The sequence below is a fragment of the Rhinolophus sinicus genome, chromosome 3 (genome assembly GCF_057876585.1).
Source record: "Rhinolophus sinicus isolate RSI-liver-muscle chromosome 3, RSI-T2T, whole genome shotgun sequence".
NCBI lineage: Eukaryota > Metazoa > Chordata > Mammalia > Chiroptera > Rhinolophidae > Rhinolophus > Rhinolophus sinicus.
In genome coordinates this window covers 34,692,530-34,834,933 of record NC_142503.1, presented here as the reverse complement: position 1 = coordinate 34,834,933, position 142,404 = coordinate 34,692,530, and the positions used below count along the sequence as shown (strand labels likewise).

General features: G+C 34.7%; 2 protein-coding genes and 1 pseudogene across 11 annotated transcripts; 1 reads left to right on the top strand and 2 right to left on the bottom strand.

Moving 5' to 3' along the window:
* Window positions 1-3,804: 3,804 nt before the first annotated feature.
* DDX4 (DEAD-box helicase 4) lies at window positions 3,805-55,190 on the bottom strand. 5 transcript variants are annotated; one of them, XM_088796372.1, is made up of 21 exons: window positions 55,119-55,190; window positions 49,694-49,754; window positions 44,332-44,406; window positions 41,403-41,480; window positions 39,286-39,336; window positions 35,916-35,975; window positions 27,142-27,228; window positions 26,113-26,193; window positions 24,991-25,038; window positions 23,259-23,306; window positions 23,107-23,154; window positions 22,740-22,882; window positions 21,959-22,111; window positions 20,613-20,767; window positions 16,947-17,076; window positions 15,367-15,533; window positions 12,563-12,708; window positions 6,491-6,590; window positions 5,419-5,689; window positions 5,150-5,260; window positions 3,805-4,462 (listed from the first exon to the last, which is right to left on the bottom strand). In XM_088796372.1, exons 1-21 carry the CDS (start codon window positions 55,188-55,190, stop codon window positions 4,376-4,378), a joined length of 2,172 nt encoding a protein of 723 aa, XP_088652498.1. In that variant the 3' UTR covers window positions 3,805-4,375. The 5 variants fall into 5 exon arrangements, with proteins under 5 accessions (XP_088652498.1, XP_088652499.1, XP_088652503.1 ...); XM_088796373.1 differs by having other exon boundaries at window positions 27,172-27,228; XM_088796377.1 differs by lacking the exon at window positions 27,142-27,228.
* A 12,888-nt stretch (window positions 55,191-68,078) lies between these two features.
* Window positions 68,079-139,775, top strand: SLC38A9 (solute carrier family 38 member 9). Of its 6 annotated transcripts, none has more exons than XM_019743214.3 (16): window positions 68,085-68,249; window positions 71,372-71,518; window positions 87,819-87,951; window positions 91,246-91,367; window positions 91,507-91,570; window positions 91,831-91,924; window positions 93,218-93,388; window positions 95,620-95,679; window positions 98,137-98,331; window positions 100,327-100,434; window positions 117,422-117,528; window positions 124,178-124,291; window positions 125,878-126,026; window positions 129,610-129,699; window positions 136,211-136,277; window positions 137,068-139,775. In XM_019743214.3, exons 2-15 carry the CDS (start codon window positions 71,406-71,408, stop codon window positions 136,245-136,247), a joined length of 1,557 nt encoding a protein of 518 aa, XP_019598773.3. In that variant the 5' UTR covers window positions 68,085-68,249; window positions 71,372-71,405; the 3' UTR covers window positions 136,248-136,277; window positions 137,068-139,775. The 6 variants fall into 6 exon arrangements, 5 of the variants coding, with proteins under 5 accessions (XP_019598756.1, XP_019598773.3, XP_019598763.3 ...); XR_016020620.1 differs by having other exon boundaries at window positions 68,090-68,249; window positions 130,882-136,277; XM_019743204.3 differs by having other exon boundaries at window positions 68,086-68,249; window positions 136,211-139,775.
* Window positions 120,324-120,976, bottom strand: LOC141570464 (small ribosomal subunit protein uS10 pseudogene; annotated as a pseudogene).
* Window positions 139,776-142,404: the final 2,629 nt, after the last annotated feature.

Sequence of the window (142,404 nt, the reverse complement as noted above, 5' to 3'; positions counted from 1 at the left end):
GGCGAGTGCTTTCTGGACTCACTTTTACCATGGAGGCGCCGAGTACCCAAATTGCCTGCCAACAGTGAGCACAGTTGCTTTTCCGATCACAGCATCACTCATGCTGGCAAGTGGCTCAACTTTTAATAGGGCCTTAGGACAGTGCTTTAAAAACTAGATAGGTGGGTCAATTTTCAACACGTTTAATAATCTCTAAGAGCACACAAACCAAACAAAATGAAAAGCTGTCTTCTCTCAAATTTGTTGGGGGACCAATAAAGAGATAACTATGCAAACAGTGTAAGTGTAAAGCTATAGGAAAGGTAAACATCTATTCAATGCTGCTGCCCTATGTAAAAATGTTATCAATGCTGAACAACAAATCAGAAAAACCTTTACTACTCTACCCCAAGACCCTGGGGACATGGACTAGGTAGGTCACTTACCCTGTGTGAAATCAGGACCACTCCTCACCTTCATTCACTACTACCTCACCATTATTCCCAAACCCTCACATGTACAGCTGATACTCCATATTCCATATGTTGAGCTTATTTTAGCTTAGGCCAGAGCCTTTGACTCATAAAAATGAAAAGGATTCAGGGAGAGTGAAGCTTTATTATTCACACCTCAATATATGACTTCTTTTGAGTTCAGGCCTTGATGAACCCAGAGAGGAAGGAAAGGGCTCTAGAATCTAGACTCTAAGAGCTGGAGAAAAAGGTACAAAGCTGGGACAGACTGCTGAACGCTAAGCTAGCATTTAACATACATACGCCTTATAAATAGAAGGCTTAAGATTTCTGATGCTGAACAGCAGGAAAACAAATGTAAAAATGATTTCTTAGGTTAAGTTCTTCCAGGGGTTAAAATGTATTAATGAAGCAGAAAATGCACTATTGAGCAACATTTGGAAGGACAAAAAGTAAGGTAGCTCCTAGAAATAAATAATTGCTAAAAAACTAAAGAGATAAAAGGACTGAATAAAAATTCTACCATAACAAGCAAAAAGACGAAAAAACGTAAAATGTAAGATATAGAAATTAATTCTACTTCTAGCATTTGACTAATAGAAGTTCCATAAAGAACACAGAAAATTTAGAAAAAATTGGCATAGATGTAAAACACTCCCCAGAAAGGGATGATCTGCAAAGCACACCAAGTACTAGCTGAAATTACATGGCCCACTCGTTATAAAACTTAATACCAATTTTTTGGGACCAAGCTTTCAGAGAACACTAACTAAACCTTGAAACATAATAATATGGTGAAAAGGACGTTTCTTTGCCCAGCAAGGAAGAAAGGCAAACTACAGTCTGAACAAATTGTTCAAAGAGTATGGCCAAGCTTATAGCAAACTAGTATGTGGAATGGTTTTGATCAATTTTATTTGATCCTGACATAATTCTCCATGGAAACATAAACAGAGGTCATAAAATTGGAAGAATAGTAAAGGTAATCAGACTGTGTTAATTGGGCCATTCAGAGAATATTTACATAATGTAAACCCTGCCTATACATTTCCAATTTTAAAATCAAACTATAGATCGAAAAAGGGAGTTTTATGGTTATAGAATAGAATGCAAATATTAACTTTGGAAATGTAAATGTACAGTTTACAGATATTACAGTGTAAAAAGAAAGAAGGAAAAGGGTAGCTTTACCAAGTTTTTTTTTTCTTTCTTTTTACTGTATCCGTATGAGATGATGGATGCTAACTAAATTTATTGTGGTTATCAATATGTGTGAGTCAAATCATTATGCTGTACACCTTAAACTTATTCAGTGATGTATGTTAATTTTATCACAATAAAACTGGAAAAAATATAAAGTTACCAAGGAAGAGGTGAGGTGAGTTAAATCATTTCTTATACATAAAGTCATTTGAAGTCTAACCTTGGTAAGACAAAAAGAAAATATATGATGGGAACCACCAAAAATGTTTAAAGGCTGGAGGATGTGGAACAGCAATTTGAAAAGGGAGAGGCAAGAGAATATTGCTTACTATTTTAAACCCTTCTAGATTTTATTTTCTAATCATATGTGTATCTGTTACTTTGATTTTTTTTTTTTTTTAAGATTTTATTGGGGCAGGGGAACAGGACTTTATTGGGGAACAGTGTGTACTTCCAGGCCTTTTTTCCAAGTCAAGTTGTCCTTTCAGTCTTAGTTGTGGAGGGTGCAGCTCAGCTCCAGGTCCAGTTCCCGTTTCTAGTTGCAGGAGGCACAGCCCACCATCCCTTGCGGGACTCGAGGAATTGAACTGGCAACCTTGTGGTTGAGAGCCCGTGCTCCAACCAACTGAGCCATCTGGGAGGCAGCTCAGCTCAAGGTGCCGTGTTCAATCTTAGTTGCAGGGGGCGGAGCCCACCATCCCTTGAAGGACTCGAGGAGTTGAACTGGCAAACTTGTGGTTGAGATCCCACTGGCCCACGTAGGAATTGAATTGGCAGCCTTCGGAGTTAGGAGCATGGAGCTCTAACTGCCTGAGCCACCGGGCCAGCCCCTACTTTGATATTTTTTAAATAAATCATTCAAATCTATACCTAGAAATGGGGAAAGTAATTGAATATAGGGACATTTACACTTGGTTTGTAATGATGGTAAAATTATGTATAATTTTCTTTCCCTTTTTACTTTGATTTAGTAATGTGACTATAGTAATTGACACACCAAGGATCTTCAAAAAATCTTTTAAAGCAATCAGGCTATGACCAAGAAGCTCTCTAATGAAAAAAAAAAAAAAAAGAAGACAAATGACTTATAAACAATCTCTGTGAACAAAATAAACAAAGAGAAAATGAAGACACAGATATTACAATAACAATGCAAACCTCTTCATTCAGCCTTTTCCAAAAGTGAAATTATGGAGTATAAGTTAAATATTTCCCTTATTTTTATTAGTCGAACTTCCCTTTTTGAGTCATCTGTCTTTTGCGCATCTGTCTATTGGCATTCCTACATATCCACATATAAGGACCTAGATGTTAATAATCCACTGTAGTCACAGTAATATTTTTCCTTGCCTGCTTTTACTTTTTATGTAAATAAATAATCCTTTTGTGATCAAATTTGTTGCTTCCTTTATGATTCCTATCCTTTGAGCTTAGTCAACTCTCATCCCTGATTCAAAGAATTAATATTTAACTCTATTTTTTGTAGTTCAAAGTTTTTATAATTCACATGGAACTGATTTTGAATATGGTATGTGGTAGGCATCTATTTATTCTAACAACATCTGTTGAATACTCCTCTTTTCATAAGCCATGCCTCATTTATTAACCAAATTCCTATTACAAGGTATATATTGAGGACATGTTACTTTGGATTTTTTTTAAGTGAATAATATCATCACTCAAAACTGATCATTTTTGTCTCTGTAATATTTATACTTCACTTGTTTTGTGTCTTAATGTTTTGGTTCCTTCATTTAATGATTTATTAAGAATTTCCTACATTATAGACCTAGTAAGTTTAAAATACATATTGGTAGATTAAAAAAGGGTTCTTTCTCTCATTAATCTTAAGATATCAAAAAATTGATTATGTCAAGAGTGAACACCATTGTTTTTTGTTGATATAGTTTGAGTTCAAAGGATGATTTTCATCATTACATCTGTGTATTAATGTTTCATACATTAATATTTAATTCATGTAAGACTTGTTCACTTCACTGGTTTCATAAGACTCAATAAAACTAAACTTCAAAATATAGGAGCTGAGAAGTATGATAAGTAACAAAGAAAAATTAAAAGTGCTGTTGGAAAATTTAGGGGGGAAGTGTTTCATCCTTTATTTTCAAGGAAAGTCTGTATATTATAAAAACAAACATTTGTTATGTCACTGAGTACAGAGCTCACATTGCAAACATTTAATCGTATTTATCACATATCTAACAATCTAAAGTCAAAATCACCTTAAGAGGTTTATGTCTTTCACTGTTTGCTTCATGAAAATTATGTTCTAACATTTCAATGACACACTATTTTTTAAAGCCTCCTTTTAAGTAAAAACGAGAACCAATAATTGTTAACCAAAAGTGTATCATATATCTTATTGCTTGTTTAGGATCAATAAATGCTAAACTAAGATTTAGCATTTAGACATGAAACATATCTAAAGACCATGAAGAATACACTAGAAATAAACAAGACATTTACAATGCTTTAATCTTTCTGGTTAACACCATTTCTATCAGTAACTGCAACGCTGTAACTTTAGCATTTCACATAACTAGTCAGTAAGGATTTTTTTTTTTTTTTTAATGGTGGGAGTAAGAACAAGGACAGGAGATGAACAAGTGTCGTGTTTCACACTTCTGTTAAAAAACCAAAATTCAAAACTGTTTTCTTCTCTGCATCAAAACTGTACCACAAACTTGCAGGTTGTTTTAGCTTTAATCCCATGATTCATCATCTACTGGATTGGGAGTTTGTGAAGAAGAAAACCCTGCTGTGTTCAATGTGCTCTTGCCCGGGTAATTCTTTAAAAAAGAAAAAAAGAAATACTTAATTTTATGACAACTTTAAAGTTACACTGCCCAGATTGAGAGCAGGGACTCAAGCTTTCCACCATGTTTTCCCCAAATATATAAAGAACTTCATTCTTACTAAACCTAATCCATTTGAAAAAAGGCTCATATCAACCTGGGAAGTCTAAATTGCACAAAACATTTTTTTAAAAAACACTTCTTTGTTTAAGCCAATAGTTTTGGCAAGTGGAAAAACTTAAAGCTCTACCCTTCAATGAATAAACATAAATATTTAATGATTAGTATGCTCACTGTTTCTGTATCAAGGCGATGTTGCCTACAAACTGACAAATCAGAAAAGACATAAACTTGTATCTCTAATATTTTATCTTAGTTAATAATGTGGTCAGAATTCTAAAAGTAAGGAATTCGTACAGAAAGTTCAAAAGATCCAAGTTAGAATTTAAAATGCCAGCAAATTTGGGAAAGCAGGTTGTTTGAGCATAAACCTCAAAGTTAATTCCTCACCTTTAAGACCAAAAATACATATGTACATAAAATTTTAGAGAAATATTAATCTCCCAGGTATAAAAATAATGCTTTAGATAAATATTGACTGTTACAGTTACTACACGATACTGGCACAACATTTACAAAGAGTAACTAGAAGCCAAGTTCTGAATTTTCCCCTCAACTAACCTTCCTAGTATCAACTGAGGCAAACACACTTCCTCTTGTACTACCACCGAAGCCAGGAACCAATGTGCTAAAGGCAATTTCTTCCAACCATGCAGGAACATCCTGTTGAGCCTTTAAAAAAAAAAAAATTAACTTCATATATGATATGCATAAATAAAGTCTCAAAGATTGGAACAATTTACTTTTCCTGAATATACATGTATAAAATGTCTTCTTTCGGTGATAAGGTAAGAACACTCTTCACTCAGTTTTAAAAATTTAATACTTACATCCGACAGTACTTTCACTAGAGACTGTGCTAAATGGCTATCTGATTCAGGATCAAAAAAGGAAATAGCTCTGCCAGTATTCCCACAACGACCAGTACGCCCAATTCGATGAACATATTCATCAATGGTGGAAGGAAGGTCAAAATTGATAACATGTTGAACATTTTCAATATCCAGTCCTCTGGCGGCTACTGAAGTAGCCACAAGAACTGGGCACTTTCCACAGCGAAAATCTCCAAGAGCTTGCTCTCTCTCTCTCTGTTCCCGATCACTTGAAAGAAAACAAAACATGTATTTTAGGACAGCTCTTAAGAAAATTATAAGGAGAACCACTAAAGTTCACCATATAAATTTCTTTTTAATAATAGTACAAATACCAACATTTAACATCAATGTCTACTTCTTACATACCATATATTATACTAATTCCCTTCAAGCCATCATTTTATTTAATTCTCACAATACTTTGAGGTTGGAACAATTATCCCCATTCGTAGATGAGATGTAACAGCTAATACAAACAGCCAAATATAAATTCAAGTATGACAAATCTCATCTATTAATAATCTCTATTAATAATCTTTCTAGTTTTGAAAAAAATATACAACTACTTGATTAGAGTGCTTTCTCCAAAAACACAGATTTTTAAAAAAGTGTAATCTCAAATTCTACATATTCACTGATTGATATTTTAGATCCACTGGTAAAGTACCAACCAAGTTGTATTAATATGACATTTTTAAGCACTCCAATAAAATAATGTCAGGCATCAGAAACACTGGATTCAGCAGAGGAAAAACTCAGATGTAAGGACCAGAGAACTTTAAGTGACATCTTTTGAGAAGTTCCCACTCCACATGCGGAAGTCGTAAGACAGACCTTTAACTCGCCCGTTCCTGCCACGCAGTTCTTATAAAAATTTAAAATGAAGATGAAGAAAAACAGTTTAGATTTTGAGAATTCTGAATCCTACTCCTAAGATTATATCATATTAGTTATATGTACTGATGTTTCTTAACAAATGACAAATAGAAGTCACCTCCCTACCAGGAAATCATATTAATCTACTCACCCATGAATACTTGTTGTTGATATTTTTTCTTGACAAAGAAAAGTGGCAATAAAGTCTGCTTTTTTCTTAGTTTCAACAAAGACCATAGTTCTTTCATCACCTACAAGACAATGAAACAAGGATGAACATTCAAACTCAAAAATCCGGAAAAGAAAAAAAAGGGGTGAGGAGTAGAAAACTCTCACCTACTACTTTATTCTCAGCAAATAGACACAGGCCGGCTGGGCGTTAGGGACTCAAATATTTCCTGAATGGATGAATGTCAAAGATAAAGAGACAAGGGCTATTTTCTTACTTTAGGGACTAAAAAAAACAAAAACAAAAACAAAAACAAAAAACAGCTTGCCCTTTGCTCTTCCCATGCCAACAGCAGGAAGTAGAGACTTGTGTTATCTACCTGCCAACTCTTAGCAGTTCCAAATTTGTCTCAGGCCCTTCTTTACCCACTCTGTAAAAAAAAAAAAAGCCTTTGCTCTTTACCTCCCAAGATAATCCAGTATTTCATTATGCCTTGATTGCCCAAGGTATTTATAATAATGGCATCCAACCCAGGGCTAATAAACTCTAGAATATTTCATGTTCCAACTTTATCTCTTAATTCAAACCTCTTTATCCCCAAAGTATCTTATATCTGAAGAAAATTAAGTGATAACTTTCTCCCAGAGTCTTAACACGTCAAAGATTATTTCTTTGCTAGCTTAAAGTATTTAATTGGTAGAAATTCAAGCATAAGCCAGAGGTTTTTCCACGTAAGGAATTTCTCTATGTTAGAAAGACGACAGTTATAGCCTTAATGAAAGGAAGACTGTATTACTGTCCATAATCCTTCTCCCTATCACCTGGTTTCATTCATTCAAAAAATATTTAGTGTGTAGTAAATGCCAGCCACTATTCTAGGTGTTGGAAATGCAGTGATGAAACAAAGCCCCTGCTCTCATTGTAGGGATGCAAACAATCAACAAATATCATTCACAGAGTCCTATAAAGGAAAAAATCAGCAGGATAAAGAGTTCCAAGAGGGGGTTACTTTAGATGTACCCTCTCTGATTAGATGATATCTGAGTAAAAACAGGGATAAAATAAAGCTGAACTATTCAGATTTCTGGGGAAAGAGCATTACAAGGCAGAGGGAAGAAATCACTTAATTTTCTTCATGTATACGATACTTTGGGGATAAAGAGGTTTGAATTAAGAGATAAAGCTGGAACATGAAATATTCTAGAGTTTGTCAGCTCTGGGTTGGATGCCATTATAAATACCTTGGGCAATTAAGGCATAATGAAATACTGGATTATCTTGGGAGGTAAAGAGCAAAGGCATTTTTTTTTATAGAGTGGGAAAGGCTCTGAGGCATGGGTGCTCTTAAGCTCAATAAAACAGAAAATAGGCCTCTACTTTTTGGAAGAGGGAACAAACAGCAAGTACCAAGACTGGGAGGCAGAAGTGTGCCTGGAACGTGTGAGGAATAGTAATGAACAAAGTGTAACTGAAGTTGGGTGAGCAAGGGAGAACAGTAGGAGATGAAGACAGAGAGGGAATAAAGGCCATTCCACGTAGGGTCTTGAAGAACAATGCAGGAGCTTTCTTACTTTGAGGAAGCCACTGAGCTCTCAGCAAAGAAGTGATTAAGATCTGATCTTTATTTTTAATTGAGCAGCTAATGGATTCTGTATATATTTTGATGGTAGAACCAAGAAGATTTTGCTAACAGATCAGCTATGTAGCTAGAGAAAGAAATCAAGAATGACTCCAAGATGCTGTGTCTGAGCAACTGGAAGAATGGAAGTAACATTAAGATAGAAGGTGTGTGAGAAAGGTTTAAAGATGATATTTAATTATGTCTCAGCTTTAGACAACAAAGAAGAAAAAATCAAAAGGGCAAGTGATTCCTGCAATAATAAATGAGCTAAATCTTTGAGACACAATCATTTTATTTATGAGAGTAATGATTTTATGTTTTATCAGAAATTATCGTTCAACAGTTTTGAAGTTCATCCCACAAGATGCCCAATGCCAAAATTGATTCATGTGATAGGCAGGTACAGAACACTACTGAGCAACTTAAACCTGATCTCATTTTTTCTTGGTTCCCTCTGTGAGTCCCTAGTGGCCATAAAAATTTAACTCTGCTGACTAATTATTTTTCCTCTCTTCTGATTTTGTATTTGTTCTAGTTTAGACAATAAGCTATACCCCATTGGTGGCAGCAGTAATTGCAAATTTAATTTTATGATTGGACCATTTGGTGATCTCTGTAAATGGATTAATGAATTACAGTTACCTATTCTGTTGGGTGAGAAATTATAGAGCATCCATTTTGTTAGTCTTTTGTCTGTTAGTCCATTGTGAGCTAAAATCAATTAAGAATCTAAAAAGAATTCCAGCTTTGGTACCTAGATTGTAAATCTTTTATATTTTTGTATTCATTCTTTGAACTGTGGTTGAAGTGGTAAAACTGAAACTATAAACTCCTTATGTATAATTCAGAAAGGGTTTCACCCATCATTATGTATAATCAGTATGTTTATACCCTGCAGAGAGTATTAACAAATTAAATTTTAAAATAAAGGAGTTCAATTCTGATTGATTTATAGAGATAAACAAAATAGAGAAATAATTTGAGATAAATATTCCTAAAATTCCCATAAAATAAACTGAACTAATACTTTAACTGTATTAAATATTTTTTAAAAATTCTTCTTACGGGAACTAAACTAGAAACATTTAGGATTTCAAGTTCACATAATTAGTCTTTGGTAGACAAGACTAATTTAATAACTTTGGTGTTTTTAAGAAAAACATGTCTTTTCTCTAATTTATCACTGTGTAAGAATAATACAAACATATACCTTATTTTACTTGAGTTTTTCTTAGCATATAGAGGTTTGCCAGTCAAATAAATATTCTCCATAATTTTTAAGAGTATGAAAATATAAATCTATTCAATTAAATTGACTCATTATTCAATAGTATTTATGTTTTGCAGAATGTCATCTTGAGAATAATTTCCAAGATCTTTAGCTTTAGGTAACTTATAGACTGTATTGAGTTAATTAATGGATAACCACTGAATATAGGATAGAATTCTCAAACATTAATTACTAAACATAAGTTTATGTCCTTCTGTTTCTTATTTTTCATTTGCTATATAGAAAGGCAGTCTCTTTGAATCATGTTAATGTGCATATTCATTTTTGCCACTTTAACAAAGTATAAAACAGGTAAGTGTGGTGTAGAAAGTAGTTTAGAAAGTTCATGAGCTCTGGTAACCAGCTACAATGCTTGCATATGACATGTCAGTTGTCCTTCCTCTGAGACACCTCCAGTTTCCTCAATAAAATAGAAGTTACTATGATTAAGTTATAATTAACAAAAGTAGTTGGGATTATACTAGGAGCAAAAGTGATAGAGGAAATAAACTATACATGCTTTTGTTTTTCAAGGTAAAAAAGAATAGTTTTTCCTTAAACTGGTGGCTCTCAAACTTTTGGTCTGGGCCTCTTTATACTCTTAAAAAAATATTGATAATTCCAAAGAGTTTCAGTTATGTGGTTTATAAGTATTGATATCATAATAAAAACTAAAACCAAGAAAAATTTAAATATTTTTGAATGTGTATTTTAAAATAAATAATCATTATTTATTATGAAAATTGTTTTTACATCACAGATCCCTTGAGAGGATCTTAGGGACCCTGAGAACTCATTTTATCCTAAAGTGTTGGTTTGCTCTAAAATATGAAAAAGCACAAAACTTGGAAACAATTTTATTTGCAATGATTTATAATACATGTGTTTTAAAAGAAGTTATGAAATGTGTTAAAAGTTTAGCAAAATTCAATTTGGACGAAATTACTTCATGATTTACTGTTTAATGCCTTTATTTACAATATGAAAGGTTATTCTCTCTTTTCTTTGTAATTAGCCTATCTAGCAGAGATTCTGTTGACTTTATTACTATGTCTTTGACTAAAGAAAAAAAAAACAGAGCAAAGGTCCCTTATTTATGAAAGAGCCATCGTCTTTTACAATCATGTTACCTTTTTCGTTTATTTTTAAATGCTTTGTCACTTCAATTAAATTGGTAACCAAGTATTGTTTCTCAGACAGCCCTACTTCTTTCTTAATTTGAATCTAGCATCTTCTAGGCCAATGGTTTTCAACTAGGGACATACATTAGACTTACACATGGCGTTTTGTGAAAATACAGATGACTCCTATTCTACTCTTGGTGAATCTATCTACTTGATATTCTTGGTATGAAAAACTGTCTACCCATCTTCACAAATCAGATATACAGTCACGTCTTGAAAATAGGCTTGAAAATAGGCTTAATCATCATCATTTGAGACATTTTGGCTATAACTTTTTGGGAATGGCTTTATTACCTTTACTTTGCATGCCATAGAAGCAACCAAATTTCCTTATTAGTAGCATCATTCTTATTAAACCCTCATCAGGTCTTCCCTATTTAACAATTATCAGTAATAAATGAACCACAATCATTAAGTCTCTTGTCTACTAAAGTATTTGTTTTCTTTTGATGCTTGCCTCAAGGCTGTGCTAGAAGCTAGCATTTGGATCTTCAAACAAGGACAGACTCCAAGCCTGTGGAAAAGGATTATACCAGGCTCTTCAAACTATTGATACTTCAAATGAGGTCTTGGGTAGAAAGTTCTAAGGTGGCATTGCTTTGACAACTTTTAGATCATATCATTGGACTGAGCAGGGTTTCTACAACAAGTCCAGAAGTAGACGGAATCATGAAAAGTAGACTGCTAACAGATGCAACGAAACAAGAATTAATTACATTAAAAATCTGGGGAACCTTTAGAAGAGAGTAATTCATTCAAATTTCTAGGAATTGTGGATGAAATATGGTAGAGAGAGTTTCTTAGACTTAGTTTCTATTCTTCAGATAGCAAATAATGAAGCCTTTAAAAATTCAATCTCACATTTCTAATGAAAACTTCCAGACAGAAGTTAATTTTAAGACTTTAGTAACCGTTCAATACTAGATTTGCAAAACAAATTCAAGGTAGCCTATATTGTTAATGAACAGTCTTGCTGCGCAAATAAGCCAAACATAATGAGACCAGCCTGTCTTGTGATCATGAGGGGATATAGGCTGTCAGGAAAAATTGTGAAATACTTTGAAAAGAGCAAAAAAGATTACTGTTTAGAACAGGGGTGTCCAAACTTTTTTCAACGTTTTTTACCAAGGGCCATATGCGGTAAAATACACAAACAGCCGGGCCACTCACTCGAGGTGAAGTATGTATTGCCTCACCTGGTTTATTTAAGAAAACTAAATATATTTTTGGAATTTGCTGCGGGCCAATAAGAAATGGATTGTGTGCCACAGTTGGCCCGCAGACCACAGTTTGGACACCCCTGGTTTAGAACATCCTTCAGGGTTATCTGTGCTTTTAACTGTCTTTTTTTCTTTTATACCTCTATTGCAACTAAAAGTAATGCACACAAATACACACACACACACACACACACACACACACACACATACACACACACACACAGAAGGTGCCAAAAAAAATGTATACACATTTTTAAAAAGGAAAACTGTATTAAAATTGTAATACTCACTATATACCGATAACAAAAGATGAATACAAGTCACGTTTGACTTCTGCAATTACAAGAGGTGCTCACAGTGGTTACCATCAGCGTCCAGACACTTCTGATTACGGCGAACTACTGCTTGAGCAACGTTGACCAGTGTCCACTTGTATAGAGTTTTTTGGCACCCCAGTATATATAGATATAGATATACAGATATATCTGCTAGAATAGTTTTTAGTCAAATACTTACTGCTAAATAAAGTCTCAAATCCTTCCTATTTTTAACCTTTATGGGTGAGAACAGATTATACTATGTAACTTACACTGAAAAGTGAGTCATAAAACCCTTTATAAAAAGAGCTTCAGAAAAAGAGGAAATAATGAACACAAACTTACTAAAACTCATGTCAAACAATTCTTAAGAGTAATTTTTTAAAATTAGCCTTTTAAAAAAATCAAAATTATAACAAAAAATCATATCAATGTCAGATACCTGTGTTTCGTAGAATTTCGACAAGCTTTTCTCGTTTTGAGTACTGGCCAACTTGGAGAGTGGTCTGCTGAACGTCTCTACATGCTCCACCCACTTGTCCAACAGCGACAAACAAGTAATTTGACTTTAAAAACTCCCCAGCCAACCTTGAAAGACAAAAGATTATTCCTTAGCTTCTATTCTCTTTCATTAACACTCATAATATTCACTGAATTCCTGCAAATGTTACTTCAATATTAATTAGACAGATTATAACAGCTATAATATAATAAGGTAGATACTTATCATCGAAGTACTATTTTCAAAGATCAGTATCCACCAGAGAAAACAGCAGGAGTCTCACTGGACGATAAGCTAAAACTGCTCTCTGTTTATTGAAGAGGCTGTCTTTGCTCCATTGTATGTTTTTAGCTTCTTTGTCAAAAATTATCTGTCCATATTTATGTGGTTTTATTTCTGGGTTCTCAATTCTATTCCATTGGTCTATGTGTCTGTTTTTCTGCCAATACCATGCTGTTTTGATTATTGTAGCCCTGTAGTACAAGCCAAAGTCAGGAAGTGTGATACCTCCATTATTGTTCTTTTTCCTTAAGATTGCTTTGGCTATTCGGGGTTTTTTGTGGTTCCAAACAAATCTGATGATTTTTTGTTCTATATCTTTAAAATATGCCATTGGGATTTTGATGGGGATTGCATTGAATCTGTATATTGCTTTGGGTAATATGGCCATTTTAACTATGTTGATTCTTCCAATCCATGAGCACGGAATGTCTTTCCATTTTTTTGTGTCTTCTTCAATTTCTTTCAAAAATGTCTTATAGTTTTCAGCATATAGGTCTTTCACATCCTTGGTTAAGTTTATTCCTAGGTATTTTATTCTTTTTGCTGCAATTGCAAAAGGAATTGTTTTTTGTATTTCTTTTTCTGAGATTTCATTGTTAGTATATAGGAAGGCAATGGACTTTTGTGCGTTGATTCTTCAATAAATGGTGCTGGGAGAATTGGATAGCCACGTGCAAAAGAATGAAACTGGACTGCTATTTGTCACCATGTACCAAAGTTAATTCAAAATGGATCAAAGACTTAAGCATAAGACCTGACACAATAAACTGCATAGAAGAAAACATAGGTACTAAACTTATGGACCTTGGGTTCAAAGAGCATTTTATGAATTTGACTCCAAAGGTAATGGAAGTAAAAGCTAAAATAAACGAATGGGACTATATGAAACTTAAAAGCTTCTGCACAGCAAAAGAAACCATTGACAAAATAAAGAGGCCACCAACTGAATGGGAGAAGATTTTTTGCAAACAGTGCCTCCGATAAGGGGCTAGTATCCAGAATATACAAGGAACTCATGAAACTCAACAACAAAAAAACAAACAACCCAATTGAAAAATGGGCAGAGGACTTGAAGAGACATTTCTCCAAAGAGGACATACAAATGGCAAATAGACATATGAAAAAATGCTCAACATCACTAATCATCAGAGAAATGCAAATAAAAACCACAATGAGATATCACCTCACCCCAGTCAGAATGGCTATCATCAACAAGACAAATAATAACAAATGTTGGAGAGGCTGTGGAGAAAAAGGAACCCTCATACACTGTTGGTGGGAATGCAGACTGGTGCAGCCGTTATGGAAGGCAGTGTGGAGGTTCCTCAAAGAATTACGAATAGAATTGCCATATGACCCAGCAATCCCTCTCCTGGGTATGTACCCAAAAAATCTGAAAACATTTAGAGATAAAGACACATGTGCTCCAATGTTCATTGCAGCCTTGTTTACGGTGGCCAAGACATGGAAACAACCAAAATGTCCTTCGATAGATGAATGGATAAAGAAGTTGTGGTATATATACACAATGGAATACTATTCGGCAGTAAGAAAAGATGATATAGGAACATTTGTGACAACATGGATGGATCTTGAGAGAGTAATGCTGAGCGAAACAAGTCAGACAGAAAAAGCAGAGAACCATGTGATTTCACTGATATGTGGTATATAAACCAAAAACAACAAAAGAACAAGACAAACAAATGAGAAACAGAAATTTATAGACACAGATAATAGTTTAGTGGTTGCCAGAGGGTAAGGGGAGGTGTGTGGGTGGGAGATGAGGGTAAGGGGGATCAAATATATGGTGATGGAAGGAGAACTGACTCTGGGTGATGAACACACAATGGGATTTATAGATGATGTAATACAGAATTGTACACCTGAAATCTATGTAATTTTACTAACAATTGTCACCCCAATAAATTTAATAAAATTAAATTTAAAAAAAAAAACTGCTCTCTGTGCACTCAGGCTCCCTCGTGTCCAAGAGACCAGCAGGCAGGAAGAAGAGTCACCATTTTAGCAGGGGTGTGTCATCCTAATCTCAGAATTCACCTGACCACATGGTATGTAGTATGATACCCAAATATTTGCCAACAATTGGTATGCCAATTTTCTACCAAAGGCCCAATTCTCCCAAGCTCTACAATGTTGGTTTGAAGAGAAGGCACAATTATAAAAATAACTTCACTTAGTAAGCACTTACTAAATCCTACCTAGGTTCTGTGCTATAACACACACATACACATTTTAATAAAATGTGGTGCTAATGCACAACCAGAAATAAAGCTAAGAAACAATTAAAAATATGGTAAACGTCTTAGGAATACATTGACGTTTTAAACTACTTATGTTAAAATCTTAAATTAAAAAAAATCAACTCTCCCAAAAATAGGATATTCATATTGTTTCTGCTTCCATAAAAGTATGTACAATTATTTTCAAAAAGAAAAAATTACCTTTGAATTTCTTCTGGAAAAGTTGCACTAAACATAAGGGTTTGGCGCTGTTCCTTTGATGGCATTCCTGGGCAGGAAATTAGCTTCTTCATTTCTGGTCCAAAACCCATATCCATCATGCGATCAGCTTCATCCAAAATTAAATATTTGACTTGTCTGAGACCAATCTTCAAGGATATTTTCAAAGGTTAGAGCAGAGAATGCATACTAGTTAATATATTAAACTAAAGATATTCTCCACAATTCCAACTATTAATATATTCTTAAAAATGAAGATTAGAAATCAATTCATAAAATGATGAGAATTGTTATGCTTAGATAATACTATCACTGTTTATTTCAGCTCTCAATTTTCTCTACTGTTGTAAAATATTTTATAAATTAAGACTAAAAGAAACCAAAAATCTAGATCAATATTGCACAACAGACCTTACTTAAACATTCTATACCTCCATTGTCCAATATGTTAGCCACAGGTACATGCAGACATTAAGCACTTGAAATGTGGCTAGTTGCCTGAAGAACTGAATTTTTAATTTTAGATCATTTTTAGAGTTAAAATAGCCACATATGGCTAGTGAATACTGGACAGCACAAATCTAGATTGTGTTATCTGATAAAGTGAGACTCTTTAATGGAAGAAATAAAATTTCCTAACAGGACGACATATACAAACATCTTATAAATAGCAAATTTATTTCTAACTCCTTTAAACCCTTAATAAATTCTCTAACCACTCAGAAGCAACTGGGAAACTTCTCTTACCTTTGCGTGAACACTTCTTGCTATACACACACACACACACACACACACACACACACACACACACACACTTACAAAAAGGAAACAACTGACTTTTGTATCACCGTGGAAAATATTTAGTGAGAAATCAAGGTGGATTTCTCTGGATACTCTTAAGTATTCTAAGAAGAATGCCTTGACACAGAAGGATCATGTTTTGAGTAACTCCTTTAGAGAAGAGCTATCAAAAGCAAATCAGGTTCATGAAAATGAACTTAGCATATTGATTTAAAGGTGCAGTAATGTGTTAGGTGAATACCTAAAATAGTTACATAGCCTTAAAACCTCTTTTTAAAGACTTAGAAAATTAACAATCCTGGTTAATAACACTCCCACCCTAAAACAGGAAACAAAATTACTGATGCCACAAAGGCTTTCAACCCAGGAAAAAAAAAATTCATCAAGACATATATGAAGCTAGATAAAAGCATTCATTGCATTTTTCTCCCAGTGTACGGTAGTTGGGTATAGGATATGGATTCTGGAATCAGATCCAGATTCTAACCCTAACCCTATCACTTAGTAGAGCTAACTGGGGAATTTTAAATAAATTACAAAATTACAGTGTTTGTTTTCCCAAGTATGAAATGGAAAATACTATTTATTTTCTGTTGAAATTATTTTAAGAATTACATAAGAACACATTCAAAACAAGATGAGGGCCTAATATATAAATGGTGCTCTAATACATTTATCTATTTTTACACCATTCTCTCCTTTTTCCATACAAAAAAAAATATTAATCAATTCCAAAAATCTGTCATCCCTCTAGAGCCTACCTTTTCTTTACCTATGATATCCATCAGTCTCCCAGGAGTAGCACACAATACATTACAGCCTTGTACTATTTGTCGAATGGAATGTCCCAATTGGGTTCCCCCATATATAACAACAGCTCTTACACAAGTCCTATTGACAAGAAAAATAAATGTCATTTTCTACTTACTTGAAAGTTAGACTTTTGTTTCTAACAAGATGTAAAACAAACTCCATAAAGAAAAAAACTAATACATTCAGCAATCTTAAAAAAGTTAAGTTCTTCCCAGGAAGAAGTTGAAAAACCATGGAAAAAAAATATTTTTTAACCGATCTGATAAAGGGCTCTTCAAAAACCATGATAAATACTACCACCCCCTACACAGAAATAGACCAAAAACATGAACAAATGGCTCATTAAAAGTACAAATGACTTTGAAACATTTTTTAAGTTCAACATTACTCTTAAAAGGAAAACAAATGAAGACTAACATTTTTTCTTACTTATGATAATACCATGTTAGCCATAAATGGACACTCAAGCGGTAAACTGATACAACCCCTTTCACAATTTTAGTCTTTATTAAAATTTAAAAATTAAATTTTTCCCCCAATAAACTCACACATAGGAATTCACCCTTCAGATATGTTCCTATAATGGGAAAAGATGACTGTACAATGACATTCATTGCCAACATTATTTTTACTATCAAAAGACTGAAAACTATCTAAGCGTCTTAACAATAGAAGACTTAAAATTATAATCCATCCACACAAAGGGATACTCTGCATTCAAAAAGAGAAAGGGACGGTTTCAGATTAAGCATTACCTCCAACATACACCATTTTAAAAAAATAGGATGACAGCAGCTTAGTATGCTACCATTTGCCAAGAAGAGGATTAAAATGCATACATGTGCACCAGCTATTTCTATAATAATTCATATGAAACTGTTAATAGTGTAACTGTGAAGAAGAGAATTAAAGAACTGGGGAGCAAGAGTATAGGAAAATATCATGTTTTATTAAATAAACTCACAGCTTTAAATGGATTCTTTGTTTTCCACTATTGTGAGGACTGAATGAATTATATATAAACACCTAAACCTAGCATATGCTATTTAATAACTTAGTTATTAGCATTACTATTCCAAATGTACCTTAATTTAACCAGCCTTCAACTGCTAAACATTTACTTTCAGTCTTTTGCCACAACAATGTTGCAACAAATATCCATGTACAAATATTCATTTTGTGTATACATGTTATCTGAATTTACTATACACATTTCTGTTTTTTAAAAATACTGTTATATTTTAAAGTGTTGGTGAGGATATGGAGAAAAGAGAACCCTCATACACTGTTAGTGGGATTGCTAACTGGTGCAGCCACTATCGAAAAACAGTTTGGAGGTTCCTCAAAAAAATTAAAAACAGAACTAACTTATGGCCCAGCAATTCCACTCATGTGTATGTATCCAAAGAAATCCAAAACACTAATTCGAAAAGATATATGCACCCTTGTGTTCTTGCAGCACTATTTACAATAGCCAAGATATGGAAGCAACCAAAGCGCCCATCAATAGACAACTGGATGAAGAAGATGTGGTACATATATACAATGGAATATTACTCGGCTATAAAAAAGAATCAAATCTTATCATTTGCAACAACATGGATGGACCTAGAGGGTTTTACGCTAAGTGAAATAACTCAGAGAAAGACAAATACCACATGATCTCACTTATATGTGGAATATAAAGAACAGAATAAACGAACAAACAAAATAAAAACAGACTCATAGAGAACAAAGATGGTTGTCAGAGGGGAAGAGGGTTGGGGAGCTGGGTGAAAAAGGTGAAGGGGTTAAGAAATACAAATTGGTAGTTATAAAATAGTCATGGGGATATAGAGTACGACACAGAGAATATAGTCAATAATGTTGCAACAGCTATGTATACCACCCGGGTGTACTTGACTAGTCAGGGGAATCACTGCATAAATCATATAAATGTCTAACCACTATGCTGTATGGCTGAAGCTGATATAATATTGAAAGTCAATTGTAACTAAAAAAAATAATAAATTTTAAAAAGAGAAAAAATATTGCTATATTTTAGCTTGATGTAAAATCAGAAAAAGCAATGTAGTACATGGGTCTTAACAATAAAGATACACTGATATAAGCAATATACATCTACTTTTCTCAAAAGACCTATCAAACTTGATATTACAAGGATTTTAATAATTTAATGTTCTGCTCTCATTTCAAACAAAATGATTTATACAAAATAAAAGATTAACAGCTTTTACACAGTTCTAAAAACAATGTAAAGAAAAACACTAAGATCCCAATATATAAGTTGGTAGATAACAAGTAGATAATTCATGAAAGAAAATTTATTAAGCATTCAAAAAGTAGTTCAACATCTTAATAATTAATTTTTAAAATGAAAATGACTGTGGTGGTTTAAAATGTACATAAATTCTTCAATATGCCTTCCTTCCTTCAAAAATGGATCCTAACTCCCTTTCTCCTTAAGTGTGTGCAAGGCTGGCGTCATAGGTGTGCAATCTGTTCCAAGCTTAAAAGAGCCCTGAGCTTGGTTTAATGTTCTATTTACTGTCTTAAAATTCTTGTTTTGAACAAAGAACATGTATTTCCATTTTGCACTAGTTCCAGCAAATTACATAGCCAGTCCTGAGTATGGACTAGATTTAGTGACTTGCTTAGTAATGAATAGAATGTGGTAAATTGACTGAGACTATTTCAGAAAAGCCATTGTAGTCGCCTCCTTGCTCTTTCTCATTGGTCACTCTATCTAAGGGAAGCCCTTTGTTATTTCCAGAGGACATCAAGCATCCTTCTGGAGAGGTCCAGTCAAGCCTTAGGTGACTGCAATCCTGGTTGACATCTTGTCTGCAACTTCATAACAGATCCCAAGTCAGAAGCGCCCAGCTATGTTCTCCAAATCCTAACCTCAAGAAACTGAGATAATATTTGTTGTTTTGAGCAACTAGGCTTTAGGGTAATTTGTTAAGCAGTAATAGATAACTAATACAATACCAAATATTGGCAAAGTGTATAGTGAAATAGATACTGCTGGCATCCAAAGTATATACTGCTGGTAGAAATGTACATTGATGCAAGCTTTAAAATAAGTTCATACTCTTTAGCATTAAATTTATAAAAATCTAAGAAAAGACTAAAAACATAAAGATAGAAAAAGTTTATAGAAGCTGTTCATTTTAGTTTTATTTAGAGTAGCCCCAAATAGAAACAACCTAATTGCCTCAAAATAGGGAAGTAAAATATATATACATGAACAATCTTAAAGTCATTAAAGATTAGGTATGATTACAAAATAAGCAATTTTCCATATTACGAAGTTATGTGTAAAAGAACAGAAAATTATTAGGAACACCCTAGTTCATTTTTTAAAAATTCATTAAAAGCTACCAGAAAATATACCAATGTTAAATATTTTCTTATCATTTTACTTCTATTATCATCTAATTTTTAATGTTTCTTTTTTAAATAAAAATAAGCAGGGATTCTATAAACAAGATAATGAAAAAATACATTTCAATTTAGTGACGCTAATCATCTTCCTGAAATAAGTGAGAAAAATCTCTAAAGAAAAATTTGTTTGTGAGTGGCACTCCAGATTTTGGGTAAGATGTACTTACCCAAAAGAAAATTTTCTGGCTTCCAAATAGATCTGATTGATCAGTTCTCGAGTTGGTGCTACAATAATACACTCTGGTTCCTGCAGTTCTTTAAAACGACTAGCAGTTATTCCATCACGCATCATATGAGCCAAAATTGGCAAGAGAAAAGCTGCCTAGAAGTTAAATTGCATAATTTACAAATTTATAATACACCATCCTTCTCCCTGTGGAAACCTATTCCTCATGCCCTTATAGCCTTTAGAGTCTCCTTCCATCTTGGTGGTAAATTTAAAATGAGAAAGGAAAACAATTTTTTTACTTCAGTAAATTTTTAACATTTAGCTCTTATGTTTATATTATACAAATTGTTTAATAAAGTTAATCTACCCTATCAAAATATTTTTAGTCAAGAAAAAAACATACCCATGGATACTAAACAAATTAAGGAACATTAACTTATTTGTAGAGGGAAATGTAGCTCTAACTTCATGGAAATCACTGCATTTAGCAGCTATTCTGAATGAGTCCTTTTGGGGTAATAATAAAATTATCACTCAGAATGTATGACAAAGGTGGTCCACAAGCAGGGTAAGTAACGTCCAATATTTAATCATTTGGATTACTAACCACATCGCCGTTATTGAAATTACATCTGGCAAGACAAATAGTTTTCTCATTAAACAAATAAGACACTAAAATCTACCTCCAAAACTATGTTTAAGTTGTACTTCAGCTGCTGTATTACACAGTTCACCTATTTCCCCTTTGACTCTACCATGTAGGTTGACTACGACTAAACCCAAGATTCTATGATTTTGGAAACTATGGTCTTTAAGACTCAACTCATAGAACCCTATTCAATAGAAAAATCCCACAGATTCGTCCTAAAACTAATCTGGTCTCATCAGAGTTCTTTTGGAGTTAGCATAACCCGAGGTCACTTCATACAGCTATGCAATGCATACAGCTATTTCTCATTTTGACTCCAAAACTGTATCATAAATTATTACATAAATTATTTTCTCCCTTTCTGTTTTATAACCTCTGGTGCTTTAACGTTCAATCATTTTATTATAGATACTACCATGTTCCAGAAGAAGTTGAACACACTTAGAAACGGATTAAACATTTACTAGCTGCAAAACTACTCTAGAAATAGTCCAAAATTCTTTTTTCAGAAGTACACAAACCTCGATAAAACCAGAAATCAGAAGTAAAAACATGAATATTTATTACAGTTCACTGAAATTATCTACAAACCTATAATCCAACAAAAGAGATTCAAGTGACTTGGTAAGAATCAAAGTTCAAAAAACATTAACAATTTGAAAATAGGGCAGAATACATGTGAGAAAATGACTTACAGTTTTTCCAGATCCTGTTTGAGCACAAGCCATCAAATCGCGTCCTGCTAGTATAATAGGAATACTATACTTTTGCACAGGAGTAAGCTTAGTATAACCAGCTTTTGCAATGTTTTTATTCAGTGTCTGACAGAGATTAGCTTCTTCAAAAGTCTAAAAGTGGGGGAGGGGGTAATTAAATTCCATGTATCATATGAAGATCATTCATAAACATATTCCATTTGAGTTAGTTTCAAGTTTTTGTTAATTCCATTTTATATACTAAAGTTACTTTACTAATATGCCCCCACTCAAAGTAACATCCAGAACCTGTATGTTATTACTTGATAGAATTAAGGAGTAGACAGTGATTCTAAAAACACTTTTTCTGCCCCCTTAAAACTTGTGAGATACAAATAAATCTGACCAGTAACAGTGGCTCATAATCAATGGGATTGTGAGCTCCCCGACTCCTTAGTAAAGCACTCCCCTAAGACACACTGTCTCACATACTTAGGAAGCAGAAATCTTAAATCTCTATGAAAAGTATCATTTTTCATAAATTTAAATAAAATTTTCATCCTGGTTTGGAGAGGTGGAGATGAAACACAGTACCCTCTCTTTCAACATGGCAATTCATTCTACTGTAGATGGTAGACATGGTTCTAATTTTCCAACCTAAGACATTAGATACTGAAGATGAAATTTTCGTATTCTTTAATATCAACTTAAAGAAATATACCATATATTTTAAAACCAAAGTTTGCTGCATAATCAATACAGAAATAATTATTACACTGACCAAAATTGCTGGTGGTGCATCATGTCCAGATACTTCTACAAGAATAGTATCATATTTGTCAAAATTTATGCCTGTCTGATAATGTGCAAAGATGGAGTCTTCATCCTCAGGTGGAGGAGGTGGTATGTAAGTCACTTTTGGTCCTTGGAATTTAAATAAAAAACAGAATCTACATTACAAGGACTAGAAGGAAAATAAGAGGGAAAATCGACAAAAAGTGACAAAATCAAATTTGAAATATTGTAGAACTTTCGAATATTTACTGTTCAAGTTATCACTTCAAATGTTAAAGTTAACCCTTTTAAATATTTTGCATTTTTATTAAAATGCAATATACATTCTGTGGACCACACAAAAATTAATATACCTTGAGTGTCACCACTTTCTCCTCCTTCAGCTTCTGACTTCCAAGAATCTTAAAGGGAATCAAACCCAAAAAGAGGTAAGTGTTTTTAAAAATTGAGGGGTAAAAGAACTCTCACTATAAAAATCAAATACCTTATCTAAAGTAAAACTTACTCTTTCCAGAGCTTGTTATTACTTCTTCATTTAAACCTTTGTAACCACCTAGTAAAGAAATCCATAGTGACAATCAGTCAAGATACAAGGCTGTGCACCTCTTCATTTTAATTACGTGTCTTCCAAGAGAACAAGTTCTAAAACTGGACAGACATTTTTAAAGTCCCTTTGTACAAATAACACTTGAGACAATTAAGATAAATAGAATCTTGAACATTTTAAGTTTGCTTAGCATTCAAAATGCTGATTTTATGCAGATAACACTGTTACATATTACTGTTTTTGTTACAGCTGTTATGTCACCTAATTCCTATATTACTCAGCAAAGGAATACATTTTCTAAAAGGAACTAAAAATCCACATGTGTTGAGACGTCCCCACTACTATCTCCAGGTTCTGTGATTTCCTAGGACTCAGAATATAGTTATACTCATGGCTATGACTTATTACAGTGAAAGGATAGGGAGCAAAATCGGCAAAGGTAAAAGGTACCTGAGACAAAGTCCAGAGAAAACTAGGCACAAGCTTTCAAGAGTCCTCTCCCACTGGTGTCACACAGGACCTGCTTAATTCCCCCAGCAAGGAGTTGTGATAACACGTTGGAAATGTTGTCTACTCATCAGAGACTCAGTATCCAAGGTTTTTATGAGGGGCTGACAATGTAGCCACCTTCATGCCTGGCACATACCAAAATTCCAGACTCCCAGAAACAAAGCAGGTATTCAGCATAAACCACATTGCTGAACAAACAGTTCAGGCATAATGAGCCATTCTTACCAGTCACGGTGGTGAGAGCCCTCCCCAAATCCAACTACCCAGATGCCAGGCAAGGACCAACCTTGTAACAGGCAGGACTTAACAAACAGCAGTCAGGCCTGTTAACTCTTTTCTATACACTACCTTTCTGATCTTTAAACTACTCATGCCACTTTCAGGTACTATCACAAAACAGAGTAAATTCTGCATTAGACTTGAAAAGCTAACTAGATATAACATTTATACACGTGAGTCCGCCAATTTTCTTGTCCACAAAAAGATCTTGAAATCCTTTTTCAAACATGTGAGCCTCTGTAGAAGATATGGTTTAACTAGCCACTAATAAACTCTTTCTAAAATGAAGAATCCAAGAATCAGGGGAGAATAAATAGTTCATGGGAGCTGTAGCTTGGAATGCTTGCAGACTAATAATGTTCACCAACAATTTTTCAGAGACATCAAAAAGCTTCACTGTTTTACTAGTCAGGAAAGCATTTTAACTTTGCTATGACAGTTAAGTATCTATAACCCTGAAAAAAACTTTCATAGTACCAAATCATGTATACTGAACTTTCTTCATCCCCTATACCAAATCACATAACTATCTCATGATACAAAACATCGTTTTAATATAATAAGGGTTTGTACACATAGATATAGCTCAATCTTAAACATCTGCACAGTATCCTATTTTATGGTTATATTATTTATTAAAGTTATTTATTGATGAACTTTAGGTGATTTTCAGTTTTTACTTAAATGAAGCTTCAGTGAACAACCTTGTACATGTATTGAGCAAATATAGCTATAGTATATAATTCCTATAATGGAATTGCTGGCTTGAAGAGTATTAAATAACTCTCCAAAACAGGCTGTGCAAATATATACTCCTCAAAGTGTATAAAAGCAGTTAACAGTTACTTTTAACTTCAAAAATTAAACAGATTACAGTAATTTTAACCAAATAAAAACTCACCTCGTCTACTTCCACTGCCACCTCTGGTCTGATAAACGTCTCCATTACCTGTAAGGCATTGTTTTGTAGAATATTTAGAGAAAATACAGCTTCTCCACAAGGACATCAACCATATAGCTACTTCTACTCAAATATTGAGTAATTGCTCATGATTCCTAGTCCCTTAATCCATCTATCTCTTAAGTCTACATTATATTTAAACTTCTTTCTCATCTGAACATTTGTTTAAAGACTTCATTTTTTAGAGCGGTTTTAAGTTCACATCAAAATTGGTCAGAAGGCACAGAGATTTCTCATGTACACCACTGATCCCATACCAGCATACGCTACCCCACTATCCGCAACCCCCACCAGTTGGTACATTTGTTACAACTGATGAAACTACAGCGACATCATAATCACATAATCAAAGTCCATAGTTTACATTAGGTTCATTCATGGTGTTGTACATTCTAAGGGTTTAGACAAATACATAGTGACATGTATCCATCATCATAAAGTATTTTCACTGCCCTAAAATCCTCCATGCTGTGCCTATTTATCCCTCCCCACTAACTCCTGGAAACCACTTATCTTTTTACCCTTCTCCATAATTTTTCCTTTTCCAGAATGTCACATAGTTGGAATAATGTAGTATCTAGCCTTTTCAGATTGACATATTTCCTTTAGTAATATATGCATTAAAGATTCCTCCATATTTTTCATAGCTTGGTAGCTCATTTCATCTTAGTGCTGAATAATATCCCATGTACCACAGTTTATTTACCCATATTTGAGCATTCATCAACAATTGTTCTTATTTTTTTCACTTTCTCCTCAAATCTCCTAACTCGCAATCCTTCCTTCGAAACCAAAGCAAATTGCATTTTACTTCCTCTAATTAAAAGTATAATTTACACCTCAAATTAACTGGTGTTAAGAGAGAAGAAATAATCCACAGTGTACAAATTTTATAAGGGACGCAAACTTGTCCATCTATTTTTGCCTACAGATCTAAAAAGCAGAGAAAATCATAAACCAATCTAGTATATGTGTACTTAAACATATATATTAGGTTTACTAATCCTAGAGCTGAAAGCATATATAAATGATTAGTATTCAGTAATAAATTCTATTTCTCACCTGAGCCACTTAAAGCTGGTCTTCTGGATCCAAAAGGGCCACCAATGCGCTGTGTCCCCTCATCTTGTTCACATTCACTATCTAGATTTGTAGATTATAAAATTAGACTATGTCACTTTTAAGAAGTTTTTAAATCATGCAGTAAAAAGAAATAACCAAGTTATAGTGCCAGAAGTTAAAAGATGTGGGATAAATTAAGTTTAACAGGAATCACAATGAGTATTTTTCTAAGTATTGCACAAAGGATTCTCCACCAATTATTTCCTTCAATTACAAATTACTTCTTCTAAATTGTTATTCAAATTCATTTATAAAAGGACCAATGCTATGCCAAAATATGATATAAGCAAAAGTTAAATCACCCCCAAAAAAGTAGCATGGTTACCAGAAACCTCGCATGGCTTCATCTCACTGCTTATTCTCCAGAATAGCAAGCACCCTTTGCACCCACCATTGTCAAATCAAACCTTACCAGTCATGTACAGCAATTTTCCAGGTCCCTATTCTTTTTTAAAGTAACCATTCTGCTACCACTAATCTGCTACACATCTAGTAAATCACTATTACAAATTTATGTTTTTAGCTTCAAAACCACTATCTGTCCTCTTCTGCTAAGAGATACATGCAACCCAACAGTGACTTCTGAAGACAGTATCTTAGCTCCAAGGAAAGATGGCTGGAGGAATTCAAGGTAGGAAGCTACACTGGTGAAAGAAGGTATATTGGTAAATAGAGCCATAGAGAAGGCCACATACTTAAAAGGTCAGCTACATTATCAAGGCTTTAAAACAACAGTATTTAACATTAAAAACTAAGTCACACAGTCTTCTAAAAAGATTCACATATCCCAACTTAACCAGTATGCAATTACATATGTGTCTAAAAAATAATATGAACACTATCGGTGATTATGTACAGCCACTGTACTAAGCTATTCTGATATAATCCTCATAACGACCTTACGTGATAGGTGTTATTTTTAATCGTTTCCTTCTTAATGAAGCACACAATTTGCAATGCGCTACTAACTTGGACTTCCTAGACCCAGTCCTCCACGGCCTCTTCCACCTCTTCTGGATGAGCCTGCAGCTTCTGAATCATTTCCATCTTGATAACCTAAAATATTAAAACACACACACAAAAACAACACACAAAAAAACAACAAAGAAATCTTGGGGATCCAGTGGCCAGATTTAACTTAATCCTTGCATAATTCAATGATGTTAAATATTTTGAGGCATTAATTATTTTAGATAGTTACCAAAATGAAATGCCATATTGACCTGTTAATGTTCAACTTTACTAATGTAAGTAGATATGGCTACAATTAAAAAAGAAAATTCCACTGCTTGCTTTAGGAATCAAAACTAAAAATGACTAAAAGGAAAAAGTGTCACTTGTAAAATACTGAAAGTTGCCACAATTGCACCATTAAAAGGATTTGCACAATCCACAAAAGGATCAAACTAGTCTATGCTTATATTTGCTCCCCATAAAACATAGTAAACATCATACTTTCAAAACACAGACATACAAGCACTTACAAAGTCAGATTTCCTGTTATAAACAATACATTTTTAACTCAACTGAATACCAAAACTTCAGTAGAAACAGTTCAAGTAAAATGTGATCCCACCTACGACAGAATGAGATCAATTCAAAACCAAAACGCTAAGTGGGTAGGAAATTTTAAAAATTGAGATTGTTTTTGAACTTGCAACTATTTACACTTAAAGAAACTGATCAATAAAGGTAAAAATTCTACATATGATTATTTCTTGATACTCGATTATACGTATTTTTAAAGCCTATTTATAAAACGGGGCAGAACTAATTCAAAGTAGATTCACAGTTATGCATCTATTATCTACCTACACCTTACAAAGCACTCCTCAATTTAGCAACAATTTGTTTATCAACACTTACACCCACTTCTTTATTCTAAATTATTTATTTGTGCCTCTTTATCTTTCAAGAAACCTTGTCAGAACTTCTCTCTTCAAGAAAGTATATCTTTTTCATCCGCTTTTCTTATTTTTAGGTATGTTATTTTCGTGTGTGTATGAATAAAAGAATGTATAAAACATATGTAAGTTTAAAATAAAATGAAAACCTATAGACCCACCACCCAGTTTAAGACTAAAATGTTCCCAATACCTTTGTCATCCATGCTTGTCTTTTGCCCTATGTTTCCCTCCTTTCCCCTGGGAACCACCCCGGACCCAACCAATATCCTGAATTGTTTTTCATTGCCTTGGTTTTATTTTAATTTTACCAACTATGTACTTACCTTTTCTCAACATATTGTTTAACTTTGTTTTTAAGCTTTAATGTATAATGGAATCATACAGAATATATTCTTCGCCGTTTCTTTTATAACCTTTGTTTTTGTTGCTATGTGAAACTGTACTTCATTCACTTTTACTGCTGAGTAACACTCCATTGTATCTGTTAGTATTTCTTTTGTCTATCATCTTTTTCACTTCCTCTAATGAGTTTTCTTCTTTCTTTTTTAAAGTGAACACTAAGGCACTAATTTCTTTCCTAAATGGATGCATTTTAGACTATAAAATTGCCTTTAAAAGCTAACTGCTTTAGCTACATCCCATAAATTTTGATGTTCTGTTTTTACTGTCAGTTTTAAATATTTCATTATTTCCATATAAATTATTATTTATAAACTGAGAAACTCAGCTTCCATACCACAAGGGTTAGGCTTTTTGCTATTGATTTCTACTTTTATTGTATTTTAACAAGAGGATCTGGTCTTGATATAAATTCTATGGTGTATTTTGTGACTTCCTTTTGGCCGTAATAAATGATCAAATTGAATGTATTTTCCATTTGCTGAAAAAGAATATGTAATTTGCCATTTGGGGGTGTATTATTCCAAACTGGAATATTAAATTAAGCTCAGCAACTGGTATTGAAATCTATAGTCTTACTTCTGTTCTGCTTGGGCTATCAGTTTTTGAAGGGAAAATGGTGTAAATCTAGGATTAATAAGGGTTTAAGTAGGATTTGCAAAGTTTTCTTGTATGTTTTTGCTTTATATGTGTTAAGAATATGTTGTTAGATTCAAACCATGCTCAGAACTGTAATGTCTTCCCAGTGAACATGTCTTTCATTATTAATTATCACTAATATGTGTGCCTCAGAGTATATTTTATCTCCTGTTTCTATACCAGCTTCTTTTGGTTATTAGACTGACATTTTTTTCTCTTTATTTTCAGTTCTTCACTGACATATATTTACATATATTATGATTACTCATATAAGGATTTTTATTTCTACCATTTTATGTTGTATTTTATCTTTACTGTTTTTTAATGCTTTTTGTTGTCCTTTCTGTCCTATTAGATGTCCCCAAACGCTGTACTTTATTTTATGCTTTTACTGATATTCTTTAATTTCACCATGAATATTTTAATTATTTTCAACCTAAACTCCTTCCTACAAAGCCCTGTCCTTCTATTGGATTTCCTCCATTAGTAAGTTATACTTTTTATTTTACCCTTTTTTGATTACCTTTCAATTTTACCATAATTAAGAAATCTTTAAATGAGTTTCTATTCTCCTTCCTACTAAGCTAGCAAAACAACTTAAGTCTTTTCTTTGATAGTATTTCAGTTCTTTCATGTTTCTAAAACCCCTTAATTAGTCATCATTATTGCTAGCTTATACAGTCAATACTTATTTAGGGTTATCAATACGTTTACCAACTTAAAAATTTTTATTTACTTATTTTGGCTCATCATTGCTTTTCACTCCTTTTTCCTATTCAGTTTCCTTCTTACTTATAGAAATGATTTAATACTTCTTTCCTCCATGGTCTGAAAGTACTACATACCATTTTTATCTAAATGGTATTATTTCTCTCTGACACCTAAATTATATGAATACAAGTACACCAATAGGATTTAGAGCTATTCCCCTCAGAATTCTGAATTCTACTATAATTTGATCTCTACCTTTATGGAATAAAAAAGTTCTGCTCTCAATCTAGTTTTTACAAGTGGATCTGGCTTTTATTTTCTCTGCTAGTTTTAAAGATCTTTTTATCTTCATAATGTTGTAATTTCAATACATGCACAAGGGTGTGAATTTGCTCTGATTTAATTTGCTCAGAATTCTTATACCTCTTTATCTCTGGAAAAGTCTAATCTATCTCTGAATAGTCTCGTTTTCTCTCCTTCCCTTCCCTCAATTTTCTCTGTTCTTTCCTCAGAAGATATTTAAACACATGTTGGAATAACAGGACTTCTTAGTCTATCTTCCATATCTGTTAATGGTGTTCTTGTGTTCCATTTCCAAATTTAGAGAATTTCCTCTGATCTATCTTTGGATTTATTTATTCTATTCATCTGTATTAAATGTTTAATCCATCCATCATGTTTTTAATCACTCTGTTCTTTTCTGTTCCTTTTCAAACCTACCTTCTCTGCTGAGCCGATGACTACATGATGCCTCAGTAGCTCTGGTATCTACAGCTTAATAACTCCACACACAGCAGCAACTCAAATATCTAAATGAACTTGCTCTTTGTAAAAGTAATTGTAATAGAATATTCTATGCTTTCCTGAGTTATAGAAATATTTCAATATTTACCCTTTAACTATCACTTTTCGAAAGATAATATTAACGTATTTTTTAAAGTGACATGAGTCCTCTTATGAGGTATATTCCGCATTTCATAAGGGAGAGCTGACAATCTCTTACAGTCTTAAAGACGGGTAACAATCTCAGGAAAACAAATGAGTCAAAAAAAGATCTTTATGTTTCTATAAAGATCTTTTTTTCATTTAAAGAAGCTACTCACCATAAATTTAGCAAGGTCACCAAACCTTTAATATACAAAAGTCAATTTATTTCTATATATTAGCAAACAATTGTAAATTTTTAAATGATATGGATTACTGACATCAACAAAAATGGCAAAGTAAGGAAATCCAAAATGTGCTTCTCCAAAAAAAAAGAAAAAATGGGCACAAATATGTCAGAATTAACGTTTTCCAAACTCTGAAAATTAATCAAAGACTTGCAGCAGCTTCAGAGAACCACTTTTTTAAAGACTGATATCTGTAAGAATAGCTAACTTTGTGGCATATTTTAACTTATTCCAGTCCCACGCCCTGGCAATTGCACTTCTAGGTATATACCCAAAACATGCAAAAGCTGGGACTCAAATAGATAATGGTATATGTGTGTTTATGTGTTCTTCACAACAGCCAAAAGAAGTAAAAACCCTAGTGTAAATCACCAGATGAATGGATAAATAATATACGGTATATACATACAACGAAATCAAAGGTAGTTCTAATACATGCTTCAACCTGGATGAACACGGAAAACATTATGCTAAATATATTAGACCAGATACAAAAGGGTAAATATTGTATGATTCCACTTGTATGAAATATTTAGAAAAGACAAATTCATAGAGAGCACAGAATAAAGGTTAGCAGAGACTGAGAGGAAGAAGGTGTGGGAAGTTATTGCTTAATAGATACAGATTTCTGCTTGGGTGTTAAAAAAACTTGCGGAACTAGATAGTGGTGACAATTGCACAACACTGTGAAGATATTTAAAGCCACTGAATTTTATATATTTATAGATAAAACGGCAAATTTCACATTATCATTTACCACAATAAAAAAGAGCTGAAAATTTCCCAAATTTGATGGAAAATATTAATCTACACATCCAAGAAGCATAATACATTCCAAGTAGGATAAATCTAAAGAGATTTACACCTACACATGTCAATATAAAACACAAACAAATGGTGCTGGGACAACTAGGTATCTACAAGCAAAAGAATTAAGTTGGATCTCTACCTCATACCATATTCAAAAATGAACTGAGAATTGATCAAAGACTTAAAGAGCAAAAACTGTAACATTCTTAGAAGGAAACAGGTGAAAATCTGCATGACCTTGGACTATGCAAAGGTTTTCTAGGTATGACACCAAAAGCACAAGGAAAAAAAGAAAAAATAGATAAATTGGACTGCATTAAAATTTAAAACTTTTGTGCTTCACAGAATATCAAGAAAGTGAGAAAACAACCCACAGAAAGGGAAAAAATATTTTCAGATCACACATCTGATGACACTTGTATCACGAATACATAAGCTTAATTATTAAAATAATAAAAAAGACAACCCAATTTTTTTAAATGGGAAAAGGATTTGAATAGACATTTCTCCAAAGAAGATATACAAATAGCCAATACACACAGGAAAAGCTGTTCAACATCAAAGTAATCACCAAATGCAAATCAAAAGTACAATGATATGCCACTTTATACCCACTACAGTGGCTACAATTAAAAAGACAGACATTAATAAGCATTGGTTAGGATGTGGAGAAACTGAAATTCTCATACATTATAGGTGGGAATGTAAAATGGTGTAGCTGCTATGGGAAACTATTTTGACAGTTCCTCAAAAAAATTGAACATAAGAATCACCATAAGACTCTCCTAGGTATATAAATCCATAAAAATAAAAATATATGTTCACACAAAACATATACACAAATGTTTACAGTAGTATTAGTCATAACAGTTCCACAGTGGAAACAACCCAATGTCCATCAGCTGATGAATAAACAGAATGTGGTATATCTATACAGTGGAATATTATTCAGCCATAACAAGGAATGAAGGAAGTACTATCACAAGCTACAAAATGAATGAACCTTGAAAATATCATGCTAAGTGAAAGAAGCCAGACACACAAGACCACCTATTATATCATTTAATTTATATGTAATGTCCAGAATTTGCTAATCCATAACTACAGAAAATAGATTAACTATAGAAAATAGATTAATGGTTGCCAGAAGATGTGGGAAGAGGGGAAACAGGACTAATTGCTGAAAGGCACAGGGTTTCTTTTTGGGGAAAGGGAAATGTTCTGGAATATCATAGTGGTGATAGTCACACAACATAGTAAATATACTTAAAACCACTGAAGTATATACTTTAAAATGATTAAATTTATATATGTGGTTTAAACAAACAAAATATGAATCACAAAATATCAAATACTCAGGTACAGAAAGATGTATAAGGTCTCTATAGTGAAAACCACAAAACATCGCAAGGAAAAAAATGAAAGACCTAAATAAATGGGGATATTCATAGATTTGAAGACCAATATTGTAAAAATGTTCAGTCTCCCCAAATTACTCTACAGGTTCAATACAATCCCATTAGGTTTTTCTCTAGGAATAGATAATTCTAAACATCATATGAAAATGCAAAGGATTAAGACTAAATCAGGTTACTTTTGAAGAACCAACTTGAAAGACTTACACAACCAGAAAGCAGGACCCTCTTATAAAACTACAGTAAACGGTCTATATGACAATGGTGTAAAAATAGAGAAACTGACCAATGGAATGGAAATAAATCCAGAAACAGTCCACATATATACTGCCACCTAATTTAAGACAAAGGCAGCTATGTAATGTAGAGTGGCAGGAACAGTCTTTTCAATAAGGGATACTGAATCAACTGGACATCAATATGGGGGGAAATGTACCTTGATCCCAACCTTATACCATATACAAAAAAAAAATTCCAGACTAATTACAATCTGAATGTGGAACCTAAAAAGATAAAGTTTTAAAAGGAAAATAGAAAAGAATATTTTTATGACTTTAGAGGGAGCACAGAGTTCTTGAAAAGGAGGGAAAAAAAGCGCTAACAATAAAAGACAAGACGGATAAACTGGACTTGATTAAAATGAGGGCTTCCAATATGAGGGGCATACAGAAATTACCTGTACTATTCTTGTAAATTTTCTGTAAGTTTTAAATTATTTACAAATAGAAAGGTAAAAATAAAGACGCCCAACATTAAAGCGGGCAAAAGACTTGAATAGGTACTACACAAAAGATGATGTCCAAATGGCCTATCAACATACGAAGCACTGCACATTTCAGCAGTCCATCAAGGAAATGAAAATTAAAACCACAATAGGATACACCACCACACACTTAGCAGAATGGTTAAAATAAAAGAAAATACCAAATATTGGTGAGGATATGGGAATCATAGTATATCTACTTGGAAAACATTTGACAAGAGCTATTAAAGCCAAAAATATACACAACTTATGACCCAGCAATTCTACTTCTGAATATATACAATGTCACCAACAGAAATGCACTAGCAGGTTCACAGGAGTAGTTTCAAGATTGCCCAAAACTGAAAGAAATCCAAATGTCCATCATCAGCAGAAGAGTAGAATAACAAAATCACTATTTGTATAGCAGTGATAATGATCTACAAAGCAATCAACAATATGAATAAATCTGACAAATAAATTAAGCAGAAGCTGGACACAAAAGAGTACCTATTGTATGATTCCATTTATATTAAGTACAAAAACAGACAAAATTAATCTACGCTGCTAGAAGTCAGAATAGAGTTTAACTTTGGGGGGGATGTCTAGTGATTGAAAATGAGCTTAAAGGGGGGCTTTTATTATGCTAGTTACTTGTACTTTTTGATCTGGATTCTTGTGAACACATTTCACTATGGTGTGTTCAGTTAGTGAAAAAGCACTGGGCTATACATTTATGATATGTGCCCATGTCTGGTGCTATATCATGTCATACTTCAATATAAACCTAGATACACTTATATTAACAAATATACCTCGATTTACTGAGTGACCACCCTCAAATGTATACATCAATAGACAACAGAAATCAAGGAAACCCTGAAAAATGACTGTCCCTGCTAGACACCTTATTAGTCAATAAGCCAGATTCAAGCACAAAGAGCTGCAACTGGCTTTTGATATCACCACTTAAATATGAATTAAATTGATTTAAAGAAAATATAATAGTGAGGAACATGTTCACTATTCTGCAGAAAACAACCACAACTGTAAATAAAAGCAATGTTTTACAAACATTAAGTGTCAAAAAACTGCTTGTTAAAGGGGGAGGGAAGGAATACTGAAGAGTCATCCGGTTTTTTTTCCTTATCTAAACCTTTTCCCCATCATTACACAGCTCCCTGCAATTAAAATGATTCAATTAATGAGACATATAACCATCCCTCATTCACCTCCAAACTCCTACCACCTCACATCCCTAACAAGGCTATAGTGAAATCCACAGCAAGTCCCAGCTTCACAAGGGAGGGCCTGCTATTTGACAAGCTAACTAATGAGCAAGGAAAAAGGATGTCCTCAAATTGCAGCAAAAAACACTGCTGTATCTGATTACTATGTAATAAACTTTTTATCACATGTAGATTTGCACATCTGTAGCAATTTTATAAATTCAGTATAGTTTTTTTTGCTATTTTAACATGTCTGCCTATAGATAAGAATTAAGCATGACACTTTTTATATCACCTCAAGTCAACTTCATTAGATGCAGGATTAGCAGAGTATGGTGGAGTACTGCTAGACTTGAAAAAAAAGTAATCTGCAATTTCTTCCCTCTCCCACATCTCCAATTATGTCCTATTCAGAGACATCCCAGATCATCTATATTGTGACTGACCAAGATTCACAGTTACAGTCCCACCTCTGTACTTCATGGCACATTCTGGAGATCTTAGAGGAAAAAAAAAAAAAATCCAGTGACAGCAGAAAGTAGGAGGAACACCTACTGAATATTCACCCAAGCATTAAAAGCATAAAAGATATGCCAAAGTATTTTTCTTCAAAGGTTTGCACCACCAGAATTTCTCTTTCTTTCATCTCTGCCAAAATCAGTTTTGTCAGTTTAGTATCTCTATCATAAGTACAAATTGTTCAAAAATGTGGTCCTTACCTCCTCTCTTAGAAAACCCTCTGTTCCGTGTTTGATTATCTTCACAGTCATTGTAAGCCTCTTGAATAAAAATTTAACATGTGAGTAACATCGAAATAATTAACTAAATAATTAAATAATTAAGATGTAATATCAAAAAATAGTACTGTATCACCATGTTGTACATCTGAAACTAATATATACGTCAACTGTAATTGAAAAATAAAAAATTATAATTTTAAAAATTATTTTTAAAATACATTTTAAAAGAGTCAAAAGATATATTAGTAAGAAAACTATTTTCATAAGTTAAAAATATAAACAATTACTGAAATAATTTTAAGAGAAATGTAAAGACATTATTCAGTTTATTCCCTATACAAATCACCTAATATAGCTAAATATTAAGTGGTGAGTATATAATTGAGAACCCATTATTTGCCAAGTGCTAGACACAAGCCAAAAAAATAAGAATTTCATAAATGTCAATTTGACTAAAAATAGTTTCAGAAATATCTAAACTATTAAGCAGTCAAGTGGTTTTCAAATGTGGGCCATAGATCACTAGAAACACATGACTATTCTTTTTATGTCATCATTATTTCTGCAATTTGCCTTTTTAATAAACCTGAAGCATTAGTGTTTGTAAAAATATAAGCAAACTTTTCCCCATTCATACTAATGAAAAAATTGGGGATATCCTGGCTTTTCTGTTTTTAACGATGTTATCAAGTAACATTACCAGGGTTTCTAAAGAGGCATGAGGATCACGACCTGGAAAGAATACCTGGAAAGTTGATTAAAAATAAAGTCCTGGGACCCAAGCCCAGAGATATTTATTTTGAAAGTGTAAAATGACAGAAAGGAATAAGTGATTTTTCAAAATTGAAAATTATATGTTATTAATATAGGTTTTAGTAATAACTGTAAGCTTTCTAGAGTATTTCAACAAAGCCATGTTTGGAAAATACAGAGATGGCTTCAAGGGATCTTTATATATGTCATTAATGTTTAATATATGAGACCTTTATTCAGTGATGACATCAAGTAGCTAAACTGGTGAGAAGCTATCAGTTAAGTTCCTGTGCAAAAGTACTAATCTATTTAACAATTAATATTGTTTAACAATAAACAACCAAAGCTCTTATTGCGGGTGCCTATTTGAGCAAAAGTCAACTGACAAATATTCCTCAAGAGCCATCTAATATCAAGACAACTTTCTTAGAAGCAGGATTTAACAATACTACAAGGGGCTGAATAGGAAAGAATTTTGGAAAGAAGGTTATCCCGGAAATAATGACGATAGCTAACATTTGATACTTTATAGCAGAAAAATCTATGAATAATTTGAGACCTGTCAAGGAGAAGTAAGTCTCACATTATCTTCAGCCAATTATTCCCCTAAAACAAACCTATAGTTATTTTGGCTACACTGGGAATTAAAATAGGTTAATGAGATTAGGAGAAATTGGATGAAAAGTAAGATACATTAGGAGAAGAAGGGTGAAGGAAACCCTCTGTACTGTTTTTGCAACTTCACTTGAGTCTTAACCTATTTCAAAATAAAAAGTTACATATATTATCTCTGTAAAGTTAGAAAGTAAAGCCAAGCACAAACAAAAATGAGATAACGATCCCAAGATTAGTGACAACCTATTATGTAAAAAAATAACAACGCATACAGAACTTATTATGTGTCTGGCACCATTCTAAATGAATTACATGTATTAGCTTTTCAGATCCTCATAAAAACCTTGTGAGGTGGGTATTATCTTCATTTTGTAAATGGAGAAAATGAAATACAGAGAAGTTCAATATATTTTTCAGAAAAACACAACTGACAGGAGGAGGAGGATCTGGGTCCCAAACTTAGGGTGTCCACGTCCAAAATCTGAACTCCTTATCACTACATGATACCAGCTAGGGGAAAGTAGATTGCAGGGAAAATAGCAATCACAAAACTCTATGCATTTGTGTGCAGAGTAGAAACTATGCATTTGTGGGCAGAGTCTATCATTATATCAAAATTTGCTCCTAAGCTTGCCAACAATGTGAGAATGAAAGAATTCAATCCATGTTGTTTTTTTTCAATTTTAGGGGAACTAAGAATAAGAACAGAAAAAGTAGACTAGACCAAAGGAAAGCAAACAGAGCATTTTGGAAGAAGTTCTCTCACGTGCTGTAAGGAATTTGTGCTCAAAAGCCCTCCACCATTAAAAGAAGTCAACTGAAGGGAAAGTCTTTGATAAGTGGAAATGATCTTGAATATTAATTGATTAAAAACTAGGAAACTACGTCAAGTAGAAATAGAAATAGATAAAAATCGTGATGGTTTTTCTTCACTCAAATATCAGTTCAATGTTTTCATTCAAAGGGGATACGAGAAAAAGCAGAGAGAAGCAGGGAAACTAAGACAGACATTAGTTTGGGAGGGAACAGTCTTATTTGATATATTAAAACCCCACCTTATTCCGAAAGGGTTTTAAGGTAATCAGGTCTGGTTTAGTTTTGATTTTGAGAATCACTATTAAGAGTATAAGATCAAATCTCAAATAGTTAATGACAATAGATGGAATTTATTGTTTACCATGAATGTGTCCGATACTAAGCTTTCAACTTTTATATGCATTCTCATTTAGTCTGCCTAAGAACCCATGGAAATGGATGGTCTCCATTCTACAGAATAGGAAACCTGTAGATCCGAGAAAGTAAGCAACTTGCGCCAAATCATTCAACTAGCAGGTAGCAGAGCAGGGACATGAAACAAAGTCTGAAACTCCAAAGGGCATTATGTTATAAAGATTCTATATATCAGTGGTTACCAAACAAACAGCATCAGATTCACTAGGGAAGTTTTTTTAATACAAGTTCCAAGGCCTCACCCAAATCTACTCAATCAGGTTCTCCTGAGAAATCACTGTTAATTATTGTAGTCTATATTTTAGTAACATTATTCTCATCATTCTCTGTATTCCTCCAAACCAGAGTCTGTACTTTTTGCAGAAATGTCTTTGATTTCAGCGGTGACCTACATCCTCATTAATCTTTTTCCACTGTCAAAGATTTGAATCTGAATAGGGACCTAAATGTCCCAAACTGTATTTATACTTGGAAGTATAATTTTCATTGTTGACTTGCTCTTTCTACTATCATATTGTCCTTAAGGCAGCCAGCATTCAAAAGTTGCACCGTACAGACTATCAAAGCATGTGGCAATAGGCCAAATCAGGATACCTGAATTCTTGGTTAAGGCTTTGACTATAGCTGCTTTATAAATCTGGTTTTAGATAAATTAGAATTAGGACGGACTAAGCTACTTAATCTTAGTATCTCTTTAGCATGGACTATAGACATTAAATTATAAAAGTCACTACAAAAAAAATTGACTTACCTCTCCAGAAACCAAAGCGATCACCTTCTTCAAATTTGTTATTTGAAAAACCTATATAAAATTAAACTTGCAAATTTCTAAAAACAACAATCATCTATACCTCTGTGGTGTAAAACAAAAACAAACAAACAAAAAAACCCTAACAGGGACTACTAGTTATGAAGCTTCTTTAAAACAAGATAAACCACATACAACTTTATATATAAATACTGAATAAGAACTCATATAGGCTGTATTACAATTTATGCTTTGTATCAATTTACTAAGGTTAAAATGTCAAACAACGTTATATTACCTCAAATGTCATATATTCCTCCACACATTATTGGGCAAAATAGTCAGTATAACTACTGTATACTTTCTTTTCAAACTATGAAAACTTTTAAAATTTTATAAATTAACTCATAATTTCTTCTGCCAGAGGACGGATAACTAAATTATAATCCAATATTCAGTAATTTTTCCCTTCTCAGTAACAAGAAAATTCTGCCAATTTTTTGTTTATAAAAATTTTTTTAGGGCTAGCCCAGTGGCTCAGGTGGTTAGAGCGCCATGCAAATGCCAGCCAAGGTCACCAGTTTGATTCCCACATGGGCCAGTGAGCTGCGCCCTCTACAGCTAAGATTGTGAATAACGGCTCTCCCTGGAAGTGGGCTGCCGTGAACAGCCAGCTGGAGGTCGGCATGGGCTGCTGGGAGTGGCTGACCGATGACCAGTGACCCACGACCCGACAGGCAACCGACTGCCTCAGCCAGTGGGGAGCACTAGATTCATAATACCAGCATGGGCCAGGGAGCTTACACAACTAGACTGAGAAACAATGGCTTGAACCGGAGTTGGGGGGGGAGGAGAAAAAAGGGGGAAAAAAATTAATAAATTTTTAAATCGTTCGTCAAGCTCTGCTTTCAAAATCTCATTTAATGAAAACCTGCGTCTAGATTTATGTATCTGCGGTATGTAGACTTGCCTCTAAAATTAATTTTAAAAGCATCCATCAGTAATACTTTATAAAATTTTAAAATGTTGAGTCTTATTAAAATGATCTTTAGTGCAAAGATATTCAAGGAATAATACACCTTAAAATTAATTGTCAATATAAGATGTCTGTCAATCAGTATTTAATCCAAATTACAAAATATTAAATTAGTTTCTGTAATACAGAGACTAATCAATTACTGTTTGACAGATATTAAATTTATATACAAAATGTATATACATAAGTCACTTAACACCTCAGATTCAACCAAAATCTAATATTCTTCCAGCATAAAACTCAATGGAAATTTAATACACAATTACCATATAAAATTAAGTACCCTGTACCTTCAATATATGACTGGATGACAAAAAAGTTGTTCCTTAAGCATATATTTAATTTCAATAGATAATCTCTGCAGAAAGAATATATTATCACAAAACCTAAGGTTTGAGTTACTTTATTCATTTAAATATTGGCAATCTTTGAAGTTGGTCCAGAAGAGGATTATATTCTACTACCCTCTACAATTGCCCCCTTCCCTCCATACTCCCCAACCCAAAAAGATCAAGTGTGGGTTTTCCAAAATGTTAGGGAAAGTCTTTCACATACACACTGTTGGTCTTGAGCGTAAACTTTACTTTTGATCTAGAGTTTTTTAAGTTTTTAAGGGAAAAACTTTGATGCACAGTTTTTAAAGTTTTTAAGGAAAAACATTTAATTTCAAAGCTTCTACTGATTCTTTGCTCAAGTAAAGATGGAGACTTAAATTCACCTTTGGAAATATAAGGTGGATCTCTTGTTTGGGGGGCAGGAAAGGGAATCTTGAATACAGAAAAGAACTGGGGTCCACCTGTGGGATAAATCAATTTAAAGAGATGCTGCAGCTAGCATAGCTATTAAAAAAAAAAAAAAAAAAAAAAAAAAGCTAAAGCTAAATCAGAACAGCAGACACAACCAAAGCAGCATAAACTGCTGCTCTAAACTATGGCTAAGAAAGTGCAAGCATTCCTTTGTGATCCTCATAAATTTATGGGAAAGGCACATACTTTCTAAGTATTATAAAGGGAAATATGAACTCAAAGAGTGGCAAACTTATGGTCACTCAAGTTTTGATTGTAAGATATCATAAGCAGGTTACCTCTGTTTCCAAAATCCTTTCCAACTCCAAAACCACCCATTGTGGATGCATTCTCTCTTTTATTAGACTCGCCAGCATCTGAAAAAGTTCAGATAGAGTTAAAATTCTTTAACATATAAATTAAGCATGTCATCAAAACTACGTATTAAAGGAATCTTTGGGGGTAAGAGGACTTTCAAGGATAGGAGAGAGTAGTACAGCAACTTATAAAGATATAATATACCAACTTCTTTTTAAAAAGTTGTTAAATTATGAAATCAAGATGAACACGACTCTATTACTAGTGAAATACAGCTTTCTACTAGTTATTTTACCAGTGACCTTTAATCAGAAAATTCAACTCTCTGATTTTCTGTATATTAAACCTTACTCTGATAGAGCCAGCTACTTACACATACACTATGCCCGTGTGAAAATCACTAAGGAAAATTTTACACTCTTATCCTGTTTTTAATAAATTCAATTTATTATTTACTCATTTTTACTGTACTTAAATCACTCTTAATTTTTATACTTTTAAAATTAAAATTAGGAAGCAACTACATAATAAAGAAAAAAGCTATGAATACTACTCCTCTTCACCTTCCCTGTCCTCCCCTCCACATAGCTCCCCATATTAGCCTTCTTAGCTTTATCACTCACTACACAATTCTGAACACCAAACATTTTAATTCACACCAATTTTCCATACTCTACACAGCCTTCTAATATTTTGTCCCTCCCAATATGTTGTTCCTTCAGGGTGGCATTCCCTGCTTCCCTATTTTTCCCAGCAAAATACTTTTCATTCTTCAAAAGCCCAGTTCAAAGGCCGCCTCTTCGGTGAAGTCTTCCTTTAGTCCTCCAGTAATAATCAATTTTTCCTCCACATTCCCACAGTCAACTATCTGTATCTCCTTTTAGTAAAACTTCTTTCCACGTGTTTCTCTACCACTACATTAAGAATATTGAAGGCTGAGTTGCTATAGCAAGTAGCATGGTTATTTAAAACAAAATATTGGAGGGGGGGACAAGGGGGAAGGTGAGGGGATTCGAAAGCACAGTCAGTAACCACAAGATGGCCATGGGGATATGAAAGTCAATTGGGGAACGTAATTAATAATGTTGTAAAGATTCTGTAGGGTATCCAATGGACACTTGTCCCACTTGGGAGACCACCTCAGGGATGATGTAGATGCCTTATTACTGCCTTGTACACCTGAAGCTGAAGCTGAACAATAATGAATGCCAACTATAAATATATATATATTTATATATATATATATATATATGTATATATGTGTGTGTATATATATACACACACATATATAATTACAAGAAGTGGAGTACAACATTAGGAATAGAGACAGTGGAAATGTAATGGCTGTTACGTGATGTCAGAGGGGTAGTACATGGGGTGGGGAATTATCACTGTGTGATGGATATAAATGATAAATGTCTAACTATTACATTGTTTTGTACACCTGAAACTAATAAAAATAAATACAAAAACAAAAACTTGTAACAACAGATATCCAAAACAGTATAAACTGCCACTTTAAACTATCGCTGGGAAAAATTAAAGCATTGTCTTGTGATCCTCATAAACTGTCTTATCTAGCTCTGTAATATCCTAAAAAAGGTAGTTGAGGGACCTATGAAACTCCTAAAGCCACATGCAAAATTTTGTATGAGCGAAAAAAATTTTAATAACAAATATTGTGTATGAGTAACTATCATTATTTTCATCAGAGTCTAAAGATGTGTGTAATTCAAGAAGTTAATGCTATTTAGGCCATACTTCACAGAACATGAAAAGTTAATCAATATTATAGTCTAAGCAATTCAGAGTCAATTTCAAAAACACATTACTAGCTATGCAAGTTCTGAGAAAAAATACCATAGAGATTGAAACTAAAATGTCAGATGAATCATAAGGGGAAGAAGTTATACTCGTGAATTTCCAGGATTATATGTAGTATAAAGATAATTTTTTTAAGTATTAACATTTTACAAAGAATTCTGATCGGAAGTTTAATGTAGATTTCAACCTAAAACATATGGAATTAACAATTTGTTGTAGAATTTCAATTACGGTTTTCTCATCAAAAAAAGCTTTATTCAACAATGTTTAGAAGTCTGCATCAAAAAATATCACATAACCTATTCTAAAATAGGATTTTAAAATATATCAAAATATTAAATATTCCCTTGAGTGTAATATTAAGATATTATTTTATCTAGACATATCAATAAAGTTTTTCAAAGAATAATAGCTAATAAATTCAATGCTTGTTATGTATATTTAAAACTACCAATTAGCCCTTGCTTATGATATCACATAAAAGAAATGGTCATATGGATTTTTAAAAAAATGTAATTTGAAATTCTAATATTATCTTATTGCACTATAATAAAACACAGTGCAGAATATTTTCAGCATTTTATTATCAAATCTAAAGATGGACTGTAGGACGTTATTTTGCTGTGTCATTATCAGTCAGATCAAGAGCTGGTTGTTCTACGAGTGACAATAAAAAATTCCAAGCTTGGAAAAATAACCTCTTCATATTAATGCGATAGCAGAAATGCAAACATGAAACTTAAGAAAGGGGTCCTTCTCACCCTAAACTCTGAAGCTTTTACATTCATCCCATGACAACTACTGGAAATCAATAATCATAAACACACTAAGAAGTGGCTTTGTGAAGCAACTATCTTTAACCAACCTTCTAACCAATCTATGTAATCAAACTATTTCCTACTATCCCCAAAAAGTAAAACAGAAAAAAGAATAATGGCATTTGAAAAAATGATCAACTCATTATGTCAACAAAGTCTACTGTACACTGAGTTATAGCAGATTTAGCTTTGCATTAAACAGCCATAAAATCCTCTATTCAGTCCACTATTCAACAGTTGAAAAAATTAAGGAGACAAAGCTACTTACCTCTGTTTCCCAAACTCCTCCCAGAGGCAAATCCACTTCTCATGAAATGATCTCTTCGAGGTCCATCATCCATTTCTAAAATAAATAATATTATGAAGCAAGTCAAAATAACAAGTATTTTGGTTGTAGGCAAACTTTACGCCTTTTCAATGTGCAACTCACATAGCAAATGAGGAATTTTATATAGCAATAAGCAAGATGAATACCCTACTAGAAAAATGAGTTATGAATAAGAATAGGTAGTTCTCCAAAAAAAAAAATAAATGGTGACTATATGTCACTCATAAAAGAACTTGGAAGTCAAAAGGAGATACCTTTTTTCAACTACGTGATTGACTGGAAAACAGTTTTAAGTTTGCTAATACCAAAAAATCATCAAGGACACAGAGAAACAAGCACGATAGTACACTATATTGAAGCTATACACTGAATCACTCTTGATCCTAATTTTAAAATATATATATTTTTTGAAAGTGTACTAGTATGAAGTTCTCCTCTGGATATAATCACATGGTAACACAGTTACATAAAGATGTTTTTATCAGTATTGTTTGTAATAGCAAGAAAAACTGATCAAAGGAGAATAGGTAAACCATAGTCACCCACAGAATACTGTACACTTTCACAAAACTTACAGCATGCAACATTAAAGAAATTACATTTTTCAACAATAGATAGAATGTTTATAAAAACTAACCATGAAGGAGGCCACAATGCAAATTCAATACCAAATTCCAAAAATCAATATTATATACACAAAATTCTCAAATCACAATGCAGTCAAATGAGAGGTTATTAAACATAAAAAAACTTATTTAAAATCCTGTTACATTTGGAAATATATATTAAAAACACTTCTATACAGCCCACAGCTCAAAGAAAACAAATGACAATGGAACTTTAAAACTGCTTAAAATTGTGAGATAAAAATATTACTTATCAGTATCTAAATTTTTATACTAGAAAATAAGAACTATTAATTAGTTACTGTTCAATGAGTACAGTCAGTTATGCAAGATGAAAAGTTCTAAAGTTCTGCAGTACAACACTGTACTTGTAGTTAACCATAATACTGCACTGAACACTTAAAAGTTTAAGAGGATATATCTCACATTACGTGCTTTGTACCACAATAAGGAACAAAAATTGCCACAGGCAACTGTATACCACTAAATTTAAAACTTAAAGAAAATGAAGAGGTTCCGAGAAAATTAACTCACCAGAACTGACTCAAAAAGCAATAGAAACCAAACTGCCCTACAGAAATTGAATCCTTACGTATATCCATGCATCATGCCTAGATATAGTTTTACAGGTGAGTTCTACCAAAACTCTCAAAGAACAACTCATTCCAATGTCATACAATACAACTTTTCCAGGAACTAGGAAGAATTATTCCCTGACTCATTTTAGAAGGCCAACCTAACTTTGATGTGATAAGAACAGAAGAAAATTATAAACCTCTCTTACTCATAAGTAGATACAAAATCTCAAAAACAAATATTAGCAAACCAAACCCAATAGTAAATTGAATAGATAAAACATTACAACCAAGCTGGGTTTATTCCAGTGTGAAAGGGTACTTTAACATCGAAACATCTAAAAAAGGTAATTAACAGATTGAAAAGAGAAAACTATCTCCATAGATAAAAACGTGTATGATATAATTCAACACCACTCATGACTTAAAAACACATATTTAGCAAATTAGGAAAAGAAGGGATATTAATGGCAGCTTTGTTCATAACCACAAAAAAAAGAAACTCAAATGTGCTTCAAGAATAAAAATATGTGGTACAGTTGGACAACAAAGCATTATATATAATATATATACACATATATATTGTGTTCTATATTATACAGTATTATATATAATATATGTGGTATATTCACACACAGAATGATTATAAATGAATTTAGTGACTGGCAACATGAATAAACCTTAGAAACAATACTAAGTAAAAAATTCAAATTGCAGAACAAAGATAATAGAGTAGTCGCCTTTACCCATGGTTTCACTTTCTATGGTTCAATTACCTATGGTTATCATTATTAAATTGAAAATTCCAGAAATAAATAATTCTTAAGTTTTAAATTCTGTGCCATTCTGACTAGCATGAACTCTCACGCCATCCAGCTCTGTCCCACCCAGGACGTGAATCATCCCTTTGTCCAGAGTATCCACACTGTATATGCTCCCTGCCCACTGGTCACTTAGAGCTGTCTTGGTGATTAGATGGACTGTCACGGTATCGCAGTGCTTGTGTTCAAATAACCCTTATTTTACTAAATAATGGCCCCAAAGAGTAGTGATGCTGGCAATTCAGATATGCCAAAGAGAAGCAGTAAAGTGCTTCCTTTAAATGAAAGGTTGAAGGAGGAGGATAAAAAAATCCCTGACACTTCCCTCTCACAAATAGCTGGTCTAAAAGAAGGGGGGGGGGAGAGTTAAGGGGGAAGGTGAGGGGATTAGAAAATAGTCAGTAACCACAAGATGCCCAAGGGGTTTTGAAAATTAGTTTGGGGAATGTAATCAATACTGTTGTAAAGATTTTGTAGGGTATCCGATGGACACTTGTCCCACTTGGGAGACCACCTCAGGGATTATGTAGATGCCTGATCACTGCACTGTATACCTGAAGCTGAACAATAATGAATGCCAACTATAATTTTATATATATATATATATATATATATATATATATATATATATATGTACATACTTACAAGAAGCGGAGTACAGCATTAGGAATAGAGACAGTGGAAATGTAATGGCTGTGTGTGATGTCAAAGGGATAGTGGATGGGGGGAGGGGATTCACACAGTGTGAGGGATATAAATGACAAACGTCTAAGTATTACTTTGTCTTGTGCACCTGAAACTAATAAAAATAAATAAATAAAAACTATGCATTAAAAAAAAAAAGAATTTAAATCATTCAAAAATGGGTAATTAAGAAATCAGCCAGGGCATCACAGGATCTGTACAATAGAGGAAAGAGAGGGAGGGAAGGAAGGACAAAACAGGAAAGTGAAATAGAAAATATAATTTAAAAAACTTAAGTCCTCTAGACAAAAGACTAGATGATTTCTCTCTAGGGAAACTGCTCTCCCCAACAAAACAGCCTGGCCCTAGCCCAATCACTTGATAGTAGAGCCCGTCAGTCAACAAGCTGTGTCCATGTACATATAGTTGAGTTTCCAATCAGCATTTTAATGTTCCACTGTTAAACACAAAAAGGCAGGAGAGGATCTCCAGACTTTTGCAGACAGCACACACAGACTAAAACAAACATAGAACAAACAATGCAAAGAAACAATAAAGGGATTATTAAATTATAATAATCCTCAGAGGAAAAAATAACCCAAGAAAATTTTTCAGAAGTGAAGGATCTGAATTTCAGATTTAACAGACCCACCAAGTGTTTTGTATAATAAATAAAAAGACCCACAATCAAGATACATAAATAATAATAAAATTTTCAGAATACAGAAGACTAAGTAAGATCCTAAAAGTTTTAGATTAGAAAAATAGTCACATACAAAGGACCACGACTCAGATTAATTATCAAACTTCTCAACAGCAAGACCAGAATTTCACACACAATGAAGCAATATGAAGTTTTGGGGGGAAATTATTTCCAAACTAAAATTTTACCATTAATCAAGCATGAAGATAAAGAAATTTGTAATATCTCAAATTTATTTCCCATCTCAAGAAGCTTCAGGAAAATGGACTCCACCAAAGTAGCTTCTAAAGATTTCACCACAAAACAATGTCATACTTTAATATACGATAGACCTAAACTTTCATCTCTTTACAAAAACTGGTTTCTGACACCTCAAAGAATGAGGTTTCTCCCGATTACACAACGATCTATGCAAATAGATGAGTTAAAAAGCACAGATTATCTTTCCTATTGGTCTTTTCTGAATATTTCAAGTATACATGCGTACACACAGTTCATAAGGTAGAAGCAACAATTAGCCTTTTGCTGGGGGTTCAACAGGCAGAATTTCATCAACTTTTGCAAATCGGAATACTGCTCTATATTAAACCACTGCACTTAGATGTTTATGAAAGATAACTGTATTTTGACAACAACAAAGCATTTCTTCTAAATTTAACTTCTTTCTAGCAAGTGAATTACTCTGAACATAGGAATTAAATTTGCTTTAACCTGATGAACTCTGACTTTCAAATTCCCCTTCACATTTTAGAAATTACTTCTCCACAGGTTTTTTCACTTTAGTACAGGCTTCAAGTAAGCCAGCAGCTCCCAGAACTATAAAGTGTATCACCTCGTCCACTAATTTTTGATAGAAATGATGAAACTACCTGGTGCCACTAGCTCCCCTCGCCCTTGTACTACAGTAAGACTTAAGAGTAGTAGTTACTCAAATTCATAAAGACTCATAAGTAAAATCATAGTAACTCAAATTCACAGAAAGTAGTATCAGTTTCGGAAGACAAAAAAGTTCCAGAGGTGGATGGTGGTGATGGTTGCAACAGCAAAGTGAATGTATATATTTTCAATCCACAGTTGGCAATGTGAGGATGTGGAAGGCGGAGTACATGCATTGTTTGTTCTATGCCATTATATATAAGGGACTTGAACATCCACAGATTTTTTACCATGCAGGGGGTCAGTGCCCCTAACTCCCACCTTATTCAAGGGCCAACTAAACTATACACTTAAAAATGGTTAAAGTGGTGAATTTCATGTTACGTGTATTTTACCACAATTGAAAAAAAAAATATTGAAGACAGTAAAAACAGCATTTCAGCCTGCTTTGGACTTCAACAATATGAGACTACTGCCATGAATTTAATTTCTAGCCCAGTCCTATCACTTCCACCCAATCTTTCCACCCACATCAAGTCTATAAAATATTTAGGCAACCCAACTGGAAACAAATGGTAGAGGGAAAACAGCAGCTCTTGTATCTTGACAGTTTCTTTTATTCTCCTAGGACCTTTTCTACATTCGGTTTCGGATATCAAAGAAACTCATGGCGTCTTGATGGTATGGCAGGTTTAAACAGCTGTCACCACTATTGCTATCTGCTTCAACTTTACAGTCCAATCTCCTACTCCCTTTTGTCAGGGACCCTGACAATTCCCTAGCAGCCTGAAAGCCAAACATGCAACATCCAGATTGGACAAAGGTTTTAAGCAAACCCACAAAATCAAATAATACAGTCTATAACATTCTCCTCTCTCCCTTCCTCTAACTAGAAGTGGCCCCCATCCTAAAATATCCTAATAAGAATGAAGTCTCACTAGGAAATTTTACAAATACCTCTACAAGATGTCTACCAGTCTGCCCCTCATTCACTAGATCTTTTGCCTTAACACGTACCTGATGATGAAGTTGGAGTCCTGTTAAACGTGTCTCCATTTGCTCCAGAAAAATACCTGTCCTGTAAGAAGGAAGAAAAGATTAGTTTTCTGCTTTGAATAAGAATGTGTAATCTATTTCACAAATACTAGAAACATTTAACAACTGGGTTTTGTTCAAAACAAAACAATGGTAGACTGTGAGATTTTCTGGGTCACTGGATGTTTCTTTATAAATTATTCCAAAATTTTCACGTCAGCAATATGTGTATAGTATATCAATATATCACTTATAACAGTGATCAGCAAACTACAGCCATCAGACAAATATGGTGAGCCACCACTTTTTGTAAATAAAGTTTTATTGGAACACAACCACCCTCATTCATCTAGGTATATCTATCTATGGCTGCTTTCACACTACAATGGCAAAGCTACAATAGAGACTGTAAAGCCTAAAATATTTACTATCCAGCTTTTTACAGAAAGAGTTTTGCTGACATCTGACTTGAAAGTTTAGCCACCCAAATATCTGAACAGTATAATGAAATACTATTACATAAATAAAATCTGACCAAAGTAATACATGAATAAATCAATGCCTGCCAATACACAATACATTTATAGAGTTCAGTGTTTTACAGTATACTCGCCAATACTGTATAGAACAAAGTAGAGCATAGACAGAGCATAGTGGATAACAGTTTCTACAGTAAATATTAATGAAATTTATTTTTCAAACTTCAGTTCTGTTTATGTAAAATGAAACAAATTCATGTGTTCACATCTTTTAAAAAGGAATTCACTCTAATGTAAAGAACACCTCACTTATGCACTAAAAACATGTATCTATATATCTATTACATCTTGCAAGTGCACTACATATCCAATTAAGTGGCACACGTCAGCTATAAGGTCAGAATATTCATGGTTAATTTCAATCAAACCTGTCACTGCAATATCTGAAGACTGTCTTTGATGCTACTTTAGTCTCAAAAAAATTATTGAATATTAATGCTATGCATTACACCTGCAGTGTATAATGACTGTTGCACTCAGAAAATTCAACTTTTGATTAAACTCGTATAATCAGTAGCTTAATGTCAAGTTAATTTTGGAACCTTCTAACATTTCACAGAGTATCTCAGAGTTAAGGACAACCTGAGTAACTTTTTTCTCACTTCTAACTCCTAGGGTATGCTTATCTTCAATCCACTCCTTTATTTCCTCTCACCTAAGTTTCTTCTACTTACAGCAAAACTTTCATATAGAGCTCTGAAATTCTTGTACATGAAAATTATAACTCAGTAATTTAAGGATGAAAGGTGACCTAAAACTTACAGGTGATACCTTAATTAACTGACTGCATTAGAACAGTCACAACATTTCTTCAAATAAGTTCCTTTAAACAAACCCAAAGCTGGAGGGAATGTACCCAGGTGAGTAGTATCTTCAGGTAATAACTTATTTTCTAAAACTTCTTTCACAAAAGACACTAAATGACTTTAAAAACTACTTTTACAAAGCTTGAGAGTCTTCCAATTATTTTTCTGAATTATTAAGAACAGAAAGACAATGCATCCTTGAAATGCCTTGGGCTTGTGGTACAGTAAAATGTCCCAATTTATGATTACCATAGACATTAAAACAAACAAGAAGAGAGATCCAGTTTTCCCTAAAGTGAAATCCTAAAGACTCTTTTCTCTTTTCTAGTGGCCACAATATGTTGGGTGAGTAGAGCACAAAACAGGGCTGGTTTTATAAGTGTTGTAAAGCTGATGAAAGGTAATGAAATACTAGAGAACTGAAAACTACTATTATTAAATGATCTTCAGGCTGTGGAATTTAATATCCCACATACATGGAACTCACAAACTGCAAGGCAAATTTTGAAACAAGACATCAAATTTCTTTTCAATATAATTCATTTCATAAACATTATTTACCTTTTTCACTACCTTAAAAATAAATTAACTTCATATTCCCTTCCAGTTACTGCACCTCTTCTCTGATCCTCTTAAAACAAAATGTGTTGTCTACAATTACTGCCTGAACTTTCTCATATCCTACTTTTTCCTTCAAGCCACTCCAGTCTAGCCTCCACCCTTACCTCTATACTGAAAATGCTTTTAATAAGGAAATTATATAATAAAATTACTACTTTTGTTTCATCTGACCAGAGGCCTCAGCAGCATTTGAAATGACAGACTATTTCCTTCCTATTTACAACTTTCCTCTCTTAAGAATACACGCCCCAGGTTTACCTACTGGTCACACCCTCCTCAATCCCTTTGCCAGCTCCTCCTTCACTGGACCTCTAACGTTGGATTGCCCCAGACCTCATAGCAGAGCCCTCTAAGTTTTACATCATCGAACTTTACTCAATCTCATACCTTTAAATTCCATTGATGTACAGATAATTCCCAAATTTATATCTATAGTCCTGATCCCTCTCATAGGGAACAAATTCATATAATCTGTCATCCTAATACATTTTCATAGTCATCTCAAATTGAACACAACAAATACAGAATTCTTGATTTTTTTCCCTCCCAAACTTGTTCATCTTCCATAGATTCCCCATCTCAGTAAATGGCACCACCATCCATCTAGCTGCTTAAGTTAAAAAACCTAGCCACTGCTCTTAATTCCTCTCTTTCTCACTCCAAATCCAGTCCATCCAGTCTAATTAATTCTATGTCCATGACTATCTCCAGTTTCCTCTCCCTCCCCCTTTTTCCCTTTCCTTCTCTAACTTCATTTTCAATGTCCTGTTACAACCACCATACTCATCCATTCCAGCAAAACTTGAATGCAATGTATTCAAGTTTTGCTGGAATGGATGAGTATATGCCTAAGCACTGAGATTTCTGGACGACAAAATTGTTAGATTATCAAATTTTCCTTCACCTCAGGTCTTTCACTGTTCTATCCCCAGGTGGTACACTCACTTTAAAATCTAGAATTGGGAAATTCTAAGAACTACCAGAACAGTAGACAGTATTCAAAATTATGTAAGCACGTGTCAACATTAAATCTCCAAGTAAGATCCTGAGAAGCATTCAGCAAAAGCTGATCACAGATATTGTCTAAGATGATACCAATCCAAGATGGTCTCAGAGACACTATAAACTTAACAAAAGGGAAGCCCAACTGTCTCTAGAAATAGAAATTCAGTTAGAAAAAACAATCAAAATAGTGCCTTTAATAGAAACTAGGCTGAATAAAAGACCTCAGATTTCTCCTACATAAAAATGTCATGAAAAAAGGTCACATATTCATCCTTAGTTTCTGCACTTTTTATTTAACCAAGGCAGGCAACAAATTGCATCATGTTCCTTTAAGTAAAATAGATCAAATAATTATTGCGAAACCCGCACCAGGTGTTAAATTTGCAGACAAATGCAAAAATTTTACTACAAATTGACTCCATAAAAATATGTATCAAGAGTCATAAATTAGAATTGTTAACAAAAATTATATTCAAGTTAGTATTCCCAGTATCAAGAAACAAGGTACTTTACTGAATAGCACAAAAATTCTAAAAAAGTACATTTGAAAGATATGATAGTCAGCAATACTCAATTCAGACACCCTACGCAATATAGATGCACAATATGCTACAGTTCAATATAGTGTTTAAAGAAACTTAATGAAGACAAAATCTCAGACTGAAAAATAAAAATTACACAGGTGACTATTAAAGACCACTGGAAGAAAGTCTGTATCTATGAATTAAACTTTATATTATAACAAATCTATTGAGAACCAGGGAAGAAAAGAACCATAAAATATCCTTTGACCAAGTAATTCCATTTTTGAAAAAAATACTCCCAAATTAAAACAAAGAAAAAGTTGTACATAGTCATGACAATATTACAGTGAAAAGCTAACACTATCTTAAATTCACACCAACAGAAACTCAGTTATATTATGGTAGATCCTTTCCATGAAATATTACGTAACCACAAGAAATTATTTTTAGGAAATTAGTAACATAGAATAGTGAAAAAAAATAGTGAAAAAGCTGGAATCAAAAATTATAATTGTAAGTGTACTGTCATTACAATCTATGTGAAAACATATTTGGAAAAAACAGAAAAACATTTACTAAACATTTAATGGGAGTGCTTAAGTTCCAAAACAAGAAATATGATAAATTCAGATTAATATCTAGGGTTATTTTAATATAAAATTTATATACAGACCAAATCCAGTGAAAACAAAGGATTCCATATTTTACATTTTTGTGTGAAATAAGAACTTCCACTATATCACTTGAAATCAAAATGCGTTAGAATTAACTAACAAACTCAAACTGGAAATTCGAAAAATCAACTTTTGGAGACATTTTCAAGTAGATAACAATTTTGCAAAAATAATCCTTTAAAATATGTCATCTTCTAAAGTACCATCTGCTAATCTTTTTTTTTTTTTTTTAGTTTCATGTGCACAAAACAAAGCAATACTTAGAAGTTTATCATTTATATCCCTCACACTGTGTCAAACCCACTCCCCCCATCCAGTATATCTCTGACATCACACAGAGCCATTACATTTCCACTGTCTCTATTCCTAATGCTGTACTCCGCTTCTTGTAAGTGTGTGTGTGTATGTGTGTGTGTATGTGTGTGTGTGTATATATATAAACTTGTAGTTGACATTCATTATTGTTCAGCTTCAGCTTCAGGTGTACAGTGCAGTGATCAAGCATCTACATCTTCCCTGAGGTGGTCTCCCTAATGCTAATCTTTTTAAGACGTTTTTTCAAGTCAGAACTGAAACCCAAAAAAAACGTCTCCAGGACCCTTCTTCTGAATTACAATGTAACCCCCCCAAATGCCATTATGGAAAAAGATCTGATGATTTGTATATTTAAAGATCAGACTGATGATACCATCTAAATCAACCTAACATATTTATCTTGAGAGTCCTCCTTGTATAAAACCAATTTCCAGAATTCAAAATATCACCTAAAACCAAAGTATATTTTTCAATTTTTTATATGTGTGTCTCAGAGACATTTGGACAAACTTGTTTTCACCCACCATATGTCCTAAATCATTGAGATTTACATTAAGTTGTTAATAATACTATTATATGTATGTTAGATTTTAATACATATTTCAGATTTTAATTATCAAATTGCCTCAGACGAATTTATTCTATTTGCGGCTTAGCGTGCTTCCTCCTTATTCCCTATCAGAAAGTTAACAACAGTCACATGGAGATAAGCACAGCATACTGAAACAGACTGTAATTTAAAACTTTCCCATCCACCACTAGATTGAAAACAAGGACTTGACTTGGAGCTGATGGGTCCTGGAAAAACACACTGTTCCCCAATAAAAATTGGGAAAAAAACAAAACAACTTTCCCACCACAGCGCTTCTCAACTTTGATAAAATCTGTAGCATTTAATAACCGCAAACTTAAACTTTTACTACCTTCTCAAATACAGGAACGTAGGAAGACACATGAGGTTTGATTATTTCTGCTTCCCAATCTTCATCTCCCATGCTGGGTTCCAGTTCTATTTTTATAAAAATACAAACATACATATTTGGCCTCAATTAGATCAGAACTGTATCTTTAAAAAGCATAAACCATCGTTTCACATACACTTCCTGAAACTACTCAACTAGGTGCTGATCTTCCTGCAAAAGTTTTTGTAAAACGGGGAATTAAGTTTTATTTTTTATGTAGAGATGGCATTCATATGCATCTTTTTTATCTTTAAAAATTAGTGGAACCACTTACCTAATTACTCTTAACAATCACCATGTTTGCCCTAAAATCTGTTCACAGAATTTACCTTCTCCTTGGAAGGGTCCCCAAATGGCTCATTAGATATCAAGGGGATGGGAAATTTCCTGATACTATTCAAGGTTTCTGCCTTCAAAAGTATTTAAGATGTTTGGTTTGGGGTTTCTTAAATAATTTCTTGCAGGGAGAGGGTGCCGGGAACTGAGGCCTTGAAGTTTGACGGGAAGGGGAGAAGGGTTAGGCAGACCAAATCCCTCCAGCAAAGGTCAACTAATTTCACCGAGTGTTTGTACACAAACAGTACTCCAGTTTTCCTTGCAGGAAAAGAGCTGCGCAGGGCGTGGGCTAAAAAAGGTCCTGAGCCTCCTCTGCAGGCCTTGAGCCCAGCCCAGACTTCAAGCATCCACAGGGCTTTATGACTTTCCGGCAGGAAACGGAAAGGCCCCAAGGGACGACTTCAAACCACCACCCCGCTCGACCCTTCATTTCTTCATCTGGCCCAAAGTCCCGCTACTGGGAAGCCCAAAAGGTCAGGTTGAGACCCATGCCGCGAGAAAAGCCACCTGCCCACTCACCTCTCCGCCGCCTGCTCTCTCAGGTCTTCGCAGGCCCGGACGCCGCTTAAACGGCTGCACGTGCAGGACGCTGCTCCACCAACAAATGGCACCTGGAAACGAGCCAATCAGTACTCAAGAAACGAGCCAATCAGTGCTCAGGAAACAAGCCAATCAGTGCCCAGGAAACGAGCCAATCAGTGCTCAGAAAGCCAGCGTCGTCCCACCCCCATTTCCAGCCGTGCACTCCCTACTTGCTCGCATTCAAGGCCGCGGTGGCCCCACCCACAGTTCTATTCACAGAGTGGCCCGTTGGACCTGTGGGTACAAGAGGGGTGTGTGCCACTTGTCTCTAGATTCTTGAGTGGGGTCCTCAATCCGGAGAGGCTCTAGATTTTCCCTATGCAAGCACTGCAAGCCAGAGATGGCCACCTCCCTTTTTCTAGCACCAGAAATAAAAGGGAAAAGGGGTAATGCTCTCAATCTTACTCCTTTAGCTTTCTCTACCCCTTTTCCTACTGAGGCCCCTGGCAGTTGGTCCTTCTGGTTATTTCTGAGGCGCTTCCTTCCCATCCGGGGATTTCTGGTGCCTGATGGTGAGGCAAAGACCGATGGAAGTGGTATATTTCCTTTTCTTCCCAATGAGGGCATGAATGAGACCCTTGGTACCCCAGGAAGTTGTAAAGAAAGTTAGCCTATTGTATAGAGTTGGGGTCCAACTCTTTGGAAAGGAGAAGCCCTCTGATACAGAAGGAAGAAGGAAATTGTGCTGGCGTAGGTTGTACATCAAGGCTTGGATCTGTGATCCACCTGACACTATGGAGTACTGGTCGTTTCGGTACTTCATGACCTCATCAATCAGATACTCTTGTTCTGCTCCACAAAAAGTAGATGAAATCCCGTAGTATTTTCCCATCCCTGTAAAAAGTGTAACAATGGACTGCTTGCAAAGTGTAACTTTTATTTTTGGTTTTATTTCAATCATTTTCCATTCTCTGAATCTTTGAAGAAATTCCTGAATATTTCATTGAGAAATATAAATCCCAACATAGTCTCACACTCAGAGGATGAGAAATTTTACAGGTCCTTCTGACTTCATATTTTTCATCTCTAGAACCACCATTATTGGTTCTGTCTCTTCCTCCAAGAATATGTCAGGATATATCTAATTAGCACTAAACTTGGTAAGACTATACTCAAAGTGAATTGTTTTTAAAAGATAGTATTTAACAAAGGTCAAACCAGAATATATTTTAACATAACTCTCATTTTTAATAATTTCTGTTTTTAAACCAAATTTTCACATCATCCTTGAAGTGGCTAGTACCTTAAATCACTGTATATGTGTGGAAGAGAGCCACCAATACTCCTGGTACTCTGAATTTCTATGCAGGATCCTCTGAGGTATTTTACTTCATTTTGAATTGAATGTTGTCCTTTCAAAATGTTTTATGTAATGGGAAAATATTAAGTGAAAAGAGCAAGATATGAAGAGCAACATACCCAACTAGTTGTTTATTTTAAGTATGGAAAACTTGGAGATATTTTCTAAAACAAACATTTTTTAAGCACTTAGTAAACATTCTCTGCTATTCACTCTTGGAAAGAACAGATTTTTGTTGCTTTCAGGTATTACAATGAAATGGTTCTTTATGAAACAATATATATAACTTTTAAGAGTTAAGAAAAAAATGAATTCTGATGAGAACTAAAGTTTAATATTGAGGAAAGGAAAGGTAAATAATGGATAAAAAAATATCATTCAAAACTTGAACATAAACAGTGAAAAAGACAAACAGTTCAGTAAACACTTGCTCCTTGATGTGTGTCCCAAGAAAGTAAAGCCAGTATATTCTATTTTCTGATTCTCTTGACAGATCTTGGATTAGTGGTGGTAATAAATTTCAACATAGAAAAAAGACAGGAATTCATTTAGTTGCTAAATAGACTTTAAATGAGCACCTTCTATGTACTATGCCAGGTACTATGCTAAATACTATAAGTAAAGTTAGCCAATCTTTCAAGAAACAGTCTAGTGAAAAGAATGGCAGTGGCTAATAGAATTTAAAACCTTAAGACTCCTGTCTCACAAGATTCACTGGAAAGCTTGTATACAGTTTCTCCACATTCTCTAAATCCCACGTAGTAAAGTAGGACAAGGGTGTCCTCAAAGATGTCTCAGTTTGGAATCAAAGTTTGTAGTTAAGATCCTTCACACTTTAAAAGAGGCTCTAAATTCTCCAAGGTAATGTAGATAAAGACAACTGACATTTTAGATTTTTAATGTTTTCAATATTATTTCTATATTATCCAAATAATGATATATTTTATTGATGTGGACTGTGCCTACCACACAGGCTGTTTAAAATTTATTGTAATCTACCAATAAGCCAAAATGGATCACCTCAAACAGGGAGAGTAGATGTTCATTCTTAGGTACTATAAATATTTGAGAATCTCCTACTATGCACATAACCATACAAAATATTTTTAAAAATAAGTATTGAAGGTTGGAGCCCTATAAATCAACACAACATGGAGGGGCGGGGAGTTATAATGTCTCTAAGATACCATGGTGCTCGTAACATATCTAAGGAAGAAAGTCGCCAGAGAGGGGTTTTCAGCACACCCAGCAGGGTTGAGAGAGACAAAAATCTCTGTGTATTTTCAGTAATGGCTAAGGCAATATTTACCGAAGTGTAGTACACATACCACTGATTTTAGGCAATTCATAGACAACTTTCTTTTTGATACTTATTTTAGTGTTAATATTTAATATTTATTTTAATATGTATTAGAAAATTAAATCAGACCTATGATTTCAGAAACATAATTGCTTAGAATGTGTCTAAAGTAAATAAGTTTTTTAAAGTTGACTCAATTAAATAAAAACTAAGTATTAATAGTATGCAGCAATGGCAGAAATCATGAAGGTGATATTTAAATGACTAAAGTGTGGGAAACATTGGTGCAAATGGAAAAGGGGACAGATCACTACAGAGGTTTTCTCCATTATGAGGTAAAGATGTTTCATCAGCACTTGTTCTGATTCCATGCTCACTTAGCAACTTTCTGATTAATAATTCTCAACTCCCCCAAGTATTTTGATACTGAGAAAGGAGGTGCAGTGGATAAGACTTACTTGCTCCCCATTATGAATTAATACGGGTTTAGAAATCAGTCTTATTTGAGTTTAACTAGTGTTCCTGAGAGATTCTGCTTGTAATCAACCAAGAATCCTAGGTGACATAATACGTTTAGTAGCCCCTAAGTGTATTTACAAGAGTATGTAATGAAAGCTTAAAGTGAATGAAAGGTATATGGTCAAATACTGCGTCAGGCTACCTTGGACAATCCCTCCTAAAACTAGGAGGTCTTCTCGGCCCTTGGCTGAAAAACAATGTTTCATCCGTGAATTGTGGAATTTGGTGAACTGTCACTAGGAAATATACCAACGTCTAGCCCTTTTTATTCATTCCCAATAGATATTAGCTGTAACTTTTCCACATCCCAAATGGCAAAGGAAAAGTGATTTGTGAATGTCATCACTGTCAGTCATCCTGAATACAAAAGAGGGATGTATTTCACCTCAAAAGAAGTGACAAGATCCTGTCAATGACCAGAGATGAATCTCTTTTTGTCTACCTCTTAAGACTGAAGAGTTGAAGCTTTCAAACAGTTAGGGAGGAAGAAATCACTAGCAATTGGCTGAGAAGTCAGCATCGGTAATCTCCGTCCATTTATTAACCATATGACCTTGGGCAAGTTATTTTATCTCTCTGTGTAAAATGGGGATAACCAGGGCCACGAGATACAGTTCTGGAGGTTGGGCCCTTCATCAACGAACCAAGCCAAAAGGCAAGAAGAAGCTGAACTCAGCCTGCAATCCACGTATCAAGCCGCATACCTGCAGAGCTACATCTACCCATATGACATACCATTTTCTAATTCTCACAAAGGTTAAATTCCCTCTATTTTAAATATTTACAGTGGTTTCTATTTCCCTGGTTGATCCCTGACTGATACAGGGATTTTACTGAGAAACATTTTTGCCGGAACTCTGTCTTAGAATTCGAAATCTTTTATATGGTGCCTGATAAAAAGATTTAATTAATTTAGGACCTCAAGAGGACGTATCTATACTTGCTCTTTCCACTTTCCCACCTTCTTTCATTGCTGAACCCATTGCAATCTGGCTTCTGTCCCATGACTTCATTTGAAGCTGCTATTGGCAAGGTCAATAGCAACATTGCCCTCCTTGTTTCTAAACTCGATTGACAGTTTTTCATTCTTAATCTAGCAGATCTTTTAGTAGTCATTGACACTGTTGACTACTTCTCCTTTACAAAAATACTTTGTGTGTAACTGAATAGCCATATGAAAAAGATTAAGTTGGGCCAGTTCTTCACACCATATAGCAGGATAAGAAATTCAAATGTAAAAATAATGCAACCATGCAAATACTAAAAGAAAATATTGGCGAATTTTTCTATATTTGGAAAAATTTTCCTACCTATAATTTGATATCCAGAAGCAATAGTTTTATATACTGTGATGACATAAAGATGAAAAAATAAAACTCTTATGAGAAAAAAAAAGCCAAAGTACATACAAATGAAAAAGTGCGAAAAAATATTTCCAACATAATCCAGAAAAAAGGTTAACATCTGTCATACAGGGAAGACATATAAAAGTAAAAAAGGAAAAGGTCAACAAATATAAATAATAGCAACAGATATAAACAAATAGTTCACAGAAAAAGAAAACAGCCCTTAAATGCATGCTCAATTCCGTTCATTTTAAGAATGATGTGTTTAAAACTACACTAAGATATATTTTTCTCCTATTAAAATGGCAAGTGTTTAATAATGTACTCTGTTAGAGAGGCTGCGAAGTAACAGGCACCCTCATACATTGCTGTTGGGGATGCACCATGGCCTAACCCTGAGGGAAGGAAATTTGACAATATCTAGCAATTATGTATGCGTTTACCCTTTGACCCAGGAATCTTACTTTCCAGAATTTATCTCAAAGATACACAGGCAAAAAAATTTAAAGGGATGTATACACGAAGTTATCATGCAGAACGAAAAGCTAAAGTAAAGCTTGGAAACAACTCAAAAGACACTGAATAGCAGACTGAAACATCTACCCTTGGAGTTGTAAGGGTAGGAAAATTTTCCCTTCTTCTAAGTTTTATGACTGGTCTAATAATTAAATTGACATAAGACAGATTAACGGAAAAGAAACATATTCAGTTTTATACATACAGGATCCCCCTATTAAAATAGACTCAAAAAGTGACTTAAAGCAGGAAGCTCTTACACTAACTTTTAGATAAAGAAACAATAAAGTTGTAAAGAATTGACAGGACAAAGGGGTTTGGTCTTGGGGTAGTAAATTGGTTAAATAGTAACAAGATTTGTGAATACAGCCTTCTGGGCGCTAATTTCCTATCTCTGGTGATAAGGGTGCTGTCTCCCCTCCGAATGGGGTAAGGGGAAGGTGGTACCTTTCATATGGGAGATTCATCTCTTGCTTTTAGGGAGACAAAGGAGGGTCAGAGTGTCCTTCTTGCACTAACTGTTTCCCAGGTAACTTTAATTCAAAATAATCAATATGCCAAAATGACTTATTTGGGGGTAGCACATCTGCTCCCCTTCAGAGTACTCTGCAGCTGAAAAAATGGAAGAGGATTGTCTCTGTACAATGCTGTGGAGTGAGCACTAGGAAATATTATTGGAAAAAGCCAGGTGCAGAGTAGCATGTCCAGTGTGCCAGCTTACATCTAAAAAGAGATACATTTGCTTATATATTTTAAAAGTGAAAGGATAAACCAAAAACTTATAAAATGACTATCTATGAAAAGAAAAGAAGGAACAGGTTGAGAAGGATAAGAATGTGTGCTAGCCTTCTCTGAGTGAGTGGATTTGATTGTGAAGCCATGTGATTGTTCCACAAAATTATAAAACAAAATTAAATCAAAATCTTAAAATGTAAAGCAAAAAGAAATAAACACACACAAATAAATATGTACTGAGTTAATGGCTTAACCACACAAATCAGAATTGTTTCAAGTGATTTAAAAATACAGTAATTTGAACTTTTGTCCCTACTGGGATATATCATAAGGCAAAAAGAACTGCAAAAAATAAACTAATTCTATAATCATATTGTTAGTAATAAAATGGTATATAATTAAGTTAATGTTTTTTTAAGAACTAAGATTTTCAGTGTGAGAGAAAAGGGATTAAATTAGAAAATCAAAGAGGTTAAGAAATAACCCTATACCCCTAAATTGGAATCGGAAATATCAGTATGAACTCATGATATAGCTCCTTAAAAAGAAAAATAGGGTTTCCTAACTCTGTCCACTGAAGAAAGTCTATACTGAAGAATGGTCTTTAAATATAATTTCCTACTGCAAGAAACCAGCACTATTGGGGGAGGAACAAAGAGAAAAACCTGATACCAGGTCTGGGGCAGGAAATATACAAGACCAGCCTGAAACATCAGTTCATGCCAAAAAGCAAGAAAGTTTTCAAAAACTACCAAAGCACTAAGGAGCCAACTGAAATGGGGTCCCACCCGCCAAATATGGGACAAAGTAAGCCATGATTGTAACAGATTATAACCCATTAAATAAAATAAGAACACATGCATATATATTGATTATAAATAAGTAAATAAGAAAGAAGGCAAAGCTTTTTCTTAAAACAGAATTCTAACTAATGCATGTAGAGGAACTAAAGTTTTGTTGTTGTTTTTTAAATCCCCATTTTGCAGTCATCACAATAACATTTGATTCTGGCTTACAAAATCTAGTAGCTGAAAGCTTGATGAAGCTGAAAGCTTGATGACATTAATAAGGTCTAAACAGTCTCCCCACAAATTATTGACCAATCTTAAAGAAAAAATACTAACTGTAGAATGGAGCAACCTGACAGACACTATCTTAAGCAAGGGAACAAAGTTACAATCACTATTCTGGTTATCTGGTGTTGCATAACAAACTCATCCAAAATTTAAATGCTTAGAACAATTATTATTTTTCATGGTTCTGTGGATTTAGTGGGCTCAATTGGGATCACTCATGCAGTTACAGTCAGATGCTATCTGGAATTTTTTTCATCTGAAGGTTTAATATCAATTTGGTTAAACATTCAAGATGGCTTCTTTACACAGATATCTGGTGGCTGGGACGGCTGGTACAGTTGGGTATTGGCCAGATGTCTCTCTTCCTCCAAGTGGCAAGTGGCTAACTTGAGCTTCTTCATAGGTTAAAGGTCTTAATTGGACTTCTTATGGTGGCTGGCTACCCTCAGATTGAGCATTCTAAATGAACAAACTTTCTAAAGACAGAATTCCAATAGACCAAATCAGAAGCTGCAAGGTTTCTTCAGACCTAGCATAAGAAGAAACAGTGTCACATCTGCCACATTCTATTGGTTAAAAAAAAAAAAAAAAAAAAAAATCACAGAGCCATTGTAATTCAAGGAGAAGGGGCTATATAAAGCAATGAAAACTGGAGACATAGTTCACTTAAGATCTTAAAGGCTAGCTATCAATGATGACCAATATGACCTGTGATATTGTGATTTATAATAAGAAATATGTGTTTGGTCCTCAACCCCACTCCTGGCACAGAGTCCCTAAAACCCTTGGAATTTCCTAAGTGATGAGGGCACCAAAGGTGCACTTTATGAGGTGACTTTTGGACAACACCCAGTATGGCTGGTTGCCAGTGGAGCCAGCCATGTGGTTAGAGGGTCGAAACTTTCAGTCCCGTCCCCCACCCACTTCCAGGGAGAGGAAAGGGGAGGAGATGGAAGTTGAGCTCAATCACCAATGGCCAATGATATAATCAATCATGCCTATGTAGTGAAGCCTCCTTAAGAACCCAAAAGTACAGAGTTCAGAGAGATTCGGGGTTGGGGTACAAGTGGAGAGTAGCATGCTCAGAAAGGCATGGAAGCTTGTCTTATTTATCTCTTCCATCTAGCTGTTCCTGAGTTATATCCTTTTATAATAATCTGGTAATCTAGTAAGTAAAATGTTTCTCTGAGTTCTGTAAGTCACTCTAGCAAAGTAATAGAACTCACGGAGGGGGTCATGGCAACCTCAGATATATAGCTGGTAGGTCAGAATCACAGGTGACATCTTGGACTTTCAATCGACATCTAAAATAGAGGATGAAAGTGGGGGGAATTTTTGTAGGACTGAACCCTTAACCTGTGGATCTGATGCTATCTGCAGGTAGATCGTGTTAGAATTGAGTTAAAGTGTAGGACACCCAGCTGGTGTCCAAGAATTGCCTGGTGGTGTGGATCCCCCATGCTGGAATTGGTACTAGAACCTTTAACATCAGTCAACATCATGTGCCTCTTGATGTGATGCAGTGAGAAAGACACTACAATATTCATGTATTATTCCTGCAAAAAATGCATAACTTGAATCTAATTATGAGGAAACATTGGATAAATTCAAATTGAGGTACTTTTCTACTAAATGACTTATACTCTTCAAAAATGTCAGCGTCATAAAAGAGAAAGAAAGTCTTAAGGATCCATTCCAAATTTAAGAAGCCTAAGGAGACATGAAGACTAAATGCAATGCATGATCAATCATATGTAGGGTTCTGGATGAGATAAGAAAATTCCTATAAAGGACATATTTGGAAGAGTTGGTGAAATTTGAGCAAGGTCTGTAGATTGAATAGGAGCATTGTATAAATTTTTAAAAGTTCTAATTTTGATCACCGTACTATGAAAATCCGTGTTCTTAGGAAATACATAGTGAAGAATTTAGGAGAAGGCATATTGTCCACAACCAAATCTCAAATGATTTAGGGAAAAGTGTGTGTGTGTGTGTGTGTGTGTGTGTAGAGTGGGGAAGAGGGAGGGAGGAGACAGAGAAAAGGAGGAAGAGAAAGAGGGAGGAAGGGAGAGAAAAAATGATAAAACAAATATGGCAAAATAATATCAATTAATAACACTGAATAAAGGTTATATGGGAGTTCCTTGTGCTATTTTTTGCAACTTTTTTGTGAGCTAGAAATTATTTGTAATTTAAATATATATATATATATATATATATATATCTTCAAAGGATTGAAACACATCAAAGATGTTTTTAAACTCTGTGAGTTCATAAAAATACAAAAAAAAAATAACAACAAACAAAACACCAAAAGAACCCCTAAAACAAGAAACCTCCCATTGGTCACCTTTGCAAGATGCTAGGCAACCAACTCATTTTGAAAACTGGCAAAAAGAAACAAACAAACAAATGTTTATACTGCATTTGGGGTAACAAAATTGTTCAGGGAAAAGTCTCTTCCTTAGAAAAATTCCACCTAATAAACGAAAATCTTCACTCTGTATCCTCTAGGCCAGGGATCAGGAAACTATGATCCTGAGGACAAATAGCTGTTTGTCCAACTCAATAGCTGTTTCTATAAATAAACTTAAGTACAGCCACCCCATCTGTTTACATGTTGTCTATTTTGGCTGTACTTATACCATAAAGGCAAAATTGAGTAACTGTTGACAGAGACGATATGGCCACAAGGCCTAAAATATTTACTATTGGGCCCTTTACAGGAAAAGTTTGCCAATTCTTGCTCTAGACCAGGAAAATAAAGGCTAGTGACATACACCTCCCAAACTGTGAGACCACAGGAAACTCACAGTTTACTCTGGGATGCCAGAGTATTTTAAATTTTTGAGAAAAACACAGCAACATCCGTCAGACACCAGGTGAACGACTAACTTGAGGTTAGTCACAGTTTCAGCATTAGATGAAGTTAATTCTTTTGGATAACATCGTACCTTTGAAAAGTTGAATTTTCAGCAGTTCCTATGATCTCAAGTAAGTGTTGTGCCACATCCAATGTGGAACAGGAAATGAGGATAGTGTTGTCCCGTCTGATTTCAAGGTTTGAGAAGTTATGCAGTGCCCAACAGGTGTACACACCCCATTAGTAAGCAATTGTGGTTAAGAATAACATATTTCTTTCAATTTGTGTGTGTGTGTGTGTGTGTGTGTGTGTGTGTGTGTGTATTTAAATGGCTACTAAGTTGTTAGGACAAAAATACATATTAATTTGTTTGGACCTAACTACTTAGCAAACAGAAACTAACGATACTGAAAAAAAAATTACTGAAATTCAAAGGGTAACATAAAACTCTGATCTAGCAAATGATCAATGGCTGGTGAAAAACTGAAGAGGAATTTTGTAAGAGACAATATTTGAGCCCAATGAAGTCTCAATATCACAAATGAAAGACCTGATGTGATATAGGAAGTACAAAACACCACTTATAAGGCTTGATCTAAAAAACTAAGTTTGAATACGATCAAGGTTCTAAACTTGACTACCACTCTACTAATTTTATGAAGTCTGTATTCTGTGTTTTGTGGCCATTGAAGTCTCTGTTCCATCAACTTAGTGGTCAGCTAATGTCTTTATTAAATACCTGGAAGCCAAAAAAAAAAAAAGCCAAACGCAAAAATATTTCTCCCATTCTTTGCCAATTAGCTATATTTTGGGGCACTCCTTCAATGCTGAGCCAAACAGTGTACAACTCTGCCTTAGCCTTTATTTCCTGTCTTCACAGAGCCTGAAGGTCAGCCAGAGGTGAGAACTTAGGTCTTTTCAGGTGTTTTCTGAGCATGTGTCCAGACCAGGGTATGCATATGGCCTTCTGGATTCCCCAGAATAACAGGGAGCTTTTCAAAACCCTTATTTCTCCAAGTAGCTGCTTCTCTTGCCTCTTCCTTCCTGAGCTTTCTGGTCTGTTTATTGCTTGCTCCGACTATTATACTTTGCCTCTGCTGGCAGTGGCTAATACATTTACTTTACATGCTTTCAACAAACACTGCCTGGGCAGCTGACTTAGCCCTGGGGAGGCCCCAAGGCAGGCAAAACAAAACAAAACCCTCAGCCAAACCTTTGGGGAACCACCAGATAAGTTAAAACACATAATTACAATGAGAATAAGGACCTTGAGAATAAGGTCCATATTGCTTTCCTTGGTATCAGCAAACTACACCAAGAATATGGGCTGCTGTCTTGAAGGCCACTTACAAGCTGGAGAGTAGGAAATGATCACAGAGCTCTCTTACCAAAATTCATCAGTCTTTTCTTAAATGTTCCCCTGACTGTTGTTAAGTTTTTAAAATTAGATTCCACAGCTAAAGAAAAAAAAAAAAGTTGATTCTGGCAATTTTGCCAGCTTATTTGTTGCTTTTACAGAGGGACAGTTTTCAAATTCCCTACTCTGCCATTTTCAATGATGTCACTCCATACCATTTTTGTGCATCTCAGCCTTGCCTAAAATTATTTTCTCAGCCTGGAATGCAGAGAAATAAAAAATTTTGCTATCACGGAAGCTATCAAAAAATGTACTGATGATTTGAAGGCAGGCCAAGGAGCAGTTGCAAACATTTTTCAATAAGGATACCTAATCAGCAAAATAACTTTTATCTGTCTTACAGGAAATACAGATGCTCCTCAACTTACAATGGGGTTACATCCCAATAAACCCATATTAAGATGAAAATATCCTAATTCAAAAATGCACTTTTATGTATACGCACATTAACTTTACTTAGATTGTTTATTTGGGTTGGCTTTGGGAGAAATGGCTAGAGATGGGCAGAGGGCGCTAAAATCCTCCCACAGCTCCTTTTTTTAGCCTAGAGAGTAGTTTGCCAACACATTTAAAAGGAAAAAAAAAAAAACTGTCTAGACAAGGGAGGAAGAGTGCCAACCCAACACATTTTTTTCAAACCAGCTTCCCTTGGTATCCATAGGGTTCAATCACGTGATGAGAGTACAGAACGGCCAGGAAAACCTGGGAAGAGAAACAGATAATTGGAGGTCATCCCTAAATGATGATGCCACATCAGCCCTTTCTCATGTGGCCTCCGGGGCTGTAAGGACTGCAGGCTACAGTGTCCCTCCTTCCAGATGCCTTAGAGCCTCAGGCAGGCATTCGACACTGGCCGGAAATCAGGCGGCAGATCAGGAGAGACTTGCACACCTGCGCTGACCATCTTCTCAACGACCAAAGGCTGGGCTCTGCAGCGAGGGGCGTGTTGTCTGTCGCAGAGGCCACTGGGAGTTGTAGTCTGCAGCGCCGGGAGGTTTGACAGTGGCGGCTGGCTAAGCGCTCTCAGAACTGCATTCCCCGCCGGCCACCGCGGCCTAGACAGTTGCCTCTTCCTGATCAGGGGACAAGAAGCCCGGCTGCGGTAAGTTAAGAGGATATGGAAAGGATTTTCCACCTTCTTGCGGACTTCTCCGAAACTGAGGGCTTGGTCTGCTTAGGTAGAGCACGTTCCCTGGTCTTGCAAGTAGCCTCTCGGGAGGGAGCGGAGAGAACAGAGGGGAAGCGGAGGAAGAGCTGAGCTTGCAGCGGAAGAGCTGAGCTTGCAACCAGCCGGCTGTCACTTGGGGAAGTTCTTTAGTGAAACGCATCGAATAGTCGAAATTACTCCTTTGATCTTGGGCTCCAGAATGGATATTGTGTTAGCAGGCATGAAAACAACATTAATCTTATACATCTCCATCAGAGCTCTTGGTTACCAGGTGCTTTGTTAATGAGCAGTAATATTTTGAAAAGAATCATATTTTTCTGAGTGGTGGATCTCAACAGTCGGCTCAAAATATTTGGTAAACCTTCTTGTAAACAGATGTGCTGTTATCCAGTCTTTGTTCTCTTTATAGAGCACAGACAGAGTAGATTTAGCATAATTCCTAAGGATCCTTTGATTTTTAGAATGGTAAATGAGCACTGATTTCAATTTAAAGTCACTACCAGTTAGTTACATTAGCCCCTCTCACAAGAGTCAGCCTGTCCTTTGAAGCTTTGAAGCCAGGTATTGCTTTCTCCTTTCTAGCTATGAAAGTCCTAGATGGCATCTTCTTCCACTGTAAGGCTGTTTCATCTACACTGAAAATCTGTTGTTTAGTGTAGCCACCTTCATCACTTGTCCTAGCTACATCTTCTGGATACCTTGCTGCGCTTCTATGTCAGCGCTTGCTTGTTATAGAGAGGGCTTCTTTCCTTAAACCTCATGAACCAACCTCTGATAACTTCAGACTTTTGTTCTGCAGTTTTCTTACCTTTCTCAGCCTTCATAGAATTGAAGAGAATTAGGGCCTTGCTCTGGATTAGGGTTTGGTTTACGAGAATGTTGTGACTGGTTTGATCTATCTAAACCACTTAAACTTTCTCCATTCTAATAAATATGGTAAATAGACAAGAGGACCAACACTGAACTTTGGGACTCTGCAATTTTAAGAAGTCTGGGAGACAAGGACCAAACAGTGAAGGAAACAGAGGAGGAAGAGGAGGAACCAGAGTATGTAAAGAAAACTCAGAGCCCTAGTGAATTTAGTTTATTAGCGAATGATCCCTTGTGGCAAATATTTCTGATAGGGAGAGAGTAAGTTAAAGCTTGAGAAATGACCCTTGGGTTTACCCATCTGGAGGTCATTGGTAATCTAACAAGGACAGCTTTTATGTAGGGATGAGGAAGATATCCTGATTAGCATGGTCTGAAGAAAGAATGGGAGAATCTTCTCTATTTTATGCTTTCTACTGTGTGTCTTCTCTATTTGATGCTTCCTCTTTTATGTTTTCTTTTTCTCCTTTCTTGCCCTTTTTTAGGTCAATGTTTATCATTCTCTTTTCCCCCTCCACTAGATTTTAATGATACACTGTTTTCTATAATATTAGTAGTTACCTTTAAAATCACAACATGCATCACATCAAAGTGTAATGTTGACCTGGACAATACAAGGGTCTTCAAACACGTTAATTCCAAGACCTTCCTATGGCCTTTCTTCCCTTTGGTCTGGAATTTTAACTTTTTTTCTAGTCTTATAACATTTATTCATTCTGCTTGGACTCAGTAAATTTCTTAAATCTGCAGATTGTTATCTTTTATGAATTCTAGAAATTTGTCAGCCATTATCTCTTCAAATATTACCTTTGCCACTTCTCTCTTTCTGGTTCTCCAGTTACATACATGTTAGACCTCATTCTATCTCCCCTCTTTCTTACCTCTCTTCCACAGTTTCAGCCTTTCTTTTTTTCTCTCTCTCTGCCACATTCTGGATAATTTCTTCTGATTTAATCTTTTAGTTCATTAATTTTCAACTTTTAAACCCATTCATTGAGTTTAAAATATTAGCTATTGTATTTTATTATTTTTTAAAATTTTGGCCTAAAAATTCACTTTGGTCATTTTCAAACGTCTTCAGTTACTTTTTGAAAATGTCCCCCTTTTTCCTTTATTTATTTAAACATAAGAAGCGTAATTGTTTTATAATTTTATTCTGATAATTCCTGTAGTTAAAGTCCTTATGGATCATTCTGCAGTTGTTTCTTCTGGTTCTCACTAACAGTATTTTATTTCTTTACATGCTAGGTGACTTTGGACTGTGTACTGTTTATTGTCCTTAAAAGATTGTCAGTAAGTCTTCTTTGAGGACTAGGATGAAGGTGTGTCCTTACAGGAAAGATTTACATTTGCTTCTGCCAGTTACCTAGAATCTCTACCAAGCAAATGAGCCTTAAATTATATTCACAGATTTAAGTGTTCTTTTAACTGCCTTCCAAATCCAGATGAGGTGCAGTTTGTGGTGTATGCCGTTTCCCCCACCACACATACACACAGGCATACACATACGTGCACACACACACACATGCACGCACATGCTATGGTCAGTGTCAAGAAAACTTGTTTGTAGTTCCCTTGTGAGGTAGTGAGGCACTTTTACTTGTTAACCCCTAATCTAATGGTAAAGCTCTATGTAGTCTCAGCCAAATTATGGGAAGTAGGGGGGATTTCTTATAATCGTTCCTTACTATGAGTGAATCCCAGGTTTTGTCTTCTATTTCCCTAACACTTCACAAGGCCTTGAAAACCTCAGCCCAATTTCTCCTGGTACAGAAAATACCTTCAGAGCAGAAGCAACTTCCTTGAGCTATTTACCTCTCTAGGTTCCTTGACTTTACCTGAAAATGGCCTGAAATTTCTCACTATTTTTGAAGCTTTTCAAAAGATGTTTTTCTATATTTTATCCAGTATTTTTTGTTTTATGCAGAAAAATGGGTCCAAATAGCCTAATCTGTTTTATTACTAGAAATGGATTACCCCACTTATTTTTATTAAGCTGAAAAATAAGCAGTAACTCCATTTTAACTTAGCAAGTTTCTAATAAAATAAATGTTTTAGGCATTTACCACATTAAGATATATTCCCGTATTTTTCCAATTCCGTATGCATAAAAATGTGTTATTTAATAATAGTAAAATAATTGTTTAATTAAACTTTAAATTATTTATCTTTTTTGATGTATATAGGACTGACTTCTCCAGTGCTTAGAGTCTGAGAAAAATGGCAAATATGGATAGTGATTCTAGGCATCTTCTCATCCCTGAGGTAGATCATGAAATAAATCCTGGACCTATGAATATCCAGTTTGATTCATCAGATCTGAGATCCAAAAGGTAAATGTTTAAAATAAAACATTTGTTTCATAATTAAGGTTTTTAATTATTAAAATAGAACTAATTATAACCACGCATAAATAGCTTTGATTATAAAAAAATCCAGTTTCTTACAGGATCTGTATGTTTGTAGTTGGAGGGAATAAATGTAAATTCTATTTCCTCATTTATATTTGACTTTTACAACTAAACTCATCTCTGGGCGGGGTAAGTTTTAAGAAGTAAGATGCATTCATATAATTCATGTATATTGATTACCTGCTTTGTGCAAGGTTGTATGCTTAGGTACTGGGGATAGAACAATGAACGTAACACATAGTCCTTACCTTCATTGACTTTAAATTTAAATTCTATAGCAGATGGTTTAAGATTTGAGTTTAAAAGTTATTTCATTGCACCCCTAGAAAACTCAACAGAATCCACTGAAAAATTGTTATAAATAGTAAGAGAATTCAGTAAGACAGCTATTTACAAAATAGGGAAAAATAAATAGCATTCTGATGAAAAAATGTAATAAAAAAAGATAAAATACATAGTTTTAAAAATGTGCAAACTCTATGTGAGAGAAACTTTGAAATACCACTGAGGGACCTAAAATAAGATTTAGAATATTTCTTCAGATCTGATATACTGATTTTAAGTTGTACTGTTTTGTTTTTTTTAATATAACACTAAGATAAACTGCTACCAATACCTCTTATGCAATATTCTCTGAGAACTTAGTTTTGTTGTTGTTGTTGGTTTTTTTATTTACTGAAAGAACTCTTGGACTTTTTGGTATTTTATCATGTATCATATATCTCTGGTGCAACTATAAAAACAAAGTATATCAGTTAAGATTTTACTAATCTGATTCTTCACATTTGGAATCTGATTCTTCTAAATCACTTTTTGACTTGGAGTCATCAAAATCAGTGTTTTTCCCCCATACAAAATTGTCCTTTGTACCATTAAGAGCATTAATAATGTAGCATTTCTTGAAAGACTTTTCTTCCAAATCACTGACACTTTAATTTTGATGCTTGCACTTTCGTGATCTTACCAGAAGGTGTCACCAAAGGTTTTTTAACAGCACAGTGGCTCATATTTCTTCTTCAAATGTCCTTAAATATTTTGATGACTGAAATGACTAGGGATGACAGTTATCTGTCATGACACCAGGAATAATTACTGGCTGACAGTGATTAAAATATGTCCTGGATTATGTGATGCATCCATATTTTAGAAATGTTTGAACGTGTATACTAGAATTAGTAAAATACGACATTTAACAAAAAGGCATATTCTCCTCTCAGTGGTTGGATTCTAAAATAAAATGTCCTGATCTTTAAATTTTAATCCATAAATTTAATGTGATGCCCCCCCCAAAAAAATGCAAGCAGCCAATTCCAAATTTTACATGGTCCAGCAATTTCACATCTAAGTATTAATTGGCAATAATGTCAAATAACATATGTACAAGGTTATTTAATGCAGCATTTTTTTTACAAGAGCAAATTTTTTTATAATAGTAAAATATCTTTTCTTGCTGGATAAATAAATTATGGCGTATTGATACAAAGGAATATTTTTCACCCATTAAAAAGAAGGAAGTGGCTTTATTACATATCAAAATGCAAAAGTCTTCAACTTATTTTGTTAAAATGAAAAAAGTGAAGTGCAGAGCAGTGTGTATGGTACACCACCATTTGGATAAAAATAAATCAATAAATTATATATAATACAATATGTATAAATGACTCTGGGGGAATAAATAGGAAACTGTATAAGAGTAGTTGCCCCCCTATAGAGAAACCGAGTGCTTGAGGTAGGAGGTGTGGCAAATACTGTTAGATAAATATTCAATAACCCCACCTATTCCTTGCCAACAGAATCCTAATTTTGTTAAGGGTCGCAGTAGGTTCCAACCCAGTAGATGAAAGAGGATTGGTTTAAGCTTATCTCAATAACCCTGTTTTCATTTTCCAGATACAGTCATGTGTCACTTAATGAGGGGGATGCCATCTGGGAAATGTGTTGTTAGGTGATTTTGTTGTGCGAACATCACAGAGTGCACTTACACGATCCTAGATGGTATAGCCTACTACACACTTAGGCTATATGGTATAGCCTGTTGCTCCTAGGACAAACCTATACAGCATGTTACTGTGCTGAATACTTTAGGCAATTGTAATGCATTTCATTATAATGTCACTGGGTGATAGGAATTTTTCAGCTTCATTATAATCCTTTGGGACCATCATTATATCTAAAGTCCATCATTGACCAAAACATCGTTATGTGGCACATGACTGTACTTAACTTTTTAGTCTTTCTTGCACTGAGAGGTAGCAATGTGAGATGTATCACAAATTTAACATCATCATTTATAGTGTCATCAGAGAAAAATAATGAAATGAATCTTATCATTTTTACTTGTATATTCCAACATCAATGAATACAAGAACTAATGAATACTAATTGAATCTCAGGATTTTTTGAAACCTCTAAATTCTATGATAAATAATTGACCATTGTGACAATAGAGCATAGGTCATTACAGTATATTCCATTGCAATAAGTTGACAGGAGTTTAAACAGTTGTCTGAGGATTTGTTAACTGTGTAGATTAAATGGAAATATATTTTCTATAATGAAACTTGTCAAAATGAAAGGGAATCAACTATTTACATTTATGGGATAACTACCTAGGTAAGCACATTTTGGAGGGCAAATACTGATACAGACTTAGCAGTATTGAATGTTAATTTGCCTGTGAAATAATTTATGTTGAAAACAGAACTTATTTGATGAAAAAAAAAGTAGGAGTACCTTAAAACATTGTTATTTCTATTAAACTATGAGTTACTTCATTTTATATATGTAAATAAAAGTCAGACACACTGAGGGGAATTTATCTTCCATTGGAAGAACCAGCTTAGACAACTATTTGCAAAATTTCAGTCATTTTAAAGTCACCATGTGATTTTGGTGATATTGCCATCTGTATATTATGATCTAATGTACGTTTTTAATTTATTTTTTTTAAATTAGGGTTAATTTAGCCTCATCTTCGCATAATTGGTAAATGATGGATTTGAAGTATCATTTATACTTTTTTCTTATATGCATTGCAATAAACACCAGGTAGCTAAAATAGCATTCATCCTTGTGCTATTTAAAAACATCTTACATGTAACCAAACTGTCTCCAGCTGTCGGAGTTGTTAAAAAACAAAATACAACTGAGTAGATTTGAAGATCTAATTGGCTTTATCCAACAATTCATGAATCGGGCAGCATCCCATATAGCATATAGAAAGGAGCTCTGAGGAGCTTTGTGAAATGGAAGCCTTTTAAAGACAGAAAAGAGGCAAAATGAGGAAGTTATTATCAAATTGTGAATTAGTTCAGGCAAGCAAGGTCGTCTTCATTTAGGGGAAAACAGGGATCAGGCAGATTACCTCATTAGTGTTGACCAGATAATTCCAGATTGACTGGTTAAAGGTTACTTTTCTGCTAGAAGCTGAAACTGCAAATTCAGTATTAAGTTTGTTGCTGAGTGGGACTTAGCCGAAGTGACCCTATTTGGGCCTGTTCGTTGTTTGTTTTTTAACAGAATATAGAAAACAACATTTGATACTTTTAGGATCTTACCTTTAGTTTGGCTTGTGGTTAATTCTCTCTCTTCCACTAGGTGGCAATCAAAACTATATATCAGTTCAAACGTAAGAATTTCAACAACGCCTTTGCACTGAAAGAATATACTGTATCTGCTTATCATTTTGGTGGAAATGGGTACTAATTAGACTTATGTGGATGAGGGAGCTTGTCACCATAGAGGAAAGGTACATGACATAATCATTTGGATCATTTAGGGAACTTTTGCAAACTACACAAGTCCACTTTCCCTTCTGCATGCTTTTTCTCTCCTCCCCCATCAGTTTTTCACCTGGTGAAGTGAGGAATGTGGGTGAAGGGACAGATATGTTTGGAAATCTCCTATGCTGTATTTGCTATATTCCCATGGTAATCACAGAGATTGTTTTCCTGCCTTTTTCAGACTTTCTGGTAATCAAAGATAGAGCTGGTATTCAGGATTGCTTCATAACTCTGCTGCTGCTCTGGGATTATTCCCTTTGGGAAATGATCATCCCAGCCAGCCTGAAACCAAATTGTGAAGTGGTTTATTAGTTTTTCAGCTTCCCTTTTTCAGTTGTCTCTAACTCTGTTTTTCCAATTTTCCCGGAGCCTAGGGCTTTCAAGCTCTTCTCTGTATGTCCAGTTTTCCCCAGGGCAAGAATTCACTCAAGAAGTCCCTCTGCAATGCTTTGTAAACCATACTTTTCTTCTGCCCCTTATTCACCAGTATTTATCTGTCCTATTCTTGCAGGGCTTTGTCATCTCTTTAGTGTTAGAATGGCAAATAATCTGATGTGTCCGAGACCTAGTCTATTACTTTTCCATGGATATTTGCATTTTAATGTGGAGAATCCTAGATGTAAAAAACTCTTACCTAAAAGTTAGGTTTTCCTAGCTGATAACATTTTAAGTGCTCTGGTAAGCCAGTGGCGTTCCTGGTGCCCTTCAAACACACTGCATATGCTGTAACCCCTGGTTTTTCAGAATGGCTACTAGTTGGTGCATCTGTAAAATGGCCTCTCTCCCTTTCATTTGTCATTAATACTATCACTGAATAGCAGCTTGAATTGACTCTTTTTGGTACTTGTAGTGCTAAGAGAGAAAGGGAATAACAAAGCAAAGGCAGGAGTTTACCATTAATATGTAAAGGTAGATTCTGGCCCAGATAACAGTGATTGGAAGTGATTACTGAGGCTTTGTAGTTTCATAATTGGGGATTATCCAGATCTACAACAAAAGATAGAAAAGTCGTTTTTCCAGGAGGGTTGGTTTCCAGAACTGCGTGAATTGCATTGTGAGGAACTTGCCATCCAGGTGAAGTAGATGGAATGAGGGCCTGACCATTTATCAGTGCTGTGGAGCTGATGGCCATCTTAACTGATTGTGTTACTGCTTCTGTACCCTTCACTCTCCTTCCTTTTCTTCCTACTCTCTTACTGCTCCTCCTCTTTTATTTCCCTCTTCAGTCCACTTCTCTCACCTCTTTTCTCTCCACTTTCCACCATTATTCTTCCCCAGTGTAACTCTTTTTGTTAAATGCTTAATGAGGACAATCCTAGCCATGGAGTTAGAGATGCTTTAAATATAAATAGAAATAAAGTTAGAGGCTTTATTAGAGTGGGATCTAATTTCTAGTCCCATCAGAATCCTTTTGTTCTCTCAAACTCATTGGTTCTTATATTCTTTCCTTCTTCCTCTCCTTCCAGTCCTCTTTGCTTAACTGCCCTCCTGTACCCAAATCTGCTTGCCTGAGTTGCTTCCATTTCCATCTCTAGATCCATGTGTTCTATCTGATTTTGCTATTTTTTTTCTATTTTGCATATAAACTAGGTGTGCGTTATTTTCTTCCCTTCCTTCCTCCCTTCTGGCTGGTCTAATTATTAAATCTACATGAGACAGATTAACAAGCGAAAATAGGCAAATTTAATTACATACATATATATGGGAACCTCACATACATGAGAGTCAGAGAGCCCACAAATATGAGGGGTTCAGAGGCAGAAAGATAAAATGAGGGATATACGGTATTCTGAACTTAAGGATGAATTAACAGCCTTCAGGCCTCAGGGGAGGAAGGCCCATCACAGGATGATAAGAAAAGCAGATGATCAGTAATTAGATGTTTGCTCTGCCATAAAAACTTATCTTTGGTTTTAACTATTATGGGCAAGGCCCCTAATTTAAATTCTTCTAGGTAGTTAAGGAGGCTGGGGGGCAGATGTTCATCTTGAGCCCATAGGGTTTCTATTGCCTTTAGATCAAAATAAATAACATGCCAAAGTAGCACATCTTGGGGAGGTCTGTCCTGAACCCTTTCAAGACAATGGAGAACTACTAAGACAGTGAAGAATGAGATCTAGATCAAAAGGAAGAAGGAAACCCAGAAAGGAGGGTCTACCATTTCCTTAAGGGTATCTGCCACTTCCAGTTCATTAGCTGAGAGGCTGATAAATTGAGCAGAGCTTTGACAGTTTTACAAGGCTAGAGGGAGAAAAATTGGAATCCAGGGCTCTCTAAGAGATTTCATACAAACTTTGGATTGGAAGCCCTAAGCTCTATAAGCCTAGAAATATGAGTGAACTTGAAATAGAATGACCTTTTTGCAGGGACTGCAACTCAACTTGAACTCATGTCAATCCCCAAAACTGGATGACAGTAATCTAGGATTGCTGCGTCTCAAACTGGCTCCCAAAAGCAAATGTAAATCCTTTCTAAAGAAAATAATATTATCCTAGGCTTCAATTTATTTACACTATTTTCCATATACTGTAATTCCATAAGTACACTGTCAGGTACTTAATTTAAAATTGGAAGGCATAACAGGAGGCAAAACATGATTAGAAATAAAGAGACTTGATACAAAATAAGGACTGACAGGTGAGCCAGATAATGCAGTTATCAGAAATAGACATTTGACGCACTATGTTTAATATGTTCAGGAAATTGAAATAAGGTTGAGAATTTTGGCACTGGCTAGAAATATAACAAAGAACCAAATTCACAGAAAATAGTTGTGGAATTAAAAAAGAACTGAAATTCTGGAACTAAAAATCACAATAACTGAAGGTAAGAAATCTCAATGACAATAACAAATGTTACTAGTTAGTAATAGTTGATAGGACCCAGTTGGCAGGACAGGTTTCATGTTGGACTCTTGCCTTTATCAGTCTATTCTATTATTCTGTGATTGGTCTGCTTAGTAACATGCCATACAACCAACCATGGAGTCTGGTCAGTCTATTACAGTATTTGCCATCTGGGTTGAAAATATAGCCTTCGTCACCTGAAAGACCACTTTGTGTGGACTGTTTTTTGCTAGTGTCTCTCCAGTGGCAAAGCAGAAGGTCTCCTAGCTCATCTAACTTTCTTGAGAGCCATGATGAAGATTTCTAAGGCTTGACGTATATTATCCCATTCTTAAGTTATGGGAGAAGAATAAAAAAGAGGCTCTTGTTCTTTGGTGATCTGTTTAAAGAGTAGATGAGTTTTGTTTTTTGTGTTTTCAGTTTCTAGGTAACTGAATTAAGATGAAGAAAGCAATTTTAGTATTCATTTAAAGAATCACATGTATATATTAAAAATAAGATTTATCTTAACATATATAAATATATATACACACATGCTGAATTCTTTATCTTTTCCTTACCTTTCCAGTTTTTAAGGAAAGGAAATTTTAGTTAAAATGTTGGCCTGGCATTTTTCTTCTTTCCTGCTATTTTTTTTTTAATGGGGAATAGTTAAGTTATGAAACTGGAAAGTTTTTTTTTTCCAGAAATTCTTTTGATAAATTTGTGTAAGAAGTAGAGTAATAATTGGCATGACATTGCAGGCTGAAGCCTACCGTTTATTTATAATTAAGACAAGCTGTTTATTTCAAAGTATTAAGTTAATAATACTCTTAATTTATTGCATTTAAGTTAATTGAGACAATTTGTGATTTATTTTGGCATTCTCATAAAGTGGATAGAAGGAGGAGATGCTTGGAGAACTGTGCTCTCTGGGGAATTTTCCCACATTCCTAATCTTTCTTTGTTGAATGTCACTCACCAAGTCCCATTTGGGACTGCTTTTTCTAGATAGAAGATAGTCATCCAGTGGTGGTGGTGGTACTGTTTTATATCAATCTAGAGAAAAACTGAAGAACTGTTATGTTGGTATTTACTTACAGGTGGTCCTAGTATCTTAACTTGATTGAAATGCTCCTGGTATTTATATAATGTTTTTAGTCTCATTCTAGTGCTGATAGTAAGAATAAAACAAAAACCCTTGCATTTCTGTTACTGGTCATAAAAGAAGAGATTATTTGTTTTCACGACAGTAGAATTAAAATAATTTATAGATTTTTCTAAAACCAAAATTTGAAAGCATAAATTGCATTAAAAGAATTTGAAATTCATTCTTAGTAAAAATCTGTATTTAATCAAGATATATGGGCCTGAGAATTAATATTCAGGTCAAGTTCTTTGTCCATATATTGTTGATGAAGATGTTTACTTGCAACTAAGTACCAGCATTCTAAAATAAGGAATCCATTAACCAGATGTTTGTTAACATTTGCTGTTTTCATCATACCACACTCATCAGTTAAAAAATAATAATAGGAACCTAAAAAGTTTTCATGGGACTGCATATAGGTGTGTGTGCGCATGTATGCATTTGCAAATTATGTACTTCTATACTTACATTATGTACATTATGAAACATGACAATGGAAGTTTTAAAATTATAAGATGTAATAACCAGTCTTGATAAAGTTAACTTTAAATTTTATTTGTTAACAGTACATTAACACTTTTGCTTTTGCTATATTACATTCTCAATAGCAATTGAATATGCTTTATTTTTTATTTATTTTAGATTCACAATATTTTCTAATAATTGTTTTATTTTTCAATTGCAGTAGACATTCAGTATTATTTTATATTAGTTTCAGGTGTACAGCATAGTGGTTAGACATTTATATAATTTATGAAGTGATTCCCCCCATTAGTCTAGTACACACCTGGAACTAGTTACTACAATATTATTGAGTACATTCCCTATACTGTACTTTCAATCCCCATGACTATTTTGTAACTACCAATTTGTACTTCTTAATCCTTTCACCTTTTTCAGCCCACCCTCCTACACTCTTCCCATCAGTTTGTTCTCTGTATCTATGAGTCTATTTCTGTTTTGTTGGTTTATTTTGTTCTTTAGAGTCCACGTATAGGTGAGATCATATGATATTTGTCTTTCTCTGTTAGACTTATTTCAATTAGTGTAATACCTTCCAGGTTCATCCATGTTGTCACAAACAGTAAGAGTTCATTCTTTTTTATGCCCAAGTAACATTCCATTGTATATATGTACTACTTTTTCTTTATCCAGTCTTCTACAGATAGGCACTTAGGTTGCTTCTATATCTTGGCTATGTAAATAATGCTGCAGTGAACATAGGGGTGCATATATCTTCTTGAATTAGTGTTTTGGATTTCTTTGGATAAATACCCAAAAGTTGAATTGCTGGGTTCTGAGGTAGTTCTACTTTTAATTTTTTGAGGAACCTCCATACTGTTTTCCATAGTGGCTGCACCAATTTGCAATCCCACCAACAGTACACAAGGGTTCCCTTTTCTCCACATCCTTGCCAACACTTGTTTTGCTTTATTGATTTTTGAAAATCATATAACACTTTGCCACACAATAATTCAAACTGATTTGAAGTTTATTTCAGTCTTATTCAACAATTACGTCTTAAGTTTTTGTTGAAATTTGCCTGGTAAATTTTCATGCTCCCTGATATTGCTCAATTCTTACATTTAGTGATTGCAGTGCCGGTTTGTATATTCTAGTATCCTATGCTATTTTGAAAGTACAAAATACAAATGTTTTTGTTGGTTTAATACTGTTAAATTGGAAAGAACCAGTAACTTTGTTCCCCTTCCTTAGTTCTTTCCAATTTATTCCCAAATCTCTCCTCTCCTTCATTCCTGACATCCTCCTACATCTATTTTACCACTCAGTGCCTCCAGTTACTCTCCAACACACACACACACACACACACACACACAGAAGAAGGGAGGGAAAGCATTGATTTATAGTGCACCTTCAGAAGATGGTTGCTCTCTCTGCTGGGGGGAGGGGAGGAATTAATCCTGGGAGAGAAATCAAAACTGCTATAACAATGTAGATTGGGGAAGGGAGGTTATCACTTTGTGAGGGGTGAAATGTCTAACTATAGCATTGTTTTGTACACTGAAACTAATAAAAAAAAATTAAATTAAATTAAATTAAATTAAAAAAACTGCTATAACCCAGTAGCTTCTGGACAGAGAGGAAAAGCTGCCTAGCTGGTCTGAAAACTCCACTGGAGGAGCACTAAATACTTTAGGAAGGTCCTGAAGTCTTTCTGGACTGATTATTTCAGAGGTGTCAGTTTGGAAGGTACCCTGGGCAGAAGGATGCAAAGGGGATAAAAGCATTAGCTACAGTCATATTTAACAGTTTACATTAGAATTATAACTTTTTAATATTTATGTTTTTATAAAATAATCTTTTATTTGATGCTTATAATGTTGCAAATTTCCATATTTGGAAAGTTGAATGTTTAATTTCACTGATTTTTAAGCATTTTATACTGTAAACATTTGAAAATACTGGTATTAGTCCTTGTATTACGTGGAATAAACACCAAGATACTAGTGTTGTCATTTGCTTCATTATTACAATTATTACTTTGATTTTTTTTTATGTTTAATAACTGGTTCAAAGACCATTATCTGCATTCATTGTTTGGCAGTTTTTAAGTGTTAGAAAAATTTTAATCTATGTTTATAAGATTACAAATAATTTTTAATAGTGATAGACATTTTCAGCAATAAAATCATGTAACAGTGGAAACATTTCTAAACATCAGTTATCAGAATATTCTCTCTATAATGTAAGTATTTTTAAAACAGCAATTACTTTCTCAGTCATTGTTAAAATATTATCTTTCTCTTGAAGGGAGATAGATTAAGAATGTAGGGGGTTTTTAATACCTACTGTGTACCCATACTGTTGACAGCCACATGTCATCAGAGAAGAGGTCAACCAATTTCAAACAGTGGTCTTTCTATACAAGAAAAGAAGGTAACTTGTATTTAAGTTTGACAAATCCTTGTGGTATTTTGCCACAAGACAACGAGCAAGTTTTTGTATGGCACAAAAGGTTTTTTTGGTCCCTCTTGATCTCATTACTAAATTTTGAAAGAATATGTTAATTTAAATTATGGTTTTTAAAGTTTATCATATGATGTATCATATGTACAGAACAGTGCATGATACATATGTACAACTTTTAAATAATTATAAAGCCAAAACCCATCCAACCAATACCTAGGTCTAGAAATAGCAACACCCAGAAATTACCCCATATGTACTTCACCACAGCATCCCCCTTCCTTCCTACAGGTAACCACACTCCTGACATTTGTGTGATCATTTCCCTACTTTTAAAATAATTTATGATCTGTGTATCCCTAAATACTGAATTCAGTTTTACCTGTTTGTGTACTTTATGTAAATGGGATCATACTGTATGTATGATTTTGTGATTTTTGTCAGCGTGGTAATTTTCATCCAAGTAGTGTGTAACTATAGTTCTTTCAGTTCCAGTGGTTTCTAGTATTTTATTCCTTTAGCTTCTACGTGTATTTTCCACAGGGGTTATTCCAACTTACATTCTCACTACAGTGTATAAGAGTTTCCATTTGCTCTACTTCCTACTAGCTATTTTTTGCAAGAGAATGAGGTTGGCAAAATGTTATTAATGATTCTAGTTGTGAGATATAGGTGACTTTTTATTTTTAATGCTTTTTTTATACTTTCTAGAGTCTTGACACTTACCCCTTCAGATACCACTCCATTTCACTCACACATTTTTGCAGAAAACTCCTTGCAAGGATTATTTATACTTACCACATCCAGTTTTTTCTCTGTCTAAATTGCATTTCAACAGGCTTTTGCCCTTCCCACTCCACTAAAACTGCTCAAATCCAGGTCACCTTTCGTTGATCAGTCCTCATCTCATTTTACTTAGCAGTAGCTCTTGACACAATTATTCTCTGCTCCTGAAAACAATCCTTAATTGGCTTGTGGATACCACACTAAATTGATTTTCTTATAGGTTGCTTCTTCTCGTTTGGATACTTTGATTGTTTCCTCCATCTTTTCTCCCTCAAGTATTTACTTTAAAATTTGTAAACCTACCAAAAGGTTGAAAGCTTTATCCCCATAATTTTTCATTAACTTTTTTCCTGATTATAAAAGTAATACAAGTTTGATCATATTATTGTTATATAAGATGTCATCATTAGGGAACCTGAGTGAAGTATATAGTGGAACGCTCTGTATTATTTTACAACTTCTATGTGATTCTAAAATTATTTCAAAATAAACTTTTTCTTTAAGTAATACGCCATATTATTCAGCATATTTTACTTACTCAGCATATTTTATTGAGTTCCTACAATATGCCAGGTACTATTCTAGGCCCTGGGAATGTAGTAGTGACCAAATTGACAAAAACCCCTTTCCCTCATGGAGCTTTTATTTACTGGAGGTGATCAATAATAAGTAAATAAGAAGCATATATTATGTTAGATAGTATAAATGCCAGGGAGAAAATGTAAAGCAGAAAAGCAGAGGTGCATATAGGAAATGAGAATGGTGAAGAAGAGGGGTTGAAGTTTAGATATGGTGGCAAGGATAGCCAAGTGTCCCATTGAGAAAGGAGCAATTGAGGAAAGACTTGAAAGAAGTAAAGAAGCAAGCTATACAAATATTTAGGGGAAAGGTCTTCAGAGCATTTGTTTTTTTTACCTGAAATTAATAACAAAGGTCCTGAAGTAGGTGCCTGCCTGTAATGTTTCAGGAATGGCGAGGAGGCTAGTGTGGGCAATGAAGGGCGAGAGACGAGTTGGGGAAGGGAGCAGTTTGATATATGAATCAGGAGTTCGGGCTGGAGATAATAGTTGGAGTGCCATCAGCATATGCAGTACATTATATTTAAAGTTATGTGACTAGATGAATCCACCAAGAGATTGGGTATAGCTAGGGAAGAGAAAGTGTCCATGGGTTAAACGCTAGTTTACTCTGACCTTCAGGTTTGGGGGCTTGAGAAGGAATCAGCCAAAGGAGACTGAGACTGAGGGTTCTTCCCTTTCGGATTATATCCTTTGTTGGCATTTGAAATCTTCCATGTACTAGCCCAGGATTACCTCGTCTCTAACCACATCTCTTCTTACAGTTTTAAAAAATATATCATGCTCTCTTTCTCCTGATTTGTTCTACACGCTTTTCCATTTTTTTGAAACACTTTTTTTCCTCCTTTTCCCCCAACCCTGATTAGCTTTTTATATCTTTTAGGATTCTCCTCAACTGTACCTTCCTAAGTGGCCTGCAGAGTGGTTTAGCTTCCCCTTTTGTGTACCGTACACATACCGAGCCTCACACAACCCTCTCCACTCTTCTTCCATTGTTGCTCATGAGCACTCTCTCTTTCTATTTTTTTCTCTCTGGATTAGAATTGCTAACTTACCTCTGTCCTCCAGGAGATTATGATACTTGAGGTTCCACATCCCATTCCTCATTTAATGTTTAGTACAATGCTTTATATTTGGTTGGCACTCGAGTAATAATAAATTTGAAAACCAATATAAATTAATTAACCGTAATAGAAAGAGAAGAGCCTTTGGAGACAGATGGTAAAGTTGGAGTGTGGAGCAGGGCTTTTGTGAAAGAGGATGGTGTATACGTGTCAGAGACGATGAGAAACATGCCAGCCAGCCAGAGATTACCAATCGTTTTTTGTTTTGTTTTTTGTAGCAGCAAGGAATTTCCTGGTACAATGGCTGATTAACTTCTTTTCTGTTGTTTGTACTTAAAAGCTCCCTGACAGACAAACAATGTTTTATCAAGGAGATAGGAAAAAGTATAGTAGGTTCATTATTTTGAATATTTCCATGATATTTTTTGAATACTTGATTCTCTTTTCATTTTTTAACAAACTACCCCAAGCTGGCAGGTGTTTGGGTCCTTCAGCTTTCAGTTATGTGAATAAAGGAACAGTTTTCAGTCAAGGGTCTTCACATTGAGTATGAACCTTCTTAAGAGTCATGGAATTGTTATTAAGTTCCAGAGAAGCATAACTGGTAAGTAGAAGGGTGGAGACAGATTTAAAAGCCAAAAATTTTAAGGAATTTAAGCAGTACAACCTAAAAAAGGTAGAAATAAGCTTTCTTTGTTTCTAAGTATATTAACTAAAAATATGGGGGTTTGAGTCACATTTTTAAAATATTTTTTAAATTTTGCTGAATTTTTTTGTATTTTTTCTGTAGCATGACCATAAATATTTATAATGTGAGACAAATATAACTTCTACATGAAATATCATAATTTAAGTTGTGGAGCAGTTGAGCTACATTTCAAATGAAAAGTACCATTGGTAGGGAGCAGTCATGTGAAACTGTTCAAAAGAAAAAGCCCACGTTTCAAAAGTCTTTAATTCTGAATATTATTCTCTATATAGTAGTATTAATTTTAAAAGTGTTTAGATCCAACTAAAGTCAATTCAGAGGTGTAATTTATATATTTGCTCTCTCAGATGAAGCTTTAAGCGTATGTTTCTAATAACTCAGTTAAAATATGCTGAGTTGTATATTTTTAAAGAGAATCTGTTTTGAAGATTCCACACTATTTGTTTGAACAGGCACACAGCATCTCGATGAAAACTGTTGGAAAAGAAAAACTTTCAGTCATTCTGCTCTCAGTGTACCCAAGCCAACTAAACTGGTACAGTTAACACTTTTGTAGGAGGCCAGGAGCCAAGAAATGTAGCACTTCCTGGACTGCTTTTCAGCAGGTCTTCAAGCCAACTTAGTGTTTGATGTTAATACCATTGAATTTTCAGAGTAATAAGCTACAAGTAGAACCTCTACATCCCTTTCCATCAATATAAAACTTACTCGTCTCTTTTAGTAATCCATGATTAGTTTTAATCTCTGATTTATGTTGGCATTAAAGCTGCATTTTTTTTTTTCTTGAAATTTGGGAGGTATCATTCTTGCAAAACAAGAAGGGAATACTCTTATTAGAATGTGACCCTAAGTATGATCAAACTGGCTCCTGGACATAAATAATTTTACATTGCTTTTTAGAGTCATAGTAGAGATGTAAATTATATACAACTCCATGATGCGTTGGGAGGACTGGTAGTTATCTCAGGCTACCAAATTCATAAGTACGGATAGTTTATTCTGCCTCTGAGCCTTCTGTTTTCATTTTATGCACTTAAGACTTATTGACACCACTTAATTCATTTAGCAATTATGTCATGTTGATCTATATCCACATATAGTCATGTTGATAGATAGTCATATTGAGCTGTATCCACATATTTGCTGTAATAAGTGCTCTACGTAGATATTTGTTGGATTAAACTAGAAAGTACCCACCATATTTATGGTGGAGAGTAAATAATAAAGATTAAAAGATTCTGTATGCTAATTAGAGATACAAGACTAAATTAAACATCTATACTACCATTTTTCTAATATCACAAAGTTAGTTGGAAAAATAGCAGAAACTAAAGTTCAGTCACTTGGTTTTTCAAGTGCTTCCCACAAGATTAGAGTAACAGTGTCTCCAGAAATGATGACCATACTTTAATACATTTTAAGTTTCTTTCAGAACCATAAGTGTAGAGGAATAATATGGAACCAATGATAAATTTCTGGCCTTTTTTTCCCCTTCATTATTTGGATCTATGTATTATATAATCTGAAATAGCAAATTATATACAATTTGAGGCACAAAATCATCTGTGACTTCAAGGAATCTGAGAATCATCAGACGATTGCAGTCCTTTCTTGCAACTCTGCCTGGTCTTCCTGTTTTGCATAATGTGTTACCGGAAGCTTAGAAAGAAAATGGAGAGAGTTTCCGTTAGGAACTGAGGGGTTAATGACTGAAAATGATGACTGAAAACCAGAATCTTCAGTTGATTGGGACACAGTTATGAGAAGGAAGCATATACATAAACAGTAGCATAATAGGGTATATTACTGAAATTCAGGAAAAGTAGAATAAGACAAAATATTTCTAGTGTCTTAATGTTCCATTTCATAGTACCTTGGATAAATTTCACAAGGGAGATGGTTGAGATCACTAATCCTTAGTACATGAACCAAGAAATAAGAATTCTATTTATCATAGGAAGTAACTTTGGCCCATGAAGAAGGAGTAGACACTCTTTAGTAGAGGAACATTTTTGTCTATAATTTCTCTGATTTAGTGCCAAAAGCTCTTTGAGAGAATATTCAAAGCTGTGTCTGTCCAATGTTTATGGTTGAAAATTGACAGCTGCTATATTTCTTTTTAATAACTGATTGAAGCTCTTTCTGTTATGTCTTCTCTATTGCTAATTCTTAAGTTTAAAAAAGTGTTTAAAGTAATAGCATTATGAGACAAAGGCTTTATTCTGTGGGTTGGATAATACTTCTTTTGTGATGTTTTCTTTTCCCACTGAAAGTGAGAAGTAAATGCCTTGCTTGGTATATCCCACTTCTAATGGAGGACAAGAAGTTATTTTCTTCAATGGCTGACTTCCAGAATTTCTGGCTGAATGTTCTTTGTCAAGTGTATATTCCCTTCCCTAGGCCTTTCCATATAGAGCCCACAAACATCGTCAATGTGAATGATGTCATTCAGAGGGTTAGCGACCATGCCTCTGCCATGAACAAGAGGATTCATTACTACAGCCGGCTCACCGCTCCTACAGACAAGGCGCTGGTAAGGGGCAAAGGGTTGCTGATTGTCTAAGGTTAAGTTGAAATGAACAGTGAACAACATAAGCCAGGGCAACTCCCCGTGGTTGAACTTTTTGCTGGCCATGTTCCCAGGATAACATCATGGAAAGTCAAAGATAGTAATTAATACATGTCCTGCATCTCAGGCTAGTTCATTCTTATCTAGGCTGGCGTAGAGAGATGTGAAACAATCTCTCTGTGTTGACAACACATCTAGAGATTTGTTGGATTAAATTCTGCTAATCCCAAATCCTAAAAGCTCTGAGGATGATAGACTACTTTTGAAGTAGTTTAGGTCATTGATTACTAATAGGTTCTGGTTAGCGTGTTCAGTTTTTAAGATGAAGCTACAAGGAAAAAATGTTTATAGAAATTTTCTGCAGGAGTGGGAAACTGAAAAATACATGCACACACACACACAGACACAAATATATAAAATATTTTCTTTTTAGCAGTGTCCTTTTGTCTATCAAAAACAAGGGTCAAAGGGGAGCTAGTAAACATTTTAGGCTTCGTGAGCCACATATTGTCATATAGTCTTCACTTTCGTTTTATAACATTAAAAATACAAAAATCATTCTTAGCAAAGTGGCTGTAAAAAAATCAGGTTGAAGACCAGATTTGGCCCCTGGGTTATAGTTTGTTGACTCTTGATCCTAAAATATGTATTATTAGTTTAGAATCAAAAATACTATGTATTATAAGTAATTTGGTTGCTTATAAGAATTACCAATCTTACAGAAACTTGAAAGCATAAAGAAAATGGGAACATTCTGGGAGAAAAGATAATGATTTTCTTACAGGCAATAATAAAAAGGGAACCAGCATTCTTTATATGTTTACTAAGGGGGCCAAGGTTTGGGCTAGTCACTTGAACATAGATATCTCATTTTAAGCAATGTGAAGTATTAAGATCTTCTTTTGTATCACCAAAGTAGAGACTTCCAAAATATTCTGGGTGGGATAATTATTTCCCCAATTTTTTCTCTTTTTCCTTCCCTAGGGCTTTATAGTAATAGTTGTGGTAAAGTCTTAGTTTCATAACAGAATTATTTAAGCCCTCTGGGGAGTTAGAAGTAATCCAGTATCTTTGGACCGAGAGGCTATGCTTGTGAAAGCATACTTCACAGATACCAGCTGGGCCAATCTAGGCCTGAATGTATGTTTGCCTGAAAATTAAATCATCATTGTTCACCAAGTTGGATCCCTTTTGTTAACTGATTGTGAGAGGACTCTAGTATATCAAAGGACATCAACAGTGATCTAAAATTAACAATGTGGTATGACCATTTTTAATGAATGTGTTTATACCTCCACTTCGTTTTTGAGAATCCCAAAATTACTTTTCCCAAAAGGTTTTTAAAGGAAGAACAATACGACACCCCTGGTCTCAGGTATTTACAGACTAACACCTTTTTAGTTCTGAAAATGTCCCCATTTGCCTTAATATTTTTATTCTAAAATGGGGAAGGGTAGAAAATTATTTGGCTGCCAACATCTCATAGATCCTCGCTAATAAAAGTGTGTCCTGCCTAGCCAGAAGGATCGGCATCATTGAGAGCTTGTTAAATATGCAGCTTAGTCTTACTTCATACCTACTGAATCAAAATCTGTATTTTAACAAGACCCATGTGTGAATCACAGGAACATTCAAGTCTGAACAGCACTGCTCTAGACCCCTTTCAGAATGTGGGATCCAGTCCTCCAATTTTTCTGTTATCTCCTAAGAATTTACCACTTCTTATACTCTACCTTCTTACCCTGTCCCCTGCAACTTTTGATTTTTCACTTTTCCAGAACTTGCTTTGCTAGCTGTCATGGTTTATCTCCGGCTTGATACAGATAAGGTCCTGCCCCTTTCTTTTCTTTTTACTCCATGGCATAAAACAACAGAACTCAGACCCAATAGGATTAGGGTAGAGAGAAGGCAGCAGACCCATTTCCATATATGCCTTTGTGTCTCTAGGAAGTACTAGTTGTTTCCAAAGTCACACCAGTCATAGCATTCGAGACATTCTTTGCCCATAAGACACCACCAGTCATATGCATAATGAGAGAAGGACTGGACACTTTTTCATTTTGTACCAGTCCCCCAGTCCATATCCTGTCTACCTACTGAGGCCTAATGTTCCATCAGTTCCTTGAAGTCTTTCTCAAACTGTTGTAGTCCCACTGGTTTTCTTTTTTTTTTCCATCATTCCTGTGATACAATATACAATAGAGTTGAACACTTAATTTTTATTCTGTCTTATATAGCCTTGTCTAATTGTTTCATATGTCTTCCAACTAGAATTTAAACTTCTTGAAATTAGGGGCTGTATATTATTTTATTTCTTGAATGTTAAATCTGACACAAAGTTGGAGATTTGTGTGGTCGGTGTTAAATATAAAAGATTATTGATTTATACAAGTCAACTCCGAGGTCTTTAACTACTGTGTGTAAGGACTACATATTTTCAAAGGACTATTCTCAGGGACATGGGCAGAATTCCATCAGAAGACTATTTTTTTCCCCTCCAAAATAGGGAGGTAGAGTTAGGAAGAAAAGTGTGGAGGTAAGGTAGGAGCTATGTGTATAAGAAACAGGTATCTGTTCAGTCATTCTCTTTCTGTATGTCTTCAGCCTCTTTCTCTTTGCTCCTTCCCTTTTTACATCTTCCATCTTTAAGAATCCTTTCTTTGCCTTTTCCCTCAGCCACTTTCTTTCCCTCACCTTTTCCTTCTACCAAAGCATTGAAAAGAGTATCTATATTTATTATTCCTTTCTTTACCTTCTATTGACTCCTTATTTCTTTATAATTTGAGTTCCCTACCTGCCTCTGCTAAAACCACCCTCACATAAGATAAGAGTTCAGTGACCACTTGATTTTTGAAATTCTCCTCGCTTAATGCCCAAGTCTCCTCCATCTAAAATTCCCTGATCTCAATCTTTGCTGGCTCTCCTTCCTTTTTTCTCATGAAAATGAAGAGAAAAATACTTTGATAGTTGCATATTCTAGGAATTCATTCTCATTTCAGATGAACAGTTTATTGTTTATTGTCCTTAAATTCTTGCTCCTTTAGGTCTTCTACATTTAATATATATATATATGTATATATATTTGTAAATCTGGGAAGCATACTTGTTATTTGTTCATGATATTTAGAAATGTGTCTAGAGTCAGATATTCTGATGTATAGAAAATATCCTATTTTGCACATTCACTGGTTCTAACATTTTTCTTCCTTCTTTCCTTCCTTCCTTCCTTTTTTTCTTTTTTTTTTTTCTTTTTACCAGATTGCCCCAGATCATGTAGTTCCAGCTCCAGAAGAGTGCTATGTATATAGTCCATTGGGTTCTGCTTATAAACTTCAAAGTTATAATGAAGGATGTGGTAAAAACACCAGTTTAGTAACCATGTGAGTAAAACTACTTTTTGGAGCATAGCTTAGACTGTATGTAAATGAAAATTCTGGTTATTTTAATTTTTGTCTCAATTAAAATGTTTGAAGAGTCAAACTTCAACATGTTTTTACTGTTATTACTCTGTCTTTTCAGTTTTATGATTTGGAATACGATGATGGGAACATCTATACTAAGTATTCCTTGGGGCATAAAACAGGTAATATAATTTTTCAGCATACTTTTTGCCTGAATTTGTTTCTTTTTACATTGTAAGCTTTACAACAGAGATTTTGATAAACCTACAAAAAATTTATTAAAATAGATTATTATATTTAAGTTCTCATTAGTTGTCAGGTTTTTATCATAATTGTTTAGGGTAGCATAATGACTGCATATGTATTCTCACATGATAATATATGTTGTTCTATTTATTGTTATTTTTAACAATTAACAAAATATATTGTTATTTTTAAACAGGCTGGATTTACTACTGGAATGTGCGTCATCATGCTGATGGGCCTTTTAACCCTTTATTGCTGCTACAGAGTAGTGAAATCACGAGCTATGATATGTAAGAATTTGCCACAGTGAAAATAAGTTGGTATTAATAAGTACTTCCCGTTAAGTATTTCCTGTACATATTTCCTAGTGTGTACATTCCATGTGTGTATTAACTATTAATATTTTATGCCTAAAGATTTACTTCTCTATTTCATAGCATTAGGCTGAATGATAGTGACTGCCTCTGAAATTCAAAGAGGCTGAGAGTTCTTTGCAGAATGCGTTCACTTTGGTGTTAATTTCCTCATAAGAATAATTTTAAAAGTCATATTTTGAAAGTAAGGTCTTTGCTGGAACTAAATTGAGAATGTATGATTCTTATCAGTTAATGATGGCTTGTTTTGACCTATCCTTACCCAAAGACCTAAATGTAGAAATTGTAACTAGAAAAATGTGAAAATGTGATCAATGTGTCCTTGCAGTGAATTCCATTGTATCAATGCATTTCCTACACGCATCTCTCAAAAGTCTGGATCTAGTCTGTTTTAAAGTAGTTTAGGACCTAAATAAACATAGATTATTTAATTGAATTTTACCAAGTATGACCCAACAGACCAGGCTTTGGCTCCAATTTTTTTCTGTCTCTACTAAGCAGTAGTATCTTTTCTCTTAATTGTGGTATTTATTTATATCCCTTTCCCATTTATCCACAAGTCCCTTGGTGCTCTTATAGATCTGCTAAGTTCTTTATATGATTTAGGCAATAGCCTTTTATTTGCTATTTCTTGTCAATTTCTTTCTCATTCAATATTTGAATGGCTTTTATATTATATATATGAGTTTGTTTATATTTAACTATCTTTTCCATTGTTATTCAGTTGATAGAAAAAAGGATAACCTTTCAGGTTCCAATTTTACACTGTCTTCTAACTTTTCTGTTACTTAATTTTTAAATTTTTAATTCAATTGTCTAAGAGTTAAATTGGCATGTGGTATAAAATATGACTCAAGAAAAGTTTTCTCCATATTGTTATTCAAGTATGTCAAATATTATTGGGTAATGTCTTCAGTTCCTTACTGATGATTTTGTCTAGCCTTGGTTTATCACTTGCTTTTATTAATTATAAAATATTATGATACTATAATCTATTTCTCAGATTATCTGTATTATTCGATTGACCTATATTTCTTTTTGTATGTTTGTTTTATTTTCTGTTGTTTCATAATATGGTCGAATATCTTTTGGTGGAATACCCATAATCTTTTACTAAATATTTTGAGTTAATTTGGGAAAAACAAATTATGAATATGGGGATATATAATTAACATCTAATTTTATTCTTTTTCCTTTGTTTTTATCTAGCTTCAGTGGATACCACTACCTGGGAATATCCAGATGTCTGCAGATATTATTTTGGCTCTTTTGGACAGTGGTCGAGTCTCCTTTTCTCCTTGGTGTCTCTCATTGGAGCAATGATAGTTTATTGGGTGCTTATGTCTAATTTTCTTTTTAATACGGGAAAGTTTATTTTTAGTAAGTATCGATAGCATGTGCTTTTACACAGTTACTTTCAGATACAATAACTACTATAATGTTTTAGTTTCAACCTTAAACTCTGAAGTTGGAATAAATAATGTAAAAAGTAATATTTTTAATTCTGGAAAATGCACTTGATTCAGTTTATTTTCTATTGTTATGATCTCAAGTATAATGTGTATGTTCATTTTCAAAAACTAATTTTTGAATAAACAATATTCCTTCAAATTCTCTAATTAATATAAAATATTTCTGAGTTTCAGCAGATATTTTAAACATTGTTTCAATCTTTACCACAAAATTTTAGTATAACAGAATTTATGAAGGTCATTGGTGTCTGTTACTAAAGAATTTGATGTGTAGAGTCTTGGGGAAACAAATTTCAGTCACTTATTTTTAAAATATTAAGATTTAAAAATTAGAAAATAATAGAGTAATGGAAGTTATGTGATAAATATATTATTAACATACCACAGAATTTGTTGTGGATATCGGTTTTACCCTTTAGTAATTTAAAGATATTCCTGCCGATTGTTTTCTTAAGCATTTTTATTAACGTGTGCTGGATTTTATGAAATACTTAATCTACATCTCTTGTAATGCTGGTAAGCTTTTCTCCTTCAAATTGTTAATATAGTGAATTAAATGAACATTTTGTAATATTTAAATCATTCTTATATTCTGGGAAAACATAAATTAGTGTATTGGTCATATTTTTACATTTCTTACTGGATTCGGTTTACTTTTGGGAGGGGTGGGGCTAATATTTTTTTTAGAACTTTTGTGTCTTTTCATAAGAGATACTGGCCTATAGTTTTTCTTTCTCATGCTGTCCTTGTTAAGTCTTTGTGTATTAGGGCTTCTGTAACAAACTATCGTAACTGTTTGGCTTAAAACAAGAGCAACTCATTCTGTCACAGTCCTGGAGCCTAGAAGTCCAAAACCAAAGTGTCAGTAGGACCCTACTCCCTCTGAAACCTTTCAGGAAGAATCCTTCCTTCCCTCTTCCTAGCTTCTGGTGATTGGTTGCTGGCAGTCTTTGGCATTCCTTAGCTTGTAGCTGTATCACTCCAATTCTGCCTCTGTCTTCACATGGCTCTGTCTTCCTTTAATATGTCTGTATTCAAATTCCCTCTTCTTACTAAGGATACCAGTCATTGAATTTAGGGCCTACCCTAATCCAGTGTGATTTCATCTTAACTTGATTATATCTGCAAAGACCCCATTTTCAAATAAGATCACATTCTAAGATTCCTGGTGGCCATGGATTTGGTGAGACACTGTTCAACCCAGTATACTTGGTATCAGGATTTACTAGCCATAAGTAAGTAGCCGTCAAGAATTACATAAAGATTCATAACTTCTAATCTTAAATCACTAATAACCTTTGGAGTTACTGTTAAAACCTTGAGCACTAAACTACTTCTTTTATTCTATCTTGAGATGCATACAATGATGGTGAATAATTCACATATTCAACTTACTTTATGACCTTAAAACTTAATCCAACATTTTTACCATCTCTTTTAAGTTTTAATCAGATAATCTTATTAATGCTCATTACTAAGGTTATAAAAGGTTAACATCAAACCAAATAAAGTAAATTCAATCAGGCTAGCAAGAAAACACATCCTTTACCCATTCTCTCATTTGCCATAGAATGATATGAATGGTCAGGTTTCTGCATATGCTTTCTACTTTGCTACTCCCTTTAGTATAACTTAGTAGTGCTTGTAAGCAATTAATTACTCTATAGCCTATGGTCTATAAAAGCACGTACTACACTTTGTAAAAACTTTAAATGATTTTCCAGATAAATTCGGCTGTGACAAGTGTCAGTTTTCCCCTTTTACAGACTTTACAACTTTATGTTAAGATGTAACTACACTTGTGTAAATTAGTCAGAGTATATGAAAAAAAAAATTGTACACATTCTCTTTATTCCAGGGCTTTTAACTAAATTCGCCTGTAGGTAGGTTTTTTTAAAACTCTTCAATCATGTAAAATTTTCCACAGTGGGACTGTGAAGCCAATGACATCATTGCTGTCAGTAGAGAAAGCTGAAGAAGGTGAAGCCATGTTAACAGTGCAGCTGCCTTGATTCAATGAACTAGTTAATATTACCACCCAGGAGATCTTAAAGGATTTTTATAGACAAAAGTCTTTAGAGGGTGATCAATTTAGCATCTTTCATTCAGTACTAAACTATAGTTTTCCTTAATTTTTAGATTTTATCCATCACATTAATGACACCGACACTGTGCTGAGAACCAACGATAGCAACCCTGGTAAGTAGTTTGGAATTTAAAGTTTAGCTTGTTTTTTATTCCCCACCTTGCTTCAAAAATGATTTCAGGTAGAACCTATGACTGTATTTTAGGTAAATGATTAGTGTAAAATCATTATCATTATGTTAACTGGGCCACTATTAAATTGTTGGCATCCGTGTGTTAAAAAAAAACACACAAAAAACAATGCCACAAAAGGTTGTGTTAATGTGAGCTAAACAATATTTAGTTCACATTGTACAATTCACGACGGTAGCTCACATTTATCATATCCCTATTTGCCTACGAATAATCATTACATATTTTCAGAAAACTGCTGATTGTTTTAGTCTGGCAGCATAGTTCTCAATTTAACTTAGTTTTAGACATTTATTGTTCTAGTTACTAATATTTAAAATATACAAATATGTATCCTTTAGAATAATTAATTTCCTAGTAATGAACAGAGGTTAGTAAATATGGAAAAATAAATTGAAGATTGGGAAAAAACAATGTTAATTTCGTAGAAAAGTTTTTTTTTAATTTGTTAAAAATAAACCTTTGTGGCCTATGGGTTTATCCAGTATGGCAGTCACAGGTGAAAGTGAATATAAAAGCTAATGTAACTTTGTTAACAATTATACTGTTAACCTTGAACATCACCTAAAGCTTTCACGTATTTAGGTTTCAGAAATACTAAATTGATATCATTTTGATGGAGGTACACATTGATCACCAAAAGGACAACTTATTGTTCTAGGTGCTGGGAATATAATGAACAGACAAAAGTCTTTCCTCTCATGAAACATACATTCCAGTGTCTTACTTTGCCCTTAAGTTAACTGTTTAATTTCTTTTGTTCACTAGAAAATGAGTGAGTGAAGTACCAGCTTTTATTTCTGTAGACACACACGTGTACACACACACACACACACACACACACACACACACACACTTTTGAATAGTTATACTAAAATATATCTCTTATGTCCTATTCCTTACCTCAAAATTGTCAAAGGACCGAATAACATCCTTGTCTTAAAAGAGAAACTCATTTTACTATAGCTATTCTGGTATCAATTGATGAAACTAGTTTATTAATATCTAATAGGATTTCTTCAATAGGGAGTCCATTGTTGAATTTATAAATATCACAATTACACTGAAGATTTGGAGAGACCACCAATAATAAAGTCAGTTTACTTTGCATAGTGATATCTTATGTTGACACTAGCAGTTTTTGATTCTTGTGTTTATTTTGAACAATGTATTAAATAGTATATGAAACAGTCCATTTCAGTTCATGTAAAAAAATTACAGCCGACATTTATTGGATACTGTGTGCAGGCATTGTTCTAAATGTTTTACAGCAACTCTGTAAGGTAGATACTGTTACCTCCACTTTCTAGATGTAGAAACCAAAGCAGAGAAGTTAGTGACTTGCCCAAGGTTGCCTAACTGCGTGTTAGGTGATAGAGTCACCTCATTTCTCAGTGAATTTATTTCCATAGCCTGTGCTCTTTACCACTGTTACTAGCACAAGAAAAAGTGAAGTTAATTTACTTCTGTCCAGAGCATAGAAGAAAACAGTACATGTCAAAATGCTGACTAAGAAAGGAGAAAGAAAACCAAGTGTTTGGCTTTGTGGCATGCCAAATAATGAAGACAGAATAAAATTGAAAACAGAACTTACAATGAATACATCATTTTCTCTTTGACTAGTGATGAGTATGATTGTTGCTCAGTATGAGTATTTTTCACCAGCATTAAGAGTTCTTTACAAAGAGCTGATTATTAGCAAAAGCACTATTATGAAATTAGTAACACAGTGAGAACGATTTGTATTCTACTAGCAGAAGCAATTGCCACTTTAGGTCAGTGTTAGGAAAAATACATTTTGCTCATTTCTCTGTTCTCTGGATATCTTCTAGACTCTTGGGCCACTATAACATGTGATAAACTTCCAGGAGAATTACTCTGAATTGCTGGAATTCAGGATTCTTAAGCTATAAGCAATAATTAGGTTTTGGCAGTACCGTGACAGCTGTTGCAATGATGTCAACTTTTTAATCCAAACCCAAGATCTTGTTTATTGTTAGAAGAAACCTGTTGTTTGAATTTTGTATGGGTTATTAGCACAACAAGCAGTTACCCTAAATTGTATTTGTTATATAAGATTAAATACCATCCAGCCCAATATTTTCTCTCTGGCAATGGAACCAGAGGATTTTTGATGCGATCATTGTATAGTTTCCAGTAGAAATGAAGGAGATACCTCAAAATTTTCTAACATTCTTCCATCTTTGTTTATAGGTAAAAGATTTTTACTATATCTAAATATAACCCTCAATTTTTTTCCCAGAAAAGAGAAACTTAGTATTCATGGTAAAAGTTGAGGTGGGTAGTGCAAGTGTCAGTCTCTGGGGGTCATTTTCTGTCCTTTGAAGTCTTCCCTAATCTGATGTTTTCCTGTTGCAGTGATTTGTCCAAGTGCCGGGAGTGGTGGCCACCCTGACAACGGCTCTGTGATTTTCTATGCCAATGACACGGGACTCCAACAGTTTGAAAAGTGGTGGAATAAGTCCAAGACTGTGCCCTTCTACCTCATAGGGCTCCTACTGCCACTGCTCAATTTCAAATCCCCTTCATTTTTTTCAAAATTTAATATCCTAGGTAAGCTGAGGCACAGAGTTATACAGCCACTTTGTAGGAGAATACATGCTGGATTCCGTGGAAATATGGTCTGGCTGGGTAGAGAGTTACCTTCTAGGCCTGTACGCCTAAGTTTAATTTGTTCACTGGTGTGTTACCTGCTTTTTGGTTTTCTCTATGGAGTTGGGCACAGAGGAAAATGTAGATGACCATTTCAAGTTTGAGTCCCTTTTAAGGTATTGGGTTTCCCAGCCTGTCCTTACTGAACAGCTAAGCCTTCCTCATTTCCTCTGAGGATATAACTACAGGAAATAGACTAAGATTTCAGGAAGAGAGGTCCAAGGGATGTCATAGGAATTCTCAATTCTAAAGGTTGGAAACATTAGAACTTACTAAGGGAGGTTATGGAATATTTTTTCCTATGGTTTCTATTTAAGTATATAGCACAGAATTATCACCTGATTTTCAACCTGAGATATCATTCTCTAGCTCAAATTCCTAAGGTTTGTTCTGCTTTTGCTCTCTTCCTCAGTGCTTTCTTTTTTTCTTTTCTTGGAATACCATTGCCTCCTTAAGGGAACACACTTCTTTCTGTGAACCCTGTTTTTCAGAAATTTTTGAAATCACTGAAAAAATTTCAGAAATTTCTGAATCAATAAAGCTATGTTTGACCATGTCTTCTTTTACAGTCTTAAGATGGCAAACGGAATCCCCAGTGAAAGCTCAGATCTGGTTAACTAAAGACAAAGATATCATTCATAAAGAATTGATAACCCCAAATACAGCATAGGATTTCACCTCCTCCCTATAGATCTGATCTCCTGCAGGGTAGGCAGCCTAGGGTACAAAATAATTAGGTTACTTGTCACATCCAGGAGGTAGCTTCTGGCTTTCCAGAAGACCAAAGGAGCAGGTAAAGTTATTTCTCTGTACCTTTTTGCCTCACAACAGGGTTCACTGTAAGTCTGCCAAAGACACACAGGAAATGAAAAGTTGTGGTTATATAAGCTTTGGACTCTTGTTTTCTTCCTTTGTGAGTCAGCTAATCTCCAAGCCCACAAAAGAGCTCATATAGCTCATTTGTGGTTTCCTGATTTGTTTGCTGACTTTCCTATGGAACAAATCTTTAAAAGCTAGCATATAAATTTATAGAAGAATTTGCTCAATTGGGCAAAACAATCACTAGACTTCTAACCAGGTTGATTATTCTCCACCTCCTTAAGGATGTTCTGCTTTTGCCCTTTTTCTTGGTACTTTCCATTTCTGTTAAATCTGTAGCTTCTTTAGAGAAATCAGTATCTCATTCCTCTAGAAAACTTCTTGGACTGAACTCCATAATGACTGGACTTAATTCCTTAATAGGAATAATCCTCTAACTTCTAGACTACTGAAAAATTCTGAATGTCCACTTTATCCTGTGTATAATACCTATGAATGGAACCTGGAACCTTTCCATCTAGCAAGTAATACTACCCAATCAAAACCTCACCTAAATACTAGATCAGATTAGTCATGGATTACTTGGCTTATTGCCTTTCTCAAATAGGTATATGCTCCACATTCACTACTTTACTTTCTTATCATCGTACACTAAGTGTTGTGACAGACTTTTCCAACTTATTGACCGTCTCTAATAGTTTCAATACAGGAATAAAAGACATTTTCATGTTGTCTTTTTTTCTCCTATGTAACCTAACAGTTTTGTAATGGACTCAGCATGTATCCTGCACTAATTCAGCTCATGAGAAAATTAGACAGTTTTGCATTAAGCAATATATGCTCAACCCTCATGTGGTTCTTCTTAGGCCTACTACAAGTTTTTTGCTTTGTTTTCTGATAACTCACATAGCTTGTTTCTGTTCTTTAGATCCCACCTGGGTTTTAGTGTACCGAATCAGTGAAGTTAGTAACAGTGAAGTTAGTACGTTCTTTGCTGAGAACGTAGAAACAAAGCTTGATTTTAAAATAGTCTAAAAATACAAAGATGATACATTGTTTCTCAATTTTTTTTCACAGGTACAGTGTCCGTTCTCTATTTGATTTTCCTTGTCACCTTGAAGGCTATTCGCTTGGGATTTCATCTGGAATTTCATTGGTTTGTGCCAACAGAATTTTTTGTACCAGGTGAGCTGTTTCAGACAAATAAAGGATTAATAAATTGTAATAATGCGATCTTTACGTTAACTATTTTTAACCATTGCTATTCTAAAACAAGTAATGGTATTTTTTATATAAGCATTTTTATTAATGCTGTTGAGCTAAAAATAAGAGTACAGTTGAAATTATTTTGGTTTTCTTGCAGTTAGGGGTAACCAGGGCCCTTTGTCATTTCTACGTGGGAGTTGAAGTTCATTTAAGTTACAATGCAATTGGAAAATCAAGAAAGCATTCTCTAGACTTTTCTGACAAAACATACCCCTAGAATTTCAGAGACTTAAAACATGGTCAGTGATTAATATATGTGGATATACTGCTCATTGACATCATTATTCCCCTTCTGGGTTCTTTTGTTTGTTTGTTTTGTTTTTTTAATATTCCTGTTTTTCAGCCTAATTAAGATGGTGATATTAAGTGTCCCCTCCCTCCTTTTTTTCCCTTATGGTTAAAATTTGGCAATTTCTTACATTTCATCCAACTTTAGGAGATTTTGGACATGATAAAAGCACCATGAACCAATGAATGGATAATCAATGCTCAATGAGAGACAGCTTAGAAAATGGAAGTGACTGTTACACTAGTATCTTGAAAACTAATAAAAAAGAGAGTAGTACAAAATTCTGTTATTGGTTTAGTAAGACTGCTTTCTTTCCGTTCTTCAGCTGTTGATTCAGGCGGTCTAAAATTTCAAGTCTCTGTTCAGGATCTGGTGTTACTCTCTAAAGTCTGCAGTTTTAGTTGTCTACCACTCCTTTTTATTTCTTTTTTGAAAGATTTTTATTAAAATATAGCTAACATACAATATTATATTCGTTTCAGTTACACACCGTAGTTATTCAACATTTATATATCTAAAGAAGTGATCACCGTAAGTTCAGCAACCGTCTGACATCATACCATGCTATCGCAATATTATTGACTATATTCCTTATGCTGTACTTTGCATCCCCATGACTTGTTTTGTACCGGGAAATTTGAACCTCTTATTCCCCCTTTTTCCCTCCTTTTTTAATTTTCAGTTATAGTTCACATTCAATGTTAATTTCAGGTGTACAGCACAGTGGTTAGACATCTATATAATTTACGAAGTGATCCCCCTGAGTAGTCTAGTACTCATCTGGCACTATATAGAGTCATTACTATATTATTGACTGTATTCCTTATGCTTTACTTTACATCCCCATGACTGTTTTGTAATTACCAATTTGTAGTTCTTAATCCCTTAACCTTTTTCACTCTTCCCCCCAATGCCCTTCCCATTTATCATCCTGATAGATCTAATACCCATCTGATACCATGCATAGTTAATTACAATATTATTAACTGTCTTCTTCATGCTATACCCTACATCCCCATGATTACTTTGTAACAACCAATCTGTACTTCATAATCCCTTTCCTTTTTTCTCCCATCCCCCTAACCATCTGGCAACCATCAAAATGGTCTCTGTATATGTGCTTGTTTCTGTTTTGTTTGCTTCTTTATTTTTTTCTTTAGATTCCACATATAAGTAAAATTATTAATGCATTACATCTGTCTTTCTCTGTCTGACATACTTCACTCAACACAATACCCTCCAGGTTCATCCATGCCACTGCAGATGGCAAGAACCCATTCTCTTCCATGGCCAAGCAATATTCTATTGTATATAGGTACCACCACCTCTTTATTCATTCTTGCATCGATGGACACCGAGGCTGCCTCCACATCTTGGTCATTATGAACAATGCTTCAATGAACATATGAATGCACACATCTTGAAGTAGCATTTTGGATTTCTTCAGATAAATACCCAGAAGTGGGATTACTGGGTCCTTCTTTATGTCTTGCTATAGCCTTTATTTTAAAGTCTATTTTGTCTGGTATAAGTATTGCTACCCCAGATTTTTTGTTGTAGTTTCCATTTTCATGAATATCTTTTTCCATCTCTTTATTTTCAGTCTGTGTCTTTCAATCTGAAGTAAGTCTCTTGTACGCAGGCATATGTAAAGGCCTTGTTTTTTTAGCCATTCAGCCACCCTATCTTTTGATCAGAGCATTTAATCCATTTACATTTAAAGTAATTGTTAATAGATATGTAGTTAATTGCCATTTTATTATTCATATTTTTGGTAACTTTTTTTTCTTCCTAAAGAAGTCACTCTAACATTCCTTGTAATATTGGTTTGGTGGTGATGACCTTCTTTTGCTTTTTCTTATCTGGGAGGCACTTTATCTGTCCTTTGATTCTAAATAATAGCCTTGCTGGGTAGAGTAATCTTGGTTGTAGGTCCTTACTTTTCATCACTTTGAATGTTTCATGCCAGTCCCTCTGGCCTGCAAAGTTTTTGTTGAGAAATCATGTCAAAGTCTTATGGGAGCTTTCTTGTAGGTAACCAATTGCTTTTTTCTTACTGCTTTTAAGATTCTTTCTTTGTCTTTAAGTTTGGGCATTTTTAATTATGATATGGCTTTATGTGAGCTCCTTGGGTTCATCTTGTTTGGGATTCAGGGCTTCCTGGGCTTTTATGTCTATTTCCTTCACCTGGTTAGGGAAGTTTTCTGTCATTATTTCTTCAAATAAATTTTTAATTACTTGTGCTCTCTCATCTCCATCTGATACTCCTGTGATATGAATGTTGCTATGCTTGATGAGGTCCCATAGGCCCCTTAAACTATCCTCATTTAGGGGTATTCTTTTTTCTTTTTGCTGTTCTGATTGGATGTTTTCTGCAACCTTACCTTCTCAATTGCTGATTCGATCTTCTGCTTAATCTATTCTACTGTCTATTCCTTCTAATGTATCATTTCAGTTATTGTTTCCTTTATTTCTGGGGCTGGTTCTTTTTTATGTTCTATCTCCATTTTTATGTTTCCTATCTCTTTGTTGAAATTGTCCCTGAGATCATTGAACATCCTTATAACCAGTGTTTTGAACTCTGTATCTGGTATGTTACTTGTCTCCATTTTTTTTAAGTTCTTTTTCTGGAGCTTTGTTGTTGTTTTATTTGGGACATGTTTCTTTGTCTCACCATTTTTGCTGCCTCCCTGTGTTTGTTTCTATGTATTATGTCTCCCTGTCTTAGTAGAGTGACCTCATGTAGTAGGTTTTCTATGGCACAGTCTCTAGTCTCTGTTCACCTGAGCTTGGTGCTCCGGGTGTGTCCCCTGTGTGGGTTATGTGTGCCCTCCTGTTGTAGTTGAGCCTTGGTTGCTGAGGGATTGACCCTCAGGCTGATTAGTTGTGAGGACTGGCTGTGACTACAGTGGAGGAGCTGTTGTGCAGTGTCTGACCCTACAGAGCAGGATTCACTTTAGCAAGATCTTGGTGCCTGCCCAGTCTGCCTTTTGGGTATGTCATCTTTGGAGGCAGCCTCCTACATAGTCTGAAGCTAGCCATCGGGTGTGCCAGCCCTGGGGCCACCTGGGAGGGGCCCCGTTGCAGGCCAAATTCAGCAGCAGCCTGTGCACTGCCTGGGCCCATCTGGCATGAGCCACAAAACAATCCACAGATGCTTCCACTTGCACTGTGCTTGGAGGTGCTTCAAGAGGTCAAGCTGGGACCCAAGGCTGGCTGCTGCTAGTACCAGGCTTGGGGCTTCTCAAGAAAAAGTATGGGACACATAGAAACCAGATGCTTCTTGTTTAGGATTTGTGAACCTTTGAGAAATTTTAGGAAAGTATGCAGCATGAGCCAAGATGGTCCCTTTGTACGAAAAAGCCACTGGAAACACTTGGGTGTGCTTGAAAGTTGGGTGGTACAGGGTTTCAGGGACTCACCAGGGTGGGGCGGACAAATGGTGTTAGCCAGGTTTATGGACACTCAGCTACAATGGCTCCACTCCAGGAGGGGGAAGGGCTCAACAAAGAAACAATGGATTCTGCCAGCACTTCCATGTGGGAGAAAGCTGCTCCTCCAGCCTTCACCCTGTAGCTAGACAACTCAGTTCCTCCCTGTATGTCCTGGCACCTTTCAAGCTGCTGCCCTAGTGCTGCAGCTCAGAGCGAGTCTGTAAGTCCATCTGAAGGCTCTTTAAGAGGACAGCCTGGAACTCCAGCCCCCCTCCTTCTCACTCAGCCACAATCTCTGCTGGTTTTCACTGACAGAATTATGGGGACTTTGCTCCTCAGCATTGGGACCCTGGGCTAGGGTACCGGGTCTGGGGCTGGGATCACTCACTCCTCCCCTGGGGACCTCCACAGCTGAGATAGTCCTCCTGGCTTTTAACTGCCACATGTGGGTGTGGGACCAACCCGTTCTGCATCTCTGCCCCTCCTACCAGTCTCAAGGTGGTTTCTTCTGTACATCCTTAGTTGTAGTAGTACTTCAGTTCAGCAAGACTTCAGGCAATTCTCAATGTTTATTCTGTAGTTTAATTATAATTTTGGTGTCCTTTTGTTTCTTTTATTACAACATTCCTGAGTTTTCCAGGTGTATTGGTTTTGTGGTCATTGGAAGTTGTTGTTTATGTTACCATGGTTATTTGTTTTCATGTCATCTGGCTGCATTAGTTTTGTTTTGTTTTGTTTTTGTTTTGTTTTTAAGGTGGGTGAAGCTCACAGTGACCCATGCAGGGATCGAACCAGCAATCTCAGTGCTATCAGCACCATGCTCTCTCAACCCAACTGAGCCAACAGGCTACCCCAGGCTGTGTTAGCTGTCATTTTTTATTTCCATTAGAAGCCCACAAAGACTGAAAATAAAAAGTCAGTGTAATTTCAGGATAAAGGAAGTGCTAGGGCTTGAAAGGCATCCTTCTCTCCCAGATTGTAATTAGAATTGGGCACTGATAAAAATGGCAACTTTAAGCTAGTTCTTCCATTGATTGATAAAAATAGTCTAGGATATTATTTTGTAAAATTAGATCCATATTGATTTATTTTAAGAATCTTAGTGATAAAAGTTTCTGCTAATGATAGGACATGAGAGATAAATATGAGGAAAAGAGAGAGTATAAACAGTTATTTATAAGATGAAAAAGAGAGCATATTTAAATAGTTATTAAGTGATTTATTTCCCTTTATTTCTAAGTGACATGAAGGGAGAATTATGAGGACTATTAACTTGTGTTAATATTTATGGTCCTGAAATAAATTACTTTGTTGTGATAAGAATTTCTCAAGAATGAAGATATATCATAAATCTTTTTCAGTAAAGGCTAATTAAGAATCAAAGAACTTTGGAGGGTGTGAATCTTTCCTATCTTGATGAATGGTTCATATAAACTTGTAGTTCTGATTGAATCTTTGTGTATATACTCTTTAGTTCTAAAAAAAAATGTTTTGGTGAAGTAGACTCTATCATCCTTTCTCTTAGGTAATAGGAAAAATAATGAGAAAAAAACCTAGTCATATATTTTATCCTACCCTTTTCTACCAAAAGCTTCACTTTTGCAGTTATTCTTTTTTTTTTTGTCTTTAATCATGTATCATCTTTTTTTTTTTTTTTTTTTTTTTTTACTGAACTATTCCTGTCAGTGTAAAAACCTATCTCCCAAACTAAAAAACAAAAACTCATAATGATTTCACATTCCCGTCTGGCTATTGCTTCCCTCTTTGAAAGGGTTGTCTGTGCTCACTGTTTCCACTTTTTTTTCCATTTTGCCTTAAACTGGCTTCTGTTAGGCTTTGGCCCCAGTCATGCCACTCTATTGACAACCGATGACTCCATTTTTCCAAATCCAGTGACCAATTCTCACACTCTTCTTACTCAACATATCAGTGGTATGGAACACATGTGATCACTTCTACCATCTTAAACCACTATATTTACTTAACTTCTAAAACCCCATTCTGTCTTGATTCTTTTGCATAACTGCTCCTTCTCATATTCCTGACCACTAAATGACAGAGTCATCCAGGGTTTAGAACTCAAACCTCTTTTCTCTCAACCCTTATTCCCTAAGTAATGTCACCTAGTCACCTGGCTTTATATATGGTCTATATGGTGAATATTCCCAATTTTGTATCTCTAGCCCAGATCACTCCACTAAAATCCATACTCATATATCTACTTGCCCCTTGTATATCTCCACTTGGATGTCCACTAGGTATCTCAAACATAAATTTACAAAAACCAAATGTTTCCTTCGTCACCCACCCCATCCCACCAACCTGCTTAACCTGCTCTTCTCCCGGGCTTCTCTGTCTCAGAAAATGGTAGCTTTAATTTTCCACATGAGCAGACCAAAAATTTTTGACTCATACCTGACCGTTCTTTTTTTCCACCCCACATCTACAAAGTATGTCAGCTCTACTTTCAAAATAAACTGAGAACATGGTTACTTCTTATCATTTCCACCAAAAACAGCTATGTCAAGCTACTAATCTCTCACCTGGATTATTATAGTAGCCTCTTAACTAGTTTCACTGTTTTTACTTTGTCTCCCCCTCCATAACCTGTTCTGCACCCAGCAGCCAGAATGATGTTTTTAATATACCACCTTCAAAAGTCTTTAATGGTTTCCCATCTCATTCAGAATAAAGACAGTCTTTATTATAGTCCATAGGCCATACATGATCTGACTCCTGGCTTCTCTGATTTCATCCCCTACTACTTTCCTACTCATTCAGTACACTCCAGCCACACTGTCCTTACTGTTCTACAAAAACGCCAAACACTCTCCTAGCTCAGAATCTTTCCATTTACGGTCCCCAGTGCATAAAATGCCCTTATCTTTTCTCAGGTATCTCTACATGGGTAGTGTCATTAGAGAGGTCTTCCCTGACTTCCTGCCTACTCCCACCCCCACCCCCTTATTTTTCATGTGCCTTGTTTTGTGTCTTATTTTTCTTTAGAGTTCTCATCACTACCAACTCTTACATGCAGGTGTCCCTGGTTATCTAAATCTATTATGTTCCTGATTCTGATAATGACTTGAAATATTGAGGGATATCTATTATTATAATGGACTTGGTTCCTGAGTTTCAAAGAGAAGGTAGCAGAAGTTAAGATAACATGGGATTTATCCAAAATGTTTCTGAATCTATTTGGTTCTTATATTTGGATAGTGAAAGTTCAGATGGTAAGGAATAAATGGTAAGATTTTTGTTTGTTTTTTCGTTTGTTTGTTTTTTAACCTGTGTTTCTATCTCTAACTAGAATGTTAGCTCTCCAAGAAAAGGGATGTTCTTTTTTTTTGTTTTTATACTTCGCTATTACTGTTGTATCCCTGAGGCCTATAATACTTCCTGGCATATAGTGAGTGTTCAGTAAATAACTGTTGAATGGATAAATGTGTTTATTTCTACTTTCTCCTAAATTCCATTAAAACAACAGTAAATAAATAAATGTAAAAACCAAACACAAAGAGACTTAGAAGAGATAGTAGCAGACAAGAGATAGTAACGGATTTTTAGAAGCTGGAAAAGTGATAGATGGTTGGTAACTGACAGCAAAGTAGAAAATGTAAGTATCTGTAGAAATGGATTCCAGGACAAAAGAGATCGGTTTGAGCTACACAATCCTTAAAAGCCTCAGCATTTGGAGCCATTTGGATAACTCTGAAAGCAAGGGTAAGTTAAGGACTTAAAATGGGAGGATTCTTTAAAAGTTTACCTCAGGAATAGTTAGATATAACCCCCTCTCCTTCCCTCCTCAACCTAGCAAGACATAGACTAAACTGAATCAGACTCTGAACTCAGGTTCACCTAGCTTAACAAAGGGTAGGAATAAGGCTCTAGTCTGAAAACAGGGATTAAGTAAAAGAGTATATGCTTAATGGTGAGACCATACTCTCTCCCTATACCCCTCCAATTCTCTTCTTTACTCCTTGGCTCCCAGAATGCTGACAGCATAGGATAACAGAGGATTCTGTTCTGGAGAAACTGACAAGCCCAAGAGGAAAGACCTAGAGTCTCACATATTTGATTTCTGCCAATAGATAGATAGATAGATAGATAGATAGATAGATAGATAGATAGATAGATAGATAGATAGATAGATAGCAGGTACCTTGCTTGTATCAGACCATTTAGATGTCTACTAAGTATACATGGTATTTTTCACTTTTAAATATAAACAGACAGAGAGCACTAGATATTTGTGGAAAGCCTCTTACATGAAAATGAAATAGGAAAGGGGGGAGGTGGGAGGAACATAAAGGGAAAAAGAAAATAAGAGGGGAAAAAAACTTCCAAAAAATTATATCTTCAAAGTGACATATCCATGAAACAATATTTGGATGCCAAGGAAGGAAGGAAAAAAGGAGAATGTTTGGGTTTGGAAATAAAAAATATAATAGAAATAAGAATTCAGAGAAAATTTGGAAGATAAAGCTAACTTCCGAAAAAGTAGACTAGAAATCATGGATGGTTGGATGGACAAATGGATGAATAGAGGAAAGAATGAAAAGAGGGAGGAAGGGAGAAATGGAGGGAGGGAGGAAGGGAATGAGGGTGGGGGGAAGGAAAGGGGAATAAAGATAAGAAAATTAGAGCATTAATTCAGGTGGCCCAGTATCCAACTAAAAATAGTTCCATAGATAAGAGAAAAAATGAAGGGGATGAAATGATCAAAGAAACAGTTTAAGGAATTTCCCCAGAACTGAAGAACATAAATTTCTAGATGAAAAGGGCTTAAATACCCAGAACTGTAAATAAGACCTGTGACAAATCATGTCGTCATAAAATTTCAGAACACCAGGGATAAAGAGAAGACCCTAAAAGCTTCCAGGGACAAAGAACAGGTCTATACAAAAGGTCTGGAATCAGAATAGTATCAGACTTCAACAACTCTGAAAGCTAGAAGACAATAGAAGTGTCATCAATGGTCTCAGAATAAGTTATTTTAACCCAAAATTCTAAATCTTGCCATACTCTCATTCCAGTGTTAGAGTATAATCAAGTTATTTTCAGGTGGCCGGTGAGCTTAGTTGGTTAGAGCTTGCTGCTAATAATACCAAGGTTGCTGATTCGATCCCCACATGGCCACTGTGAGCTGCACCCTCCTTAAAAAAAATTTTTAATTAAATAAATAAATAAAATAAAAAGTAAAAAAAATAAAGTTATTTTCAGGAAGTAAAGTCTCACAAAATTTTACCTTCCGTGCACGCTTTCTCAGGAAAAAACTGCTACATGTGCTCCACCAAAAAGAAGTGGTAAAGCAAGAAATTCCCAGAGTGATGGTGAAGGGAAATCCTAGGAAACAGCTGTTCAACAGGTCTAGAGAGCAACCAGCCCAGATTATAGCACGTAGACAAATGACCCCAGGAGGCTTTTTTTCCAACAGAAAAGTAAAATGGAAAAGATCATTCTATTTGTTGTATTGAGAGGAATTTTACCATTCTTTTGGAGAATTTGGGGAAGAATTGGTTCACTAGAGAATTAGGCAATCATAAAGGAAAAAGTCAATGATTACTTCCCAAAAAACAGGTCAACAAAAGTATTTTTATGTAAGAAAGAATATGTAATAATACAGTCCATGGATTAACTATGAATAATACATAATAATCATAAAAATTAAAACATTTAATATTGATATTGCAGAATCAAAATTATAATTATGATTAGGGAAAATAGAAGATGGGAAAATATGAGTGGTGGTGGTGATTAAAGCCTTACAGTATAAAAATCAATGAATTATGTCTAAAATTTAAAAATAAAAGACAAGAAATATAAGCATGTTACTTAAAAATAAGCAGGATTATAAATTAAAAATATGCTAAATAGTTAGAAGAGTTAGAATTAGTTGCCTCTCAGAAACAGGATTCAGGATGGGAGTTATGAAGCAAGAGAATCCTGGTTTTTATTAGCCTTGTAATGCAATTTAACTTTTAACAATTAGTATACATTTAAGACTGCAATTAAGATTATAGTTTTAAAATGAAAAACTGTTAAATGCTTTGAAACTGACTTCAAAGAGACTATAGACACTGATTTTCAAGAATTATAGGGTGATTTGACAGCAGCATTGTGTTCATCTGAAACCAGAAAAAATAATTTTCTAACCACATATGCTTTAAATAGTTTCATTCACTTTCCATTAGGAGCAGACTATGTTTTACCACTCACTCACTGAAACTTAATAATACCTCCAAATATATTGGAATTTCTCTCCTTATTTTTATGTTTTTGTCTTTGTCCCACCTTTTTTGGTTTTGCTTTTGAACATTTTATTGAAGTATAATATATATACACAAGGTCACACAATTAAGTTCACAAACTTTCACCATGCATGTACGTGTGTGTGTGCACATACACACAAACATGCACAACTCATGAGTATACAGCTTGGTTAATTTTCACAAACTCAAAACACCACGTATCCAACACCCAGATCAAAAACATAAATTACTAGCACCCCAGAAGTCCCTTTCATTCTCCCTACCAGTCATTACCTCCCTGCAAAGATAACCACTGATCTGACTTCTTACTCCAAAGCTTAGTTTTGCCTGTTTTTGTAACTTAATATGAATGAAATATACAGCATGTGTTATTTTATGTCTGGCTTCTTTCAACATTATATTGTGATAATGATCCATATTGTTGTATGTTATTTGTAGTTATTCCCATTGGTATTTCATTGTATAACTATACCACAATTTGTTTAGCTTTTACTGTTAAGGGACATTTGAGTAGTCTCCAATTTTCTACTAATGTGTTTATTACAGCACTCTTCATTCTTTTTTTTTTTTTTTTAAGATTTTATTGGGGAAGAGGAACAGGACTTTATTGGGGAACAGTGTGTATTTCCAGGACTTTTTTCCAAGTCAAGTTGTTGTCCTTTCAATCTTAGTTGTGGAGGGTGCAGCTCAGCTCCAGGTCCAGTTGCCGTTGCTGGTTGCAGGGGGCGCAGCCCACCATCGCTTGTGGGAGTAAAACCAGCAAACTTGTGGTTGGAGGACGTGCTCCAACCACCTGAGCCATCCGGGAGCTCAGCGGCAGCTCAGCTCAAGCACTCTTCATTCTTGTACATATCTTTTAGTGAACATATGGCTGCTTTCTCTTGTTTGTAAACCTACAAGTGGCATTACTTGGTCAAAGGGTATGCATATATTCTGCTTAGTAGATATTGCCAAACAACTTTCCAAAATGGTTGTACCAATTTACATTCCCACCATCAGTGTTTGAGTGTTCTAGTTGTCCACATCTTCATCAACAGTTGTATTTTCTATTTTTTCCATCTAGCCTTTCTGGTGATTATGTGGTTTTAATTTGCATTTCCATAATGGCTAATTAAGTTACCACCTTTTTATATGTTCATTGACAGTTAAGATCACCTCCTTTGTCAAGTACCTTTTCATGTCTTTTGCCCATTTTTGTCAATCTATTGATTTATAAGCATTCTTTATTCATTCTAGATATATATCCTTTGTCATATTAATATATTACAGGTATCTCTTCCCCCTCTGCTTGCTTCCTTTCTTAATATGTCTTCTCAAAGAAATACAGTAGGCATTTTGAAAATGATCAGAAGTTTGGGGCTTCTTTAAAACCACTTTGTCAAGGAATCTGTCTTTTTTGATTCACTATGTAGTGATCATTGTGGAAATGCCTGGGTTCTTTAAAAAGGCGTATTTTCCATAAAAAATTTTTTCTTACATGTATGTTCATAGCAACATTATTTATTCATAATAGCCAAAAAGTGGAAACAACCCAAATGTCCATCACTAATGAATGGATAAATGTGGTATATCCATATAATGGAATATTATTTGGCAATAGAAAGGAATAAAGTACTGTGGTGATGGTTGCACAACTCTGTGAATATACTAAAAAAAACTATTTATACGCTTTAAATGGGTGAGATGTATGTGAATTATATCTCATAAAGCTATTAAAAAGAATCTCAGGTTTTTAAGGAATTTGCTCAAAAGACAGTTTTTGTTTGTTAGTTGGAAAAAACTGGATATTTACTCACTCTAATTTGACAAGTTAGAAACGAGAATAATATCACCTGCCTTAGAAAATGACCCACTAACAAGTTGCTTCATGACTCATCTTACAGTGATAGATGTTGATTGCCCTAAGAGACAGGAAAGATCAGCTAAATTGATGAGCTTATTGAAAACAAATAGATCTTAGCAGAAAGAAAAATCATTCTGAAGAACAATTTAAGGTAGAATCTGACCACTTCCCTAGCTGAGAGCTCTTTATTCCGAAAATAAATAAATGCCTCTGATTATGTGCCATCATTGTCAAAAAAGACATGGCTCAGTGCCCTCCAGGAATTTATAGTGGAGCACTAAGATCAATTTGTGAGTTGATGACGATAGTACAAAGATATACACAAGAGCCATAGTACTATAGAAGAATTGCATGTAAGAATTAGGAATCAGAGACAGGTGCTAAATAGAGAATGTTTTAAGGGCCAAAAGGAATTCTTTAAATGAAGAATTCAAGGAAGGGATGTATGCCCCATCAAGGGAACAACATGTGTGAGCAACCCTGAAGGCCTGAGATAACGTGACCCATTTAGGAAATTTCAAGAATTTGGATGGCTAGAGTGAAAGAATGCTTGCTGGGGAAGTGATAGGAGATAAGGGTAAAGAGGCAAATGCCAGATCATGAAGACCTTTCTTAAGCTAAAAATAACTGGTTGTGAGACTTTCCTTTCCCCTTATTTGGAGTTGGCTGAACTAGGACAGAGGCTTTTACCGTGTTTCCTTGAAAATAAGACCTAGCCGAACAATCAGCTCTAATCCGGCTTTTGGAGCAAAAATTAATATAAGACCCGGTCTTATTTTACTATAAGACCAGGTATAATATAATATAATATAATATAATATAATATAATATAATATAATATAATATAATATAATACCAGGTCTTATATTAATTTTTGCTACAAAAGATGCATTAGACCTGATTGTCCGGCTAGGTCTTATTTTCAGGGAAACACGGTATGTCTCCAAGAGGTCAATAGATTTCCATTTCCCTGATGATTAGTGATGTTGAGCACCTTTACATGTGCCTGTTGCCTGTTTGGATGTCTTCAGAAACATATCTACTGTGTTTCCCCAAAATAAGACCGGGTCTTATATTAATTTTTGCTCCAAAAGACTCATTAGGGCTTATGTTCAGGGGATGTCATCCTGAAAAATCATGCTAGGGCTTATTTTCCGGTTAGGTCTTATTTTGGGGGAAACACGGTATTTAGTTCCTCTGCCCATTTTTTAAACAGAGTATTTACTTTTTTGCTACTGAGTTGTATGAATTATTTATATATTTTCGATATTAACCCCTTATCAGATACATGATTTGTGGACATTTTCTCCCATTCTGTAGGTTGTCTTTTCATTTTATTAATGGTTTCCTTTGCTGTGCAGAAGCCTTTTAGTTTGATATAGTCCCACTTACTTATTTTTGCTTTTGTTACCTTTGCTTTTGGTGTCAATTCAAAAAAATCACTGACAACACTAATGTCAAAGAGCTTACCTTTCATGTTTTTTTCTAGGACTTTTATGGTTTCAGGTCTTACATTCAAGTCTTTAATTCACTGTGAGTTGACTTTTGTGTATGGTGTGAGATAATGGTGCAGTTTCACCCTTTTGTATGTGGCTGTCCAGGTTTTCCCAGCACCATTTATTGAAGAGGTTATCCTTTCCCCATTATAATTCTTGGCTCTTTTGTCATAACTTAACTGACCATATGTTTCTGGGTAATTCTATTCTGTTCCATTGATATATGTGTCTGTTTTGTTGTTGTTGTTGTTGTTGTTGTTTGGTTGGGTTTTTTTGTTTTTTGGTTTTTTCCAGTACCATACTGTTTTGATTACTATAGCTTTGTAATATACTTTGAAATCAGAAAGTGCGAGACCTCCAGCTTTATTCATCTTTCTCAACATTGCTTTGGCTATTTGTATTCTTTTGTGGTTTTATATACATTTTAGGATTGTTTGTTCTATTTCTGTGAAAAATGCCATTGGAATTTTGATAGAGATTTCATTGAATCTGTAGATTGCTTTGAGGAGTATGGACATTTTATTAATATTAATTCTTCCAATCCACAATCACAGGATATCTTTCCATTTATTTGTGTCCTCTTTAATTTCTTTCATCATTGTCTTATAGTTTTCAGTGTATAGGTCTTTCACCTCGATGGTTAAATTTATTCCTAAGAATTTTATTCTTTTTGATGCTATTGTATATGAAATTTTCTTAATTTCTCTTTCTGAACAGTTTATTGTTAATGTATAGAAATAGAATATATTTTTTGTATATTGATTTTGTATCCTGCAACATTACTGAATTTGTTATTATCATCCTCAAACAGAGACAGTTTAACTTTTTCCTTTCCTATTTGGATGGTTTTTCTTTTTTCTTTCTTTCTTTGTTGTTGTTTTTTGTTTTTTTTGTTTTGTTTTGTTTTGTTTTTTTTGCTTGCTTAAGTGCTCCGGCTAGGACTTCCAGTATTCTGCTGGATAAAATTGGTGGACATCCAGTTGTTGGATAAGAGTGGACATCCTCTTCTTGTTCCTGATCTTCGAAAAAACCTTTCAACTTTTCACTGTTGAGTATATTGTTAGCTGTGGGTTTGTCATATGTGACCTTTATTGTGTTAATGTATGTTCCTTCCATACCCAGTTTGTTGAGAGTTTTTATTGTTAAGTGGATGTTGAAATTCATAAAATTCTTTTCTCTGCATCTATTTAGATGATCATATGCTTTTTATCCTTCATTTTGTTAATGCGGGGTGTCATGTTGATTAATTTCCACATGTTGAACCATCCTTGCATACGTGGAATAAATCCCTCTTGTTCACGGTGTATGATCCTTTTAATGTATTGTTGAATTGAGTTTGCTAATATTTTGTTGAGGATTTTTGCATCTATGTTCATCAGGGATATTGGCCTGTAATTTTCTTTTTTTGTAATGTCCTTGACTTGATGTGGTATCATAGTAATACTGGCCTCATAAAATGAGTTTGGAAGTGTTCACTCCTCTTCTATTTTTCAGAGAGTTTGAAAAGGATTAGTATTAATTCTTCTTTAAATGTTTGGTAGAATTCACCAGTGAAGCTCTCTGGTTCAGCCTGGACTTTTCTTTATTAGGAGATTATTATTACTGATTCAACCTCCTTACTAGTAATTGGTCTGTCCAGTTTCCTATTTATTCATAATTATGTCTTGGTAGGTTATATGTTTCTAGGTATTTATCCATTTCTTCCAGGTTGTCCAATTTGTTGGTATATAATTGTCCACAATAGTCTTTTATGATCATTTGTATTTCTGTGGTATTAGTTGTGAGGTCTCTTCTGTCATTTATAGTTTTATTTATTTGCATCCTCTCTCTTTTTTTCTTGATTAAGCTAGCTCAAAGTTTGTCAGTTTTGTTTATCCCTTCAAAGAACCAGCTCTTAGTTTCATCGATCTTTTCTATTGTCCTTTTAGTCTTTATTTCATTTAGTTTCACTCCGGTCCTTGTTATTTCCTTCCTGCAAATACTTTAGGCTTGGTTTGCTGTTCTTTGCCTCCTTCCTTGAGGTATAAAGTTGGGTTATTTATTTGAGATTGTTCTTTTTCTTAATATAGGCATTTATTGCTGTAAACTTCTCTCTTAGAATTGTTTTTGCCTCCTCCCTTATGTGTTGCTATGTTGCATTTCTATGTTCATTTGTTGCATGGTATTTATTGATTTCTCCTTTGACTCATTGGTTGTTTAGTAGCATATTGTTTAATATCCATATATTTGTGGATTTTCCAGTTTTCTTCTTGTAATTGATTTCTAGTTTCATACCATTCTGATTGGAAAAGATGCTTGATATGATTTCAGTCTTATTAAATTTATTAAGACTTGTCTTGTGGCCTAACATATGATTTATCCTGGAGAATGTTTCATGTACACTTGAGAAGAATGTGTATTCTGGTGCTGTTGGATGGAATGTTGTGTAAATTTCTGTTAAGTAAGTCCACCTGATCTAACATGTCACTTAAGTCCAATGTTTCTTTATTGATTTTCTGTCTGGATGATCTATCTACTGTTGCAAGTGTGGTGTTGAAGTCCCTACTATTCTTGTATTGCTGCCTATTTCTCCCTTAAGACCAGTTAATATTTGCTTTATATATTTAAGTTTTTCTATGTTGGAAGCATACATTTTTACAAATGTTGTATCCTCGTAATGAATTGATCCCTTTATCATTATATAATGACATTCTTTGTCTCCTGTTACAGTCTTTGGCTTAAAATCTATTTTGTCTGATATAAGTATAGCCCTGCTTTCTTTTGGCTTCCATTTGCTTGAAATATCTTTCCCATCCCTTTACTTTCAGTCTGTGTGTTGTTTAAGCTAAAGTAAGTCTCTTGTAGGCAGCATCCAATTGGGTCTTGTTTTTTTATTCATTCAACCACTCTGTATCTTTTGATTGGAGACTTTAGTCTATTTACATTTAAAGTAATTGTTGATAGGTATGGACTTACTATTGCCATTTTGTTTATTGATTTCTGGTTGTTTTGTAATTTCTTTCATGCTTTCTTCCTTTGTGACTTGATGACTTTGAATTCTTACTAAAGAGTTTTTCAGTTATTTCTCTGCAAATAATATCTTCAGATAATGTCATATGTAAATAATAATTTTATCATCTTTCCAAAACTGGTACCTCTATTATAATTATATACGTATAATGCTGACTATTGATCTAAAGTGATCAGTATTTTTCTTGTTAAATGACCAATTCTCCCTTCCCTGATTCCTTTCTAAAGGTAGTTTTCTGGCAAATTCAAGTATTAGAAAAAGAGGAACTTTAGAGTCAGACAGACCCTGAATTTGAGTCCCGCTCTGTCATACACTAGTTAAGTGACCTCAAACAGGAATAACTGATATAAAGTACCATCACAGAGTAGTCATTTCTTGATTCCATTTCTTTTTCTTTCAAGGACTTTGCTCAAGTATAATGCTAGCTTTGAGGAAATTTGTAAAAACATTTTAACATTATTCTTCCAGAGACATTTGGTTTTTAGTAATCAACTTTTGGCTACTAATATTCATTTTCTGGTTGTCAGTTTTAATGTTTTTTCCCCCTCTCTTTTTCTCCTAGAGATAAGATTTCAGTTTCCGCAGCTGACTGGTGTGCTTACCCTTGCTTTCTTTATTCATAATTGTATTATCACTCTCTTAAAGAACAACAAGAACCAAGAAAACAATGTGAGTAATTATCTGAGGAATTGATTTTTGTTACTGGATCTTAATTTTTAAATTTAATCTGTAGAGCCATGGTCAGCAAACTTCTTCTGTAAAGATTCAGATGGTAAATATTTTAGGCCTTGTGTGCCATGTAGTCTTTGTTACAACTACCCAACTCTACTGTTGTGGCATAAAGTAGCCATAGACAATATGTAAATAAATGATGGTGGCTGTATTTCAAGTAAGCTTTATTTACCAAAATAAACAGTTGGCCAGATTTTACTCATGAGCCATAGTTTCCCAACCTCTGCTGTAGAACAATCACTGAAAAAATAAAGAGGTATAGTCAATAGTGGTGATGAAATCTTTAAAAATACCCAAGTGAGCTAAAACACAGCAAAAAGAAAACAAAGAATAGATGGGACAAGTAGAAAACTAATAGCAACATAGTAGATTTAAGCCCAATAATATTGATAATTACATTAAATTAAAATGGTCTATACTGTAAAAGATATTGTCAAACTGATTTAAAAAAACAAAACCTTAACTATATACTGTATACAAGAAACTAAGTTTAAATACAAATATATACCATAAAGACACTAAACATAAAAAAGGTAGAGTGGCTGTTTTAATATCAAGGTAGACTTCAGAATAAGAGTATTGCCAAGATAAAGAAGAACATTACATAATGATCTTTAGGGATCAATTCATCAAGAAGACATAATAATCCTAAAAATGTGTGCACCCAGTGACCGAGCTTCCAAATAAATGAAACAGCAGCTGTCAAAACTGAAAGGAGAAGTAGACAAAGCCACAATTACAACTGGAAATTTCATGATACCTCCCTTAATAATTGATAGAACAAATAGATAATAAGTAAGGATATAGAAAACTTGAAAAACACTATCAACCTACTTGATCTAATTGACATTTATAAAAGTCTTCTCTCAAACAACAGCAGAATGTACATTCTTTTCAAATGAACATAGAACAGTTACCAAGAGAGACCATATGCAGGGTCATTGAACAAGTCTCAGTAAATTTAAAAGGATTGAAATCATACCAAGTATTTCTGTGACCATAGCAAAGTCAGAAATCAATAACTTTTGGGGGGGAAAAAAGAAAAAATTGGGAAATTGACAAGTATGTGGAAATGAGACAACTTACTCCTAAATAACCAATAGGTCAAAGAAGAAATTGCAAGAAAAAACAGAAAATACTTTGAGATTACTGAAAATGAAGACACAACATAGCAAAACATAGGATGCAGCTAAAGCAGTGCTTAGAGGGAAATTTATAGCTATAAACACCTACATTAAAAAAGACGAAAGATCTCAAATCAATAACCTAACCTTCTACCTTAAGACACTGGAAAAAGAAGAACAAACTAAATCCAAAGCAAGAAGTTAACCACTTACTTAAGGTCTGTCTGCAGATTTTAAACTCAATTTGATAGCTTCTAACCACGTAACCAAAAATCATGATGAAGGTCTAATAGTGGTCTATATGACTGTTACTAAAATTCAAAGGAAAGAAGAGTTCACTGTGCCTGGGGATTCTGAGAAGGCTTCAAGTAATGTTTGGTAGTCATTAAGAAGGCAAAAATTGGGGGATAGCTCAATGGCTCAGTTGGTTAGAGTGCAAGCTCTGAACTACAGGGTTGCCAGTTCGATTCCCACATGGGCCAGTGAGCTGCGCCCTCCACAACTAGATTGAAGACAATGAGTAAGACAAACTAATTATGAGCACACTAAAAATATACATGAGTGTTTAAGATCGAATATGAGATTTCATTAAAATTGTGTTCTTCACTCCCAGATTCCCAGGTATACAAGGTGTTCTCCTCTGTCATTATAGAGACTTTGGTAGTAAAGTTTGGGAAGCACAGCCTCATGGATAGAATGATCCACTGCATGAGAATACTACTTCACAAAATGGGTTTCTGGGGTATTTGGTATAAGTTGTCATAAAAGAACAGTTGCTTAGGATAGACAGGTTACTTAGTTGGCACCACGGTATACACTGTTAATGACATACACTATTCCTGTGAAGATGAAATAGATTTTATTCACTTTACACACAGACTGCAAAGCGATAGTTGAGTTGCTTCCTTGTCTCCTTGTGGTAAACCCATGTGATGTTTTACAAAAATGGAGAATCAAAAAAGGAAATTGGCAAACAAAGGTGAAAGTGAAACAATGAAATAAAAAGTGATAACACTGGAAATGAAATTTGAATCAAACATAAATTGACTCATAAAACAAATATCTGATTGTGGAAATGTTGACACTGCTACCATTTGATATGCTGCCAGAGCAACTTAGGGAAGGTGAAATTATCAACATGAATGAGAAAAGTGATGAAAAGAATGAAGATGTCCTAGAGGAAGTTACACTGAAACTTCCCATTGAAGTTCACATTGAAAGAATTCTCAGAGATAATTCACTACATTGAAAGCACAACGGATGCAATGTTGGAAGTTGATGCAAACTTAGAAGAAATGAATATGACAGTTTATCAAGGCATGGAAAAGGTGCTTGCTCTGTATTATAATTATACCATGAGTGGGGAGAAGCACAGTTCAAACTACTCTTGGTAAGTTTTTACAAAGAAATAAAAAGTTTAATTCTCAATGTTTCTAATGTTTTACATTAGTATACTAAATAAATATTAGGTTTACTTTTTTTTTCATTTTCTTATACCCTTGTAACTGACAATGAGTTTTTAATGTTTTGACAAATATTGGTAAAGGTCATGGAACAATCATACTTTTTCCCGTTGATCATTATGATTATGTTGCTCAGTCATTTTTTTTAACAATTGATAATCAGTTTATTAAAATAGTTTACATAAGCATCTGCAATGGTGACTTCAACCAGTCAATATGGATGGAAGTAATCTGCTTAATCTCTGAAGGACTGTGCAAGTCAGTGAGTCGCTGTGGATCTTCATCTGGAGCCGACTTTGGAAAATCTTAGAGTCTTTGACCCCTCACCACAATGAGTTTTTCTCATAGTGACTCTCAGAATCTTGGCAGGCATCCGCACTGGTCCTTTCACTTTGGGTGACAAGTTGAGATTCATTTCCTTTGTGTCTCTGATCAAGTCAGCATGCACCTTCAGGGATTTTATGTTGTGGCAGCTTAGAGTAATTCTCATTCGGTAAATGGCTACCTTTGGTTTTATGGGTGTCTTTCTGGAATCTGTAAGCCATGGCCGTGGCACAGCTTCCTGACCAGCTTGTTCCTGGGTGAGAGCAAACAGCCCTGAGGCAGGAGCAGGGGCATGAGAACCTGAGCTCCTCCACACCTGCGGCCATATCTTACTCAAAGAGGTGTCCAAGCATTTTTACAGTCTCATACCACCACGCAAAGAGGGGACTGTCTGTGCTTAAGTTTCCGCTCCCTAAAATTCTTAAATAGAAATGCTTTTCTGGCAGACAGAGGGAATCAATCTGACTCACCCATTGAATCAGAAACTGTACAGTGCCTTTTTTGTTTCGTTTTGCCTGTCTTTATTTAGCTTTATACCCTGCTTAGTTCTTTAAAAAATGATTTGAGATGCTTTGTATCTTCATTTGTTATTAACTTTTTGCTTCATATGAATCTGTGTAGTTTACTTGACTATATACATCAGCAGAAGTTTTATGTAAATGTTTGGGGTAGGTCTATGTGGTCATTTTCTGTCACTTTTGTTAGTAAATGCTCCACTGGATAATATTTTCACTATGAATGGTATGTGGAACCAATTACAAACCATATTGAGAAGTAGAACATGCTCCCAGACCCACTTGTGCCCCATTGTAAAACCAGTCCTCATTCTGAGTTGGCATTCTTCTGTCGTTCGTTCTCTACTAAGCCCTGGCAGCCATTGCTTATTCATGAGGCCGAGCAGGTTACCTTATTAAATATATAGGATTCTTGACACATTACCAGTTCATGTTGTCACTTGTGCCTCTTTTTTAATCTTTGTTTTTTCTTTGAGCCTCATTTTCTAAAAGATAGCTTTTTCTACCATTTTCCATTAAATGGGCTTTTAAGAGGCTGTATGTCCTGGCCTAGTACAGTGATGGCTTGTGTTCAAGCCAGAGAATAGCAAAACCCACATGTGTGCATGCTATTCATAGGTGGCATGTTTCCCAGGACCGTGCTAAACTTCAGCTGTTTTTATATTAAAACAGCATTTCTGTTCATTAGAGTATTTGCAGATGAAAACAGATCTGCAACTTTTGCCCTAGTTCTACTGAATGTACATTTGGACTACTATGAAATAGAACTTTTTTGATTTTAGTATTTCTCTTGCATCTATATGTGTGCTGTATTGTATCTTTGGTTATTCATAACTTGTTACCTCTCCTTTCATTGTTTTCCTGGTTGTTATTTATTAACTGTGACACAAATCAATTAGAGATGTCAGTTCTCCATCGTAGTAGCTAAGGGCATGCAGTGTAAAGCCAGAGGACTTTGGTTTGAATATTAACTTCACCAGCTACTCACTTTGTAACCACAAACAAGTTTTGTAACCTTGCTGTGTAGTGTACTCATCTATAAAATGAAGAAAATGATTTACCTACATTAAATGAGATAATACATGTGATGTGCTCAGCATAGAGCCTAATACCTAGAAGCACTTAATAATTATGTCCAATGTAGTTATTATTTTTTATCTATGTTTACTGAGTTCCTACTATGTGCCAGGTGTTGTTCTGAGTATGGGGATAGAAAGATGAAAAGGACACAGCCCCTGTCTTCAGGGATCACATAGCCTAGTGGTCTAGACCAACTTAAATAAGAATAATTAAAATGCCAACATGATACGAGAACTATTAACCTTGGCGACTTTGTCGGTGTCAAGGGACATTTTCTTTCCACTTGAGATCCTTCATTTTATGAACATGGATTACTTTTACAATAAAAGTTAATGATAATTGTCATTATGCTGTATTTGAGATATGTGTACAGTGCTCTAAGAATGGGGAAACTGTCTTATTGAGAAGCCCTGGCGTCTTAGCCTGTTCATCTTTGTCAGATTTTCCACATCTTTGCAGGAAGCCTGACCAAAATAATGTGGTGATCAGGTGGTATGTAGGCTATAGACTGTCCATAAGATGGTAGCTTCCCTCTTTATGTATAGCTCTCTCTGACACAGCTGTGTTGGCTCCCAAGATTTTGCTTTTTACAGGACTACCTTGTTCTTGAGTGGCATTGGTAGGTTGAGGGGAGAATGACTTTGAAACATCATCGGAAACTACTACTTTTTGATATGAAAATAAGAGTTGCTTTGTTCATTTCTGTTCATCTTATCCAAGACAGTCAGGCAACCCACAGGGTAACTAAAGTCTAGTCTCAGATGGGCCCTAGAGCTTCATGAACTAAAAAGGGAAACTTTGAAAACCGCCCCCCTGGAGGCTTGTTCAGTCTCTCCTTTCTCATTTGAGAAGGTTGGAACCAATATGCATAATCCAGGTTCCTGTAGCTCCATAGGCCTATCCAGTGAATTAAGGGTAGGGAATCCCTGGTTTGTTTTCAAGCTGATTGTCATCTTAGACCTGATTTTAGGATATCTCATAGCTTGTTACTTGCTTTTTAAATGAATTTATCAACGCTCAAGTTTATAACTTTTCAGCTATTGCTTTAGCCCATTTAAGGAGGAAAGTTGTCCAAACAATCAGAAATGTTCCCTAATACCAAATGTCCAGTTTTCTATTGTGTTATTAAACTAAAGTAAAATTGTATATAATTTTTTTGTTATCTGTTTTCTTAGCTTTCAAAGTAATTTGTGTTTAAAATGAAAAATGAATAGGCTTATTGCCATAATTTAGTTGTACTGAATTGTTTGGCCATAACTTTAGTGGTGATGGAGACCAGATTTGTGAGCTGTGGGATCTGTTCTGCTTGGATCTGACAGCTGGCTGCATTAAATATCTTGAATCTTTTTACTTTGCATGAGCCTGGGAGGCTAAGAGGGTGGGAACAGCAGTGGAAGAAAGCAATCCACTTTATTTAATGTTCTGCATTTGTTTACTAATTCCAGTAATAACATTGTGCAGCTGTTTGAACAGCTGCCTTTTAATTTCCTTTTGTTTACTGTTTAGGTTTATTAAGCTTGTCTTTAATACCTGCTTACTCTCTGCTCTTTAACTAGCTTTCCTTCTTTATTTAATATATTTTATTATGTACTAGTCTCTTTTGGTCTAGGCATGCTTTAATGATTTAATTTACTAAAAGAAAAAAAAAATTAATTCTGTGGGTCATACAGAAAGTGACTTATTCTTGCTTTCTTGTTGTCCTTTAGTTTTATTATTAATATTTTAGTTAAATATTTTATAATTTGGTAAATAAATTACTTTTTGAAATTAAGTCAGAATTTCAATCATTTAAGGAGGAAAGCACTATTTATGTTAGCTTCCTAAGTTTGCCAATAGGTAGCTTAGTCTACATACTCCAGAATAGTAAAAAAAATGTCAGACTAATTGTAAAGTATGTGGATTTTGTTTTAATTACTTTGTGTGAACAAATGGGATACGTACACACACACACACACACACACACACACTGAGCAAAAAAGATAAATCTTGTATTTATTTGTTAGTCTTCTTATTTAGCCTATTCAGGCAGACTTACTGCAAATTTATTCAGTATTGTGAGACTCGTATTCTCTATTTACAGGTAAGGGATTTGTCCATTGCTTATATGTTGGTGACATTAACTTACCTCTATATTGGAGTCCTGGTTTTTGCTTCATTTCCTTCACCACCATTATCCAAAGATTGTATAGAACAGGTAAGGCTCTATGTACCTTCTCTGTGTGCTTGTTTTTACGTTTGTATTGGCAGAGCAGGCAGGGTAATACTGTAGCAAAATATAATGGTGACGGAACTGGGTTTGCATACCACCTCTACTTTTTATTCTACATGTGGGAATTTAAGCACCTTCCCCATCCTTTCTGGACGTCAGTTTCGTCTTTCATTAAATAGTATATACATTCACCATAGATTTTTAGATGGACTCTCTGAGAAAACCTACCTTAGGCTGTCATCTTGTGATACTCAAATAGGTGATTCCTATTACATGCATAGTATTTCTCTCTGTGTGGAAAAATGTCACTAGTAGTAGTCATGAATTTATAAAGCCTCCACAGCGAATACATTCACCTCCCTTATTTTTCAAAGCCCGGATCTAGAAATGTCCTGAATAAACTAGTGCCTCAGTTCAACAGTTCCTAACACTAAGTCTCACATTTCACTTTGGTACTACATGGCAGGTAGCAAAACAAAGACAGACTATTTGGCTGTTAAAAAGATAGAGGGAGAGACTGAGAGAAAGAATAAAAGAAACATTTTTTTTTTTTACTAAAATGTTGCCATAAGTAATATTTCTTTGATTTGACCCATCATAAACTTAGGCATAGTGTAGTCTGTGGTTTAATGTGACTGCAGAATTTCTCACAAAAAAATAGCATTTCACAGGTAACTTTATTTCTGGTTGTAAAGAAATTTCTATAATAGAATATAGTGGAATATACAATGTGATTTATTACAGATGAATTATAAAGGTTATTTCAACATCATAGTGTTAATGATGTTCCATTTTTGTAAGAGAAATAGGTTTGAGTTACTGCTGTTATGATAGCTTGAAACGTTCTTCTATTGATTTCCTTGATTCCAGAACTTCTTTGGCAACTACATGTTTGCTGAAAATTCCCCTGATGTGAATAATCCCATATAAAGTCCACTCCCTTAGGAATAGGAATATCTATGGTATTTGTATTTGAAAGGGGGAAAAAACTGAGTGATTAACTATGTTTTTAGATGCCAAACTGAAATGGAGAAAAGATTCATGAAAGGAAATAGAAATAAATCCTTTTCTATGCAGTGATAGACTGTAAATAATAATGATACTTGATGATAGATATGCTCTCACTTTATTATGTAATCTTGACTTTGAAAGTGCTACAGTGCTTCAGAGGAGGCAAAGCAAGAGAGCTAATGAGGATGAAACAGCATTCAATTAAATTAGCCACTTAACTATATTCAAACAAATTTATGTTTATACCTTATGGAACGGGGCTTCTCAAATTATCTCTGTCATTGTTTTAATGTCAGATCAGTTGCAGACTCATCTTTGGTAAAATAGAATAAAAATGTGGCAATGTCAAATTTCTATAAAAGTTTCGAAACACTTACTTTCGATTTCTGTACTTAGCTCACTGAAGAATAATAGTTAAACAGTTCGTGGACAGGCACCAGTCCACAAATCACAATCTGAGTGTCACCTGTGTTCGAAATAAGCAAAAGACATTCCATTTTATAAGTTTGTATATATTGAATTTGATTTTTAACATTACTTCATTATCTTTCCTGTGTTAGAATTTTTTAGACAACTTTCCTAGCAGTGACATCCTGTCCTTCATTGCAAGGATCTTCCTGCTGTTCCAGATGATGACTGTATACCCGCTCCTAGGCTACTTGGCTCGCGTCCAGCTGTTGGGCCATGTCTTCGGTGACATTTATCCTAGGTAAGGGCTCTTCTCTTGACCAGCAAGATGTGCCAAGCAACAAATGACTGTGCAAACAGGTCAGTTTAAAATGTGACTGATCCTTTTGCTATGAAAGTTTGCCTAGTGAAAACGGTTACTAAGGATAGATCATTGGCGTTCTTTTCCCTGAAGAGCTTTAAAAATAGAAGACACTCCCTTGTCCAGAATGATTTAAAGTCAATTCCTTTCCGTGTAGTTATATTAAGTCTGATACCAGTTATATTTATCTTATGATGTAGTTGCTATTAACCTACACCTTGCCAAGAAGTTAATAGTATACAGAACCTGTGTTAGCAGTGTATGGCTAATGAGAAGCAACTTTTATTTTAATTATTAGTTACTGATATTTACCTGTATATTAACATTCATGCATTTTTACATGATAGTTATTTATAATTGAAGGTGAGATACATAACAAGTTTAAATTCTCATTTGCCTGTGCTGCTGTAACTTCTTATCTCTTATTTATGATGGAGGAGTTGTGAGTCCAGACTAGTCACCCTCACCCAAGAGAAATTTCTATATGCTGCTTCAGGGTTTCCCTGAAACTTCCTTATAGACCCCTGATTAACTCCTACTCTTATATTCAATTTTATTATGGATTCATCCTAGTGAAAAGTACCTAGTCCTAACCTATTTTATTGGGAATAAATGATCTTAAACTTTTAAAAGCAAAAGTCAAGAGTTCTAGGTTTCTAGCATTGACCACAGCAGCAGCTACAGTTCCAACGTTGCTCATCTAGAAGACTGGATTTCAGTAAATATAAGATGGCATTTATACCCTGTGAGGTATTTACGTTCACCGAAGTAATATGAATACAGTGAAGTCATAGATGTAAAAATTCTGGGTAAATATGTTATTCCTGTTTTCTGCCCTTACTTTGCATAATGTTGGCTGTTAGAATGTTTTTTCTTCTTGGAAAAAGTGTGGAATTTCCCTTGTGTTCATATTACATTTCTTCCCCTACCACTAAGAACACACTATCATTTATCCCACAGTTATAAGTACTCTACAGACTTTGAAGCATACTTTTTGGTCTTGGGACCCCTTTACACTCTTCAGGTTTATTGAGGACCCCCAGGAATTTTAGTTTATATGGGTTATATCTATTAATATTTAACATATATAAAAATTAAAACCAAGAATTTTAAAAATATATAAATTTATATAATTTATTTATAATATATATAATTTATATAATATATAACTTATAAAAATATATAATTTATTTAAAAAGCAATAATAAAACCACTACTTGTTAACATAAATAGCATGTTTATGAAAAATAATTATTTCCAAAATAACTTTTGTTTTATATTTTCAAAACTCTTTAGTGTCTGATTTCCTAGTAGATAATTGGATTCTCCTATCTTTTTTTGCATTCAAACTGTTGTAATATGTTTTCATTTAAATATATGAAAAAAATACACCCTCACATAGACACATAGTTGGAAAAAGAAGGAGTACTTTTAATAACCTTTTCAGATATTATGGATATTCTTCTTTGATGCTAAACCTTGACAAGTGGTGGTTTCTTAAAAATTAGTTGAATCTGAAACTCAGTTACATTAAAACCCATTACTCCATCTTACACGTTGGATTTTTTACCCATGCATGATTTTGCAACATCATGTTTGGTCATTTGGAATATATTGGTTTACTGAGTTCCTCAGATCTTCCAAATATTGACACACTTCATTATACAGTTTCAAAACACACATTTGTTAGTGTCACCACCAGTTTCATTATAAAAGTCTCTAAATATTGGAAAACTGTCAAGCTCAGGGTGGCAGATACAAGTTCTCCAAAATTCTAATTTTTACTTGAAAGCTCAGATTTTAGCATTGGCAACGTAGACTACCAGTTGTTTTCCTTGAAATGACAAGTTCGTATCATTCATTTTCAAGAAAATGTCTGTCAGCTATCCAAGTCAAAGGGACCATAGTTTGTCTGCCTTTCAAGAAAAAAAACGTTATTTGGGAAACAGGGCTAGGCTGCCCTCCAGCTCAGTTACACGTACTTTTCCTCAAGACAACCATCGTACTTCAGTATGCCGTAGATGTGCTTAATTATATACTTCCTATTTGAGCACACTGAATATTTAAAAGATGTGTATTCCAAGCATGAGATTTAATACAACTAATAATTTTTACTCCTTTATCAAGGACAATTTTTAATATAACTTTTTTTAGGGGTGTTTTACAGTAAAGAATACAGTCTGTAGAATAGAGACAGTTGCTACTGCCCCTGTCCATGCTAAGGGGCCAGCAGTTTTGCCCAACATTGCTTTTGCAAAGCAAATAATGTCTTGTATGATTATAGAAATAATTTTTACTTCAGGGACTTCCTGAAAGAATATTGGGAACTTCCCTGGGGTTCGTGGTTACACTTTGAGAACCACTACTTTGGAAAATACACAAAGTTGTTTCCTTTTACGATACAGAAATAACAAAGGCCTAGCCAATGTTTCAAAGGTCTGAAGCAATTTTAAGGTTGGAGTTTCTGGATAAATAGTAAGATCTGGAAGTCTGAATATCTTTCTTCAGGGTGTATGATTAACCACTTATTTGTGTAAATTATTTTTCTTATTTTTAATTCTCTTTGTAATTTTTATCTGGGATTAATTAACCTTTAATAACTTGGGCTCAAAAGTTATTTTCATGGGTCAGTTAGGCTTTTAAGAATCATGCTTTTGGGAAATGGAGTTATTTCTTGAGGATCAGATTTCATCTACTTGATTTTTATTTGTGTCTAAATTGACTCCTAAGACCTTGAATTGTTAACATCTAGTTCAAGTGTTTAGTAAATATTCTATTTATGGTGACTACTGAATAGCTTTAAATGGCCAAATTTGAAAAATAAAAAGCTGCCCACTTTGCCTTTTCCTTAATATAATTTATTTTTCTAATTATAAAAGTAAAATAAACACTTTAAAAAAATATTCTAAAATATAGGAAATTTGTAAAATATAGAAAAGAAGAAAACTTACCCCAAATTCCAAATCTTACCACAATCACTACTACCTTTTTAGTGTGTTTCCTTCTGATAGTTTTTCAAATGTTTTCAGATTTTCTAGTGGAGTAAAAAAATCTAACTAGCTTTTTTCCAAGTTACCTAGCTCGATTTTTACCATCTAGGTAACAATGATAAGCATTTTAAATAATTTTTCATGTATCCCATCAAGTAAATTGGTACCTTGCTGTGTATCTAGGATACTTCTATTTTTCTAGAAATATCTTTGTGATAATAGCTTTTTCATGATTTGATTATTTTCATAAGATATTCCATGTGGAATTATGGATCAATACTCATTACTAGTTTGATACACATTACTAGTTTGCTCCTACAAAACTTAACTTATTTATATAATTGCACAAAAGGTCAAGTGTCCCATCCCAGCATCAATTACTATTGTTGCCTTCTATTTTTGCTGTGATTTTATTGTCAAGATTAAGACATTCTGAATTTAAAGATGTTAATAATGAATTTTATTCTTATATTAATGGTTATAATTTGCCTGTTTTTATATTTTTTCTTTCCTCCAAACTCTTCAACTTCTAGCATTTTCCATGTGCTGATTCTTAATCTAATTATTGTGGGAGCTGGAGTGATCATGGCCTGTATATACCCAAACATAGGAGGAATCATAAGGTACTATCTGTAAGGGAACTGTGCCCCTTCATATAGTGTCTTTATTTTTATGCTTTTCCTGTTATTGTTGTTGTTTTAATTTAGTTGTGTGAAATTTCAGTATTTAAAACTGGTAATATTCACATGTAGTTCTCTGGTGTCGGTTAAGGTGCTCACTACCTTCTATTTCTGCTTATTTCTAATTCTAGAAGCTCCATTATCCCTTAGCTTTAAGCATATATTCCTTTCTCTTTTTCTTATCATTTTCTACTGTATTCCTTTCTCCTTATCCAAAATAAAAAGTAACTTTTAATATATAACGTATTATATTGGGGTACCTGGGAGATCTCTTGCATATCAAGGCTATGTCCTAACTTTCATAATCCATTTCTACTCAAGAACATGTTTCAGTGTCAGTTGTAGTCCGAAAGTAAGAGTTTAGATAAGAGTTTAGACCTTGGGTGGCTCTTTCCTTAATATCCTTTTTCTAAAAACATTGTGAAGTAGTTTGGGAATAAAGTTGTGACCACAGAGTCTCGTGGAAGACTGGGGTTTACACTAATGTGATTTCTCTTACTTGACCTATAGAAAGCAGGGCTGAATCACTTTTTTTGAAGACCTTACTGAAGAAAATAGCAAGAAATTAAAGGGGAGATTATTAGCGTGATGCTTATTGAATATAATAGACTTACAAGTTCCTATTAAACCGTTCTTCAAGAAAACGGAGCATAGGGAAAAGGAGGAGAAAGTACAGGTTCCTCTATCAGTCTCATGTTTAGGTATTTTTGTTATTATCTTTGATAATTATGCTGAATGCCACGGAGGCGCTCATCTGTTCTCATTCTTAAGCAGATGCTAGCAGTCCTTTAAAAACTCAGAATGCATAATTAGTTTATAAAAGATCAAAGATAGAAGCCTATCTCCAGATGTTTCTGAGGAAGTAGCCACAATCACGGAGACTCAGAGGAAATATGGAGATTTGAGAGATGAATAAAAATCTCTTTGTCAAGCAGATGTCATAAAGATGAACAGGAAGTAAAATGTTTTGAACTCAAATGCTTTATGCCAACAACAGATGAATCAAAAATAATTTTGTTATATCAGACTAAAAAGGGTTTAAATTATACTGTATTTACCTTAATTGTAAATCAAAAAAAGCAAAATGCAAGATGAATATTAACCCTAAAAGCTTTTATTTTGCAGATATTCAGGAGCAGCATGCGGCCTGGCCTTTGTATTCATATATCCATCTCTCATCTATATAATTTCCCTACACCAAGAAGAGCGTCTGACATGGCCCAAATTAATCTTTCATGTTTTCATCATCATTTTGGGCCTGGCTAACCTAATTGTTCAGTTTTTTATGTGAAATACTCGACAGTGTTCTCAAGATCTTTCATGGGATTTTGAACTTTGACACCAGTTCCACATAAATTCTCTTGTAAATGCTGTTGTTGCTGTAATTCTAAATGTTTTCCTAAGATAATTTGAAAACAAGAGAAATAGTGATCCATCAGTAAGTAATGTCAATTAGAGTGGGGAAAGGGACAATAAGAATGATCTTTGTCTCTACCTTTTTCATATTCACTCACCTCTTTATTCTCATTGTCTTTTCTGAGTAGAAAAGGAAAAATCATGCTGTGGGTTGGTAGATATAAGGTGGGTGGGTTTATTTTAGCTACAATAAAGATTCTCAGGGTGTCACACAGGAGGGTATGGCCAGATCCTGTTTCTGTTTTATGTTTCGATATATTCACTTTAATTTTACTTGCTAGACCATTTTTGCAGTTTGCCCAAACCTTTACTGTTTGGGACAGTAAACCAGATACCTCATTTAAAAAAAAAAGGTCTCCATGACATCAGTGTTAATAGAGTGAATTTTTGACTATGTCCTCAATCTCTATTAGGAAGGAAGGAAGGAAAGAAGGAAGAGAGGGAGGGAGGGAGGGAGGAAGGAACCTTGTCAGTACAGGCCCCATAGTCATGAAAAGTATATAAAATAAGTGAACTAGGAGAGTTTGTTGCTGTCTGACTTCTCTTTTGTTTCTAATCCAGTACCAGTGATTTAGGTTGAAATTCCAGTTTCCTGGCCAGATTATTTTGCATAGGGACAAGTGTGATCAGCGGGGGGTGGAGGGGTGGGGTGGGGGGAAGGTCTTTAGCTTTTCGGATTTCTGAGCATTGAATAGGATGTCATGACAGGACCAGAGAGGAAGAATGTAGGAAGCATGGCAGAGAGGGATACATGAGGCCCTACAAGGGAAACAGGAAGTAGAGAGGGGGCCAGGAAAAGTGAGGGGTGGAAGTGGTTTCTTTACTACAGGAAAGGATTAATTCTGTCTGAGGTATGACTTCTGAAGGAGACCTACCGCCCCCCTACTTCTGTAACCGGCAGGGTAGAGGTTAAATCCCCAAAAGAAAGCTCCTTGGATCTGAGGAAAGGATTAGGGAACCTGAATTCTTGGAATTAACAGTCTCCTCTCTTTCATTCAAACTAAAAACTAAACCAGAATCGCAATGCATGTCTTCCATGTAACCGCCTCAGTGATCTACTGAAAAAGTTAGATTTCTCTAATTTCAGGCTTACATTAAAAAGCATATTGTGTTACTACACATCTCACATCCCAGAATACTGTGTAGTTTTGTGTTATTTCCTTCCTTTAAGAAAGATGAGTGAAATAGTTTTTTTTAACCTAGTAGAGAGCCCCCGATTTGTGGCCAGCTATAATTACTTTCAGCAAAGCTTTCAGTCCAGTCCATAGATGCATACCTATATTGATGAACTATATTTCCTAAAGCTCTTTTCTAAAAAGTCTCATAATGAAAATTCTCAAGCATACAAAAAAGTAGAGAAAATAATATGCTCCCCCGCATATACCCATCCCCTAGATTTAGTAATTAGACTGCTGTATTTTTTTTTACCTATCCCCCTTTTTTCTTTTCCACTGAAATATTTAAAGCCAGTCTCAGATGTTATGTTGTTTCTTCTCTAAAAACCTTAATATGTACTAAATAGCCTTTTGAACTTAGTTACATTTATTGATGGAGACAGTCTCGAAAGTGTTTGTTAGCAGAAACTGCTGATAGAAGTTGGATTAATTAGAAAATTCTGCATTAGGTGTGTGGATTTATGGGTTAACCACTCTTAGAATAGGAGTATGATTCATGGAGAAAGTGTGTCTCTCCTTGCTTGGAAGTCCCTGTATCCTTATGACTTCAGACTCTTGTTCAGTTAGAAGAAACATAGGAATCAAAAGCTAGGTAGCTCCTTGAGAGATCCTCTATGCTTAATCCCTGTTTATCCCTACTTGCCTTCTTGTCCTTAAAAACCTGAGAAACAGAGTTTTTATTGCCTCTTTTCATATATACTTGAACATTTCAAGTATATATGAATTCAAATATACTTGAATATTTTTACGTGGAAAAGTATTTTGATGTATTTTTGCCCATTTAATGATCAAAGTAAATATGACAATGAATGTATTATTTACTGAAGTAAAAAGCAATGTGGGTATTTGCTTTAAATAGACTTGATAATTCTTGAAAAGACTTGATACTTTCTTTAAAAGACTTGATAATTCAGAACTTCCAAAATCTTCCCTTGGACTTATGCTGAATGACTGTCCTCTTTCGTTTCTTGTCATGATCACTTTGCCCTCTTTCATGTCTTGTCCTGAAACCAACTCCTCTGGCCTGTGTTTTCGCTTGGTCAGAAACTCTGTGTGGGTGTGTGTGTCCTGGCTCACACATTAGTACGATGATTTATGAACTCATTGAGATCCCATTATAATTCATTTTAGGCTTTCTCTATTGTGATCTCTTTGGATTTTCTAATTAAATTTCTTTCACTTTTTGCTCTGATACGGTTTGAATTTAGCTTATTTAACACACAACTGAGGACATCATAAAATTAAAAGAGGGTTTTTTTAGAAAAGTCTTCCTTAAAAAGGCCCATGGATGAATATGTGGTATGTTAACACAAAGTCAAAATGGACAAAGAAATGTCCTTTGACATTTGACACCTATGGATGATCATCCAAAATCAGTTTCATCATCATATCCAAAAAACATATTGGAGTAAACAATAAACTTACTCACAAAAAGGGCCTATATTAAAGGGAGATATTCATTTTATTTACATTAAATATATTTTCCAAACACAATATACCTACTATATGTAGAGGTAAGAGAGTTTTTTGTTACTACTTGGACTTCATTAGGAGAATTGTTGATCTGTATTTTGACTTACTCATTTCCATAAATAATTGAGTAAACTATGTTTAGTGCTTTGGAGGAGGCAAAGATGTATAAGACATCATTCCTATCATGAAGGAAATTTTAATCTAGGAAAGAAATTATGTATATAGCTAACTATAATGCAAGGGACTATTAGAGAAAGAAAGCGACCCTTCCAGTTGGGATCTTCAGGGAGGGCTGGTAAAGGAAGCAAGTGGAGTGGTGACACAGCAAGGACCATTTCCACACTTCTAATTATGGTCCAAAATTTTAGATATTTGATGCATTCACCATCATATGGGATCTTGTAAAATGTAATTGCTTTTATTTTGGCAACTTTCCTCTAAGATAAATTTTATCAGAAGTGTTAAACTGCTTCTGATACCATTTATTGTTCTCCGCATTTTTAACCTGGGAAATAATTAGTAGCACATTGGGCAGTACAAACAAAGAGTCTACAAAATTTTCTCTCCAAAGATTTATTGAAATAGCAGTATTCAAAATGTCAAATGTTTGAGCTCATTGATAAGAGCAGAAAATTTTGATGCTGCATGTTTTCTTTACAAAGCACTGACCTATTGCTTTTTATTGATAGAATCTGGTAGTGGTGGTTTGTTTTCTCGTCCCAATCTGAATGTCCAAAACAAAATCCGAATCTAGCTGACACCTAAACAATAGAATGATACATGAGTTTGTGATCCAAAGTGAAATGTGCGCGAGACGGCCTGGCTGGCCCCAGTTTCACAGCGGACTGCCCCGCCGTCTTCACTTCAGATTATGTAAACATGTCTTGCAAAACAGCTCTGACGGGAACCTCATAACCTAAACAGTACTCTCTGAAATGTAATTTGTTGTTTTTTTAATATAAAAGAAGAAATTAAATCAAAATTATTTTGAAGAAAAACAACTGTGGGATTTTGTTTAATTGAATTTTGCCAGGAAATGCTATTATCGGGTAGCACTTGACCCCAGGGCAAAAAGAAGCTGAACTTCATCTTTTACAGGGTCAAACTTCTCAAGTGACTTCACATGTGTCACATTAAGTCACTCAAGTGACTCCTGCATCTGTCACATCAGGCCATAAGGAGCCCTCCCTAGTGTTCTTATTCTGGAGAAAGGTACAGGCTATCTTAACCAAAACCTAAAATGATCATCCCTTTTTGACAATAAACTGTTGTGACCTCTCCTTTTGTGAACATTTCAGAATGAATGTGACACTGCCGATAAGTATAGCCCAGCTTCTGGCAGAGCTTGGGGTCATAATCGTCCAGAGCCATTTAAGGCAATAAAGAGCTCTAATTTTCTGTCTTCCCTAAGTAACGTTTTCCCCATTGTCCTATATTTCCCAGCTCTTCTGCAAAGATAAAATAAGGCAGTCTTTTAAAAGTCCATTCTCCTTACTCCTCTCAGGCCATAAACTACAGGACTGTGGAATAAGGATTGGAAAGAGCACACTCTCCAGATTTTTCCTCCTGTGGCCCTTTCTTAATCCCAAGTAATTCAGTCATGTTTGGTCATAGCCAGCACTTAATATACACATATTTAGTTAATCAATTAATGAGGCAAGATTCTACTTTAATGGGAAACAACAAGTTAATTGCTGTTTTCTAAGATTTTGTTCCATATCTCAAAACAAAATTGTTCAGTCAGGTTCAAGATTAGTCCCTCAGTTAATATGTAAGAACTTACTGGATGCCACACACTATGCAAAGCACAGAGCATACAGTGGTGAACAAATTGGATGCAGCTTTGGCAGTTTAGCATCCTTTGCCCACGCTCCTGAGCACTGGCAGCTGGTCATTTTCACTAAGTGCCACTAAATTGCCAGGCTTTGACCCTTTCCCTGTTGAATGCTGTGATGACTCCACATCATACACATTTTCCAGGGATGCCTGTAGGATAGGGGTGCAATAACTGCGACTTTGCAAAGTGAGCCATGTTTATCAAGATAAAACTTTTGTAATCATAGGACATTTATTTATATCTTCATAAAATTAAGTAGATATGTGGACAAAAACTGAAAGGGGCCACAGAAGAATGAACATGACTGACCTGTTGAGGTGATGAGATTCTAGGTGAATCATTTATGTTTTATTATTTGCATGACAAGTTTTCCAAAACACGAGGATAAATCATGGAAAAGAAGGTTTGTGGAGATAAGTCTCCACTCAACCCATGAAGTAAAGACCAATCTATAAAGAACCTTTGGGATGGGTGAGAGAGATCGTTGATTACGGGGGCAGATCCAGCTTTTGTGGGGCCTAAAGTTTATATAATTTTGTGTTCCCTTTTAAAGAAAAACACACAAAACTAGAAGGCGCCGGTATAAGTGAGGAGCCCTGAATAGCTTCTTGAGCTATAAGGTAAATCATCCACAAACTGCTGCAGGGGCGGGGGATTTAGAAGGCTGAAGGAAGTGTAATGAAGAAAAATTTGGGGCACTCTGATACGTCAAGCTTTGAGTGTCTCTGCTACCTTTAAGAACTACAACTTTTACCAGATCTGAGCTTTTATTTCTAGAAGAGTCAAACTGGATTTAGCAAAATAGCAAGGAGTACAAATTCAGTAATGGTTAATTTGGGATCAAACCAGGAATTCTTTTTTTTTTTTTTTTTTTTAAGATTAGAGTTTTTACTTGGGGATAGGTCCTACACTGTTTTTTGGTTTTTGTTTTCTTTTAATTTTTATAGAGATAATAAAGAGTTCAAAGAATACTGTTTAATGGTCAAATAGCTATTTGATGAATCTTAGGTATGAGGAACTGTTTAATGGCTCTTGCAGTAAACAAGTTATCAAGAGCAACATTAAAGTAAGGCAACTTTTATTTATTTATACTCCAGAAAGGATCTGTTTCTACTACACTAAAGTAAAATCAATTTTTCAGGATTAACTTACTTTTTTTTTTTTTTAGAGAATAAATTAGAAATTCATGACACTTAAGGAAACTAAAACCATTCAAATAATTACCCCTTGGTGCCACATTACAGTCCTTTATTGTATGTAGATAAAGCCTAATCTAATCCAGCGCAGTGAACTTTTACTTATTGTCCTAGATTTGGAAATGCAAATATAGAGTTATTCTTCCCAATGCTGCCAGAATTCTCTTTAATTGATATGCCATTGATTACATCTCTCCTCTTTAAAATCCTTCAGTTCTCCAATAGAAAACTGGCCAAGGGTCTTACAGCTCTCAAGAGGAAAAACTACAGATAAACATGAAGAGAAAAAAAGTTCAGAGTTGAACTACTGATGCATGCTAATGGATAACCTTAAAAACATTAAGTTAAAGAAGCCAGACACAAAAGACTACACATTGTATGGTTCCATTCATATGAAATGTCTAGAAAGGGCAAATTTATAGGAACAGAAAACAAAACTGGTTGCCTGGGACTGGAGGTGGGAGCAGGGATTAACTGTAAATGGGTATGAGGGAACTCTCTAGGGTAATAGAAATGTTTTAAAGTGGACCATGGTAATGGTTACACAACTATATAATTACTAAAATCATTGAGTCTGTATACTTACACTGGTTGAATTTTATGGTATATACATTATCCCTCACTCAAAGCTGTTTTTAAAATATTCATCCTCACTAGCCGAAAAGGAAACATAATTTAAAATGCTTTCTACTTGTCCAATACTAAAACAATAATAATACCCTGGCAGAAGTGTGGAAAATGGGCACACATACAAGCGGTAGGTGTAAAAGCGGATCCAGAGTTTCTTCAGGTAATTTGGCAATATGCATATGCACAACGCCTCAAGGTGAGGCTTTGACTTGCTTCCAGAAGTGTATCCTAATGAAATAATTGGACAAGTATGAACATACATATTCATATGTTCATCCCTTTATTATTTATAATGGAAAAATCAGAAACAACCTAAATGTCCAACAGTAGATACATTATGGAATATCCATCTATGGAATACTGTGTAGCTATTTTGAATAATGATGCGGATGTATATATGTAATGTCAAAAAGATGTTTATAGATATGAGTGAACAGAGATCATAATTAAATATGTGTAAAATGTAAGACATCTGTTTATACAGTCATGTGCCTCTTAATGATGGGGATATGTTCTGAGAAATGCATCGTTAGGCGATTTTGTCATTGTGCGCACACCATGGAGGGCACTTACCCACACCTAGACGGTACAGCCTACCCCACACGGAGGCTCTATGGTACAGCCTACTGCTCCCGCGCTACAGGTCTATATGGTGTGTTACTGTAGAAAAAAACACTAGAGTAAACCAAGCACAAGAGAAAATGATGCAATCAAGAGACTGTAAACACGAGATGTATGAGGCTGCTACTGGCGTAACATGACATGCTGTTGTACAGCAAACTTTTTTTGTAAGTAGAAAATACACTCCAAAATAACAATAAAAAGTATAGTATAATAAATACATCAACAAGTAACCGTCATTTATTGTTATTGTCAAGTATTGTATACTGGACACAATTGTACGTGCTATAGTTTTATACAACTAGCAGCTCAGTAGGTCTGTTTACACCAGCAGCACCACAAACACGTGTGTAAAATGTTGCGCTATGATATTATGGTGGCTACCACGTCACTAGGTGATAGGAATTTTTTAGCTCCATTATAATCCTAAGGGACCACTGTTGTAGTGTGGTCTGTCATTGACCGTCGTTATGTGACACATGATTGTACATATATAAAAGTCGGGACATTTATATAACAAATATGAACATTAGGTATCTCTGGGTGCTAGGACTATTAGGTGTTTATTTTTTATTTCGTGTTTATCTGCATTTTCTAAAGCTTTAAAGTAAAAATGTATCATCTTTTGTGAGGAAAAGCAATAAAAGTTGTTTCTTAAAAAAAAAGTGTCTTTCACTGACTTCCCATCACTTCAAGCTAACTATAAGGTTCTCTTTTTGTATTATCCTGTGGACCCTCACACAATAGTACTTTTAATGTTTATTGATTGATAAAAATAATGACAAAAAGTTACTGTACCTTTTATAGCACTTATATATAGCTTTGAATATATTATTACAGCATATACAGACATTTGAACAAGTACACACACTTCATGCTTGCTTATTCAGTCTACAGTACAAAACTCTGAAACAATACTAGTCTGCAGTTTGGGAGGGACCAACCTAGAGAACAAAGTCTAAAATACTTAAGCTTGGTATCCAAAGCCCTTTTGCAATCTTCATACCTTTCCACCTTCATCTAACACCGATTCACTCAAAACTATTTGTTATTCTCTGATGGTCCATACATTTTTATTCCATCTGCTTTTGTACATGCTATGCTCTAAGCCTGGAATGTCCCTTTTCCTTTGTACATTTGACAAGCTTTTATCTTGCAGGACATTGCTTGAAAATCATCTATCTTAACTACCTCCCAAATAATTTGGGTGCTCCCTTTTCTATGCTCTCCAGCACTTCAGACATGCTTTTATTGTTTCGTTTATCACATTGTATTGTAATGACTGGCTTGTATATATTTCCCCAGCAGGATGACGACCTTCATCTTTGTATTCACTGGGTTTAGCACATTGCAACAGAAGAGGTCCTTGCAGAAAACCTCAGTCGGATGAGTACCTGGCGAAAGACCCGTCCTAGTCCTTAACACACTTGTAATCTAGTTAGGGAGACAGATAATGTCTAATACACGATTAGCCCAAAATAAAAGATGGCAATGAGCACACAGAGAAGATAAGATTAATTTTGATGGGGTGATTAGAAATTGTTTCTCAGAGTTGGGTCCATTGAATTAGACTTATTTTGACAAGCATAGAAAGAAGACTAAAAGCCTGAGTCCCTTGCTAGACTTTAGAAATTCTTTCCACGGAAAAGTGGGGATGACTCACCAGTTACTGCCTGAACTTCCAACTCTCCAGCTATCCTCAGCACTAGCTGGCCCAACTTTCCTCTTACCTCATTGTCAAAAATCACTGACAATAAATTTCCTTGTTAGGATGCTGAGTTGACACTCTAATCTGGCACAGAGTTTGCTTACCTGGCCAGATAATGTGTTTGGGTGGTAAGAAAAAAAGGCTAGGTGAGGCACAGAACTGGTTTCCAATTTTGGCGCTGCCATAGACTCACTGAATGAACTTACTGTATGACACATACCATACTTCTTGATCCTCAGTTTCTTCTTTTGCAGAATAGGGTTGGTTATAATACTGCCTCTCTTACCTAATTCATAGATTTTAGGACATTGTATGTAAAAGTGCTTTATTAAACTGTGATACACTATACAAATACTCAGTTTTAGGATTATGTCATTACATTCCTGAAAATACTTCATGGAATTGGCCAGACCCCTTCTAAGGAGTTTTATAGCTTACAAGGAGAAGCATGGCAGTGGGCTGGGAAAAGAAATCTTATGTCCCTTGTACAATCAGATCAGTGATTTTCAAGTGGCTGTGGGTGGTAAAACACCCGGAAATCACAGACACAAAATATTGGTGTATTTAATTATGTCAAACAAGTTAGATTATTTAGTCCTAATATTATTGGCAAAACCACGATTGTATTACATGCATATACGAAGTACTGGAGATACCCTACCCCCCAGTTATTGCCTCGGTTTAAGCCCAAAGTTGGGTTACTTGAGCTCTTTACTCACTACAGTAGTTAACATTCTCCAGAGGAAAAAAAAAAAACAATATGAGAGAGAGAGGGAGAGAGAGAATTTAAGGAATCGACTTGTGATTTGTAGGGGTGGCAAATCCAAACTCTACCGGGCAGGCTTTCAGGCTGGAAGCCCAGGAAAGAGTTGATGTAGCAGCTTGAGTCTGAAGGCAGTCTGCTGGCAGAATTCCCTCTTCCTCAGGAGATGTCAGTCTTTTTCTGAGGCCCTCAAGTGATTGGATGAGGCCTACCCATATTATGGAGAGGGATCTACTTTATTAAGTATTAATCTCATCTAAAAACATATATTCACAGCAACATCCAGACATGTTTAACCAAGTATCTGATACTATGGCCTAGTCAAGTTATCACAAAAATAACCATCACACTCACCAGCTTACAAACCACAACGGCAGGTTGGAAACAGTTTCCCTTCTTCTCTTTCTTGCAAGTTTTCCAGAAATTTCCTAAGGTAAGGCTATGGATGTCCAAAGGGGGGATGCTGGATGTGCCATTTTAGGGAAACAGCATGTCATGTGATGGCAGGTCCAGCAGATAGCATTCCTGAAGCACTGAGAGGGAAGGCCCAACTGGAGCAGCTTACATGGACCAGCCAGCTCTGGGACCTGGAGTGAGGTGTGTGAATTAATCCTGTGGTCAGGCCACTGAGCAAGGCACAGAGCAAACAGTGCCGTCACAAGGCAGTTGTAATCTCTGTCCATTGGGCCCAGCACCTCCCAGGCCTCAGACTGACCCCAAAAAGTAGCATCAGGTCAAATTTAGGTGACAGCTCTCTCATGGAAAGTTCAGAACCTCTCTTTGATTACGTGAGATTGTTCTCTTTTTTTTTTCTTCACATTTAGTGGTTATTTTGAGGTTTCCTTTAATTGTTTTTTATGCAAGTCTAAATCATGTCAGACAGCTCTGCTACTCTGAATCCTGATTCGAAATCTTGGTGAAGGTATATTTTGTTGTTTTGCTAAGTCCTTTTTAAATAGTTCTCTTGGTTCCTTTGTTTCTGATGATCTTTTGCCTAATAGATGGAGAATGATTAATGATCTATGGTTAATCAGATTTAGCCTACTGCAGAAATTGTTTTAGTTTATCAAGTTTATGCCCTGTAATTCTCTGAGAGAAAAACAGCTAAGATTTGGAAAGGTTCCAGTAGTTCTCAACCCTGACCGACTTCACTGGGCTCAATACTACATCCAAACCACCTTCCCCCAGCCCTTCTCGACTGTATGGAAATTACCTGTTATTACTCTCTCATCTCTCCCACACTAAATGTGTGGGTTACTATTTTATCCTTAACACCTTGTCAGACACAGATCGGTATTCAGGAAATACTTGTTCATGGAATGAGTAAAATACCTGACAGAATAAAAAATGTGTTGCAACAAATCTAACTACAAATAAAATAGAAGAAACTCAGTGAATATTTCTCTCAATTCTGTATGGGTAAAAACTATCTTAAGTTTAAGAATCATGGAGGAAATCATATGGGGAAAAGCTATAAATCTGATTGCATAAAACTGTTAAACTCTATAGAGCCAATGAATCATAAACTAAATTAAAAGAGAAATATCAAACTGGGAAAATAATGACTATATATATGGCACAGCAATATGGAGGTAAATGGGGGTGGGGGCGGGAATCTAAGATTCCACTTCAAAAATGAGAAAAGAACATAAAAACAGGCAATTCATAAAAGAGGAAGTACAAATAGCCAAAAAATAACAAAGAAACACCATTTTCTAACAACTAATATTAACAAAAAGAGAAAGAAATCAATTATAGTACTCACTGCTGACTAGGGTACAGTGACTTGGGGACATTCCTTCATACTTGGCTCTTGATCTTCAAAGCCA

Coding starts and splice junctions, on each gene's coding strand:
- DDX4 (XM_088796372.1), bottom strand. CDS start 55,190: ATGGGAGATGAAGATTGGGAAGCAGAAATAATCAAACCTCATGTGTCT. Junction 23,307..24,990: donor TGGCAGTGGAAGTAGACGAG/GTGAGTTTTTAT, acceptor TTTCTTTACTAG/GTGGTTACAAAGGTTTAAAT. Junction 15,534..16,946: donor ATATCATAGGTAAAGAAAAG/GTAGGCTCTAGA, acceptor ATATCCTTGAAG/ATTGGTCTCAGACAAGTCAA.
- SLC38A9 (XM_019743176.3), top strand. CDS start 71,406: ATGGCAAATATGGATAGTGATTCTAGGCATCTTCTCATCCCTGAGGTA. Junction 91,925..93,217: donor GAAATCACGAGCTATGATAT/GTAAGAATTTGC, acceptor GTTTTTATCTAG/CTTCAGTGGATACCACTACC. Junction 126,027..129,609: donor TTCGGTGACATTTATCCTAG/GTAAGGGCTCTT, acceptor TTCAACTTCTAG/CATTTTCCATGTGCTGATTC.